Source organism: Prionailurus viverrinus, chromosome B4 (genome assembly GCF_022837055.1).
Source record: "Prionailurus viverrinus isolate Anna chromosome B4, UM_Priviv_1.0, whole genome shotgun sequence".
NCBI classification, from domain to species: Eukaryota; Metazoa; Chordata; class Mammalia; order Carnivora; family Felidae; genus Prionailurus; species Prionailurus viverrinus.
The window spans coordinates 40,156,432-40,268,919 of record NC_062567.1 but is presented as its reverse complement, the minus strand read 5'-3'; the positions used below and the strand labels follow the sequence as shown (position 1 = coordinate 40,268,919).

The 112,488-nt window shown below is 44.2% G+C and overlaps 3 protein-coding genes across 14 annotated transcripts; 1 reads left to right on the top strand and 2 right to left on the bottom strand.

The window, feature by feature from the left end:
• Positions 1–22,077: 22,077 nt before the first annotated feature.
• On the bottom strand, positions 22,078–59,320 carry KLRG1 (killer cell lectin like receptor G1). Of its 4 annotated transcripts, XM_047865491.1 has the most exons (7): positions 59,009–59,320; positions 49,895–49,925; positions 41,253–41,301; positions 37,325–37,429; positions 34,731–34,891; positions 23,736–23,836; positions 22,078–23,136 (listed from the first exon to the last, which is right to left on the bottom strand). In XM_047865491.1, the coding sequence occupies exons 4-7, from the start codon at positions 37,359–37,361 to the stop codon at positions 23,025–23,027; spliced, it is 411 nt and encodes a 136-aa protein (XP_047721447.1). In that variant the 5' UTR covers positions 37,362–37,429; positions 41,253–41,301; positions 49,895–49,925; positions 59,009–59,320; the 3' UTR covers positions 22,078–23,024. The 4 variants fall into 4 exon arrangements, with proteins under 4 accessions (XP_047721447.1, XP_047721450.1, XP_047721448.1 ...); XM_047865494.1 differs by lacking the exon at positions 49,895–49,925 and having other exon boundaries at positions 59,015–59,320; XM_047865492.1 differs by lacking the exons at positions 49,895–49,925; positions 59,009–59,320 and adding an exon at positions 46,688–46,695.
• A 259-nt stretch (positions 59,321–59,579) lies between these two features.
• On the top strand, positions 59,580–70,150 carry M6PR (mannose-6-phosphate receptor, cation dependent). 6 transcript variants are annotated; one of them, XM_047865486.1, is made up of 8 exons: positions 59,580–59,793; positions 63,630–63,755; positions 64,340–64,519; positions 65,298–65,464; positions 67,292–67,401; positions 67,683–67,813; positions 68,358–68,484; positions 68,966–70,150. In XM_047865486.1, the coding sequence occupies exons 3-8, from the start codon at positions 64,341–64,343 to the stop codon at positions 69,086–69,088; spliced, it is 837 nt and encodes a 278-aa protein (XP_047721442.1). In that variant the 5' UTR covers positions 59,580–59,793; positions 63,630–63,755; position 64,340; the 3' UTR covers positions 69,089–70,150. The 6 variants fall into 6 exon arrangements, with proteins under 6 accessions (XP_047721442.1, XP_047721443.1, XP_047721441.1 ...); XM_047865487.1 differs by having other exon boundaries at positions 63,580–63,755; XM_047865485.1 differs by having other exon boundaries at positions 63,340–63,755.
• Positions 69,427–94,756, bottom strand: PHC1 (polyhomeotic homolog 1). Of its 4 annotated transcripts, XM_047865481.1 has the most exons (16): positions 94,495–94,755; positions 91,380–91,537; positions 89,832–89,942; positions 88,959–89,036; positions 88,269–88,418; positions 87,511–87,666; positions 80,735–80,996; positions 80,501–80,653; positions 77,857–78,665; positions 76,684–76,831; positions 76,224–76,435; positions 75,531–75,645; positions 73,838–73,946; positions 73,455–73,605; positions 72,767–72,998; positions 69,427–71,641 (listed from the first exon to the last, which is right to left on the bottom strand). In XM_047865481.1, exons 2-16 carry the CDS (start codon positions 91,491–91,493, stop codon positions 71,487–71,489), a joined length of 2,955 nt encoding a protein of 984 aa, XP_047721437.1. In that variant the 5' UTR covers positions 91,494–91,537; positions 94,495–94,755; the 3' UTR covers positions 69,427–71,486. The 4 variants fall into 4 exon arrangements, with proteins under 4 accessions (XP_047721437.1, XP_047721436.1, XP_047721435.1 ...); XM_047865480.1 differs by having other exon boundaries at positions 80,501–80,996; positions 87,511–87,642; XM_047865479.1 differs by having other exon boundaries at positions 80,501–80,996; positions 94,495–94,754.
• Positions 94,757–112,488: the final 17,732 nt, after the last annotated feature.

Genomic DNA, 112,488 nt, shown 5'->3' with positions numbered 1-112,488 from the left:
TCCCTCTCTCTCTCTGCCCCTCCCCCGTTCATGCTCTGTCTCTCTCTGTCCCAAAAATAAATAAACGTTAAAAAAAAAGAAAAATTAAAAAAAATAAAATAAAATCTGAACACTACTAAAAAAATAAATAAAAATAAATAAAAAAAAAGGAATAAAATACCTAGGAATAAATTCAACCAAGGAGAAGAAAGAACAGCACACTGAAAACTATTAAGACATTGATGAAAGACACTGAAGAGGACACAAAGAAATGGGAAGGTATATTGTGCTCACAGATTGGAAGAATCAATATTGTTAAAATATCTATACTACCCAAAGTCATTTACAGATTCAGTGCCCTCCCCATCAAAATACCAATGGCATTTTTCACGGGACCCAAACAAAGAATTCTCAAATTTGTATTGAGCCATATGATGAGGATGAGGAGTGGGAACCACTGAAATAAGGTTGGACTCTAACAAGATTTTAAAGGACAAACACTTACACATAAGAGACACCGATAGCATGTACTAGATTCATGACTAAGATCCTGAGCATTATGGTAAAAGACCATGTTGGAGGGGCGCCTGGGTGGCGCAGTCGGTTAAGCGTCCGACTTCGCTCAGGTCACGATCCCACCGCCCGTGAGTTCCAGCCCCGCATCAGGCTCTGTGCTGACAGCTCAGAGCCTGGAGCCTGCTTCAGATTCTGTGTCTCCCTCTCTCTCTGGCCCTCCCCCCGTTCATGCTCTGTCTCTCTCTGTCTCAAAAATAAATAAATGTTAAAAAAAAAAAATTAAAAAAAAAAAAAAGACCATGTTGGATGTTCTGCAATTTTTTTTTTAACGTCCTTCCTGTACCTTTGTCCCTCTTCTGATGGCCTAGCAGAAGTGTGGGGATGCCCTCTCTTCATGTACAGTAATGAAAATTAGCCACAGGGTGGCAGCAAAGTTTATAAAGTAAGTACTGTTTCCTTATTAATTATAAAAAACATGTAAAACAAAAATTAAGTTAGGCAAAGGGAAGAGGAAAAAAGAGAAATAAAATGATTATGGAAACTTAAAACAAGAAGACAACAAAATAAGGTGCCTAGAACAAATTGTCCTTCTCCGTGGGCAGAATTACATTCACAAACTATAGAAATGATCCCTGAAAGTATAGTCTTCAGAATTACATTCACAATGCTGGATATGGCTGATTTGGGACGGGGACAGGGGGTGTTTCTTAGAATCAGTGTATTCTATGAGAAATATTACATTTCTTTGTTTTCTAATAAATGAAATGTGACTCTACACCTCATCCCCATTGGACTACAAGAAATTCATCTCAGATATTTTGGACTACAAGAAATGTATCTCAGACATCGTGGGGAACTAATGCAGGATGAAGGTATTGCACCCTACTGCAATCATCTGTCTGTAGTCTACGTTTTAGATCGACCACTCTGTGGCCTCCTTGTCATTCATAGGGATAGGAATATTTGACAAAGAACAAGTGGCTGGGCCTGGCATCAGCCTTCCAGGTGTTCCATGGAAACCTTCCCTCTAAAACCTGCAAAAATCCACATACCTCTTTCTGCCCAGCCTGGAGGAATTGTTTTTGTCTGGGATATGTTTTTGCTGTTAAAACGTTCAGTCATTTCAGTCATAAACTTTAGTTTCTTAATTGGTTTCCTTCCTTCTCAAATTTATTTGCCTAATTTTTTTTTAATCAAAACCCAGAAAACCCTGACCAAACTTCCCTTAAGGTTCTATTCTTCCAGATTTTCTATATAGACAATCACGTAATCTGTGAACAAAGATAGTCTTATTTCTTCCTTACCAATCTGTATACCTTTATTTCCTTTTCTTGTCTTATTGCATTAGCTAGGATTAACAGGACAAGGTTGAACAGGAATAATTAGAGGGGACATCTTTCTCTCATTCTGAATTTTAGGGGAAAGCATCTAGTCTGTCACCATCAGTATAATGATAGCTTGTAGGTTTTTTGTAGATATTCTTTACCAAGTTGAAGAAGTTCCCTGTATTTCTAGTTTGGTGGGAGCTTTTCTCATGAATGGGTGTTGGATTTTGTTAAATGTCTCTTCTGCATGTATTGTTATGATCGTATGATTTTTCTTCTTTAGCCTGTTAACATGAAGAACTACATTAATTGATTTTCAAATGTTGGACTAGACTCACATATCTGGAATAAATCCCATTTTTCATGGTGTAGAATTATTTTTACACATTGTTGGATTTGATTTGCTAATATTTTGTGGAGGACTTTTGCATTTTTGTTCATGACAGAGTATTTAGTTTTCCTTTCCTGTAATGTCTTTCTCAGGTTTTGGTATTAGGGTAATTCTGGCCTCATAGAATGGGTTAGGAAGTGTTCCCTCTATTTTCTGGAAGAGAGTACAGAGAATTTGTATCATTTCTTCTTTAAACGTTTGGTAGAATTCACCAGTGGAAACAGTTTGATCCTAGTGCTTTCTGTTTTGGAAGGTTATTAATTTCTAATGCAAATTCTTTAATAGATATGGACCTAGTCAGATTATCGATTTCTTCATATAAGAGATTTGGTAGATTGTATCTATCAAAGAATTGGTCCATTTCATATGTTATTAAATTTATGGGCATGAAGTTATTAATACTATTCCTTGATTATCGTTTTAGTTCCCATAGAATCTGTTATAATGTTGCCTCTTTCATTTCTGATAGTAATTTGTGTCTACTTTCTTTTTCTTGATTAGCCTGATTAGAAATTTATCAATTTTATTGATCTTTTCATTGTTTTTTTCTACTGACTTCTTGTTTTTAATTTCATTTGCTTCTGTTTGAATATTTATTATTTCTTTTCTTCTACTTACTCTGGAGTTAATTTGCTTTTCTTTTGCAAGTTTCCTATGGTGGAAGCATACATTATTGATTTTAGAGGTTTCCTTTTTTTTCTAATGAACATATTCAATGCTATATAGTTCCCGCTAAGCATTGCAACCACAGGAAAGGTCTGGGGAGTTAGCATTGTGTCTGTGACTCTGTGATGATTTTGTGTCACATAGTGAAATTATGCATATGGAATTATGAACCATTCTAAACGATAACAAGATTTAGCACTTTACCCCACTTCTCCTCTTTCTCCTGCTTTATCTAAAGTTTAATTTCCCATAACCAGGGGCACCTGGGTGGCTCAGTCGGCTAAGCTTCTGACTTCAGCTCAAGTCATGATCTCACGGCTCGTGGGTTCAAGCCTCACATCGGGCTCTGTGCTGATAGCCTGGAGCCTGGAGTCAGCTTCTGATTCTGTGTCTGCCCCTCTCCTGCTCATGTTCTGTCTGTCTCTCTCTCTTTCTCTCCCCCCCCCCCTCTTTCTCTCTCAAAAATAAATAAACATTAAAAAAAATAAAGTTTAACTTCCTATAATCAAATGTCACCTTTTATTAAGAACATGATGTGTCTGTGTTACCCTCTTTTGTTCCCTTTTTTATTAAGGAACCTCCTACTACTGATATTTCCAGTTTCCTCGCTACTGAATGTTATCATTCTTTTCTTCCTTACTCACTCTATCATTTTAAGGCTAGTTCACATGTCTGGCAGTAACCTGAATACAGGGTACAGGCAACCTTGCTAATCAAATGATCCTAGGTCTCTATCTTGAAAATGTACAATGACAAAGGGAATGACTGGTCACAAATAAACTATTTGCATCCAAGTCAGGTAAAAATAATGCATGAATATTCCTAGAATTGAGGTAATAAGAAGATGTTCTTTCCGTTAGTGATTGAAAATATTCTACCCTTGACTGGCCACTAAAAACATCTTTCATTCAGTAACCTCGAAATCGGCCTTGGGCTGACTTGTCACTGGTACCGATGTCATCATTCTGTGTAGAAGTTACCCATGATGGTCGTTTGATGTGTCAGCTTGCCTAGGCAACAGTCCTCAGTTATTCAATCAAAACACCAATCTAGATGTTGCTATGAGGGTATGTTAGGTAATTAAAGTCTATAACCATGGGCGCCTGGAGTGGCTCAGTCCATGAAGCGTCCGACTCTTGATTTCAGCTCAGGTCATGATCTCACAGTTGGTGAATTTCAGCCCCGCACTGGGGGCTGCCAGCATGGAGCCTGCTTGGCATTCTTTCTCTCTCCTTTTCTCTCTGCCCCTCCCCTGCTTGCACGCCCTCTCTCTCTCTCTCTCTCAAAATAAATAAACATTTAAAAAACTGTAAAGTCTATAACCAGTTGACTTTAAGTAAGAGAGATTATCAAGGATCATCCGAGCGGGCTTGATTCAGTCAGTTGAAAGGCCTTACGAGCAGGGTTGAAGCTTCCCTGCTGAAGAAATTGCACCTGTGGACAGCAGCTTCAGCCCTGCTGGGGTGTTCTAGCCCACCCCTCCTGACAGCCTGCCCTATGGATTTTGGACTTGCCAGTTAGCTCCACGATTGGGTAAACCAACTCCTTGCAATAAATCTCTTGATGCGTATCTCCTGCCGGCTCTGCTTCTCTTGTTGAACCCTGACACAGTGCCCAAAGACAAGTTATCCCTCATGGGACACTTCCGTGGGTTTCAGCAGATCCTGTGCACAGAGAGCTATGCCCCTGAGGAATTTCTGCACTGCATCATTCCCCGATCCAGGTGCCATGCTCTCTGGAAGGACTCTTATGCCTTTACCTTAACTCTCAAGTTACGGTGAACCATTCTACAGGGCTTCTTTCTCCTGGGGTCTGAGCCTGGCAGGAAGTCCTCCTGGATAAAGCCCTTTGTAGGTAACTCAGATCCCGTGACCTTCTGCTTCCTCTGGGCTCAAGGGAGCTCATACACCAACTCAACAAACACTGAGTTTGCAGTGAGCTTTCATCCACTGCAGCTGCACCTCCTTCCCTCATCTTCTGGGGCAATTTCTACAAGCTTCCCACCATCAGACCTCTCTAATCAATATTCAGGGAAGAGCTTCTACACCCTCCCTAATGGGGAACTTGGGTCAAGTTCTTCCAAGCACTCTCTTGCTCCCCAGGGAGCCACAAACCCACACATTTCCATTGGTGAGCAACATAGCACCAGGAAGTCAGCCTCTGCTCCCACCTCCGACAAGCAGCACCCAATTTCTCCTGGGTGCCTCTGGTTCCCCCTCTCACTTGGCTTGCAGTGGAGTGGGAGGTGAAATACCCCAGCGATCTGCTCATCTACACACTGCCTCAAAGAACTTGCCCGTAATCAGTCTTCAATTTTCCCTGATGAGCTGTTGGTAATTGCCCCTAAGCCAGTTTGGAAAGTCCTACGGGGTGTGTCTAAGGCCCCCCTTTAGAATACAGGACTTCTCGTCCCCCACCATTCTCAGCTTTAGCTTTTGGGTCAAGTTTCAAGACCACAGAAAGAAGTCTTTCTCTAAGATTCTACTACTCTCATTAGTGAGTAAGCTTCTGTACTCACAAAAATCAACTATTCCAAAAAAATCAATTATTCGTAGGTAAACTTCTATCCAGAATTTTGTATCTTTAAAGGGCATCCCCAGGGGCGCCCGGGTGGCTCAGACGGTTGAGCGTCCAACTTTGGCTCAGGTCATGATCTTATGGTTTGTGAGTCCGAGCCCTGCATCGGGCTCACTGCTTCATATCTTCTGTCTCCCCTCCCTCTCTCTCTGCCCCTCCCCCACTGACGCTCTCTATCTAAAAAATAAATAAACATTATAAAATATATATATATATTGAAAGGACATCCCCAGGCTGTCCTAGTCTCTCCACAATGTTTTCCACTCGTGGCTCTGTTTCTGAGTCTAGGGATATTTGATGCGTTCATGAGTCAGTGAACATCTGTCCCCCTGGACAGTGGTTCTTAAAGCCTCCTGGGTGAGCGTTCAAACATGTAATCACTGCATTCTCCAACGTTTCACGTACAGGTGCACCAATCTTTCCATCCTTCTTGCCATAACAAGGCTGATGCCAGTTTGTTCCTGATGCTTCCATAACTATGCGTTCCTCTAGAAGTCAGCTGTCTTGTACTCTTCTTTACCCAATTTAATCTTAAAATGTAGAATGAAAGATTTCAAATGCTAGAAATGCTAGAATTCATTTTAAAAAAAGGAGGATATGTGATATACAAAATCCCAAATTTCGGCGTGCCTGGGTGGCTCCGTCAGTTAAGCATCTGACTCTCAATTTCCGCTCGGGTCACCATCTCACGGTCTGTGAGTTCAAGCTGACAGCAGGGAGCCTGCTTGGGATCCTCTCTCTGTATACCTCCTCCACTCATACTCTCTCTCCCTTTAAATAAATAAATAAAATCCCAAATTTTTAACAAGGAAAAAAAAATCCCATCACATACAAGAGAAAAATGATGAACTAAGACAAAATAGTTTTAGCTTGTATCACACTCAAATAGCTAATTCTTTCAGCGTGTAAAGAACTTTTTTCTCACAATTATTGAGGAAAAGATCAATCATCCAATTTTTTTTTTAATTTTTTTTTTAACGTTTATTTATTTTTGAGACAGAGAGAGAGACAGAGCATGAACCGGGGAGGAGCAGAGAATCGGAAGCAGGCTCCAGGCTCTGAGCCATCAGCCCAGAGCCGGAGGCGGGGTTCGAACTCACAGACCGTGAGATCGCGAGATTGCGAGATCGCGAGATCGCGACCTGAGCTGAAGTCGGACGCTTAACCGACTGAGCCACCCAGGCGCCCCCCAAATTTTTTTTTAAAGGACAAAGGCTATGAATGGTCAGTTCACAAGAAAGGAAACGCAAATGCCCCTTCAGCAGGTGCAAAGACGCTCTCTGTAGCTCTTAACAAGAGAAATACAAATTAAAACCACAAGAGGGAAATATTTTTCCCTTCTCTAATTAGCAAAGATCAAAATATTTTATTGAAAAAACTACACTGGTGAAGAGTAATGAGAAAATGAGACTAGCATATATTGCTGGTGGGAATATTAATCCGCAGACTTACATAGAGCTATTTGACATGTCTACAAACACTCAAAGACACAAAACTATGCCTGTGGACCACCCAGTTCACTTATTTTTTAAAATTTTTTAGAGAGAGAGAGAGGAAGAGAGCACAAGCAGGGGTGAGGGGCAGAGGGAGAGAGAGATTGAATCTCAAGCAGGCTTCATGCTCCGTGCAGCCCCCAACACGGGGCTCGATCCCACGACCTGCGCCAAAATCAAGAGTCCGACACTTAACCAACGGAGCCACCCAGGCACCCGGATGCCTGTAGATAAACAGTCATTGCGGCATTGTTGGTAAAGTCAAAAAAGAGGGGTGCCTGGGTGGGGCAGTCGGTTAAGCGTCCGACTTCAGCCAGGTCACGATCTTGCGGTCCGGGAGTTCAAGCCCCGCGTCGGGCTCTGGGCGGATGGCTCAGAGCCTGGAGCCTGTTTCCGATTCTGTGTCTCCCTCTCTCTCTGCCCCTCCCCCGTTCATGCTCTGTCTCTCTCTGTCCCAAAAATAAAATAAAAAACGTTGAAAATAAAATAAAATAAAATAAAAAAAGAGGAAGCGATCTAAACTTCCACTAATAGAAGACTTGCTAAATTGTTAGAGCCGTAAAACAGAAGTCTATCCAATCATGGGAGGCAGTTCTTATGAGTATGAACATAAAAAGATTCGAGATATATTGTTAATCGGCGGGGAGAGTGAAGTTCAGAACAGTGTGTATACTATTCTACAACTTGAGAGGTGTGTGTGTGTGTGTGTGTGTGTGTGAGCACGTACATGTGTTCGTGTATGGAAAGATTACATCTGGAAAGGAACACGAGAAGGAATAGAACTGAGTGATGTGGCAATCAGAGGTGGGGCCAGCCTTGTTTTCACAGATACGATCCCTTCGTAACTTTTGCATTTTACACTGTGAGCGTGCACATCTGCAAAACATAGTAAATAATAATTTCAAAGAAGTAACGCGTAAAGGGAAGCGCAGACGGTGACAAGAGTTTGGAAGGAACTCAACAAGTGGATGTCAGCACAGTAGACAGCAAGGAGACTGGCTACTTTAGATGGAATGATCGTATGGGATGGGCAAACCCAGGCTCAGAGAAGTTAAGCGTTTTGCCTGAAGTCACACAGCCATTATCCTAAAAAGGATTTGAATAGAGGTCTGTCTTACTAACTCCAGCATTGGCGTTCCTCCCAGTATGTTCCCACAGTTCTCAGGTGGAGACAAGGCACAATCTAAAAATATACATAACCTCTGGCATAGAAAGAGCCAGCATAACTGACAGGTTTCAGGAAAGTGTTTGAGCACTGTATACCCATCACAGTGAGCGGCAGTGAGATGTTACAAGTCACACAAGGACTTGCACTAAGGAAAAATTAGCTAAGCAAAAAACCAGAAAGAACTAAGCGGGGGGGGGGGGGGGGGGGAGAGATAAAAAATAAAAATAAAAACAAACAAACAAACAAAAACCGTCTCCTAGTTCCTCCCGGGGATCTACAGAGAACATTCCAGCCAGTTTGTGGAGATAGATCACGTAAATAACAGCTGGTTTGGGGGCCAAACTGGTAAGGGCAGCCCGGTCCACAACAGCTGTGTTAGCCGAGATAGGCCAACACGTTAGTGCTGGCATCCGTTACAAAATTTGGAATGTGTGCAGTAAGGCTTCCTAACTCTATAGCCATGTGACCAAAGATGTAGCCTTTTCGAAAAGACAGAGAGGACCTGTGTTTAGGGGCAAAAGAAGAAAATGCAACTTTCGAGAATAGATTTTTAAAGGGGGGAGAAAGGAGAAGGCACAGTAAGCAATCCAAAGCACAAAGAAGCAATCCGGCTGCGGTCTAAATTTGCATTCCCACGACAGCCCAACCAGACTAATCCTCTGATGGGGATGGGCTCTGCCGAAGGCCCAAGTCCAAGGGAACAGCAGCACTGTGGAGCCCGAGTAATTCCTCCCTGAGGTTCTAGCTTGACGATTTTGTTGGCAGATCATGACTGGCTTCTCCTGGTCTATTAGTATGGCTGTTCTCTAGTTATCCAGGCAAAAAACAAAAAACATTCTCTTTTTTTTAATGTTTTATTATTTTTTTTTAATTATTTTTTTTTCCAACATTTATTTATTTTTGGGACAGAGAGAGACAGAGCATGAACGGGGGAGGGGCAGAGAGAGAGGGAGACACAGAATCGGAAACAAGCTCCAGGCTCTGAGCCATCAGCCCAGAGCCTGACGCGGGGCTCGAACTCACGGACCGCGAGATCGTGACCTGGCTGAAGTCGGACGCTTAACCGACTGCGCCACCCAGGCGCCCCAAATGTTTTATTATTTTTGAGAGAGACAGAGACAGCAAGCAGGGAAGGGGCAGAGAGAGAGGGAGACACAGAATTGGAAGCAGGCTCCAGGCTCTGGGCTGTCAGCCCAGAGCCTGACGTGGGGCTTGAACTCACAGACCGTGAGATCATGACCTGAGCTGTGGTCGGCCGCCCAACCAACTGAGCCACCCAGGCGCCCCCACAACATTCTCATTTTAAAAGATCTGGTCTACCGAAAGAAAGCAAGAGGTAACAGGATTTATTTAATCATTTCAATACTGATAGACATTTGAATCATTGCTGATTCTTCCTATTGTAGAAGTGTAATAAAGTTCTCTGTACCTAAATCTCTGTGCAGTTGTATAAACATTCCTTTAGAATCTTACTGCTGGCAGGAACAGCATACTGACCAGGCCAAAAACAGGAAGAGTGATCCGGTAGGAGACACCATCGGTGTCCGGTCTGACACCGGATCATCGGTACCTGTGCCCACTCGTGCCCCCGTCCTGACCTGGGTCTCCACAATCCGACCATCCTCTCGCTGACCCTGCTGGTAAATCCTATCTGGAGCGCTGGCTGAAATCCCGGTCACCCTGGAAACAGGTTACCTTCTATTACTCGCCCAGAGGCACCACGTTCCCACCCTTCTTTATCTTAGCTGCCCAACAACTGTTTTTAGAAAAACCGATGTCCTCTCAAAATGAGGCTGCTCCGCGTCCTGCAAAGTTGGGGGGGAGGCAGGAAGTGGTGAGGAGAGGAAAGCCTGCATTGTTGCTGCTGCTCCCCTGGCTGATTCCGGACCACGATTTCCTCATCCTATAAAAATGGAGCCTTGAAGAGATTCACAACATTGCGAATGCAATTAGGCTACTGAACTCTACACCTGAAAATAGCATGGGAAATTTTATGTTATGTGTATTTCACAACAATAAAAAAAACAACAACAATTGCTCCTTTTCGTCTGTTCCTCCTTGTCACTATCACCCTCAGACCTGTTTCTGAGACCCTCACAATGATCCAGGATTTTGGCCCAGAATTCAGTCTGCTCTGAGACCCAAAACAGCAAAAATGAATTAATCATTAAAAGGTAGGGGCGCCGTGGTGGCTCAATTGGTTAAGTGTGTGACGGGATTTCGGCTCACGTCATGATCCCACGATTCGAGGGGTTTGAGCCCCAGCGGGGCTCCAGGTTCAACGCTAACAGTGTGGAGCCTGCTTGGGATTCCTCCCTCTCCCTCTCTCTCTGCCCCTCCCCTGCTCGCAGTTTGTCTGTCTGTCTGTCTCTCTCTCTCTCTCCCCTTCTCTCACAGTAAAATAAACTTAAAATAAAATAAAAAATAAAATAAAATAAAATAAAATAAAATAAAATGTAAAAACATAATAAAACGTAAAAAATGTAAAATGTAAAACCAGAAGCACCCGGCTGGCTCAGGCAGAAGAGCTCAGAGTGGTGGGTTTGGGCCCCCCATTGGAGGTAGAGATTGCTTAAATGAATAAATACTTAAATAAAAACTTAAAAATAAAATGTAAAACAAAATAACAACAATAATATAAATTTATTAGGAAAAAATTATGTATAATCCCATGTAAGAGATTCTAAGTAGAAAACCAGAATCCACAACTGGAGGGAAAAAATGAAGATTTGACTTTACTAAAACTTAAAATGCATGAATAGAAAAAAAAAAATCCCCATGACATTTAAAAAAAAAAAAAAAAACCACAACAGGGGCGCCTGGGTGGCGCAGTCGGTTAAGCGTCCGACTTCAGCCAGGTCACGATCTCGCGGTCCGTGAGTTCGAGGCCCGCGTCAGGCTCTGAGCTGATGGCTCAGAGCCTGGAGCCTGTTTCTGACTCTGTGTCTCCCTCTCTCTGACCCTCCCCCGTTCATGCTCTGTCTCTCTCTGTCCCAAAAATAAATAAACGTTGAAAAAAAAAAATAATTAAAAAAAAAAAAAAAAACAGTAGAAAGAAAACATTTGCAACACATGTGACTAACAAAAAGGTCATTCTGAGTATACACAGTGCCTACGGATGGAAAAGACAAAATAATAATAATAATAACAATAATAATAATAAATATTGTAATAATAATAATGACAATTTGCCAAAATCTAAAATTTTGAGAACACGTGCAGCTGAGAAGAAGGGAGGACCAGTATTCTCATCCCTTGCTAGTGGGAGTAAAACTAGTTCGGTCTTATAAACTAACCTGGTATCATCTATTAAAATTTTAAACTTGGCCTACGTTTTGGCCCATGACTTTCACTTTTCGGAATCTCTTCTAGGGAAATAGGAGACGCGTACAACAATGTGCACTGCAGTAGTTATCTCATCTCCTGTACTATTACTCCCACATCTTTTCCCACCCAGCACGTCCCTCACTTCAGGGTTTCTTATGTAATTCTGGCTACTTCTATTTCCTGACACCATTTTTCTCCCCTGAAACCACCCTGTAAAATTGCCACGCTTCATCGTCCCTACCATTTGGCTTCTCTGTTATTGCAACTAGTCCGATATGGGCTGCTCTCAATAATCAGGCGACAATGCGGGCTGGAATCACTAAAAATGTGTGGCCTCCTGCCTCCCTCGGTGTTGACCGGCAATGTTGCGTCTGTAGGGAGATGTGTCTCTTCCCTGTGTAGAAATTCCAAAATTCTGCCTTTTGTAGATCCCAAACCTATCACTTTCTCCTTCATACTTAGCATATAACCTTGTCCTTTATTTCACCGAGAAAATGGAGTTCACCAGTACCTTTCCTTTACTGTCGCTCACACAAACATTGGAATTTTCCTCCATCGTTCCACCTTCCGTAGGAAAGGGGATACTCTTTCTACCCAAAATTATTTCTTCCGTTTGTGCATCGGCTCACAGAGTCATTCACTGCCTCAAGGATCCTGGTGTTGCATGCATTTTTAATCTCTTTTCTCTTTCAACTAAGTTGGAAGTCATAAACACGAGTTACTCTTTCTTATCTATATGTAAAAATATATCGGCACAACCTACAGGTCTTTATATAGATGCTATCTTTTTCCTTCCGTCCGTAACAAAACTTCTTAAAAGAAATACCTAAACTCATGGTTTCCACTTCCTTACCTCCTGTCTGTCAGCTCACTGCAATTTCGTATCTTTCACCAGCACACTAATAAAGAATGATGGACAGTGACCTCCACATTGCCAATTTCGTGGAACGCTCTTCTGTCGTTGTGCTACGTTACATCTCTTTAGCACAAAATGCCAACCAAACCACTGATGAATGCTCCCTCCACCTTGAAAATCACTCCTTCCTTAGTGTTTATCACATTCTGTTCACACTTTGCCCTGTGTGCCAGGAGTGTTCTCCCCTCGCCTTCATTTCCTTCCCCATCTCATTACGCATACGGGAACAAAGACTTTACGATCATCAAGGTTTTGCTATGAGAGATCATTACTATCAAAGGTCATTCCTAGCTTTGTCTTACAGATGCTCCAATCTGAAGAACCTGGAAGACCTTCTCCTAAGTAAAAACTCACAGGACGATAGAGCCAGGAGTGAAAAGTCATGATCATAAGGAGCCTGTGGTTCCCTTTACCCTTGCCTGATGATGATATAGAGAAATAGTCACTTTACTTCATACACCGCACGAGAGTTTAAATTAGCAGGCCCTCGTGAGGTGCCTGGGTGGCTCAGTCGGTTAAGCGTCTGACTTCGGCTCAGGTCATGATCTCGCAGTTCGTGGGTTTGAGCCCCGTGTCAGGCTCTGTGCTGACAGCTCAGAGCCGGGAGCCTGCTTTGGATTCTGTCCCTCCCCTGTTCACGCTCTGTCTCTCTCTCCTTCAAACATAAATAACATTAAATTTCTTTTTAAAAAAATTAGCAGGCCCGTGTGAACAAAGTATCCACTGGACCCACAATTCAACCTGATATATTCAAACGTGTACAAAATAACATAGGAAGAGAATATTTATCCAAGATCTACAAGAAAAAAAATCACAGGACCTAGAACAACTCAAACAATTTTGAAGAAGAAAAACAGAGCTGGAGGTTTACACTACTTGATTGCGAGACTTACTATCAAATTACAGTGAGGTAGAAACGAAAGGATAAGCATACAAATAAATGGCACAAAAGACAAAATGCAAAAGTAGGCCAATATAATCATTGCATTGATTTTCCACAAAGGTATCAAAGGAACTTAATGACAAAAGAATAGTTATCTCAATAAATGGGGCTGGAACAATTAGGCTTTTATAACAAGGAAAAAAAAAAAGACCTCAGCCCACACTTCATATCATCTATAAAAGTCGGGTCAAAATAGATGACAGACCTAAATGCAAAAGCTAAAACTATGAAATTTCTGGAAGGAAACCTAAGGCAATCTTTACGAACTTGTACTAGACAAAAGTTTCTTAAATAACATACAAACAATACGAACTGTAATACAACGATTGGTAAAATAGACTTCATAAAAATGAAAACCTTCTGTTCTTTGAAACACCTTCTTGAGAGACTGGAAAGACAAACCACAAACTGGGAGACGATATTTGCAAAGTGTTTGTGTAGTAAGAACTTGGATCCAGAATACAAAGAACGCTGAAAACTCAACAACAAGAACGCAAAGAAATAGGCAAAATATCTGAACAGATACTTCCCCAAAGAAAGATATATGGGTGGCAAATAAACACATGAAGAGAGGCTCAGCACCGTTGACCTTTAAGGAAATGGCAAGTAAAACCACAAGATACCACGGAGTACCTACTAGAATGGCTAAAATTAAAAGGACTTGACTGTACCAAATATCACGGAGGAGGTGAAGAAAATAGAACTGTCGTACACTGCTGACTGGAAAACGAAACGGTACAAACACTTTGGAAAAGAGGTTGGCCGTTACTTAAAAAGTTAAGCATATACCTACCATGTGATCTGGTCATTCCACCTCCTAAGTATTTCCTCAAGAGAAAAGAAAGCCTGTGTCCCTACTAAGATCGGTTCCCAAATCTTCATAACAACTTTATTTTTACTTTTTTTAAGTTTCTGTACTTACTTTGAGAGAGAGAGGGTGTATGTGTGCACGAGCATGGGAGGGGCAGAGAGACAGAGAGAGAGAGAATCCCAAGCAGGTTCCACACTGTCGGTGCAGAGCCCACGGCAGGGCTCAATCCCACAAACCGTGAGATCACAACCCGAGCAGAAATCAAGAGTCGGTCACTTAACCAACGGAGCCACCCAGGCACCCATAACAGCTTTTTTAAAACAGCCCCAAACTGAAACAACCAAAATGTCAATCAATAAGTGAATGAATAAACAAATGATGGCACACCCATATAGTGGAATATAAGCAATAAAGAAGGGTAAACCATTGATACATACGACACCACGAATGAATCTCAAAATAATTATTCTGAGTGAAAAAAGACAGGGGAAAAAAAAAAAGCACATACTTAATGACTCTATAAAACTCTATGTACTGTAGGGGCGCCTGGGTGGCGCAGTCGGTTGGGCGTCCGACTTCAGCCAGGTCACGATCTCGCGGTCCGTGAGTTCGAGCCCCGCGTCGGGCTCTGGGCTGATGGCTCAGAGCCTGGAGCCTGTTTCCAATTCTGTGTCTCCGTCTCTCTCTCTGCCCCTCCCCTGTTCATGCTCTGTCTCTCTCTGTCCCAAATAAATAAATAAACGTTGAAAAAAAAAATTTTTTTTTAATTAAAAAAAAAACTCTATGTACTGTAAAACGCTAGATGTAATCTCATCTATAGTGACATAAAGTATACCAGAGTTTCCTGAAGATGGGGGAGTGTTGGGTGACAGGGAGGAGAGAAAAGGAGGAATTACAGAAAGGCCTGAGGAACCTTTTCAGGATAATTGCTATTTCACTATCTTGATTATGGTGACATTATTTTCATGGGCATATTACATATGTCGAAACTGATCAAATTTTACTCTTTAACATGGGGCTCAAACTCCCAACCCCAAGATCAAGAGTTGCATGCTCCTCCAACCGAGACAGCCAGGTGCCCCTCAATAAAACTCTTTTTAAAGGGGCTAGGAACAAAAGAAGCTGTCACGGTCGTCTCATGAACAATGACAGAGGCTGGGACTGGAGTTAAAAGTGGAGATGGAAAGAAGAGATTAGATTTAGAATATACTTTGCTGGTGGAGGTGATAAATTTGTTGGAGGTCAAAAAATAAATAAATCAGAAAACTCTTCAGTTTGAGAAAGAAAGAAAGAAAAGAAAGAGGGAGGGAATGAAGGAGGGAGGGAGAAAGAAAGAAAGAAAAAGAAAGAAAGAAAGAAAGAAAGAAAGAGAGGGAGGGAAGGAAGTGAGAAAGAAAGAAAGAAAGAAAGAAAGAAAAGAAAGAGAGGGAGGGAGGGAAGGAAGGAGGGAGGAAGAAAAAAACAAAGAAAAAGAAAGAAAGAAAGACAGAAAGAAAGAAAGAAAAGAAAGAGAGGGAGGGAGGAAGTGAGAAAGAGAGAAAGAAAGAAAGAAAGAAAGAAAGAAAGAAAGAGAACAGGAGACAAGACAAGACAAGAAAGGAAGGAAGGGAGGGAGGTGGAAAGGAAGGGAGGAAGGAAGGGGGAAGGCAAGTTCTTCAGGTTGGAACCTGAACAACAGAATGGAGGCAGGGCCATTTCCTAAGATGGGGAAGACTTTGGAGGAGGGATATAGAAGAGAATATCTATCCCATCACTGTGATAGTGGGGAAACAAAGGCAAACCGGGTGTCCATCATTAAAAGAATGGATATATAAAATGGGGTTCATGTGCCACCTAAAAGGATGCACTACATGTGCATAGTGCAACATGAATAGATCTCAAAAATATAATGCTCATGGAAAAAGCAAAACAACGAAATATATAAAAATAATTATTTAAATATGAAACAAAGAACACTACATAGCTTGTACGGGTATGTATAAAACAAGCTGAAGGAATATACCAAACATCAACGTATGTTCCTGTGGAGGAAAGATAAATGAAAGTAGGGATGCAGGACAAAGGGCTGCAAGAGAGGCAAATATGGACTAATGAAGATGATGACCTGTGAACCGAGGAGTCTGAGGGACTCTAATCACTGTCCTCTAAACTACAAGACACTGATGAAAGAAATTGAAGACGACACAAACAAATGGAAAGATATTCCATGAATTGGAAGAATAACTATTGGGAGCACCTGGCTGGCTCAGTCAGTAGAGCATGTGACCATTGACCTCAGGGTTGTAAGTTCGAGCCCCACCTTGAGTGTAGAGATTACTTAAAAATAATAAATAATCCAAAAAAAAAAAAGAACAAATATTCTTAAAATGTCCATGCTACCCTACAAATCTACAAAGCAATCTACAAATTCAGTGCAATGCCTATCCAAATACCAACAGCATTTTCAAAGAACTAGAACAATCCGAAAATCTGTATAGAACCACAAAAGACCCTAAGTAGCCAGAGCAATCTTAAAAAAGGAAAACAAAACTGGAGATATCACAACCCCAGATTTCAAGATATACTACAAAGCTGTAGTAATCCAACAGTATGGTATTGGCACAAAAACAGACACATGGATCAATGAAACAGAAGAGAAACCCCGGAAATAAACCCACAATTATTTTGTCAATTAATGTTCAACAAAGGAGGCAAGAATATTCAACGGGGAAAAACATCTCTTCGATAAATGGTGTTGGAGCTAGCGCTAAGTGGTAATTTCTTTTGAGGATGTTTTTAGTTCTTAAATTTTATGCTTGTATTTGATTATAGATATTAGTGACATTTCATGGATTCAAAAGTCCTTGCTGCTCTGAGAAGTATAGATTCTAGTGAAAATTACACAGTCATAAGAGAAATGTGTTCTGTTTTTGTTTCCTTTTCTATTTTTAAAATCTTTTTTAAGTTTATTTATTTATTTTGAGAGAGAGAGAGAGAGAGAGAGAGAGGGATAGAGACAGAATCCCAACAGGCTTCACACTGTCAGCACAGAGCCTGACACAGGGCTTGAACTTACGGAACTGTGAAATCATGACCTGAGTCTAAACCAAGAGTCAGACGCTTAATTGACTGAGCCACGCAGGTGCCCCTTGTTTCCATTAAAAAAAAAAAAAAAATTAATGTTTATTTATTTTTGAAAGAGAGCACAGCAGGGGAGGGGCAGAGAGAGAGGGAGACACAGAATCCGAAGCAGGCTCCAGGTTCCAAGCTGTCAGCACAGAGCGTGACGCCCGGCTCGAACCCACCAACCCGTGAGATCATGCCCTAGGCCAAAGTTGGACACTTAACTGACTGAACCACCCAGGGGCCCCCCGCCTTGTTTTCTTTTTTAAAGGTTCTATTATTGGGGGGTTGGGGGGGGAGAATTTTTTTTCAAACTTTTATTTAAATTCTAGTTAATTAACATATGGTGTAATATTGGTTTCAAGAGTGTAATTTAAGTGATTTATCACTACAACACCCAGTGCTCATCACAAGTGCCCTCCTTAAAGCCCATCACGCATTTAGCCATGCTCCCCCCACCTCCCTCCATCAACCCTCAGTAGTCCTCTATCATTAAGAGTCTTACAGTTTGCTTCTCTCTCTTTTTTTTCTCCCTTTCCATATGTTCACACATTTTGTTTCCTAAATTCCACATATGAGCGAAATCATATGGTACCTGTCTTTCTGTGACTGACTTATGTTGCTCAGCATAATACATTCTAGCTCCACCATTGCAAATGGCAAGATTTCATTCTTTTTGGCTCTTTGTTCTATGTTCCCTGGAATATTACTCCTTTGTCAAAGTCCAGACTGAACACAGTACCCTCCTTGTACCTAGTACATTTATAGACCTGGATCTCTCACTACTTAGTATGTTTGAATTAGTTAAGACAGAAATTTGATAGCTTGGTTAGAGGGGAGGGGAAACCTGTGGCTTGATATGTCTGAACTAAGTGCCATATTCGTCCGGGTAAGAGCTGTGAAACAATCTCTGTGCATAAAAAAAAAAATAGCTGAACATCACACAGACAACAGTTAAATCATAAGAAACAATTGATATGTGGAGAAAGATCTTTTGTACAGATCGAAAAAAATTTTTCATGGCGATATCTATATGATCAAGAGAGTTAATTTTTTGTTTTTGTTTTACTACTGCCAGAAACTTGACACTGGTAACTTATTCATCCCATTTAAGGTAACTCTATAGTTTCCTTTCCTAGGTCTTATTGTTAAATACCAAAAGACATTTTTGAACCGTACATTTGATCAGATTGTTAGCTTTTCCTGCTTTATTTATCTTGAACACCTTTGAAGAAAAAAACATCTGAATGTTTTTAACAGTGCTGGGAAAACTGGACAGCTACATGCAAAAGAATGAAAGTGGACAATTTTCTTACACCATATCCAAAAGTAAACCCAAAATGGATCACAGACCTTAAAGTGAGACCTGAAACCATAAAAATCCTAAAAGAGAGCACAGACAATAATTTCTTTGACATTGACCACAGCAACACCTTTCTAGATAGGTCTCTTGAGGCAAAAGAAACAAAAGCAAAATGAACTATTGGGACTTCATCAAGATAAAAAGCTTCTGCACAGCGAAGGAAACCATCAACAAAACTAAAATACAACCTACTGAATAGGAGAAGATATCGTGACATATATGATAAAGGGGTTAGTATCCAAAATACGTAAAGAGCTGATACAACTCAACACCCAAAAAACAAATAATCCAATTTAAAAATGAACAGGAGACATGAACGGACATTTATTTCTCCAGTTAAGACATACTGATGGCCAACGCCAATCATCACCAGGGAAATACAAATCAAAACCACAATGAGATGGGTACTGAGGAGGGCACCTGCTGGGATGAGCACTGGGTGTTGTATGGAAACCAATTTGACAATAAATTTCATATTAAAAAAAAAACCACAATGAGATATCACCTCACACCTGTCAGAATAGCTAACATCAAAAACACAAGAAACAAGTGTTGGCAAGGCTGTGGAGAAAAAGGAACCCTGTTGGTGGAAATTCAAACTGATGAAGTCACTGTAGAAAACAGTATGGAGTTTCCCCAAAAAGTTTAAAATAGAACTACCCTGGGGCGCCTGGGTGGCGCAGTCGGTTAAGCGTCCGACTTCAGCCAGGTCACGATCTCGCGGTCCACGGGTTCGAGCCCCGCGTCGGGCTCTGGGCTGATGGCTCAGAGCCTGGAGCCTGTTTCCGATTCTGTGTCTCCCTCTCTCTCTGCCCCTCCCCTGTTCATGCTGTGTCTCTCTCTGTCCCAAAAATAAAATAAACGTTGAAAAAAAAAATTAAAAAAAAAATAAAAATAAAATAGAACTACCCTATGATCTAGCAATTGCACTACTGGGTTTTACGCCAAAAATACAAAAATATTATTCAAAGGGATACATGCACCCCAATGTTTATAGCAGAATTATTTACAATAGCCAAACTATGGAAGCCGCCCAAGAATCCGTCAACTGAGAGATGGTATGTATATACACGATGGAATATTATTCAGCCATAAAAAGAATGAAATCTTGCCATTTGTAACAACATGGATGGAGCTAGAGAGTATAATGTTAAGTGAAATAAGTCAGCCAGAGAAAGACAAATACCGTATGATTTCACCCATATGTGAAATTTTCACTCATATGTGGAATTTAACAAACAGATGAGCAAAAGAAACAGAAAAGAGGGGTGCCTGGGTGGGTCAGTTGGTTGAGTATCCGACTTCAGCTCAGGTCATGATTGCACAGTTCGTGGGTTCGAGCCCCATGTCAGGCTGATAGCTCAGAGCCTGGAGACTGCTTTGGATTCCTTGTCTCCCCCCTCTCTCTGCCCCTCCCCTACTCATACACGTGCTCTCTCTCTCAAAAATAAAAAATAAAATAAAAAAATGGGGGCGCCTGGGTGGCTCAGTCTGTTAAGCATCCAACTCTCCATTTTGGCTCAGGTCATGATTTCACGGGATTCACGGGTTCAAGCCCCATGTCGGGTTCCATGATGACACCACAGAGCCTGCTGGGGATTCTCTCTGTCTCCCTCTCTCTCTGCCTTTCCCCCACTTGTGCTATCTCTGTCTCTCTCAAAACAAGTAAATAAGCTTAAAAAAAATAAATTAAAAAAATAAAAAATAAAATAAATATGTATTTTTTTAATTTTAAAAAGAGGGGCTCTTGGGTGGCTCAGTTGGTTAAGTGTCCAACTTCAGCTCAGGTCATGATCTCACGTTCATGGGTTCAAGCCCTGCATCTGGCTCTGTGCTGACCGCTCAGAGCCTGGAGCCTGCTTCGGGTTCTGTGTCTCCCTCTCTCTCTGCCCCACCCCTGCTTGCACTCTGTCTCTCTCTGCCTCTCAAAAATGAATAAACGTGGGGCGCCTGGGTGGCGCAGTCGGTTAAGCGTCCGACTTCAGCCAGGTCACGATCTCGCGGTCCGGGAGTTCGAGCCCCGCATCAGGCTCTGGGCTGATGGCTCGGAGCCTGGAGCCTGTTTCCGATTCTGTGTCTCCCTCTCTCTCTGCCCCTCCCCCGTTCAAGCTCTGTCTCTCTCTGTCCCAAAAATAAATAAACGTTGAAAAAAAAATTAAAAAAAAAAAAAATGAATAAACGTTAAAAAAAAATGTTTTTTTGTTTTAAATTAAAAAAAGAAAAATGTTAGTTTCTAATAGTTTTACCAAACTTTATTTCACAAGGCAAGGTAGAGGGATTGCGTTAATAACTGCCCCATGGCCCCTCATGAGTAAGATTAGGGAATAAATAAGTAAGTTATTTCTAATGTAACATCCTAAAGGGAGAAAGAGCAGTGAACTAGATCCAATTCTGATGAGAGGTGGTGAGAAATCTTTGCAAGAACACTGAACCCTTGTCACGGAGAAGAGTTGCCCACATGCTTCCTGCTCAGGGGAGAATTCAGGAGTGCACCGGCCTCCTTGGTTTGTCCTTGAATAAGTAAATGAGATTGTGCGCCCCTTAGGAGCCAAGCCATGGGGGCCCAAGTGGAATCATTATCATTACATCCTTAGCCAAGTGGGATCACTACCATCACATTCATAATCAAGAGACACCCCCCTCCAACCCAGAGCCAAAGGTAAGAGATCATAAGGAGATGGGAGTTTGTTTCCACCACTTCCTTCTGTGAACAGTATATCTAGATGAACCTGACTCTTTGCCCTTTTCGAGTCAGTTACCGAATGCACACCTGGGGGGGCGTTAGGGAAGGATTAGAAACTACCCTGTTTCTTGCCCTTAATTCTTCTAATTAACTCATGGGCTAACACAAACTACCAGAATAAGAATATCTTAATTTTTATTTTTTATTTGTCCATTTATTTATTTAATATTCACTGATACAAGCACTATTTTAGGTGTGTGGGATACAATGGTGGATGAGATACAGTCCATTGCCCCCCCCCCCAAAAAAGACTATGAAAAAGAAAGACAAGAGATTACAACTCAGTGTCATTGACAGTACAGACTGATGGTCCCCTTTAGTATTCCCTCCTACATCTTTTTTTTATTATTAAATATAATTTATTGTCAAATTGGTTTCCATACAACACCCAGTGCTCATCCCAACGGGTGCCCTCCTCAATGCCCATCACCCACCTTCCCCTCTCCCCCCACACCCTCCGTCAACCCTCAGTTTGTTCTCAGTACTTAAGCGTCTCTTATGGTTTGCCTCCCTCCCTCTCTGTAACTTTCCCCCCTCCCCGCCCCCCGGCCCCTCTCCCATGGTTCTCTGTTAAGTTTCTCAGGATCCACATATGAGTGAAAACATATGGTATCTGTCTTTCTCTCTATGACTTATTTCACTTAGCATCACATTCTCCAGTTCCATCCACGTTGCTACAAATGGCAAGATTTCATTCTTTCTCACGGCCAAGTAGTATTCCACCGTGTATATAAACCACATCTTCTTTATCCATTCGTCAGCTGATGGACATTTAGGCTCTTTCCATAATTTGGCTATTGTTGAGAGTGCTGCTATAAACACTGGGGTACAAGTGCCCCTATGCATCAGCCCTCCTGTACCCCTTGGGTAAATTCCTGCATCTTTAAACAGCACCTTCTCTCCTCATCTATGTCCAAACCATACTTAAGAGAAATAATAAAGTTTTTCTTTATTTTTGAGGCATTCGTGCCTAATTTGGGAATCAAGCACATAAACTGCTTCTGTAAATTTTCCTCTATCCGACTGACCATGATTGTGAAATTAGCATGCAGATCATGCACTCACAATATGGAAAAATATGCTCATACATTGGTTTATTCATCCACGCTTACGCATACTCAGAACAATGAAATTCAGCCAAGGCCAAGTCTCTAAGTGGTAGAGAGCTGAGAAGCAGAAAGCATCATCCTGTTTTTATCCACTTTCTACGTGTCACTATTGGCAGTATTCTTTAGAATAAAGCTTTATTTGCAAAGGGCCATTGTTAGGAGAAAAACATATTATCAGGGATAAGTAACATGCCAGCCTATTAGCACACATCAAAACTCTGTAATACATTAGCAATAGTATATATTTGCATGGATATCGTCGGACCAGTTCAGACCACAACACAGAAAAGGTACATTTTTGACAGAGATGGTGGGAATGGGGGTGAAGAAGGCAGCATCAGTCACTACTGTGAGAAGTACTAAAACAATATTTTCTTTCACAAATTTTCCTAGATCTGATCTTTAAATTGTTACTATCTAACTGTTCTCAAAGAGAGTCCGGCAATAAACCATCAGTCCCAGGGAAATCGCATTAATCTTACATCTAATGCCATGTTCTAGAAGGTTCGGCTTTCACTAAATATACACTCATGACTATCCCAGCACCCAGAGGCTGGCTCCCCCTTTTTAGGGAGCCATATGACAGATCCACCCATCAAAGTCTGACCTTCTTACAGACCCACCGTAAAAGAGCCTCACAGCTAGAGCCTAGGAAACCACTTTTGCTGAAGGTACCACACTTCTGTATCAAGCTGTTTGAAATAATCCTGTAAGAAATCAGAAAAGCCAATCAATTAAGGTAACATGAGAGTAAAGGACTAGCAAGACATGAGGGATGAAAACTGAGCAAGTTCTTTCTCCCTATTCAGTTCCCACTTTTCTCGACTCCCAAAACAGCAGAATAAAAATTGTTCACTAGCCTCCCTTTAAACTATCATCTCTGATACGCGCCTGGGTGACTCAGTCGGTTAAGTGCCCAACTTCAGCTCAGGTCATGATCTCGCCATTGGTGGGTTCGAGCCCCGCGCCGGGCTCTGGGCTGACGGCTCAGAGCCTGGAGCCTGCTTCAGATTCTGGGTCTGCCCCTCTCTCTGCCCCTCCCCTGCTCGCGCCCTGTCTCTCTCTCTCTCTCTCAAAAATAATAAACATTAAACAAAAATGTTTTAATAAAAAAATTAAAAAATAAATAAAATGTCAACCTTTTTTTTTTTTTGCTCTTATCCACTGTTCATTTCCTTCCTTGTTCCCTATTTCCTTTCCTTACCCTTTCCTCTCCTCTTCCTCTCTTATCCTTGATCTATTTCCCTAGTCACATAATTTTTCTTCCCCTTTTCTCTTTTTCTTTCATTGTCTTGAACCCCCTTACCTTGAAAAGTTTAGGGCTGACCCATCTTCCCATCTCCAGCCAGAATTGTTCCTCAGACCAATCCAATAAAAGTCCTCTTTGAGGAGAGGTTGAAGCAGGCTCTGAGAGAGAGATTCAAGGTGATGGAAAAAGATAAGAAAACGCAGAACACCAAAGAGGAGATTCAGTGTCATGATCAATTATTCCTTACACACCCTCTCATTACCATTATTATGGACTGAATGCTTATTGCTCTCAAAACCCGTATGTCGAAGCTCTAACCTCCAACATGATGGCACCTGGGGGTGGGGTCTTTGGAAGGTAATTAGGTTCAGATGAGGTCACGGGGCCCTCACTACTGATGCAATTAGCGTCCTTGTAAGAAGAGGCCAGAGTTCAGTCTCTCTCCACGAGGAGAGGACACAATGAGAGGGCGGTTGTCTGCATGTCAGAAAGAAGGTTCTCACCAGAAACCAAACCCATCAACACCTTGATCTTGGACTTCCCAGCCTCCAGAACTGTGAGACATAAATGTCTGTGGTTTAAACCACCCAGTGATACTCTGGTTAGCAGTTCAAGCTGCTTAAGACCACCACCTACTCCAAACAACTAATCTCTCTTTTTTTTTTTTTTGAATTTTTTTTCTACATTTTTATTTATTTTTGGGACAGAGAGAGACAGAGCATGAATGGGGGAGGGGCAGAGAGAGAGGGAGACACAGAATCGGAAACAGGCTCCAGGCTCTGAGCCATCAGCCCAGAGCCTGACGCGGGGCTCGAACTCAGGGACCCTGAGATCGTGACCCGGCTGCAGTCGGACGCTTAACCGACTGCGCCACCCAGGCGCCCCAACTAATCTCTCTTTTAAATTCTAATTCTAGGGGCACCTGGGTGGCCGTCAGTTAAACGTCCAGCTCTTGATTTCAGCTCAGGTGTGATCTCACGGTTCATGGGATCGAGCCCCGCATCAGGCTCTGCACTCAGTGCACAGTCCTTCTCCCTGTTTCTGTGCCCCTCCCCTGCTTGTGCCCTCTCTCTTTCTCTCTCAAATAAATAAATATATAAATATTTTAAAAATTTGATAAGCCCTTAATTCTAGAGATGCGTCGCAGAGTGGAGCACTTCCTAGAATTAAACTTTATGTCTGTACTTGCATTCTTTTTTTTTTTTTTTTTTTAATTTTTTTTTTTTCAACGTTTATTTATTTTTGGGACAGAGAGAGACAGAGCATGAACGGGGGAGGGGCAGAGAGAGAGGGAGACACAGAATCGGAAACAGGCTCCAGGCTCTGAGCCGTCAGCCCAGAGCCCGACGCGGGGCTCGAACTCACGGACCGCGAGATCGTGACCTGGCTGAAGTCGGACGCTTAACCGACTGCGCCACCCAGGCGCCCCTGTACTTGCAATTCTTATAACATGAAAGATGAGGTAAATATTACACATCTCTGCCTTCCATTATAACTTGATTAGGTGGAGTACCTAATAGAAGAAAAGCTAAATGCCACTATGGAAGCAGTCATCTTTCTCATTCTCATTTAACACATAAATCATTACTAAGCCTGTAGCAACATACTTGTCTTTTTCCACACTACACTCGCATTTTCCAAGACCTCATCAATTTTCCATATGACAAGAAACATAAAAACGGCTCATAAGAAAACAAGCGTCAGGTAAAGTTTAAGTTGGCTCCACCCGTATGTCCCATGCAACCACTAGAACGGAGATAAAACATTCTTTGTTCTGTAGAGTCTGACATTCAAACGAAGGAGCTTACACTCTAAGGTAATAGGCCTCTTCAAGTGGAATAAAATGAAGGACAAACTCCAGAACATTAACTCTGGTGTAGGATTTGGTATTAGTGTAATGAATATACTTTACAATAACTAAACAACACCTCGGCTTTGCAAACTGCTCTTGTTACAGAGGTTTGTCTTGTGATGCTGAATTTTCAACGTGACGTTAATGTTGACAAGTATTATGTTTCTTCAGGAGCAGGAAGGACAAAAGTGCAAGTCTGACCAACGTAGCTGTAAGACCAACCTACTGACGGGAAAGTTACCTATAAAATAAGAAGCTCAAGAGTTGTGTATGTTTCAGAGTACGAATGAATATGCAAAGGTATTCATATGTGTCTTAACAGATACCAAAGCGTCTGGGTTACAAGCGGTGGGCAAGTATAAATGTGTGCAGTAGCATCTGGGGACATCGATAACTGATATCTCTGTGTGTCCAGAAAATATTGCATGTATAGTGAGATGATTACCTGGCATCCTCTCTATACTTCTTTTTTTTTTTTAAACATTGATTTATTTATCTAGGGGAGACTGGCGCAGAGAGAAAGGGGGAGACAAAGAATCTGAAGCAGGCTCTGAGCTGTCAGCACACAGCCAGATGCGGGGCCTGAACCCACAAACCATGAGATCATGACCTGAGCCAAAGTCAGACACCCAACTGACCGAGCCACCCAGGTGCCCCTCTATACTCTACTTCTTATTCTTAATCCTTGAGGTCACTACAAATCCTCGGTGAAAGAAAATGCAAAACTAATAAGAAGGCTTCAGATGAGACCTCCCTTCTATTTTGTTCCCAGGAATCTTGTGTTTTAGTGGTTTTGTTGGGTTACTTGGTTGGTTTGGTTTTTCTGAGTTAGAGTTTGACCTGATAGATGTTAAAGAAAAAGGCCATATAACTTGTTCCCGTGATCACGTATTTCCTGACTGATCATTTGTCTCAAGCCTCCTTCCTACAGCCTCCTTCCTCCTTCCTATTGTAGGAAGGTTTGAGATAACCTGCCATCGGCAGCCCATCAACAGATCACATCATATTCTCAAATTCAGTGGACGTGCTTTGATCCCTCACCTCACTCTGTAAACCTCTCCCCTTTGGAAGTACAGAAACTCAAAACATGAGCAGTGACAGATGTTATTCCACAGTAATTTAGTGCTAGGATTTGGACCAGAACCCAAGGTCTTGCCCTGGTACCCAAGGCCTTGGCATGACCTCTACTAAGATAATCCATCTCTCTGCAACTCATGTCTCTCTTTAAACTGTGCTTTCTCAGGGCACCTGGGTGGCTCAGTTGCTTAAACAGCCAACTCCTATTTCGGCTCAGCTCATGATCTCACGGTGCATGGGATCAAGCCCTGCATCAGGCTCCACGTTGATAGCACAGAACCTGCTTCACATTCTCTCTCTCTCTCTCTCTCTCTCTCTCTCTCTCCCTCTCTCTCTCACTGCCCCTCCCCTGCTCACACACATGCACTCTCTCTCTCCAAATAAATAAATAAACTTAACATAACATAAACTGTGCTTGGCTGGCTCAGTTGGTAGAGCATGCGACTCTTGACCTCAGGGTTGTAAATTTGAGCTCCGTGTTGGGTTTAGAAATTACTTTTAAAAAAATAAATAAATAAATAAAATGTGCTTTCTCTAGCCCTGAAAAAACCATGAGACTCCTAGGATGTGCCAAGAAACATGTACATTCAGCATGCTAGGCAACTGGACATTCTCTTTGATAAAATAGGCCAAGAAGACCGCTTAAGCTTATATTATAACATTAGATTCCAGTATGATTTACTTTCTTGGGATCCCAATGTTGTACAGAACGAGCTGATATATGAATAAGAATGTTTATTAAAGCTAATATATCATGTTTGTTTCTCATGATACATAAAGGCAGATATCCTAACACCTGGGCTTATTTATATTTTTTTTTTTCAACGTTTATTTACTTTTGGGACAGAGAGAGACAGAGCATGAATGGGGGAGGGGCAGAGAGAGAGGGAGACACAGAATCGGAAACAGGCTCCAGGCTCTGAGCCATCAGCCCAGAGCCTGACGCGGGGCTCGAACTCAGGGACCCCGAGATCGTGACCTGGCTGAAGTCGCACGCTTAACCAACTGCGCCACCCAGGCGCCCCCACCTGGGCTTATTTATAAGCCCATCTTGGGGAAGACCCAAGATGGCAGAGTACTCCTGGATTTCCTTCAGGCAATCTGAAAAACCTCCTCTAGATATCTTTGAAACGAAATCAAAGAAAATTACATTCTGCTTCAGGTTTCAGGAAAAAAAACAAAAACACATTTTTAAACGTCTTAATTTTCCTCCAAATTAGATATATAAATTTGTTTCATTTAAATGTATCAATAATTTCTAATCACAGCTGAATTCGATGAATGCTTTTTAAAGAAAATATGCGTTCTTTATCCAACAACTATGAAGACACCAGTTTCTACTAAGAAATTTCAACTCTGTGATTCTTTTTTTTCTTTCAACTTTTTTTTTTTTTTTTTTTGGGACAGAGAGAGACAGAGCATGAACGGGGGAGGGGCAGAGAGAGAGGAAGACACAGAATCGGAAACAGGCTCCAGGCTCTGAGCCATCAGCCCAGAGCCCGACGCGGGGCTCGAACCCATGGACCGCGAGATCGTGACCTGGCTGAAGTCGGACGCTTAACCGACTGCGCCACCCAGGCGCCCCTCAACTCTGTGATTCTTACTATACTGCTAGATGTCCCATTTTGATGTCCTTGTTTTTATTGGAAGATGGTTGCTAAGGAGTAAGAATTCAAGGACTCTGCTCTTAACTGGGTCTGGATTAGCCCCCTCTACTTACTTGGAGACTATCACTGGCACAAATAAAGAGTTTCTCTTCTAAAAGCAAAGAGAAGCATAAGGTTTCTTTGCATTCCCAGTAAAAACATTAAAAGAGATGGTCTATAACAAATCACTATAGACTGGGTGGCTTAACCAATGGGCATTTAATTCCCACAACTCTGGAGGCTGGGAAGTCCAAGATCAAGGTGTTGGCAAATCTGGCATCTGGTGAGGGCCTGCTTCCTGATTTGCAGATGGGCATCCTCTAGTTGTAGGCTCACATGGCAGAGAGCAGAGAGACAAGATCTCTCAATGTTCCTTCTACAAGGGCACTTATCCCATCATGAGGGCCCTACCGTCGTGATCTAATTGTCTCCCAAAGGCTACATCTTCAAATATCTCCACGTTGAAGATTAGTATTTCAATGTATGAATTTTTGAGAGACACAAACATGCCGTCCATAACAGACAGAACAAGGCCTTTGTGCTACTTCCCGCTTCCGAATAACTTCTATTTTCTCTTCACTGAATTTCAATCTTAGTTTCCACTGAAGAAACATGGTGGTGGGAGTCGCTTCTAGATGAAGCGCTTGAAAAATCTGTAAAAGTTGTTTCTCAACACTTCCTTCCCAAATAAGCCATCTCCTGTGATAACTTTTTTCTCTCGGGGCAGAGTATCCTGAAGACAATTATGTCCTATATTCATACGGTACTTTAAGGTTTACAAAATACCTCTGCATTCATTCCTAATTCGCTTGAAAGGTTCAACATGCAGTGCGGCATTTAGGAAAACAAAACAAAAACAATACACTACCGCTAGCTTTGTCCCTGCTCTCTGAAGATGAAAACTTTGCTTAATCTGGCTGAGTTGGAGTTTCCTTGAGAGGATTTAGTTCAGGTATTCGCAAGGATGTTTTCCAGTTATAAAATAAAGCCCCGAAAGATACACCAGAATTATCCTGTTCTTCTATCTAGAAGGGTAAAAAAGTTCACATGGGTGAACGGGCTGACCCAACGCTCCTTACCGAATACGCTTCCAAGTTTTCTCTCCTAGTGCTAAACTTTCGCGTTATAGGAGGCACTCCCCTTCTAGTAATAAATAAGATCACATTGTGTCCCTGATTCATGCTCTCTGATGATTTCCTCTTTCACATAGAATAAAATCTAAAATCTTTACTATGTATTACAAGGTTTTACACGATCTAGATCCTGCCAAGCATTTATTCAATTACTAGCTTCCAGTCGCCTGAAGCTTTTTTCTATTCTTTTAACGTGCCAAGGTCATTTTTACTTTAGGGTCTTTAGGTAGCTTTTCCCTCTGCCTGGAATACCCTTTCCTTAGATTTTTACATGGCTGTCATTCAGGCCTAGGTCTCAGCTCAAATGCTACCTCCTTGGGGAGGCCTTCCTTAGTTGGCCAATCTAAAGTAGTACCTACATTCACTATTACACGGTTTCATTTTCTTCAAGGCATATATCACCAAATTTATTTATTCACTTGTTTGTTGTCTGTCTTTCCTCCAAAAGTAAGCACTACAATAGCAAGAATTTTTATTGATTACTACTCTATCCCTGCTACAACATTCAAAAGATATTGGAACTGCCCATTGGCAGAGGAATGAATTAACAAAACGTGGTATATCCATTTCATTGAACACCATGACACCATTTGGCCAGAAAACGAATGAAATTCTGCCACATGCCACAGCCGGAAAGGACCTTGAAAGCATGCTAAGTGAAATAAGCCAGATATGAAAGGACATAATGGGCAAAGAACAAAAAGAACAGTGGTTCCCAGCGGTTGGGGGGTGGGGGATGGGGGGAGAGGGAACGGGGAGTTATTGTTTAATGGGCACAGAGTTTTAGTTTGGGACGATGAAAAAGTTCTGGAGATGCACAGTGGTGACGGTTGCACAACAATGTGAAGGTACTTAATGCCACTTAATCGTACATTTGAAAATGGTTAAAATGGTTAATTTTACGTTAAGCATATTTTACCACAATTTTGTAAAATGTTAAAAAAAAAAAAACAAAGATAGCGAGAGATATCTTAACTGTCTACCACACCTACACTTTTGGTGTGAAGGTCACAACTGCTGCTCAATCTGTTTATGAAGGAAGGGTGACAAAAAAACACAGACATTACGAGACTATCGGCATCTCCAGAGCAAAACAGTTCTCCTACCATCGACCCTGTGTTTCCAGCCATTTCTTTGAGTCTTCAAACATATTTCATATCTCCTGGTAAGGAACATATTGAATTCAACAAGTCACAACTTACTTTGTGATAGATATTTGTTGAAATTTCATGTCTTGGGAGGCAGAAGAGAAAAATAAAAGTTACTGTGATGCTGAGCTTTATTTTGAGTGACAAGGAGAATTCGTTAAAGAATTGGAAAAGAAAAAAAAAACCTAAAATTAAGTGATTCCTACTACGGTAAAGGAACTTCCACACAGATTTTCTCATTTAATATCGTAACAGTTCTGGAACGTTTTTCCTCTTTGTCCCTGAGGCAACTGAGAGTCAAAGAGGTTAAGGAAACTTCACACAGCTAGCAAGCAATGTAGTAAAAACGAACTCAAGACTGTCTGAAAAAAAAACTATTAAAAAAACTATAAAAAAAAAAAACTTTCCGGGGGCGCCTGGGTGGCTCAGTCGGTAAGCGTCCAACTTCAGCTCAGGTCATGATCTCACGGTTCGTGAGTTCTAGCCTCACATCGGGCTCTGTGCTGACAGCTCGGAGCCTGGAGCCTGCTTCGGATTCTGTGTCTCCCTCTCTCTCTGCTCCTCCCCCACTCACACTCTGTCTCTCTCTCAAAAATAAATAAACATTAAAAAAAAATTTTTTTTTAACTTTCTGTTACCTGATTCTACTTTAAAATAGGAGGGAGAGTGCCCATGATATCATAGTGTTTGTACCGCAGTATCCAAAGAAGGAAATCTTGAGAATATTTAGATGCAAACCCTAAACATAAGAAAAGCTAGTGTTAAAAGTTCGGGAGGAAGACAGACAATCTCAAAGTCACAAACCCTGAGAGGGCAGATGGTTAAAGCTGAATGAGAGGTTGTTAAAAGAATAGAGTCTGATGATATAATCCCAAATGATGGTAATGAGGGAGAAAGGTATTACAGGGTGAGGGGCGTCAGGATAGATTTAAAGAAACCAAAGTATTCCCACCGGGTACGCTCTAGTCAAAATATATTTTAAAATAACACACCAACAACCATAAGAAACAAATGCTGACATCCTAAAAACGGAGCCTAATGAAAAAAATCAAGAATTTGGATGTATCTAAAGATCTAAAGAGCAATTCAAAGAGCAAGAAAAAGAACAAAGAGGAAGTGTCATAATGTAAACGGAAAACCGAATTAACAGAGCAATTCCATCTCCATTTTGTTATTACTTTCTCAAAAATAAAATGTTTAAGTGCAAGATAGAAAAAAGAGATAATAAGTGAGCATCTCACTACTTTAAATATATTTAAGGGCCCCTGGGTGGCTCAGTTGGTTAAGTGGCCGACTTCAGCTCAGGTCATGCATGACTCATGGGTCATGAGTTCAAGCCCTGCATTGGGCTCTCTGCTATCAGCCCAGGGCCCGCTTCAGATCCTCTGTCCGCCCCCCCCCACCTCTGCCCCTCCCCTGCTTATGCTCACTCTCTCTCTCTCTCAAAAATAAACATTAAAAATGTTTTAAATAAAAAAATAATAAAAATTTAAAAAATATATCTCAATCCTAAGAGTCATGTAACATACGTTCCGGATTTCAAATTCAAATACTTTTCTGAACGTGAATAGAAAAGGCACAGAATGGGGCACCTGGGTGGCTCAGTCGGTTACACATCTGACTTCGACACAGATCACGATCGCACGGTTTGTGGGTTGGAGCCCCGCGTCCAGCTCTGTGCTGACAGCTCAGAGCCTGGAGCCTGTTTCAGATTCTGTGTCTCCCTCTCTCTCTCTGCCCCTCCCCTGCTCCTGCTCTCTCTCTCTCAAAACTAAATAAACATTTAAAAAGAAAAAGAAAAAGAAAAGGCACAGAAGACAATAGGAAGAGTCATCTCATTCTTCACACACAGGATGGATCCGGAAGCCGTCCAATACAATAATCCCGTAAGTGACTTCAAAAGGTTGGCTGACGTGGAGTTTAAAATCCGACTCTGAAAAAAACCGTGTAGTTCTGCCAGATTTGTAGCCTTCTACTTGTTCACTAACTGTTATTCATCAAGTACGCACTCGTCAGTAAATGGAGATGTTGAACTTGACTATGTAGGATGGGCTATGAAGATTGAGAATAATATACACAAAATATCTGGCACTTGGCAAAGCCTCAGTATATGTTAGTTTCTTCTTCTCCTTCTTCTTCTTCTTCTTCTTCTTCTTCTTATTATTATTATTATTCACTTTGCTGTAACTGATCTAAGACAGAAGGGCAAGCCAGATTCTGGTTCTATAGAATCTGACAACAGCTGGGGGCAAGAAAAAGAGACCCGAGAATCAAGCAAGGTTCCACAGGAATGTCAGAAGCGAAACTTCCCGGTGATTGCTACTAAATCTGCTAGGGGCCTTCTACCCTCTGTAGTGAGGACCTGAAACAAGGGGCCTTAAGAGAAAATAAGGCAGTTTTGGAAAGGTAGCCCATCTAACTCTGCTCAGCTCACTCAACAGCAGAGGCAGGATTCAAGGAAAGTAAAGACAGACAAAAATCCCTCTCATACCCCCTCTATGCCTTCGGGGGAGCACAGAGAAATAGAAATATCCCGAAGCCCCAGATATTCTGTGCCTTCTCCCTTTTCCTCCTCAGCTCTCATTACCACAATATCTCGTTTATAATAGCTGCCATATCACACTTCTCGGTGACAGGGTCTCGCATTATGACTCACTACTCTATTTACCAGTCTCTGCCCTGCAGTGTTGCAAGCTCTCTGCTCACTTCTGCTATTGACTTTAGTCAGCTCGAGTCCTCCGCTGCAGCTGTATCACGGTCAGAACAGCGGTTGCTGCAAAAGGCCCAGAGAGCAAGGCTATTATTATCAGATGCCATAAAATCTCCTGTATCTCACGAATAGACCCGGGTGCATTCTGCCACGTGGTTTGGCAAAGGCATACGAGAAAGGGAAGTCACAGAGCGGGACTGATTTGGAGTTAGAGTCCACGCAGAATTTCAGAGGAATGACAGCATTCCTCACTTGACGGGAAACAAGGAATCTAGATGCTTCCGTCTTTTCTCAAAATAGGAAAGTAGAAAAATGTAGGGACTATATGTTGTCTTCGACAGCGTCAGAATGATTACCTCCCTGAATTTCCCGAAAGCATGTTTTTGTTTTTGTTTTTTAACTTGAAGTATAGTTGACACCCGATGTGACATTAGCTTCAGATGTCCAACATGGTGACCGGACAGCTCTGCGTGGTACGCAATGCTACCAAAGTAGTTAGCGTGTGTCACCACACAACGTTATTTCCACAGGTATAGCTCAATTCTGAACAAACTGTTGTCTGGGACTTGATTCTACCCAAAAGAGAATACGTAAAACAATTATCACCACACAAAAATCAGGGGCGCCGGGGTGGCTCAGTCGGTTAAGCAGCCGACTTCGGCCCAGGTCACGACCTCGTGGTACGCGGCTTCGAGTCCTGCGTCAGGCTTTCAAGTTACCTCAGGATGTCAACTCCTTCTATTACCTGGAGCTGCTCTAGGATTGACAACGAGCTCTCCTCCCGGAGACTGCTGGGTGGACAGAAAGGATCTGAGAGTCCAGTAGGAAGTGGAGGTTAGCCCAGCTTAGCCCTGCAAGGAGGTTAAGATCTCCACGCCCCCGCCCCTTTCTTCTTTCCCAGCTTTCTGGAACTGCTTCCTCCCCATGCCCTCCCCATCATTCCCAACCGTCTCCTAGCCTGGAACTTACTGGATTCCAATGAATGAAGGGAAATTCATGAAAAAGGCATGTGAGCCCTTGCCACTGTCTCTTTGTCCCCCATCATCTCTCTCCCCCACTCCCTTCGAAATTCCACCAGCTCCTGCATAGGACTCTGATGCCTCCTGGGTGCTGGACCCATCTGTTTCTGGATCTAATGCGTTCTTTTCCTTCGACCTGTATTTCAGGCCTAATTCCTGTCTGTAATACTCACCATCCTTCCTCCTCCAACACACACACCTACACACACACCTGAGTCTGCAAACATCTAGGTGTCCACACCTGAGGGTTGCTGGGTCAGGGAGAGAAAGGGTAAGGAATACGAAGGAAAAGGAGGGAGGCAGGGGGAGAGGAGGAGGAAGGAAGGAATAGAAAGAGGAGAGGGCAGGAGAGAGAAAGAGAAGAATGTTCCTTCTGTTCCTCAAAGGAGGAGACATGATACACTGGAGCAGCACTCATCAACAACAACAACAAAAAAACCCTACGTTTGCTAAGTGTTTTCATTTACCATTTCCTGGTTGCCTGTAAGCATAAGGAGATGGGAGTCTTCAGCTAAGCAGAAGTCCAGACTAGAATCCCAGTTGTTTTTCTCCACTGAGAAGTAGTAACAGTGGTCGCCATACCTCACCCAGAAGTCTGGGCAACTAGGACAACTGGCACGAGTGGAACCTGGAAAGGAAGAGGACCTGGTTCACATCTGTATAGACCACTTGGCCCCGGGGGTGAAATGGGAGATAAATAGAATATGGCGGCCCCACTGTCTACCCTGCCCCACCGTCTTTCAGACTAAGGTTTAGAAAAACACACAACAGTGCATGGCCTCAAACTAAAAACCTCGCAATGCCCAACTCCATCACTACTCCTGTCCATTCCACGACAGAGGCATGGGACTATGGCTAAAGAAGCAGGTAGGGAAACACATACAACCTGGCTGAGGACCGTGGACGGAGTACCTTACTTGCGCTAGAGGTCTTTATGCCCTCATGCCATACACACACCGTATAAAATAACGATGCATCCACATTATCTGTACCAGTGCCTGTCTACGTAGGTTCAGTGCACACATGGTGTAGCTGCATAATATACATGGCTGAAATCAGGCAGACTCTTCCAGAATGCCCAACCTCAACCTGATACCCCAGGTCGAGTCAAAAGAAAAGGACAGAAGCTAGAAAAGGCAAGCTTACCTAGAGTGAAAGATAGAGGTTTTCTCTTTTAGCACCAACGCAAATATTTGGCACAAGTATCCAGTGATCTATCGTCACTGGATATCAGACAAAAGACTTCTACTTCAGCAAAATAATTTATCAAAAAAAATGTTTCCAATAGAGATGGATGTCAAGATGCGAAAGTGAAAAGTGAATGGAATTCTCTTCACAGGACTCTTAAAAATTGTTTTGATTTTTTTAATGTGTATTTATTCTTGAGAGAGAGCAGGGGGGGAGGAGAGAGAGAGCCCAGAGAGAGAGCGAGAGACAGAAGCTGAAGCAGGCTCCGGGCTCTGTGTTCGAACCGTGAGATCGTGACCTGAGCCGAAGTCAGATGCTTAACCAGACTGAGCGACCCAGGCGCCCCTCACAGGACTCTTTTAAATACAGAACACTCTCACCCCTTTAAAATGGTTCGACTACAGGTCTGTGAAAATGAAAGGGAACTGAGCAAGCTTTCAAGGTAATTTCAGCCAAGATTCCATAATTCTATGGATTTTCTACTTCCACGTAAGGCATTTGTATAAACTCTGCAGAGGCACAATTCCACAGTAGGCAAGTATGAGCCATTATGTCAAATGAGCACATGTGTGGATATATAATTACTTAATAGGTTACATATCGAGTGTAGATTTGGGGAGTTAAAAGTAGGGAAGACAGTACTTTTCAATGTCAACATTAGACAACTTTTCTGTGGCTTAGCATGGGACCCATGTGGGGTTCTGGGGATCAAGCTATAAAGTTGGCACCTTATAGACTTGTGCTTTTTCTGCACAACTGTGGCATTTCCCAGCCTGAATGAGAAAATTCCCAACTTCCCTTGGAGTCTCTTTCTGTCAAAAGACTTGGGTCTGAGGTAGAGCTCCTAGGGATGAACGCTTAGAGTCCTAATGAATAAAGTCTGTATATAACAATCATCTGTCACTAACGACCATCTCGATAACATAACCTAAGTCAAAACTCTGCACTGTGAAACAGTAAACCCAGGGCTTTCTGGATCAGCACAGTTAATGACCTAGAAGAATTAAATCTAGAAAATTTCATTTTAGAAAACGTGAAAGCACTCTAATTGGAAAAAAAAAATCAGAATATATTTAATTAAATTTTGATGGATATATTCTGTGAAAAGTCAAGCACAATTAATACAAAATTAATACCCAAATGATATAATTATAATTTGATTATCATAAATATGGCAGTAGGTAGGAAAGTGTTTATGATATAATATAAAATTAAGAAAGCAATACACGAAATTACAAGCATATAATGATCAGAACTACACCCAGACTTACTTTTTTTTTGTTTTTTCAACGTTTATTTATTTTTGGGACAGAGAGAGACAGAGCATGAACGGGGGAGGGGCAGAGAGAGAGGGAGACACAGAATCGGAAACAGGCTCCAGGCTCTGAGCCATCAGCCCAGAGCCCGACGCGGGGCTCGAACTCACGGACCGCGAGATCGTGACCTGGCTGAAGTCGGACGCTTAACCGACTGCGCCACCCAGGCGCCCCCAGACTTACTTTAAAAAAAGAAAAAAGGTGGGGAAGATTTTAGAGGACTTGACAGAAGTTCTGTTAAAAGAATAAACATTTACATAAATGCTTGTAGTCAAAGACTAGGGGACTGTACCCAGGAAATGTTGTTTATACAAGTGGCGATTTATTTTGTCGGCATTACTTTTCATTTTTCAAAATTTCCGTTATGTTATGTTGCTTTTATAACACAAAATAAGTCAAATAGGGGGACCTGGCTGGTTCAACTTGAAGAGCATGGAGACCCCTGACGTCAGGATCGTTGAGTTCAAGCCCCGTGTCGAGTGTAGCGATAACTTAAATCAATAAACTTTTTAAGCAGTAGGTAAAATAAAAGATGTTCACTTAAAGTTAGTACTCACCTTGGCACAGAATCCACGGGACAAGCAGCAAACACATAAGAAGGGCGTTCAGAAGTCCCAAAGCTATCGCCACATGGCGCGAGAGAGGGGACCTGGGAGAAGACACTGCAAGCACAGAACCCAAAACAAAATCCTGAGTTACAATAAAGGTTGAAGGAAAAGAAAAGGCCAAGGGAGGATATCTGAAGTCTTGAACAAATCTGGCCTAGTTTCTTTGCTGGATATCAGGGACTTGCTCTAAAGTCTAGAGTAACAACCCACATCTTTATCAAACAACATACTACATTTGTTAAGTTAAGAATACTTTCTTCTTGGGGCGCCTGGGTGGCTCAGTCGGTTAAGCATCCAACTTTGGCCAAGGTCATGATCTTACAGTCTGAGTTCAAGCCCCGCATCAGGCTCTGTGCTGACAGCTCAAAGCCTGGAGCCTGCTTAGGATTCTGTCTCCCTCTCTCTCCATCCCTCCCCTGTTCATGCTCTCTGTCTCTGTCTCTCTCTGTCTCTCTCTCTCAAAATGAATAAACATTAAAAAAAAAAAAAAAAAAGAATACTTTCTTCTTGGGCGCCTGGGTGGCTCAGTTGGTTGAGCGTCCAACTCTTGATTTCAGCTCAGGTCACGATCTCACCGTTCTTGGGTTCAAGCCCCCAGTTGGGCTCTGCGCTGACAGCAAAGAGCCTACATAGGATTCTCTCTCTCTCCCTCTCTCTCTCTCTCTGCCCCTCCCCTCTCTTCTCTCTCAGAATAAATAACTAAACTTAAAAAAACAGAATTTTTTTTCTTTTGAAATTGTGGCTTATACAGTCTCATGCTTTAGCAGTGAAAATATTAATTGGGGGGCACCTGGGTGGCGCAGTCGGTTAAGCGTCCGACTTCAGCCAGGTCACGATCTCGCGGTCCGGGAGTTCGAGCCTGAGCCCCGCGTCGGGCTCTGGGCTGATGGTTCGGAGCCCGGAGCCTGTTTCCGATTCTGTGTCTCCCTCTCTCTCTGCCCCTCCCCCATTCGTGCTCTGTCTCTCTCTGTCCCAAAAATAAATAAACGTTGAAAAAAAAAATTAAAAAAAAAAAAAGAAAATATTAATTGGTACAACCACTTTGAAGGGCAATTTGGCAATGTCTACAAAAATTGCAAAGGCATTTATCCGTTGGTCCAGCAAATTCTCTTGGAGGATATTTTCCCACAGATCCTCACCCATGTGCAAAATGTCGTATTTATAAGGCAGTTCATGGCAATAGTATTTGCAGAAGAAAACAACTAAATTCAATCCAAAGGGCTACCAATAAAAGACCGGTCAAATACATTTTCTTTTTTAAAATACATTTTGATATATCCATAAAACGAATATTCTAAAAAAGGAATAAAGACATGCTTTTTTTACAGGTACGGAGTGATTTTCAAGATATATAGGTAAGGGAAAGAAATATTTTACAGAACAACGTATGCTCGTATTTCTGAAAGTACACACAAGAATCGGATGACGTTGTTTGTCTCTAGGGAGGGGAATTAGGTCGCTGAGGATAGAAATAGGAGGGAGGCGTTTTTACCTTGTTCTCTTTTGCACCTTCTGAACTTGGAACCATGTGGGGTATTACCCAGTCAAAATTTAAGTAGCTACAATTTAAATGAAAATAAAATAAAGCACATCTCAGAAGTGCTTTGTAAACTGTCGTTTCTGAGAGAACAATGGGGTGTGCTCGCTTCAGCAGCACGTATACTGAAAGAACAATGAGTTTAGGTTGATATGTTTAAGAATAGGGCACCACTCCATATTAACTAGGTTACGTATAACCTATGTCTAAGAATGGTACTTTCCTCCCTTTGGAAAATGCACATTTTTCTTAACCCAGACTTTTATCTCAAAATCGCAGCGGTTTCCTAGTCTGACAGTGTATGGGTTAGTGTAAAGAACAAAAATGTCTCAAGTTAGGAATTTAAGTGCTACGTTTGATCCCTTTATTTGGTCGTCTTTAACTTGGAAATGTGGAAATTAACTCTATTTGGGGTCTCACTTTACCGCTTAAATTTTAGACAAATTATCCTGTAGACACGTGTGTATATCCATGAAGCATTCCGAACTTCTTAAAAGAAAGAAATTTCATGGTGAGAGATATCTTTAAAAGGAGAGGGTTCAGGGGTACCTGGGTGGCTCGGTCGGTTAAGCACCCGACTCTCGATTTTGGCTCAGGTCACGATCTCACAGTTTGTGAGTTTGAGCCCCTCATCAGTCTCTGCGCTGACAGTGTGGAGCCTGCTTGGGATTCTCTCTTTCTCCCTCTCTCTCTCCACCCCTTTTCTGCTCTCTCTCGCTCTCAAAATAAATAAATAAATACCAAAAAAAAAAAAAAAAAAGAAATTTAAATAAAGAAATAAAAATGAAATGAGAGAGTTCTGCACGATAAATATTTGGACGGACACACCCAAAAACACGAAAAAATACACTTGCACTATGGTAAAATACTTAATAAAATAAATGTTGATTTTAGATGTTATGCAAAATGAAAAATGGTACCAAAACACGGTTGTATTTGTGTAACCACAACCCAGTTCAAGAAATTAAGCGGAATTTAAAATGTGTTTTAATTTACTTTAAAAACAGACCTATTAAAAGCCTCTTAGTAGAGGACATAGAGTAGGCTCAGTATAGACAGGCAAAAATAGATCAAAATAGTCATCGTAACTGTCGCCATGATGTGAAATTATTAGTGATGATTTTTATTTTCTGGTATCTGCTTTCATTTTTCCCCTATTTTCTATAATAAACATGTAATAATTTTGTACAGAGATTTTTAACGTCATTTGAAAGCTCCTAATCTATTATCCTATGCCCAAGGAGAGCACCCTGGAAAGCTGGGGTGGTAAGGAATACAGTGACAGTAAATAAGAATGTGCAATATGTACTGTTTATGAATAAAAAACCACTTGCCTAGAAATCAAGATAATTATATTCAGGTTTCAGCTTACCACTGTGTGACCTTGTACTCACACATTAGTATATAGATTCCTTTGCCTTAACATTTCTATTCCTTAGAAATCGGTACACATATAACCCAGAAGACAGAATTATATATATAAATGCAAAGGTTCAATGCCATATAATTTATAGTATGAGAAATAAACCTAAATGTCCAAGTATCCTAGAATCGTTTAGCAAATTACAGCAATGCTTTCAAAGAACCACACTAAAAATTGTAATAATAAGAGAGAAAGTTTACTAAGCTCTACTAAAAAATCTACTTTGTGGGAATTTATTGCCTAAGATATAAAGTCAAATACTAATTTTGGTTCTTACACTATTATCTGCCTGTCTCAGTGCAGGGCTCCACGTACAAATGTCTTTTTCATCCTCAAATCCCCAAAGAGTCACTGAATATTTATCGGTAGTATTCTCGATACCTTTTTCCTACCCCTGTCACCACTCGGGTGCATTACTGGGGGGGATGGGGATCTAGACATGTGAGTCAGTTTCTTTCCTAACAAACTCTTACTACTATCCATTAGCAACATTATCGGTGTCTTTCGCCTGATTTCGTAGTCAGGAAACAAAACAGAGATGCTTAGAATTTAAACAGCTGGTCCAAGGTTACTCCAAACATTACTAAAGAGATAAACTTCTCCCAAAGAAGTCCTTGCTTTAGTTCAGGAGCAATAAAGAGTAACAGAATTGCCTTAGCTTGGGTTTCACAGATGTTTCACAAAAGTGAACAGTTGGGGAAAAAAAAAAAAATGTACCTGAGACCTAGCTAAGATCAGATCCTTGACCATAGAACAGATTTTCATATTTCAAGTCTGTACTTCCAACTGAACCAAAAGTACCCTTCAAATTGCCCTCGATTTTTCTGCATCCTCAACTCTAAACCTACTCTGCATCCCATTCATTCCTTAGTCTAAGGTCACTTCCATGGTTTTGCACACTAACTTGATTAACTCACCTTTTTCCTCTGGTCTGTAGTCATTCTGGGCTGGAGGTTCAGTAGACAACTGTAATACAGAATAAATATCATTGTCAATCATCTTTATCTAATGTCATTCACATTCAGCTGAGAGAGTAAAATTATACACTTGATCTTGGCCAAAAGGCTGAGAAGCGAACGAGAGAGTACAATTATAGAAGTACGAAGAGGTACATGTCAATAAGGAAACAGCCCAATGTCTTAACTGCTAGCAGGAAATTTGGAGGTTTTCAAGTTGTTGTTTTTTTTTTTCAAGAAAAAAAAATGGTCCAGCATGACATAAGCACAAGTAATTTTTCAGGAAATGATTCAAAATCTGGAGCTGCCTACAAAATTAATATTCTAAACTCGGTTGTTCTTTTTTTTTTTTTTTTTTTTTTTTTGCCTTACCATACGCTCTAGATACTCATTAAATACATATTAAATTGATTCCCATCTCACATAATTCTACAACAAGGAAAAGTTGCTCTGAAGTCCAGCAATTTCAGTGATGGAAACAAATGAAAACGAGAGTGGTTCTTAGGTGCAGATGTTGTATTTGCTTTATTTCCTTTTGAGAAAATGGATGCATGCCAAATGGGACCAATTTCATTGTTTCTTGGACTCTTTGGTTAGTGACATATGACAAGAGAAATGGACTGCTGGGTGTATGTGCCTAGCATCATGGGGAAAATGAACTACTTCCCAGATACATGTTTTGTGAAAATGCTGTACCCACCCCCCACGTGCCCCCAAACATCTTCCCACTTGTGCTTCAATCTTTATGCGTCACAGGGTCAGAAATTCCATTAAATTTTCTCTCCTTGTTCTCGTATTTTTATATTCAAAAACAACTACAAAGGGGGCATGAATTACATAAATACATAGGAAAGTGTGAATAACGTATTTCTAATGGGTGAAACGTCAATAAAAAGTCAAAGTAGGGAAAACAGAAATGGAATTGAAACTCTACGTAAGAGTATGCCAAAACATAACGTATACAGAGAGAAGAGAGGAAAGAGAAGAGAAGCAGGGAGAGGATATTAATAAAAACTAGTATAGCTGTGGGGCACTTGGCTAGCTCGGTTGGTAGGGCATGCGACTCATGATCTCGGGGTCATGAGTTTGAGCCCCACGTTGAGCACAGAGATTACTTAAAAAAAGAAAAACGGGGCGCCTGGGTGGCTCAGTCGGTTAAGCGACCGACTTCAGCTCAGGTCACGATCTCGCGGTCCGTGAGTTCGAGCCCCGCGTCGGGCTCTGTGCTGACCGCTCAGAGCCTGGAGCCTGTTTTGGATTCTGTGTCTCCCTCTCCCTCTGACCCTCCCCCATTCATGCTCTGTCTCTCTCTGTCTCAAAAATAAATAAACGTTAAAAAAAATTTAAAAAAAAAAGAAAAACGTTTAAAAATCTAAAAAAAAAAAAAAAAAACCTAACATAGCTCTGCTTCCCACAAGGGTAAGACTGGACTTGCTCTTCGGCCAAAAAACTATATATAACAAACTACACGAGGCAACTGTTTTCAGGCACAGGAGTACGGGCAGCACCGCGATCCCGGAGAGAACGGAATATACAAAGGCGAGCACTGGGGCCACCGGCATTCTACCCAGGGCCACCTTCTGGCACAAAGCAGGACAACGAATTCTAAACAGAGCAGCAGTTTAAGTGGAGGAGGCAGAGAGGCACAGTTTTGAGCTGTGTGTGTGGCTGGGGCGTGCAGGGCAGGGTAACTGGCAAGAGAGGGCTACAGAGAGAGGTGCCCCCAAAACCACATGGGAATTCACCATGGTCAAGGTGGACCGCACAAACAGAGGAGGAGACCCTGCAAGCCGCTGCTGAGGGGCGGTGTGGTGCTGACCCAGAATCAAAAAGATCTAGCAGTAATTTAGCTGCCTGTGAGAACAAATTCGGACGCCCTGACGTAGGGGGTCCATACATAAAATGGGATATAATTCAATCATAAAAAGGAAGCAGACCCTATCACACTCTACAGCATGGATGGACCTCGAAGACATTATGATGCGTGAAATATGCCCATCACACACACACACACACACACACACACACACACACAAAGACAAATACTCTATGATTTTACTTATATGAGGTCTCTACAGTAGTCAATTCATCGAAACAGAAAATAGAATGGTGATGGCTGGAGCGACTGGGGGAGGGAGAAGTGGGGGACTGTTTAATGGTTCTAGAGTTTCAGTGCTGCAAGATGAAAAACGTCTGGAGATCTGTCTTACAACAGTGTGAACAGGCTTGTGTTAGTCTGCCTAGGCTCTCATAACAAAAGACGCCAGACAGCGTAGCTTAAACGACAGAAATTTATTTGCTCACAGTTCCGGACACAGGAAGTCCAAGATTATGGTGCCTGCAGAGTTGGTGAGAACTCCCCCCGGGGGGGCAGCAGTGTCCTTCTTACCCTGGTCTCACATGGCCTTTCCTCAGTGCACGTGTGCAAGAGAGCTAGCAGGTAAGCTTTCTGGTGGCTCTTCTCATAAGGATGCCAATTTTCTCGGATCAGGGCCCCACCATGATGACCACATTTCACTTTAATTACTTCCTTAAAGACCCCATCGCGAAAGAAAGAATAAAGCCACGCTGGAGATTAAGGTTTCAGCATAGGACTCTGGGGAGTGGAAGGGGACACAAATACTAAGTCCGTAACATTGAACATTTTGACACTCCTGAACCGCACCCTTAAAAATGGTTAAGATGGTTGGGGCGCCTGGGTGGCTCAGTCGGTTAAGCGCCCGACTTCGGCTCAGGTCATGATCTCACAGTCCGTGGGTTCGAGCCCCGCGTCGGGCTCTGTGCTGACAGCTCAGAGCCTGGAGCCTGTTTCAGATTCTGTGTCTCCCTCTTTCTCTGACCCTCCCTGTTCATGCTCGCTCTCTCTCTCTCTCTCTGTCTCACAAATAAATAAATGTTAAAAAAAAAAATTTTTTTTTAAATGGTAAGATGGTTGAAGACGAAGAAGAAAGAGGAGGAGAAGGTGGCCGTGGCAGCAACATAAGAACAGGGCTTCTTGAGGAAATGACTCATTCTAGGGTCAGGGCACAGAAAATCCAAGATAAGCCTGGAGCATCTTTTAGTGCTGGAAAAGGAGGAGGTACTCAAAAACTAAAACCAAAAAAAAGAAAAAAAAAAAAAAAGGCAAGACGAGGTCATGTCAGAAGGACACGGGAACCAACCTGACAATGCTCCCGATGGCCAAAAATGAAACAATTAGGGCAAGAAAACGAATAAACCGTATGGGATTATAACTCAGAGAAAGAAAACACAGCTATGAATTCATACTCACGGATTTTTAATCTGCATGTATCTTTAATTAAAATTGTATATACTTAAAGCATATATATGTGGAACTTTTGATATAAACATTGTGAAATGATTGCCGCAAACGAATTTACACATCCAACACTTCCAATAGTTACCATTCGTGTGGGAGGGCGGGGGGTGGTGAGAACACTTGAAATCTACTCTCTCAGCAAATTTCAAGTACACATTTTTTTATTTCATTTCATTTTATTACTTTTTGTGAGTAGGCTCCACCCTGTACATGGGGCTTGAACTCACGGCCCCCAGATCAAGAGTCACATGCTCTGCTGACTGAGCCAGCCAGGCATCCCCCGAGTATATGTTTTTATTTTTATTCATTAATTTTTTTAATAATTCTTTTCATGCTTATTTTTTTATTTTGCGAGAGAGACACACAGCAAGAGCAGGGGAGGGGCAAACAGGGAGGCAGAGAGAATTCCAAGCAGGCTCCCTACTGCCAGCATAGAGCCCAATGCGGGGCTAGAACCCACGAACTGTGAGATCATGTCCTGAGCTGAAATTAGGAGTCAGACACTTACCTGACTGAGCCACCCAGGCACCCCTATGTTATTTTCTTAATAGCTTATATTTTTTTAATTTTTTAAATTTTTTAATGTTTATTTATTTTTGAGAGACAGAGAAACAGAGGGGGAGGGGCAGAGAGAGAGGGAGACACAGAATCTGATCCAGGCTCCAGGTTCCGAGCAGTCAGCAGAGAGCCTGACTCGGGGCTCGAACTCACAGACTGTAAGATCGTGACCTGAGCCGAAGTTGGACACTTAACCGACTGAGCCACCCAGGTGTCCCTGTTTTTTAAATTTTTTTAATGTTCATTTACTTATTTTGAGAAGGAGAGGGAGAGGAAGGGCAGAGAAAGAGGGAAAAAGAATCCAAAGCAGGCTCCACACCGTCAGCTCGAAGCCCGATGAAGGGCTCCATCTCACGGTTCGTGAGATCGTGGCCTGAGCGGAAATTAAGAGTCAGAGGCTTAACCAACTGAACCGCCCAGGTGCCCCTTTAATAGCTTTATTGATGTATAAATAACATACATGCATGCACCAGTGAAAACATCACCACCACCTAGGAAATAAACATATTCATCACCCCCAAAAGTTTACTTGTGCACTCTGTACTACTCCTCTGCCCCTCCCATTCACCTTCCTCTAGGCGTCCACTGATCTGCCTTTTTTATAAAAACAGAAGTTTATTTATTTATTTTGAGAAAGAGAGAGAGAGAGAAAGAGATTCCCAAGCAGGCTCTACACCATCAGCACAAAGCCCAATACAGGGCTCGAACTCACAAACCGTAAGATCATGACCTGAACTGAAATCCGGAGTCGGGTGTTTAACTGACTGCACCACCCAGGCACCTACTAATCTGCCTTTTACCACTGTAGATTAGTTTGCATCTTTCCCAAGTTGTGAATGAAAGGAGACTTATCCCTGTTGTAGTATATATCAATAATTCATTGCTTTTTATTGCTGAATATATTCCACTATACAGACCAGTTTATCCATTCTCTTAATACATTAGTGTTAACCATAGTCACCGAGCTATATGTGCAATAGGTCTCCAGAACTTAATCATCTTATAACTGAAAATTCATACCCTTTGATCAATAATGTCTCCCCTTTTCCCGCATTCACTAGCCTCTGCTAATGACCATTCTGCTCTGTTACGATGAACTCGACATTTTTTTTTTTTTAGATTCCACAATAGTGATATCATGAGAAATTTCTTTCTGGTCTGGCTTATTTCACATAGATAATGTCCTCTAGTTTCATCTGTGTTGTTGTAAATGGCAGGATTTCTTTTTTTAAGGCTGAATAATTTTGTATATCATACACACACACACACACACACACACACACACACGTTTGTAAAACTTTGGTTTGTGAGGATAATTCGTTCCAGAAATATGCTTGTAATCCAAAGCACTTGTATATCAAAGAGAATTTCCCCATAAGAAATCATGGAAACTCAGATGATTCCATTCCACAACCCAAAAAATATTCATATAAAAATGATTACAATCCTCTAATAGAATACAAAATAATAAAGAACATACAAAATATAAAGAAAAATAAACAAATTAACCTGAACTTACCTTTGAAAACCTTCGTGGCTGGTGAGGAGACAAGAGAGTGGAGGGTTATTGTGTAGGACAACTTTAACTACCACTAATGGAATCACTGCTATCTATTGGCTCAATGGAATCTTTCTTTTTGTGCCTCTTTAACAAGGAATCTATCCAATGACACTTGCTTTTGCCTCCTTTTGAGGATTTCGGGGAAATGTGATGCTGCATTGTCGTTAAACAGACACATCGCTCGCACTGCTCCAGCTTTATTTGGGTGGTGCTTTTCCACAAAATTTTGCACTGTTTCCCACATTTGACACATCTCCCTAATGTCATTTGAAGTGAGGGATTCCTTCCGCCTTTTCCTCCTCCTCCTCTGCTGACAAGATGCAGACATAGACTTCTTTACAAAATCTTCCAATTCTTGGGGCGCCTGGGTGGCGCAGTCGGTTAAGCGTCGGACTTCAGCCAGGTCACGATCTCGCGGTCCGTGAGTTCGAGCCCCGCGTCAGGCTCTGGGCCTGGAGCCTGTTTCCGATTCTGTGTCTCCCTCTCTCTCTGCCCCTCCCCCATTCATGCTCTGTCTCTCTCTGTCACAAAAATAAATAAACGTTGGAGAAAAAAAAAAAAATCTTCCAATTCTGGCCCTCACGTACCTCGTTCATACTTCCCGATAATTCCCTTAACTTCCACCGTAATCATCTCCTTTTTCTTACCGCCTTTATTTCCAACCTTTTTCTGCATGGGGGCCACTGTATATGCTTGCATGGGTGTTGACTACAGGGCAGTATTAATAAACTCTTGCCATATACTGTATTTCATGTAACTGACAATAAGGCAGCAGAGGAAAGGGTCTATATGTGCAGGCAGCCTGACCTAGAAAAAGCAAAGCATTCCTAAACTTACTCTTGGTATGGAAAAGTAAAGGACTGTCCATAGGTGCTTTGAAGGGACAAAAAATACACTAGTGTTCAGGTATGGGCACCTTCCACGTGCTGAAAAATCACTGAAAAACACCTCGGCCTGAAACTGAGCATCTGAGCACGGGACACCATCACCCATGATCCCACAGCAAGAGAGAGAGAGAAGAACCATTGGCTCAGTTGTAATCATATGACATTGCCCGTTCATCAAGTTAAAATTTATCAGAAATGTTTGCTCATCTTGCAGAACACTTGCAGAATAAGTGACTCACAATCCAAGGTTATACTGTATATCATATTTTCTCTATCCACAGATACTAAGGTTGTTCCGTATTATGATTACTATGAGAGTGCACTGTGACGGTGCAGATACCTCTTTAAAACAGTGATTTTACTTCCTTTGGATATATACTCGGAAGTGGGATTGCTGGATCATTTGGTAGTTCCATTTTTAATGTTTTGAGGGGTCTCCATACTGTTTTTGGTAGTGGCTGTACCAATTTATATCCTCATTCATTTTGTTGACTGTGTCCTCTGCTGGGCAAAAATGACCTAATCTGATCTAGCCTCCCTTGTCTATTTTTGCTTTTGTTGCCTGGGCTTTTAGTGCACATTCCAAAAAAACATTGTCGAGGCCAACATCAAGGACCTTTTCCCTGACGTTTTCTACCAGGAGTTTTACAGTTTCAGGTCTCCCTTTCAAATTTTGTTTTAATATTTATTTTTGAGAGAGAGACAGAACCAGAGAGCGAGGCGGGTAGGGGCAGAGAGAGAGGGAGACACAGAATCCGAAGCAGGCTCCAGGCTCCGAGCTGTCAGCACAGAGCCCGACGCGGGGCTCGAATTCACGAACCGTGCGATCATGACCTGAGCTGAAGTCTGAAGCTTCACTGACTGAGCCACTCAGGCACCCCTTTCAGGTCTTACTTTTTAAGTCTTCAATTTATTTCAGTTGCTTTTATATATGGTATTAAAAAAGGGTACAATGTCATTCTTTGGCATGTGGATATAGTTTTCCCAACATCACTTATTTAAGGGCCCATCCTTTCCCAATTGTTTATTCTTGATGCCTTTGTCAGAAATTAGTTGACTGTATATATGTGGGTGATGGAACTGTTCTTCCTACCTTCTTTGTGTGGTTATTCTCAAGTGTTTTTGCCCCACTGTGTTGCTGATGCTTTCCTAAGTGGCCTCCTAGAATCTTTCAGAGATATTTTCATTAGTGATAACTGTCTAATTGTTCTTCTTTGGAGGGGGGAGGGAGGGGATAGAGACTGGGGTCTGTCTCCTAGTCTGCCATCATGGTGATATCACTCCTCTGAATCCACACTAATTAAAATACATGATTGAATAAATAAATAAATAAATAAATAAATAAATAAGGAAGAAGTTATAAATCTTTCATACAGAGATTACACATAATATATGCAGGCATTCCCCATCATGATATTCAACTTAATTCTCTTCCTCTTAAGCGTTGGAAAGACTTAGTGACTCACTTCCAAAGAATAACATACGGGTAGTGGAATACAGTAACTTTCCATTGGAGAAACCTGGCAAACACAACCTTTATCATATAAACAGGGTTAATCATGTAAACCACCAGTAATAAGTCTTGTTGCTATCATGTACCCCCAATATGATGCAATGAAAAAGCTACTTTAATTACTGTGGTACATTGTACCAAAACCCATAGTTACAGTCTAAAGATTAAAAAAAAAAAAAATCAGGTACCTTCAAATTGAGAAGTACTAAGTATTTGAGTAGTACCCTTTAAATATATCAACATTACGGAAAAGAAATACTGAGAAACTGCCACAGACCAGAGAAAACTAAGGAAATATAAAACCTAAATGCATGGGCACCTGGGTGGCTCAGTCAGCTAAATGACCGACTCTTGATTTCAGCTCAGGTCATGATCTCACGGGTCGCGAGATCAAGCCTCACATTAGGCTCCCCATCGGGCACGGAGGCTACTTACAATTCTCTCTTTCCCTTTCCCTCTGACCCTACCCCACTGCACGTACATGCACATGAGCTCTCTCTCTCTTAAAAAAAAAAAAAAAAACAGAAACACCTAGGGGCGCCTAGGTGGCTCAGTCGGTTGAGCTTCCAACTTCAGCTCAGGTCACAATCTCGTGGTTGATGAGTTTGAGCCCCGTGTGGGGCTCTGTGCTGACAGCTCGGAGCCTGGAGCCTGCTTGGGATTCTGTGTGTGTGTGTGTCTCTCTCTCTCTGCCCCTCCCCCGCTCATGCTCTGTCTCTCTCTGTCTCAAAAATAAAATAAACATTAAAGAAAAAAAAAACCCACCTAAATGCCACAGGGTATCCTGGATTAGATCCTGAAACAGAAAAAGGGCATTAATAAAAAAACTGGTGACATTCAAAGAAAATCTGCAGTTAGTCAATAATAGTAGACCAGTTATTATTACTTAGTTTTGACAAAAGTACCACAATACCTTAAAACATTAACAATAGAAGAAATGGAGTGAAGGGTATGAAAAAAATGCTATGTACCATCTTTGAAACTTTTCTATAAATATGACTTTATTTCCAAATAAAAATTTCACTTAAAGGAGACAACATAACTCAGACTCCCTATAACACAATATATTTAATTTCCAGCATACAGTAAAAGAGTATTACAGTGCAAAGAAACAAGGAAATGTGGGTCACAGCCCAGAGAAAAGTAAAAAACTAGAAAAGAAATTTAAGATGACATGGGTATTGGAATTAGCAAAGACTTTAATAGCCATATAAATATGCTCAAAGGCAAGAGGAAAATATAGTCCCAGTGAATAAAAAGATGAAGAACCTTAGTGGGGAAATAGAAACTGTAAAAAAGAGCCAAGTAAAATTCTACGTCAGAAAAGAATAATATCCGTAATTTTAAAAAACTAAAATTAAAAAACCCAACTGAATGGGATTAACAGCACACTGAAGAGGACAGAAGAAAAGGTCAGTGGAATGTGAAGACAGATGGCTAGAAATTACCCCAATATAAAGAAAACAATATATAAATAAACAGAGCCTCCGTGGCCTGTGGGACAACACCAATGCCTGTACGTGAAGCCCCAGAAATACGGGAGAAAATAGTGGAGCAGAAAAAGAACTTGAAGAATTAATGATCGAATATTTCCCAAACTTAGTGCGAAATGGACAGATAGGAGAAATGCAACGAACCCCAATCAGGATAAATATAAGGAAAATCACGCCTAAGAACATCATAACAAAACTGCTGAAAGCCAGATAAAAAGCAAATACTGCAATCAGAGAGAGAAAAACAACGTATTAACAAAGAGGAACAATGACATGAATGGTAGCTGAATTCTCATCAGAAACCAAGAAGGAGAAAGACAACAGAATGCATTTTTAAATTATTCTATTCTATTCTATTCTATTCTATTCTATTCTATTCTTCTATTCCATTCCATTCCATTCCATTCCATTCCATTCCATTCCATTCTATTCTATTCTATTCTATTCTATTCCATTCCATTCCATTCCATTCCATTCTATTCTATTTAGAGAGAGCACACACAAGAAGATCAGGGGCAGAGAGAGAGAGAGGGTAGAAGGTCGAAAGAGGGCTCTGCGCTGACAGCAGCGAGCCCGATATGAGACCATGACCTGAGCCAAAGTCAGACACTCAACCTACTAAGCCACCCAGGACCCCTGCCATTTTTTCAAAGGTAAGATAATAATACCGTGGGTACAGCCACAATGGAAAACAATACAGACGTTGCTCAGAAAATTAAAACTAGAACTACCATTTGATCCAGCAATGCCACTTCTGGGTGTGTAGCTTAAGGAAATTCAATCACAATGTCAAAGAGGTATCTACACCCCCTTGTTCACTGCAGCATTATTCCCAATAGTCCAGACATGGAAACAGCCTAGGTCCCTTCAATGGATGAATGCACATTCCAATTCTGTGTCTCCCTCTCTCTCTGCCCCTCCCCTGTTCATGCTCTGTCTCTCTCTGTCCCAAAAATAAACGTTGAAAAAAAAAAATTAAAAAAAAAAAAAAAAAAGAAAAAGGGGCGCCTGGGTGGCGCAGTCGGTTAAGCGTCCGACTTCAGCCAGGTCACGATCTCGCGGTCCGTGAGTTCGAGCCCCGCGTCAGGCTCTGGGCTGATGGCTCGGAGCCTGGAGCCTGTTTCCAATTCTGTGTCTCCCTCTCTCTCTGCCCCTCCCCTGTTCATGCTCTGTCTCTCTCTGTCCCAAAAATAAATAAACGTTGAAAAAAAAAAATTTAAAAAAAAAAAAAAAAAAAATGGATGAATGCACAAAGAAAATGTGGTATATAGATACAGTGGAATATTATTAAGCCATATAAATGAAGGAAACCCTGCCATTTATGACAATACGGACAGACCTTGAGGGCATTATGCCAAGGGAAATGTCAGAGAAAAACAAATGCTGTATGATCTCATTTATATGTATTTTTTTTAATGTTTACTTCTTTTTGAGAGACAGAGGGGCGAGCAGGGGAGGGGCAGAAAGAGAAGGAGACACAGAATCCGAAGCAGGCTCCAGGCTCTGAGCTGTCAGCACAGGACCCGATGTGGGGCTCGAACCCATGAACTGTGAGATCACGACCTGAGCCGAAGTCAGATGCTTACCCGACTGAGCCACCCAGGCGCCCCTGATCTCATTTATATGTAGAATCAAAAAAAAAAACAAACAAACAAACCCCAAGTTCAGAGAAACAGAGTAGAGTGGTGGCTTCCAGGGGCTGAGGGGTGGGAGAAATAAGGAGACGTTGGTCACAAGGTATAAACGTCCAGTTATGAGATGAGTAAGTTCTGGAGATGTAATGTACCACACAGTGATTACAGTTAAGAATGCTGGACTGTATACTTGAAATATGCTAAGAGTAAATGTTCAATGTTCTTACCACCAAAAAAAAAGAAGAAAATAAAAGTAATTAAGTGAGGTGTTGGATATAGTAACTGAACTTATTGTGGTAATCATTTCACAGTATACATACATGTCAAATCATTACATTCTATACCTTAAATTTGCACAGTTATATGTCAATTACATCTCAATCAATCTGGGGTGTGAGGTGAATACTGCTACCAGTCCAGAATTCTATATCCAGCAAATACATCCATCAAGAATAAAGAAGAAAAAAACACTTTTTTAGAAATTTAATTTCTTTCTTTATTTTTTTAAAGATTTTTTTTTAATGTTAATTTATTTTTGACAGAGAGAGAGAAAGACAGAGCATGAGCGAGGGAGGGACAGAGAGAGAGGAGACACAGAATCCGACGCAGGCTCCAGGCTCTGAGCTGTCAGCACAGAGCCCGACGCGGGGCTCGAACTCACAGACTGCGAGATCATGACCTGAGCCAAAGTCAGTCGCTCAACCGAATGAGCCACCCAGGCACCTCATTAATTTCTTTATTTTTAAGTTTATTTATTTTGAGAGAGAGTGCACACACTAGCAGGGGAGGGGCAGAGAGAAAGGGAGAGAGAGAATCTCAAGCAGGTCGATTTGGGGCTCAATCCCAGGAACTGCAAGATCATGACGTGAGTAGAAATTAAGAGCTGGACACTTAACCAACTGAGCCACTCAGGCAACCCCAAAAAAAACACTTTTATATAAAGAAAATGGAACTGTTTAGCAGTCCAGCGCGACAAGAAATGCTCGAAGAACCTCTTCATACTTAAAAGCAAATCACGAGATGAAAACTACCTAGACCTACAAGACTGAAGAACAGAAATGGTAAATATATAGGTGCATATAAAAGATGGTGTTCTTTTTTCCCCTGAATTTCTTTAAAGGAAAGAAGAAACAAAGGGAAATAAAACATGTAAGACAGACTGTAAACAAATAGCAAAATGATAGACCTAAAGCCAACCACATCAATAAGTGAATTCATCATAAATGGACTAAACACATCAAATCGATGGCAGAGGTTGTAACACAAGGAGAAAAAAAAAGCAAAAAACAAACAAAAGAACCACAACTATATGCTGTGTATAACACACGCACTTAAAAATTTTTTTTTCAACGTTTATTTATTTTTGGGACAGAGAGAGACAGAGCATGAACGGGGGAGGGGCAGAGAGAGAGGGAGACACAGAATCGGAAACAGGCTCCAGGCTCCGAGCCATCAGCCCAGAGCCTGACGCGGGGCTCGAACTCACCGACCGCGAGATCGTGACCTGGCTGAAGTCGGACGCTTAACCGACTGCGCCACCCAGGCGCCCCACACATGCACTTTAGATATGATGACACAAACAGGTCGAAGGAAAGTACAGAAAAAGATACATGCAAACAGTAAACAAAAGAAACCTGAAGTGGTAACCACCGTGTAATCAAGATTTAGATTTTCGTCACCCAGGAACATTTCCTTGTGTCCCTTTCCAGTCCTGTCTAGGATTTTCAGTACAGTGTTGAATAGAAATGGTAAAATTAGACATCATCACCTTGCTCCTGGGTGGTTTATAAACCACTTCTGAATTTTATTTGCTGACAGTTTTTTTAGTGAATTATATAGTTAAGAGTTGTGTATTTTATTATTTATAAAACTTACCTCAACAACAAAAAAATGAAACTTTAAACAAACATTGAACTCTAATTAATAGGCTTGCTTTATACAACAGTATGGTTTATCGGTTATGAAACTACTTTCTGCAGGGTGCCTGGGTGGCTCGGTCTGTTAGGCATCTGACCTTGGCTCAGGTCATGATCTCACAGTTCGTGGGTTCAAACCTCATGTTGGGTTCTGCTGGAGCCTGGTCTCCCTCTCTCTCTGCCCCTCCCCCGCTCATGCGCGCGCCCATGTGTGTGTGTGTGTGTGTGTGTGTGTGTGCGCGCGCGCGCGCGCACGTTCTCTCTCAAAAATAAACAAACATTAAAAAAAATTTTAAACTACTTTCTGTGTTTCCTTATGCGTGAACAAAGGTGAAATATATTGAGTACGATGGGAGACTGGTTGCTCACTCTTGGAAAGATACATTGATTTCCTAACTGTGTCTGCTAAGGGGCATTAAAGCAGTCACCCACAAGTAGCAAGAAACACATCTTGCTTTCTCAATACCATTCTCCACTAAATGGAACAAGTCTGCCTTGAAGAAACGATTGATTCTAAGGTAATTAAAACACAAGATAAACATGGAATATCTGTGTACCCAAAAGCAAAGAATTGGCTCAATGATGGGACCTGTCAAAATGACAAAGGAGCCACCATAAAGAGGCTCCCGCTACCAGTTCAAAATCAACCCACACCCTCCAGCAATTTATCTGTTACCTTATCAGTGGGCTGCACATTCTGCGGCAGGAACCACACCCTCTCTTCAGAGGTCTGAATCTCTACCATGTGGTTGGGGAAGGGAGCACTTCCTTTAAGTTTCTAAGGTACTTCCTTAACTCTTCTTCAGCCCAGAAGTAGTAGCTGCATCCTGCAGTTGCTACTTCTGTGTAATTTCTGTAACTTCGAGTCCTTGTTTGCCTCCTCTTAGTAATGGTTTACTAGAAAACCAGTCTACATTAATTGTTTCCTTAAAATCACTGGTGTGGTATCTGTCTTCCAATTGGATCCCAACTGATACAAGAACACATCACTTGTCTCTTAGCCCTACTGAAAAAATTCATTCCTAAATATAATCACCAGGAAACATCAGACATACCCAAAATGAGAGACACTCTACAATTTAAGTAACCTGTACGTTTCAAAATCTCACGGGCAAATAAGGTAAAAATGACAACGAACCTCACTGTGTGACCCCTGCTTGGCTTCTGTGGTTGGGGAATGGGAACTAATTACAAAGCATATTTCCTGGGACAATGGATGAAATGTGAATATGGACCATGGATTAGGTAATAATATTGTATCAAGGGTACAGTTTCTAATTTTGACAATTACACAGTGATAAGGTAAAAGAATGTCTTTATTCTTAGGAAATACACACTGATGTGCGTAATGGTAATAGGGAACTTTCAAATTGCTCAAAATAAACTAGTGTGGGGTGGGAACAGACTAATAAAGCAAATGGGGCAACTTGTAAAGGACTGGCAAATCCGGGTAAAGTGAATACAAGAGTTCTAAAACAAGGGGCACCTGGCTGGCTTAGTTGGTTAAGCTTCCGACTCTTGACTTTGGCTCAGGTCATAATCCCCTGGTTCAAGTTTATGGGTTTGAGCCCCGAATAGGGCTCTGTACTGACAGTGCAGCAGAGCCTGCTTGCGATTCTCTCCCTCTCTGCCCCTCTCTCTCCCAAAAATAAATAAACACTTTAAAAAGAATGCAAATTACCAAAACCAAAAAAATACACTGAGTCCTTGAAATATGTTAAATATTTTAAAAAGAAGTCATCAATAAAAATTCAAAACTGAAATCTAGTTCAAGATGGCAAGTCGAATACATGCATATCAGGACTGAGAAACTGCCAAACAAATTTCAAAGATCCCTGAGCAAGTGCACCTGGGTAGCTCAGTCAGTTAAGCGTTCAACTCTTGGTTTCAACTCAGGTCATGATCTCACAGTTCATGGGTTTGAGCCCCGTGTTAGGCTCTGCGCTGACAGCGTGGAACCTGCTTGGGAGCCCTCTCTCTGTGCCCTTTCCCAGCTCTCTCTCAAAATAAATAAATAAACTTAAAAAAAAATCCCTGAGTAGATCAGAAATTGTGAGCAGGTAGGATTTATTTGATAGTGAAACCAGAGCAACACGTGTAACGCAAAACTCATAACTGAAGGAAGCTGTTGAGAGATTTTAAAAAGCCATTCCCAACCAAGCTTCCAGCTCAGAGTTAACAAAAAAGCACACCTGGGAGAATTCTCAAAGCAACAAATTGAAGGAAGAATTCAGAATACAGTGGTCTCCCCTAACCCATGGTTTCGCTTTCTATGGCTTCAGTTACTCAAGGTCAACCACATCCTGGAAGCAAATGATCCTCTTTTGACTTATAAGCAAAAGGTCAATAGTAATCTATCATCAAATCACAATATATATGTCATTGACCTCACTTCATCTCATCATGTAGGCACGTTATCTCACACCATCACAAGAGGAAGGGTGAGTACAGTCGGGTAAGATATTTTGACAGGGACCACATTCACATGTTGTTATAACTGCTCTAATTTATTATTAGTTATTGTTGTTAGTCTCGTACTGTTGTTATGCCCAGAATTTGTGATCCCCAAAGACCACCAGGGAGCCGAGTCCGACGCAAAAGCAAAGTGCCTTTATTCCAGCTAGCTCAAGCTCAATCTCCTACCTGCACCGACACAGCGGTGAGATACCGGAGAGAGAGAGAGCGAGTTTCAAAAGCACAAAGGTTTTATAGGGGTCTAGGGGCAGTTGGTGAGGTAAAGGCTGTGGCCTCCGCCGATTGGCTGGGGAAGGGTCGGAGTCCTGTTACCGCAGGTCACTGGGCCTGTTTTGATCGGGAAGTTTGAACGGTTGAGCGGGAGGTTACTCAAGGGGAGGAGGTGTGGTTCTGCGATTTTCCCGGAAAGGGGCATGTCGGGGACATAGTCACTCAAGGTGGAGGACACAGAACAAGATGGAGTCGGCCGGCGTAGGTCCGCTCTTTCACTGTGCCTCGCTTATAAATTAAACTTTTTCATAGGTATGTATGTATAAGAAAAAACACAGGCTTCAGTACTATTTGCAGTTTCTAGGGGTCTTGGAATATATGTCCCGTGGATGAGGGGTACTAGATCTTTCAAGTACCTTTCCTTCTTCTGCTTATACTGAACAGGAGGTATTTTTGCGCATTTGATTTTAGCACAAAACTGCTAAAGAACTGCTTTCTAAACAAAGTGAGCAATTGACCTCGTATGTGGGAGGGGGGTGTGGGTGTGGGTATTACGTGCAGGGGGGTGTCCTTGTTAATGATGCGGCTACAGACAGGCAGAGCAGAAAGGCAAAAAAGAACTGCTAATTTCAGTTTTTGTCCCTGGCACAGATAGTTTCCACAATGGGCACTGAAGCATGAGAAGCAGGGAAGTAACCCAGGTGAGTTGTGAGTGGACGGAAAGTGAAGTCTCTCCCTCCTTCTCACTCCTACAGAAGACAAGTTACTCACCCTACTCAACTGCATTGCTGGACCTTTTGTGACTTCCAACATGCACCCTTCCCTGCCTCCAGTCCAATGTGGCCCTAGGCAATGACCAAGAGGCAAGATTTCTGAATTCACCAACAAATGAACATCAGTTCCAGAATGAAAGCTTATTGTAAAAGGGATTTTTGTCTCCCCCCGCCGTGCACCCTCCAAATCTGCAACAGTATATTGCTCAGTAAATATTTGTTGAATGAACTGATAAAAGCAGTTCAATAGAAATAAATACCTAATTCTAATGGACCTGCTCAAGCGGCAATCCATACACCTAAGTATTACGCAACCATTAAAAAGTTTATTTATAGTTAGTGATATGGAGAAACATTTGAGGATATTAAATCTTTTTTAAAAAGGAAATGGAGAACATGTTCTCTGTATTTTCTGATTACAAATTACTTTTATTGTTAAAAAATTTTTTAATTTTATCTGTTTTGAGAACACACCTGAACCCAACCCACCTTGCCTGAACTGAATGCACCAATTAATAAACAAACAGTATCCTACACAGTCAATGTACTGCTTGAGAGCGTGGACTCTGAAGACTATATGCATATCTAATTAACGCCTAAATTATGGGAACTGAATACTGACACCGTAACTTAAATAGCTGCGGGACCCAGAGCAGGTTACTTAGCCTCTAGAAGCTTTAAAATTCAAGGTTACTTGTGAAGACTAAGCGAATCAGTATCCACTTCAAGCACGGACAACAGTGCCGGCACTGCAGAACTATACACGTATTAGCTTCTATTACTATTGGATTCAAAACACTGTGCTAACTCTGGCGAGGAGAATGACGAATCAAAATCCAGTCTCTATCCGCAAAGATGGGAGGGGGAGGGACACACACAAAAGCCACGTAGGAGTCACAGCGGCATGAAAACGCGCTAAAACCGGGGATGGGCAACAAGTGTGCATTTAGAAGGAGTTATTTATTCCGAAGAGAGTCGAGCCGGGACACCACCGGAGCAAACAGCATTTGAACCACGTTCTAGGAACGCGCAAGACCTCCCCGAGCGACGAATAAGACAGACACGAGGGAAACCACAGAGGATCTTGGCAAAGGCACAAAGACTAACATTGACCTGCTCTTTCCCCAGGACACCAGAAACGCGGGACAGGCTGGAGAACAGAACTGGTTACAGAATGCTCATCACGCAAAGGGCCACGAGACCGCAAAATGCCAAGAGATCTCTGGCGAACTGAACTGGTTGCAGTGTTCCACGCAAAACGCCACGACACCGGGATGACACGGTTAACAAAAACAGTATCGGTAACAACAGACCCCAAGGTACTAAGCTGTAGAAAGGAAATAAAGAACAAAGGTGTCGTGAAGAATGCCAGGACTACCACGACCCAGTCGCTGTCCACTGTCTTCTAGGCGCCGGGCTTGGAGACAACGCGACTCGGGGCCGGCAGACGGCGAAACAGCGCCTCCCGCAGGCGGCAAGCCAGCTGGGGAAGCGCGGAGAGGAAGAAACCTGCGGTGAGAACTACAGCTCCCACTGAGGCCTGGCCGACAGCCCCCTCCCCATATTTCCGGTTCCGCCGCCCGCTCTTACGTACGGTCCGCTTGGGGACCTACCGGGGAGCGGGCCTGGCGCGTGACCGCGCGTGACCCCGCGTGACCGCGCGTGACCCCGCGTGACCGCGCGTGACCCCGCGTGACCGCGCGTGACCCCGCGTGACCGCGCGTGACTCCGCGAGCCGAGAGGCCGGGAGGCGGGCTTCTGGGGTCCCATTGGTAGAAAGGCGACCCGAAAAGGTGGAACCCAACTTGAAAATCTCTATGGGGATTGGAGTTGATAAGACAAGGGCGGAGCTAAATGCCCGGATCCTGGCCAATCAGAGTCTGGGATCCGCCGGGAGACCGGGAAGGGGAAAGGGGCGAAATGGTTCTGTGGTCACATGCCGCGGGGTCTAGTGGGAGGAGCAGTTGCCCAGAGGACGCCTGGTGCTTCCTGTTTCCGGTTCCCGGAGTGGTGCACAGCGAGGCGTCTTGGGGAACGCTGGCCTTTGACACGAGTTGTGGGTCGGGGGCCTGCGGCTGGCCCCTAGCTGGCCCTGTCTCCCAGCCCCAGGCAGGTATTCAGCCGGGGATTCTGCGCCTTGGCTACTCCCTTTGCCCGTGACACGTGAGTATGAGGGGCGTGGAGGAGGAGAGGAGCTGGAGAGCGCTCACACCTCGGCGTCCGTGACAGGGGCTGGGATCCCGAAGTCAGCTTTGGCCAAGGTTCTAGCCCAAAATGCAGCTAAGGAGCCCTAGGGCAGCGTGGAGGCGCAGGCGCAGGCGTGAGGGCAGGGAGTTACGAGTCCCGAAGGGAGCGAGGGAGAAAAAGACCTACTCAGACCCGAGAGGGAATTGACGGGTATTGGAAAGCAGAGAAAGGAAGGACCCTAGGTATGGAGTCGTTTGAGGGATTACTGGCTACCTGTAGAAGGAATTTTTGGCCTGCATCGAGAAGGAAGCCTGGCATCATTTGGAGAGGATACGGCCCTAAGCGGTTGGAAAGTCCGGAGACGAAGACGGAACGAGAATTTTTAGAACCCTGGAAGAAGTTTGAAGGGGATGCGTGTGTGCTACGGAGAAGCTCATGGAGGGCTTATCTAGGGTTTCGCTTGTAGGGAGCTTCCGCTCTTGGGACACAGAGCTACTTCTCTAAGGCTTTGCAGCGTTGGGCCTTTTAGCTAATTAGGTTCGCTCTTCCAACGGTGTAGGCTGCTGGAGACAGGCGATAAGGGCTGCTACCTCGGGAGTGAGCCAGAGAGCAGAAAGTAGAAATTCCACTGAAAAATGGAAAATGCTCGTGGCTAGTCTTGAGGGGTGGGAAAGAGTGGGACAGAGCCCCAGCGATGTGAACTGCTTCCCGATTCATCCCATTAAAGAGAATTTTTTTTTTTTTTTTTTTTTTTTTGCATTACCGAAATAGATCTGTCCCAGAACAGGACAATTGAAGGGGATTTTTCAAAATCTTAAAAGTCCTACTCTTTATTTCCAACGTTTATTTATTTTTGGGACAGAGAGAGACAGAGCATGAACGGGGGAGGGGCAGAGAGAGAGGGAGACACAGAATCGGAAACAGGCTCCAGGCTCTGAGCCATCAGCCCAGAGCCCGACGCGGGGCTCGAACTCCCGGACCGCGAGATCGTGACCTGGCTGAAGTCGGACGCTTAACCGACTGCGCCACCCAGGCGCCCCCTACTCTTTATTTCCAAAGTATCTAGACAAACTATGGCGCCTCAAGAATCTAATTGTAGCACATTCAAAGGGAACTACGCAGCCCTTGGATTTTATACTCTTCCTAACAAATTTTTGCCCCTCTGTACTTTCCAGAAAATTGCCAGCAAGTAGCTTTGTGCCATGAATCCTCCAGGTTGTCCCACTAATTTCATACATGTTTAATACTTGTACAGCCTAGGGCAAATCATTTAACCTCTGTAAGCATCAGTTTCCTCATCTGTAAAAATGAGAGAAATCATACCTGCTCTTCTGGGTTGTGAAGATTGCCAAAACATAATCTAGATTAAAAACACTTAGAGCATTTGCCACTGAATCAAAAGAAGCAGTTCAAACACACAGATAAACCTTACACAGAAAAGAAATAATGTCAGTTTGGCATCCTAACTTCTTAAACCAATAAGCAAATGAAAGAGAGTTCAACTCAACTATTGCAGACCTCAGGGTGTTTAACCCTTCATCCTATTCTTTGTTCGAATTTGGGAAAAGAAATCATTAACTGTTAACAAATAAGGAACTGATTCTGAGGCCAAAGGACACCGCCTTCTGTGTGAGCATCCCTCCAGAAAACTGATCCTGGGGGGAAGAAAAAAAAATCTCGAAAGTCCAGAATGTTGAAATTTTAAGTTAGATCCTGAGACCATATAAGGAAAATGGCATGTTCAATCAGTCCCATGAAAAGAGTCTCTTATTAATAGTTTTTTTTTTTTTTTTTTTTTTTTTTAAGAACTCAGCTGGTCATGTAGTGTGCTGAGCAATGAATTTAGGGAAGGCAGGAGTCTGAGGTTTGAGTTCTTTATTCCAACCTCTGAACTGTGTGAGGAGTCACTTCCCCCTGCTTTGTCAGAAAGAAAGCAGAGCTTTGGCTGCCGACTCAGATCCCCAGAAAACTGATGTGAAAGGAGGTAACATGAACATGTGGTCCAGTGTAGACCGTGAGCTCTGGAGTCAGACTTTTCTGGTCCATCCACTAGCTGTGCCTCAGCTTTTTCATCTGTAAAATAAAGACAACAATTGTATTCACTGCGTAGAGTTTTTGTAAGGATTAATTAGTTAATGCATGATAAGTGCCTTTAACAGTAAAAGGCAAGCACTCTATTAAGTTTCCTATTGGTGCTTTAAATGTGTATGGGGCCTCAGACTTTATGGCTGGTGATAATTATTCTATGGAAACATTTTATTAATATTACTACAGTGAATTGATGTTGGAAATAGTACAGAGTCAGAGAGACAAGACGCCTTCCCCAGCATTTGTTGCCCTAGTGGAACGTGGAGAACAGAAGGCCAGATGTAAGTTGGTTTAGGGGAGTGGAGAACATTCAGGGCTCAGAGCTTCCATTTTCCTGTTTTTAAACTTCTTAGTACCCATTAAATCCTGCCTAGCGTATTAACCAAAGTTCAGACTTGTGGCATGGAAGCATGCTGTTGTGAGGAAAGTTTGGAAGAATTCAATCTTTGTACCATAACAGTGAGAGTTATGAAATCAACAAGTAGCAGTGGCCTGAACGATCATCAGCTAAGAATGGATACCAGAGTGAAGTCTTCTGCAAGGGTAAATCAGAATGTCCTTGGGTGTGGGGATGGATTAGAGAAAAGGCGTCTGGGAAACGGAGCCATGTGTTTCCATTCCTAGAACAGTACAAGGAACAGGTGAATTGGAAAGTGACTTAGTGATTCCCAAGAATTGCCAGCAATTTGGAGGATACAAAGACAACTGTCCTGGACATTTAGAAACTCTTGGGATTTGTGGCATGTAGAGCCTGAGGTGGGTTTTGGAAGACTTCTTCAAACCACTCTCTCTCTGACCTCGTGAATTTTCTTCTTCCTATAGTTTGCCCAAATATTTTTTCAGACCTGAGACATCAGAGTAGATAAATGTCAAGGTTTAGGTGCTGTGGCTGTGTTTATCTCCATCATTCTTAGGGCGAATATGAACAAAGACTGGTGGATGCTCCTGACTACTGATAGGAGAAGTTAGGGCCCAAAGTGTTCGAGTCTCTTTCTTTGTTTTACATCTTTCTCAATAACTTTCAACTGGACTTTATCAAGTGTTAAGTGAAAATTTGAGTGTTCTCTTAGGGTGGGTCACGGGTTGAAGCAGGTTTGTTTTTTGGTTTTGTTTTTGTTTTTTAATTTTTGTTTATTTTGAGAGAGTAAAAATCCCAAGCGGGCTCCATATTCAATGCAGAGCCCGATGCGGGGGTTCCATCTCATGACCGCAAGATCATGACCTGAGCCGATAGCAAGAGTTGAGCTCAGCTGAGCCACCCAGATGCCCCTGAAGCAGCTTTTATGAACTGTATTAAAGTATTAAACTTTAAATATGAGATACCGCAATCTAACTTTTCACAAAAGCGTAAAGAAGCAAGGATGTCTCCACCCAAGTTGTCATAATTAAGTAATTCCTTTTTGTTCTTTCCTTTCCAACTCTTCGCACCCCCAGAGTTTGTTGTGAAGGACTCAGCTGTGAATGACACAGAAAGCTACATGTCTGTATGAGTTTCCTATTACAGGGGCTCTTGGCACAAAGATATTAAGATGTACTATTTGTTGCATGTGCCAGAGAATCTCGGACAGTCTGAAGAATCCCACTACCATTCCTTGGTGTCAGCTAGGTATTTCCTAGGCCATTGGTTGGTCCTTCTGACAGTTTCTAGGATGGAAAATACGCCTTTCTCCGTAGAGCTGAGGAGTTGGTAAATCGCCTCGGAAATTGAGACATTCCTGTTGTAGGGCACACCTATGCCGAAATCATCAGCAACAATCCGTAGACACTGACTCTTCACCAAGGCCAGTGCCGTCCTCTTTGCTGAACACACAGTGTGCCCCTTTCCTGAAGGCACCCAGGCAGGACAGGAGGTGAGCAACAGTGTCAGGCAAGAGAGTCCGCTAGGAAAAGACTTGCAAAATAAGTTTTATTTATTTATTTTTTTTAATTTTTTTAACGTTTTTATTTATTTTTGAGACAGAGAGAGACAAAGCATGAACGGGGGAGGGTCAGAGAGAGGGAGACACAGAATCTGAAACAGGCTCCAGGCTCTGAGCTGTCAGCACAGAGCCCGACGCGGGGCTCGAACTCACGGACCGCGAGATCGTGACTTGAGCCGAAGTCGGCCGCTTAACCGACTGAGCCACCCAGGCGCCCCGCAAAATAAGTTTTAAAAAGAAAAAAAACCTAGAGATTAAGAATCCAATTCTGAACATTAAAGGATGGGAAAAAATAATGGGTGAAAGCCAAAAGCTTGAAACAGACACAAGAAAATGAACCCCAACTTCCTGATAAGGAGGAAGACTGACTAGCATAAAATAAGTGACGGACGGGAGATAAAACGGTAAAAACAAAAACACGTTCACTTATTGCACGTTGCTGTGTTTTATCTCTCTCTCCCTTCTTTCCTGATCCTACCCCGCTTCCTCAACACACACACACCGTCTCCCAAAAGGATGTTCCCCTTCTGCAGCTGCTGGAGGACTGGACTGCTCCTGCCACTGCTCCTGGCTGTGGCAGTAAGAGAATCCTGGCAGACAGAAGAAAAAACCTGCGACCTGGTGGGAGACAAGGGTAGAGAGTCAGAGACAGAGTTGGCTCTACTGAAGAGGCTGCAACCACTGTATAACAAAAGGTAAAGACTCTTTTCCTCCACTTACTGACGTTATTCTCATATTACTACTCTGTACGGAGGGAATACGTGTATAAGAACCTCCTCTGGGAGACGGTTCTAACTTGAACTTCGGTAGTATTGGTCTTATTTGGCCTTGGTAGCTTGCCTTTTTTTTGTTTGTTTGTTTGTTTTTAATGATATAGAGCAAATTCTCAGCCCAGTTTTTACTAGCAATGTGCAGTTCTCTTATGCAGAAGGGTAGCTATTTCCGAGACTGGATCCAAGAGACCAACTTGTAGGAATTAAAAAGCATTATTTGATACCTCCATTTAGTGGGACTTTAGAAGAATCAGATGAACATTGAGGCCTACACACATCATCTTAACTGTCAGGAATCTTGAGGTATATAAATCTGGAAATGATCTTCAAGGGACAAGGGATACTTCCTGTGAACACAGATCCTTATTCGCGGGGAAATAGCAACTAACACTTTAGCATAATCTAGAACAGGTGTTCTAGAATATCTAGGCGTCTTGAGTGGTGTGTCTTAATCAGTCATCATCAACAATTAGGATTGTCTCATGGTTCAGTAAATATGATTCTTACGTGGATATCTCATGATTCATGGATGTCGCGTGATGCGACGAATGTTATTCACTATTACGTTCAGTTGTGACATCAAATAAATAAATGGATCACACTTTCGGGGGACGGGTGTTAAAGGAAGAGAGGCCGCTTGTCCTAAGGCTGATAGCCAGTAACTCTCCTCTTCCTTCTTTCTCCACGCTTCTCCTTGCAGCTTTGAGAGCACTGTGGGCCAGGGCCCAGATACATATATCTACATGTTCAGGGTGTGCCGAGAAGCTGGCAACCGTACCTCTGGGGCAGGCCTGGTGCAGATCAACAAAAGTAACGGCAAGGAGACAGTGGTAGGGAGACTCAACGAGACCCACATCTTCAATGGAAGTAAGAGTCTCCCTGTTGATTGATTGATTGATCCCAAGTCAATCCCTCTGACAGTCCTGTATACGTCAGCCTTTCTCAGTGTCTTTGGAGCATCCTACGGCCTGTGGGCTTCAGCTCACCTGAGACTGTAAACCACAGGATACCTAGTTCCCCAGCTCCTCTGGAGCCATGGCTCAGGACCTCTGTGTGCTTGTTTTAAAGTTAATGAAAAGCTTCGGCAAAAAGAAGAATCTAGCTGGGATTCTGTAGCTTAATGCGTTTTTCGTGCTAGTCACGAAAATACCAACCGTGACCATTTCGCATTGAAATAGTCCAACTCTGCCAGTTAAATTTTAAGAGATTAAGTTAAGCTTTTTTGCAAACCAGTCTACAGAAACTTCCCCACCAACTTGTGGTGTGGTGGTTGTGTTTCTCAAAAGTCCTAAAATCATTATTGCCGAAAGGACTCTTTGAGCACCTGTGGTCTGATTCCCTCCTTTAAGTGGATGACTGTATTTTCCAGTGCAGGCATTTGCTCCTATCAGTAATATAATAAAACAACATCGAGAGTTTAGGGCTCGGGGTTGGAAGACTGGGTTTTCGACCCAGCTTATGTTTACTTGTCCTGTGACTTGGAAGAATCATTTCATCTTACTGTGTTTTTTGTATCGGAAGCGGAATCTTTTACCTTGTTCACCCGGTAAACCAAAGGATATTTTGCAAAAGAAATTTGAATGTGGTAAACATTAAAGAAGAAATGGCAGCATGTCCAGGTGGCTCCGTCAGTTCAGTGTCCGACTCTTGATTTCGGCTCAGGTCATGACCTCACAGTTCATGAATTCGAGCCCGGCACAGGGGTCTGCTCTGACGGTGCCGACCCTGCTTGGGATTCTCTCTGTCTGCCCCTCCGTGCCTTGCGCTCTCTTTCTCTCTCAAAATAAGTAAATAAGCTTTAAAAAATAAAAACGGGGGGACCTGGGTGGCTCAGCAGGTTAATCATCCGACTTCAGCTCAGGTCATGATCTCACGGTCTGTGGGTGTGACCCCCGCGTCGGGCTCTGCATTGGTAACTCAGAGCCTGGAGCCTGCTTTAGTGTCTGTGTCTCCCTTTCTCTCTGTCCCTCCCCTGCTTGTGGGCGTGCACGCTCTCTCAAAAATGAGTAAACATTGAAAAAAATAAAATAAAAAATAAAGAATAAATGGCTCCCGATCTTAAAAATCATCCACTTTGAGGGGTGCCTGGGTGACTCAGTCGGTTAAGTGTCCAACTTCTGCTCAGGTCATGGTCTCGCCATTTAGGAATTGCGACCCCCACATCGGGCTCTGTGCTGACAGCTCAGAGCCTGGAGCCTGCTTCAGAGTCTGTGTCTCCCTCTCTCTGTGCCCTTCCCCTGCTCACGCTCTCTCTCAAAAATAAATAAACATTAAAATTTTTTTCAATCATCCACTTTGAATTTATCTGTGGCTAATTTTAAATCGTAGGCATTCCCCTGCCAGCTACTAATTTTATGGAACCTCTTCTTTCGATGTTAGCAGGTGTTCCGAAAATGTGAATCATTGTCACAGTGTGGGTCATAATTGTTTTTTCACTATCAATTGCCTGCCTTTTATTGTGGAAAATTAAGACTATCATATGAATATCTGGATCTCAGTTGTCTTAAGGGAACACAAAGCTGTTACACAGAAGCCAGTTTTAGCTTGGTATTTGGTATACAGAGCCCATACTGATTAGGATTATTTGAATTAAAACCAGTTTCATTGAACTTCTCAGTTCCTTTCTACCATAGTACCTAGGCCTGCCTCTGCTTTCCCCCTACCCCAAAGCTCCATTTTCCTTGTCTCTTTCAGGTAATTGGATCATGCTGACCTATAAAGGGGGTGATGAATATGACAGGCACTGCGGCATGGAGCAGCGTCGTGCAGTGGTGATGATCTCCTGCAATCGACACACCCTAGCGGTGAGGCGTCCTGGGGCACACGGGCCTAGAGAGCACATGCAAGGACTGACCCGAGGTGGGAGAGTCTCCAGAGGGGACGAGATAACACTGGGATGGATCAGAAGTCTGGTGTCGCCCTGCATCACAGACACCTTGTCTTCCATCATATGTGGAAAATAAGTTATTGAACCGAGAGAAAGCAACTGTTTTTTTTGGCTTGTGGGTTTTTTTTCTTTTTTTAATAAGAGCCCAAAGGAAACCGTTCACCACATAACTGTTGCGTTCTGGCCTTTCGTCATCAGGACAATTTTAACCCTGTGTCTGAGGAGCGAGGCAAAGTCCAAGATTGTTTCTACCTCTTTGAGATGGACAGCAGCCTGGCCTGTGCCCCGGAGATCTCCCGCCTCAGTGTGGGTTCTATCTTACTAGTCACGTGAGTGCTTTTTCCTCTATCAGTCCAAGCAGTCCTTTTTTTTCTCCTCTCAACTCAATTCCTTGGTGCTATTTAGATACAAATTTGTGTTTGTGGGGGGGGTGGGGGTGGGCGGGGAGCTTCTCATGAAAATCCTCTTTAAACTCTGACTAGGCAAGTTTTTTTCAAAACGAGATGTAATGTTTCACACCTAATAAGTATTTGCATTTGGAGGTGCTTTTTATCCCCCTACAGGAGGACCGGACTCTTCTTAAATCTATCCCATTAGACTGTTAGAACTTTGGGAGAAATGGAACTGTAGATCTGTAACTATTCTTGGCTTTAGGTGAGAGTCATACACTAGGGTCTTGTTTTTTCTGAGCCTTTTGCTTTTAGACAATGTTAATTGGCTTTTTAAAGAAGCTAACCCTCCCCCCCCCCCCTTTTTTCCCCATTTTTACAGAATACAGCCTAGGAAACAGCTAGCGAATACAAAGATCATCTTTATTATTGAAGTTTTACTCTTCCTTGGTCTTTAAGCAGAGAGGTCTTTATTCCTCAACAGGTTTGCATCACTGGTCGCAGTCTACGTCATCGGGGGGTTCCTATACCAGCGACTGGTGGTGGGAGCCAAGGGAATGGAGCAGTTTCCTCACCTCGCCTTCTGGCAAGATCTTGGCAACCTGGTAGCAGTAAGTAACAGGACTGCTGGCTGAGTCTGTAGCCTGCATACAAGATTGAGTCACCAACCATCTCGGTTTACCCAGGCTGAGGGATCTCTCGAGACCCAGGACTTTGGGTGCTAAAACTACAAAAGCCCCAGCAAACCCAGTACAAGGTACCTGCTGGCCCTAGCACAAAGCAGTAAGTAGCGTAGCATCTTAGTGCCTGGCCTTTGCCAAAGACGTGGCTGGGAGAACAACACCGTTGCTTAGATTTAGGAATCTGAGAAAGCTTTGCAGGGGCCTAGATGGCGAGAGGAGACGTGATTAGAATTTTTCTCCGGTTAGCCCCAAATTCAATTCAGGCTGATGCTTAGAGCATCTAGGTTTTCTCATCATCCCTGAAGAAACCTAGTTCTTGCCACATTCTTAGCCCATGGGTACATTTTGCCTCACCCTAAAGTTGGTTATTCCAAATTATCATTTCCTTCCTTTGCTTCTCTCTCTACAGGATGGTTGTGACTTTGTGTGCCGTTCTAAACCCCGAAATGTGCCTGCTGCGTATCGTGGTGTGGGGGATGATCAGCTGGGGGAAGAGTCAGAAGAAAGGGATGATCATTTATTACCAATGTGATTGCACTTTAAATGCCCAGCTGCTTCTTCAGTCCCCCAAACCAAAGCATACTCAGCCAGATTTCTTAAGCAGCGTCCACTCCGGTCTCTCATCCCCCCCTTAATATTGCTCTTGCTTTCCAGTTTGCTTTTGATTTGCATTCTCTTCTCACTAGCAGAAATGCCTTTCCTTTTTCCCCGATTCTGTTTTTCCTCTGGAGAGGTACAGTTACAGGACAGAGATAAAATGATAGGGCCTGTGCAAAAGAGGCCGTTACACTATCTCTTGGTGTCAGAAGGTACAAATAGGATAGTTCTAGTGAGCAAACTCCCTGACCTTTTTAAACACATTTTCACAAGTTTTTGAGACACTGGATTTGTTTAATTAAAAAAAAAAAAAAAAAAGGCAAGAAACATTATTTATACAAGGTTTGATTGCTTTCATGCCGTTACTCTGCACCCTACAGTGGTCTCCATGAGAACCCGGATGTGATCTCTTGCCGCTTGGAACTACTCTACAGTGATCCTTTGGTTGCAATCCAAGTATGGCCATTTGGTCTGAGCCCGGAGATGTTGCAGACTTCTCCCACCTCTGGGATTAGGATGGGGAAGGTGATTCATTTCCCACTTAGAGGATTGTAAAATACCATCCCATCAGTTGTTGGCATTGGAGTGACCTTCTAGCTGGAACTGGGCCCTGGATTGTGGGTTCATGGTCATTAGTCCCCACGTGGCTGGAAGTCTAGTCTGTTGAAAAGGGAAAGTGAATCAGACCCCGTGTGCTACAGGGGTTCCAGAAAAGGAAGTCTGTTTACCTGTAGTGGGACGTCCTCAGTGGCTTTCTTCTCCCACTTGGAGTAAAAGCTAGTAGAGCTTTTCTTCTAAGATGTTTCCCTCTACTGGTATTTCTAAGTACGTTGCACTTTCTTCGCAGGCATGTCGACCTTCCCCCACCCGACCCTACCCCCCAAAATCTTCTGGAAAGGGAATGAAAGCAGAGGTGGGACACCTAGGGCTCTGCCATCCTGTGCTCTGGGTGTGGAATGCTGCCGCGCTTGTCCCTTCTGGCTCAGGGAAGGACCTTCTTGCCCACAGCAGTTCCGTGGGGGGAGGTTTGGAATCCTCTGATGCTTCCTTTCTTGTTTAGGCCATGGGCCCACAAGCCTGGCCCGATCTTTCTGTGATAGTGAACTTGGGCCAGTGAAGAGTAACATGGCTCCGCTGGACACAAGAGGACGGAGTCAACAGGCAGGGGCCTTTTATAGCCTTTAGGGAAGAAAATGAAATTATTTCATCTTTGGACTTTTGAATACTTTTGGAATGATTTTTTTTCTTCTTTCTAAAACAGGGGAAATAATGTTATAAAAACATCTTTTTTGTCATTTGTTCGCATCCCTCCCCCACACCTGGTGTTTTAAAAATGCAAAAAAAAAAAAAAAAAGGAAACTACATTCTTTTGTACAAAAACACTTAAAAGATTAAAAAAACAAACAAACGACTTTCCCTAGTCTTTTGTATGAAAGAGGGTAGAGACACTGGAATGGAGTAAGAGACAACTGAGACCAATTTTTATCCTTTTACTGAGGAGGAAAAAAATATTTAATATTTTTGTTGTATAAGGAATAGCGCCTAAGGCAGGTACTTACACTCCTGACCTCAGCCCCACACACTCCTGTTTGAATAAAGCTATAGGACAGAGCAGAGTTGGAACTGAAAAGAAAGGGAGGGTAGAAGACACACAGATAGACTGAAGGGAGCACGGGGATGCGGAACGAATGACGGCCACACGCGTGCCCAACACTTTTTAGCCCCTGCAGCGGATCAGAATGACGCCGACCGAGTCTCTGCGCGGGCTGGTGACCCTGCCAGGAACGCAGGAGAAAACGTTCAGTACCGAGGAAGCGACGACAAAGACCCCGGGCCACGGCCAGGCGGTCCAGAGGGAAGAGAGGGGCCGCCAGATCTTGCCGCTCGTGTCACGCCAGCTAGAAAAACCCCACCTCGCTCTCCCGCTGCGGAGGCGCACCCGCGTTCCACCCACTTCCTTACGGTTCCACACGGTCTGTTCCTCCTCCCGGAGAGCTGAGGCCCTGGCTATGTACTCCACTCCAGGATAAGGCGGAGCAGTCCTACTTCTCTAGACTGCCTCTTTTTATAAAGATTGGATCAGGGGAAGTGAGAAAAGCGAGAACCGTAACTTTTAAAAATGAAGGTAGAACCCGGAGAAAATGTCACAGCTGCCGCCATGTAGCACCAGCAACCAATTCTTGCACTTTTCTTCCCTGTCTCGGTAATCCCCTCTCCAGAAGATTCACGTAATTGGAACAGCTCTTTCTTCCCTGTAAAGTCTGCTGCTACCAGGTTATAACCTGGACAGTGGAGAGTGTCCGCCTTCGGCTCGTGTGTGCGAGAGGGCCACCTTAGGTCTCCTTGAGGACGTTTATCTTGGCGCAGATCTTGAGGGCAGGGCCCAACTTGATGTTCATGGCACTCATGAGATGTTCCTCTTTAAGTAATAAAAGGGCCTGTCCATCAATCTCCTGGGAACGGAACTCCTCTGCAATCTCTTGGCAGCCTAGAAGGAAATGGGGGGAATACACATGAGAAACCCCATGGGGGCACCCGAGGATACGAGGGAGAAACTAAAGATGAAAACGGGCGCCTGGGTGGCTCCGTCGGTTAAGCATCCAACTTGGGCTCAGGTCATGATCTCACGGTCCGTGGGTTCAAGCCCTGCTTCAGGTCCTGTGTCTCCCTCTCCCTCTGCCCCTCCCCTGCCCATGCTCTCTCTCTCTCCAAAATAAACATTAAAAATTTTTTAAGTAAAAATTAAAAAAATAAATATGAAAACAAAAAGCCTCGGGGCCCCTGGCTGGCTGTCGGTTGAGCATCAGACTCGCGATTTCAGCTCAGGTCATGATCTCGCAGTTCGTGAGTTCAAGCCCCCCGTCTGACTCTGCATACACAGCACGGAAACCGCTTAGGATCCTCTCCCTCCTCGCTGCCTGTCCACCATCTGCACGCTCTCTTTCTCTTTCTCTCCCAAAAATGAACATTTAAAAAAGCCGAGATAAAAGAAGAACGACAAAGTTGTCCAATCATAGAAATAACTTCATTCAAATAGCCTGAGCAAGGAGGAAAAGGAAGGAGCAAGATCGACCTGTTTTCTTTCATAATAGCAAAAAACAAAGTTCGGAGCCTTTGTGGCAGTTTTGCTTAAGGACCCATAATTCACACAAATGGCAAAACGGGTACAGTGATTTTGTTTTCTGGAGAAACCCATCCTTTTTCCAGAGTAGCTTATAAACAATCCTGCCTTGAAGAGCGTGGAGCTAACAACGGCCCCTTATTTCCTAGTCCCTTTAGTGGGAAAAAGTCTTACATCCGTGACAGGTATCACAGTCACACACAAAAAAATATACTTTATCCAAAAATTATCGGTAAGAAACATGAAGGTGCAAATCAAACACTGCAAGACTGCTGACACAGTTGAGGACAATCAACCCAGAAGGAAATTGAGAAACCAGGCTGTGGACAAGTAACTTGGGCAACGATCAAGAGTAGAGCCTTCATCATACTGTACTTCAGTCCCTACTGCTTAAGAGTCAGTCACGTTCCCTGTCACGAAGGCCCACACTGGGCGACCTAAGGAAACTCAACCTGTATGGGATCCGGGTTCTGCCGGATAGATCCTCAGTACCTTGTAGAGAAGCGATGAACTCATACACCTCTTCTACGCTCCAGCGGCTCGGATTGCTGGACAGGAACACAGGGTTGATGCCATGTAATTCTGGCGTCGGTGGTACCGTATTGGGGGTCCCCAGGTCACGTTCTCCATGCCCAGTTCTCACAGATAAAGGCCCAGGAGATGTCGGAGAGAGTGCTTCATCGTAACTGGAATTATCCGAACCCCTGCTAGAGTCCTCTTGACCCTAAGGAGAGAGTCCCAAAGCAGTGAGATCATGAATACGGGGCGTGAGGTGTCCCCCTGCCCTCCCCAGCCATTGGGGTTTGAGCCAATAATTGGGCAGAGAGGAAAACCTAGCATCACCGCGAGTGAAAAAACCGCGCTTGGTTTGCAAATGCCCAGTCACTAGCCCACTCTCAAGTCGCTTTCAAGTATATGCTATCATTCCTCGATTCTCCCTTCTTCCAACAATTTGGGTTTTCCCAAATGTAATTGTCAAGATTAACGGATACGTGAACCAGTCATCAGGTGAAAGGAGACCAGAGGTCAGGATCTCTTGGAATTTCAAGTGATGCAATCAATACAAAAATGAGTTCTGGTCTCCTGCTGTCTTTCACCTGGGCAAAGGAATCGCCCGGTAGGGGAGGACCAAGGAAAAAGGACCACTTGAAAGGGAGCCGGCTCTGCACCGGCAGCTCACCCGGTGGCGCTTGCCCTGGATCTTGGCGCGGGCGATGTCGGAGGAGCTACGGCGGGGTCCACGCCGACGAACACGAGCATAGTTGGCTTCTTGGAACTCTTTCATTTTTTTCCTCTTCAGCCGGAACTGGTGACTACAGCTCACGTTATACCTACAGGTCAGGGCACGCGCCGGACGTCAAAGGTGCTACAAACACTACCCTGCTACCTTTCGCTAAACGTGAATCGGTGTCTTAAGAACCGACTCGGGGACGAACGGGCCAGCAGACAGGCAAGGAGACTCATTGAACGATCAGCTGTGAGATGATCCCAGGGAAGGAAGGGGGGGCGCCCTGTTAGACGGAGGAACGGGTGCAGAAGGTGAGGAAGGGGTGCCCGTGGTACCTCTTAGCGCAAGTCATGGAGCAGAACCTCTTGGAGCCGCGAAACTGCTCTGCGGGAGCATACTTCCCGCAGTACTCACACTTCAGGAGATTCGCCTTCTTATCCAGCTCTGGAAAACAAGGCCTCGCTGGAGAGCGGTCACCGGTTCCGCTGCCGCTCAGGCTGTCGTGCGGCCCACAGTGGACTAATCACTCTCAGGGTTTGCCCCCCCACGGAGCTACGTGACCTAAGTCAGAATCCCTACAACCTGAAGTTCAGAATCCAAAACCATAAAGGTGTGTCCCTCAGGAACGTCCCTGGGCTTCAGACTTCAGGCCGACTGTTTCCGTTTTCGATGACTAGCTTTGGCCTTTTTTCCCTTGTAATGTTTTTTTTAACGTTTCTTTATTTATTTTGAGAAAGAGAGTGCGCTTAAGAGCGGGGGAGAAGCAGAGAGAGAGGAGAGGGAGAATCCCACGCGAGCTCCACGCCACCGGCGCACAGCCCGATTCGGGGCTCGAACTCAGGAACCGTGTGATCAAGACCTGAGCCTAAACCAAGAGTCAGACGCTTAACCAACTGAGCCACCCAGGTGCCCCGAAGACGAACTTTATCCTAATTCATACTCTCAGATCTCAGATAAGACTGCATTAGCGAGCAGGACAGAGGAACTAATTACTAACTACAAAGATACAAGATCCCTCTCCCAACAACAGTTTACAAAAGCCGTGGGGGAAATGTAAACAGAGTCCTTAATGTACATTATAAAATCTAGACTAAGGAGAACTAGGGGTGCCTGGGTGACTCAGTCGGTTAAGCGTCCAACTTCAGGTCAGGTCACGACCTCACGGTTCCGGAGTTCGAGCCCCACATCGGGCTCCCTGCTATCAGTGCAGAGCCTGCTTCAGATCCTCTCTCTCCCTCTCTCTCTCTGCCCTTCCCCCACTCCACGCTCACGCTCTCTATGTCTCTCAAAAGTAAACGTAAAATTTTTTTTTACAAAAATAAGTATCCTATTTTATTTTTTTTTAATGTTTTTATTATTTATTTCTGAGAGACAGAGAGCAAGAGACAAAGAGAGAGAGAGAGTACAAGCCGCGATGGGGCAGAGAGAGAGGGAGACACAGAATCTGAAGCAGCTCCAGGCTCTGAGCCGTCGGCACAGAGCCCCACACGGGGCTTGAGCTCACAAACCATGAGCTCATGACCTGAGCCAAAGTCGGAGAAGTCTCCTCTTTGAGATCTTTTGAAAAATATATCCTTGGGGCGCCTGGGTGGCTCAGTCGGTTGAGCATCCAACTTCAGCTCAGGTCACGATCTCACGGACCGTGAGTTCGAGCCCCGCGTCGGGCTCTGGGCTGATGGCTCAGAGCCTGGAGCCTGCTTCCGATTCTGTGTCTCCCCCTCTCTCTGCCCCTCCCCCATTCATGCTCTGTCTCTCTCTGTCTCAAAAATAAATAAATGTTAAAAAAAAAAAAAAAAGAAAAGAAAAATATATCCTTACAGTAAATAATTCAAGAGGTTAGCTGGAAAAAACTACCCTAATCCTCTGGAACTCCTTTCGTGTGATTCTACACATTCTGGTATTTAATATAGTTGCTGTGTGTGAATGGACTTCACATAATTCCCACCTTAAATAATTACTATTTTACACCGAGTCAAACACATCTCCGTGAGCCTCCTTCCCCAGATGGGGGTCTAAATTAATACTCACCAGCCGATGGGCTGTCCCCTCCCAAGGGGCCACCTGACTGATTCTCATTCAGCCCCGTCGGGAGGCCGGTCTGCAGCGGCTTCTCAGACTCTTTCAGTAACTGAGAACAACCCACCTGTGCCAGACAAAGTTTAAAGGGAAGTCAGCCCGACTCCCTTCTGCTTCTCGATAGCTTTCCCCAGCGTTCCTCAGCCGTCTCTGCCTGGTTCTCTGAGTTAACCCAACCCTGGTGCAGAGAAACCTGTTCAAGAGGACAATCAGGAGTGTCTAACTGGCTCTTCTCCCATAAGCCCCTGGGAGACAGGTTTCTACCTCGGCCGTCCTCTGCCTTCCAAAGTCGCAGAACACCGGCATTCTGGTCCTGGTTCTGCAAGGGCTGGCAACCTAGAAAAAGTCCCTTAACTTCTCCACCACACGTCTCTTCGTTCTCATACAACCCCGTTTGTGGAGCTAAACATGAACAGCTTTTTCCTTCTCTTCTCCTCTCCCAACATTGCCATTTTTTCTGGTCTACACATAATCTTCCCACTTCCCTTCCTCCTTTTCCTTCACAACTCACTATGCGCACAACAGAACTGGACCATTCTCTAACAATGAAACAGTTCTGAGACCGTTGATTTTAGCGGACTTTGGAAAGACAGTAATCAGACCACGTCTCCACTTGAAAGTCCCACCTTATGGCCCTGCCCTCACCGGGAAAGGCTCTGCTCCTTCCTGGATAACGAAGCCTTCAATGATGTGGGTGAGAATCTGGGGCTTCACGATGGCCTGTGGGGGTTTTGAGTCACCCATCTGTCTGGACACCATGGCTAGCGTAGGAGGGGGTGCTGACGGGGCAGGAGCCAAGGCTACTAGTTCACTGCTTGGAGTATTAGCATTCACACCGGCCACTGGTTCAGCTTTCTCTGGAAAACAAACACAGACTAAGGAGCAGACCAGGGATGACATAACTGGTCCATCTGTTCGCCAAGCCAGTGTGATCTTCCACAATGATACACGTTCACCTCTGAGCATTCATCCTGGTGTCCGTTTTTGGATCCACTCATTCATCCAAGTTCAGGCCCGTATTCCCGTATTCTCCTGAACCAGATTTATCTTTCGGCCCGCTCCGAACATTTCTCTCATCTCTGCACTGCACAAGTCAGTTACTCACCTCCAAGACTGCTCTTCTCCTCCAGGGCCTTTGGGCTCTCTGCTGCTGGAGATGCCTTGGCAGGAAGCATTGAACCCAATGTGGAGACATCGTCTCTCTCCTCCTCAGATTCTGCCTTCCGTTTGACAGCCAACGTCTGGGGTTTGCTCTATCAAGTGAAGAACAGGAAAGAAATCAAGATATACGAGTGAAGGAGCATTACTCCCATAATACCAGCGAAAATGTTCTCATTTCCAGATTCCCCAATTGGTATACTCCCCACGGTACACTAAGATTCCCGGTCATTCCCAAGAAGTGTATCTTCTACATCAGGACAAAAGAAAACGTCACATGTAGCCCTGACCTAGACCTCAGAACCCTGGCTCCATTCTGGCCCAACCGAGAACTACTGTTTTTCCAAAGATCCATTTAAGTGATCAAGGCTATCTTGATCTAACTTAGCAGAGATCCAAAAACCCAGAATGAATTCAAGAGCAAACTCAGGAGTATGAAGTACAATTACATACATTAATGTCTCTCTCTTACAAAAGGAACGAATAAGTACCAGTACCTTAACCTTCTATTAATGTCTCCCTTACAAAAGAAGCAAACACTATTATCTTTTTCAGTTCTAGGGTTTGTAACAAACAATGGTCACCGATGAAACAAGACGATGATTAACAGAGCAACTGATGCAGTAACTTATTCACGCACGCGCGCTCACTCACTCACATGTATGAATTATGGATTTGTTATGGACTGAATGTTTGTGGTCTCCTCCTTCCCAATTCATAAGTCCTAACCCCAGTGTGGCTGTATTGGGAGATGGGGCTTCCAATGAAGAAGTTAAGGTTAAATGATAAATGTCAGTATCTTAACTTTTCCAACTTTTTTTTTTTAAGAGAGAGAGAGAGAGAGAGAGAGAGAGCGAGTGCGAGTGGGGTCGGGGGGCAGAGCGAGGGAGGGAGAGGGTCCCAAGCAGGCTCCATGCTCAGTGCAGAGCCCGTCACGGGGCTCGATCCCACAACCCGAGGATTGTGACCCGAGCCGAAACAAGAGTCGGGTGCTCAACCCACTGAGCCACCCAGGCTCCCTTCTTCTCTTCATTCCCCTCCTAAGTTAAGCTCTGTTTCCACTGAGCCCCAGGCCCACTGGAAGGTGACCGTGCCCTCAAAACCATCAGGTGGCACTCACCGGCAGGTGCACGGACTGCATGTAGAAGGCGGCAGGTACCTGGGCTACGACAGGTGAGGAGGTGGTAGCCCCACCCTTTACCACATGCGCCGTCCCCTGCACAGGAGCAAGGGTCATCCCGGAGGCCAAGGCGGGAGGGCACTCCTGCGGCGCACCAGGAGCCTGGGACGAAGGTGGCGAGGAGGCCAAGTGGGCCTGACCAGGCTGCGCTGTGCTGGGCATCCCCCGGGAAGTAGGTACGGCGGCCGCCAGCTGTGCCAACCCCAGGGCCTGCGCCTGGGCTGTCCCCGGCTGCCGGGTGCCCACGACTTGCACGGGGATATGGGGTGGTGGTTGCTGGGTGGCCGCCATCTTCGCAGCCCCTAACTGAGGAGGCTTGATAGGTGCTCCCGGCGGCTTGGACTGGATGGGGATGGGCGGCTTGGGGGTCGGGTCGGGCGGGAGGGACAAGGGTGAAGACTGAAGCATGGGCTGAACCACCAGGGTCTGGGCTTGCTGCTGGGACTGGGAAGGCGGGACCTGCTGAGTAGGCGGGACCTGCGGCGGCTGAGGGGCAGTGAGAGTCGTGGCCGGCGGCGGGGGCGGCGGGGGCGGCGGCGGGGGCGGCGGCGGCGGCGGCTGCTGCTGTTGCTGCTGCTGCTGGGCCAACTGGAGGTGCGTGGCAGTGTGAAGGAGCTGGGACTGGCGGTGCTGGAACTGCTGCTGGTGGTGGATGGCGATCTGCTGCTGGATCACCACCTGTTTCTGCTGGAGGTGGATCTGCTGCTGCTGCTGGATCAGGGAGTGGGGCTGGATCTGCGTGTAGGTGGCTGCAGGAACCGCCCGAACGGGACGGAGGGGAGGAGCAGAAAATCACCCTCGTTACCGACGAAGAGTAAAACCACCCTTCCAAAGCGCGCTCGCCCTTGGTATCGCGCGGCGACTGCAAATCTAACCTGCGGCGGACCCGAGAGACGCTCTTTCGTCTGAGGCAGGCATTACCACCTCTGTCTAGAAATGAAGGACCTCAAGGAAAGAACTCGAGAGCCCTCGGTAAGTTCTTGTATCCATCTAACTTTTATTCCCTTTGCTATGCTAAATCCTGCTAGTGGGACCCAGCAAAGGAGAACGGCTGGCCCACCTTCTGTGCGACTGGACTGGACTCCTCAAGGGTTGAGTCCCCGCTTTCTTCACTTTTTTACATCCCTAGAGCCCAGCCCAGTGCCCGGCACATGAGAAAGACGTAATAGTGGCTGAAAGAACGAAGGTCCTCAGAGGTAAAGATACTAACATTTTCCGGTGAATGCCTCGGTTTTCCAGACTCATCAGTTTAGGTCACCACCTGTGGGGGTCTTTAAGAGTCGCAGCTATAATCTCCGACTTTACCCAGGTTCCTCCCGTGCAAGTGGAGCTGACAATCCCCCCCCACCCCCCCATATTCTCCCAGATTGTCCAGAGAGCGTATGTGAGACAAAAGCCCTTTAGAAATAGAAGCGCTATGGTACGTAAATACCTAGGTATTAGTAATACAGCCGATAATTAACTCCTAACTTTTTGTAAGTAAATCATCCCAACACAGCAACGACCAAAGTGCTAGAAACAAGGCAGGCAAACATAAACCTTACCAAGTAAGGTGCACACATCTAACTCTATCTAGCCACAGTCTAAAAGCAAGTACAGGGGCACCCGGGTGGCTCAGTTAAGCGTCCGACCCTTGATACCGGCTCAGATCGTGCTCTCACTGTCATGAGATCGAACCCCACGCAGGGCAGAGCCTGCTTGGGATTCTCTCTCCGCCCCTCCCCCACTCGCATGCCCCTGCTGTCGCGCTATCTCAAATATCTTTTAAAAAATGAAAAAAAAAAAAAAAACTTAAAAAATAAAAGAAGTATAAACCATTTGGGGTTAATATTATTTATTCTTTTTTTACCCTTATCATTGATACAGATGATCACAAGGTGACTATATTAAACTGTGCTCTGCTTGCTAGTCCGAAGTGCTCCGCTCTACCCTGGCTGGTCCAACTAATCATCATTGAGCAGTGAGAGGAGAAGTCATCCCTTAAGCTAAATCCTGAGCTCCACGAGGACAAGGCCTCTGTTTTTCAAAGATGCATCCCTGAAGCACCTGGGTGGCTCAGTCGGTTAAGCGTCCAACTCTTGATTTCGGTTTCAGGTTTCAGGTCGTGATCTCACGGTTCACAAACGAGCCCTAAGTCGGGCTCTGCGCTGCCAGCGCGGAGCCTGCTTGGGATCCTCTTTCTCCCCCTCTCTCTGCCCCTCCTCTGCTAGCACTCTCACTCTCTCTCTCTCAAAATAAATAAACTTAAAAAAAAAGACACAGCCCTAACACCTCCTACAACACAGGAGGCAATTCAGTAAGAACGGGGCAAATGAATGGGCAGGGTGGGTAAACTCAGGGCCTAAGAAGGGAACGAAGCAATTGTCTGTAAACTGATTGCTGACTGGTGGAAAACAGGGCGCGATCTAGCTCTATTACCAGTCCCCCTCTCTCCCTGGACGAATATGATCGAGGCTGATGCGATTTTCTTCCCTTCCACTACTCCAGGACCAAGAGAAGCAGGAAAAAAGGCAAAGAAACGTACTCTGAAGATTTCAAACAAGTTCTGAGAGAATGATGCCGTTACGAGAGGTGACAAGCTTACCTGAGCTAATAAGGGTCTGGCTGGGAGCAGGTGTAGCTGTCCGTGTCAGGTTCATGCCCACGTTCTGCTGACCAGCCCCATCTGCTTCTGCCTTCTTGGCCGCTGCACTTTCTGCTTCCGTCTGGCTTCCCTGACTCACAGTCACTGTCTGGGCTGCAGGCAAGGGCTGCACCACTCCTGTGCCCTTCCTGGGACAGCTCCCACCACCACCCATTGCTGAGGAAGGCAACTGACCCAAGCCCCCAGGTGCCTGGCCACCTCCACCTGGACCCATGGACCCTGGGATGCTACTTCCGCTGCCTCCACCAGCTTGACTGAGGTTCAGGGACTGGCCTGAAGCCCCAGAGGATGCCTGAGCCACAGCTAGGGCCTGGCTAGAGGCCTGGGAGAGGCTAGACACAGGGGAGGCTCCAGGAGGAACGGCCTTCTGAGTAGAGCCTTGCATTTGGGGTCCTTGGGCTGAGGCCTGTTGGTTCCTCACTGCCAAATTCTGCACCTGAAAGATAAGAAGAAAGAGATATACTGAAAAGGGGGGAACAGGAGGGACTAAGGTCAAGATTTCTATGACGATTCAGTAGCAGTGAGGATAGCCACCGATATTCCCCAGCCCCCCTCAAAACTCATACCCCCCACCTTGTCAATTACATACACGAAAGTCCTTCCAGTCACTCAGGGAGGGACTCGAATCACATTTGATTTTCGGTTTCCTTCATCCACTATCAAACCCATCAGCAAGTTCACTCATTTATTCCTTCAAAATGTCTCAGATTTTCCCTTTGCTCTCCATTCATTCCTTCAACATCTACCAAATGCCTACTCTGCTTCAGGTACTACGTTGGATACTGGAAACGCAGGGACGAAAGACACACGATCCCTCCTCTTAATGAGTACTTTCCACCAGAAAAGACCAGAAAATCACCAGTAGCCATAGGATACTATGCAGAGATATGCACAAACTGCCATGGGAACACAGAGGAGGAAGACTGAGTCAGACCAGGGAGATCAGAGAAGACTTCCTAAAACAGTCTTTTGTTTGACCTGAGACTCGACAGGTAAGAGTGAAGGCAGAGGTTTGAAGATATAGGTAACAACATCTGGAAAACCATCAAGCCAAGAAAGAGCACAGCATTTCTGGAAATTATAAATATTTCGTTATGTGCGGGGGGAGTTAGAGGGAGGGACAAGAAACGAAGCTAGGACGGTAGGCTCAGGCTGGCGAGGTAGAAAGGTATCAGATCATGAAGGGCTTGGTATATTAAAATTAGGGGAGTCTGAACTTCGGTTCGCAAACAAAGTTGCTCTGTCTCCTCCACTGTTCCATTTCTAGCACCTAGCACAGTGCCTGACATAGTAAGTACTCCAAAATACGAAGAGAGGAGCGATGAGCACCTAACAGATTACAGGAAGCCATTGAAGAGTATTAAGCAGAACACACAGACACAGATCTACTGTTGAAACCATTCTTTTAAATGGTGCCGACATGGGGCGCCTGGCTGGCTCATTCGGTTGAGCGTCCGACTTCGGCTCAGGTCACGATCTCGCGGTTCGTGGGGTCGAGCCCCGCGTCGGGCTCTGGGCGGACAGCTCAGAGCCTGGAGCCTGCTTCGGATTCTGCGTCTCCCTCTCTCTCTGCCCCTCCCCCGCTTGTGTTCTGTCTCTCTGTCTCTCAAAAATGAATAAACGTAAAAACAAAATTTAAAACTAAAAAAATAAAATAAATGGTGCTGATAGAAGCGTAAGTCAATACAAACACTTTGGAAAACAGTTTGGCATCATATCCTGTAGTTGAACATTCTTCAACTCCTGAACCCAGTATTACACTATATGTTAAAACTAACCAGAATTTAAGTAAAAATTGGGAAGGAAATAAATAAATAATCAAGTTGCCCATTCACACAGCCCCTAATCCAGGAATTCCGCAGGAGAAACTCTTGCTGATGTCTAAGAATGTTCACAGCAGCACTCTTCACAGGTAACAAAAGCCTGGACACAACCCAAATGACCGTTATCAGAAGAGAAGATGAATGAACTGTCGTACATTCACACAATGGAATGCTACATAGAAATCAATATTAATAAAACACAACAGCATGCAACAGTATGGACGGATCTGGACAAGTATTCCCCCAAAATTATATACAACCCAAAGACTTTCTAAATTTAATTACAAAGTAAATATATATATATATATGATATATATATATATCTCAAATATGTATGTATATTATATATCTGATATATATATATAAATATATATTATATATATATAAATATATATTATATATTATCAAATATGGTATCTGGAATTTGCTTCTAAATAATCCACAGGTGGAGGGAAGGGGCCTGGTTAGGATGGCCATGTGTTGACAAATGTTGCAGCTGGTTGGTAGGTACATAGGGCTCCATGTTTTTTACTATTTTTTCCAGAAGTGTGAAATTTTCCATAATAACAAGTACTTCTGAGAAATGTAAGCACAATAAAACTATTAAGAAAGGGGACACAGGGAAGGATGGACCTAGGAATCAGAATGATTGTGACCATGGGTAGGGGCAGGCAGTGGGTGGAACTGGGGATTGCTTATTACATCATGAAAACATACTGAATAAATACATAAAAGTGGACCATGAATGGACCGTTGCTGACAGGATATCATGAACCAAGGATTGTGATTTATCAAATCTGATACACCAGGAGTACAATTCAAAATAATGTTAGTAACAACACATATTTTCTTATTTAAAAAACTTATTCTGGGGCACCTGGGTGGCTCAGTAGGTTAAACGACTGACTCTTGATCTCAGCTCAGGTCATGATCTCACAGTTCATGAGTTCAAGCCCCGCACTGGGCTCTGTGCTGATGGCACGGAGCCTGCTTGGGATTCTGTCTCTCCTTCTATCTGCCCCTCACCTGTTTGTGCAAAATAAATCAATCTCAAAGTAAATAAACTTGAAAAAAAAAAAAACAAAAACTCATTCTGGGGGCACCTGAGTGGTTCAGTCGGTTAAGCATCCTATTCGTTGATTTCAGCTCAGGTCATGATCTCAGCGTCAAGCTCCATGCTGTGCAAGGAGCCTGCTTAAGATTCTCTCTCCCTCTCTCCCTCTGCCCCTCCCCCACGCACATGCATGCGCTCTCTCTCTCAAAAAAAACCTTATTCTGATAGTAATACGGAAGATGCTTAGAGGTAGATAAGGCTGAAGTCAAGAGACCAATTAGAAAATTAGTATAGTAATTCAGGTAAAAAATAATAAGAACCTGAGTGCAGGCAAGCAGTAAAGAAGTGATAGATTTTAAGAGATTTAGAAGAATCATCAGGATTGGGTGCTGGGGCACTTAATACGATTTGGCAAGTCTACAGTTTTTTGCTAATCAGCTTTCCATAACGGTTGTTTAAAACTGTCCTGGTCTGGGGTGCCTGGGTGGCGCAGTTGGTTAAGTGGCTGACTTCAGCTCAGGTCATGATCTCGCGGTCCGGGGGTTCGAGCCCCACGTCGGGCTCTGTGCTGACAGCTCGGAGCCTGGAGCCTGCTTCGGATTCTGTGTCCCCCTCTCTCTCTCTCTGCTCCTCCCCTGCTTGTGCTCTGTCTCTCTGTCTCTCAAAAATAAATAAATGTTAGAAAAAAATTTCAAAAATAAATAAATAAATAATAAATAAATACAACTGTCCTAGTCTCCCTATACACCTCAGAACCACTTGCTCGTCCCCCTCTTCCTCATCACCCCTGCAGAGACAATAAAACCATTACGAGCACCCTCCATGAGCTCCATCACCACACCTATACATCCCCCTCATAAACACCCACCACTTCCTTTTTCCCTGCTCTCCCTTCCTCCCTCCTATCAAATCCCACAGTCAGGGCCCCACCCCTCATCCTTCTCAAGATTAGTCTATCAATTCCTTCCAGTCTCTTCAACCTTTCCACTAACGGTTGCCTCCCGTCACAACCGAACCCCACTGTCCCAACCCCGGCTTCATCTTCCTTTCCTGTTACTGCAACCCGGCAGTAACTGTTCACATGCGCTGTGCCTGTTCTCACTATCCAGCCATCCCTCAAGTCATACTACTTTGACCTCCACCCCCCACCAACTCCACTGAAATGGTTCTCGATCCCTATTAGTGATTCTTTCTTGCCCTCTCTACTGCATTTGACAGAGGACTTCTCACCACTTCCTCCAACATTGTGCTCCCGTCTTAATGACACCACACAATCCAAATTTTCTTATTTCTCTGCCACTCTCTCCTAGTCCCCTTTGCCAGTCCATCACCCTCTACTCGACCGTGACCGGCTCCATTTTCTAAGGCACTGTCCTAACCCTCAGGGCTCCATCTTTGAACGCTTTCCTCTTGTCAACCCATACCTTTCCCCAAGCAATCCCAAATGTTCTATGTGCCTACTACTCCTGAACGTTTATCTCCAACTCACAGACCTCCCCTCCAAGCTCCGGCACCAGATATGTAAAACTGCTGACCTCGTGACCCAGTGACTCACAAACACATCCGAAGTCGGCATATCCAAAAGGGTGAACTTCACCCTCAATCCCCTTCTCCAACATTCTTCATCCCCCAAGTAGCAGGAGCAGCCACCTCACTGCAGTGTCAGACCCCATCTCTGGGATTCCCTCGACTCCCCCATCCACGGGACCAGTTTTCGGTTTTCAGAGATCTTCCAAGTTTTTCTCCAATCTATTCGTTTCTGTCCCTCTCCCTTGTTACTGCCCGATCCAGGCACCACCTTTCCCCCCCGACTGTTCTAACGCTGTCGTTCTCCTTATATTCGCACCGACACCACTTCCGTCTATTCTCCAGCGAGGAGCCAACGTAATCTCGAAACACACAAATGAACAAACCTCGAATCGCTCCACGTCACTTCCAAATTTCAAATCCGTCCACAGCGTCCTCTCGCCCTTCGCAGAAAGCCAAAACCCCCAAACACTGTCCCCACCATCTTTTTTAATTCCTCCCGTGTATAAAGCTCCTTCCCTCCTCTTTGGATTTAAAGGGTCTTGGGACATGAGGTGTCCCATGTCTTCACCACTCTCCTTCCAGGTAGACACCTCCCTCAAGGGTGGTTTTCCACCCCAATCCCAAGGCTAAATTAGGTCTCTTCCTGTGTTTGCGGAGCACTCGGTACTTTTCTCATGAAGCAATTATTTATTAAACCATCCAGGTGATTCTTTGTTGATAATGTCTGGTGCTTCAGTGATTTGCAATCCCTAACAGTCCAGTGTTCATGATCTTCTTGGGCATACAAGGCAGGAGATATCTGATACACAGTAATGACAGCCAACAGTCTCAACACTCACCGCGTCCAGGCACTGCTCGAGCACCTACACCGACAACTCATTTAAACCCTCAACACAACCTGAGGTAGGTATTTAACAACGGCTATTTTATGGAAGAAGAAACTGGCAAAAATGTATTAGGTCATTTGCCTGGGTCACACAGTAAGTCATGGACTTGCATTCTGACCCAAATATCAGATTCACGTCTTCAACCACTACTCTGTCCCCCCACATACTGACACTCAAATATCTGATGAATAAATAGACGGATAAATGAAAGAACTGGATACGAAGTCACAACCTCAGCCTCAGACCCCCCTGCTGTTACCATAGTCTAAAACAAAGGTCTTACCCTAGTGACTAAATGACTCCCAAGAATCTCTTCCTAGGTTCCTTTTTTTTCTTAATTTTTTTTTTTAATGTTTACTTATTTTTGAGACAGAGAGGGACAGACCATGAACGGGGGAGGGTCAGAGAGAGAGGGAGACACAGAATCCAAAGCAGGCTCCACGCTGTCAGCACAGAGCCCGACGTGGGGCTCGAACTCACGGACCGTAAGATCCTCACCTGAGCCGAAGTCGGACGCCTAACCGACTGAGCCACCCAGGCGCCCCTCTTCCTAGGTTCCTTAATTTCTCTTTCTTCTCCAGGTACATGTTCCTAGAAAATTCTTTCCAAAATACTGTCCTTACCCTATTAATCTGCTGTTCAAAGGCCAGCCATGACCCCTGCTACCTATGAAGGTACTTTTCAGACTTCTCCCTGCCATTGACCTTTTCTGCCATCAGGTCTGTTGTCTCCACTTTATCCACTCATCCCCAACTCAGGCACATACAGGAGTTATGCCTTTACACATCCTGTTCTCTCTCAGTTTTCTTCTTGCTCTGAATCAAATCCTATCCATCCTTTAAGAATCTACTCAGGTATCCCCAGAGTCCCCGAGAAGGAATGCGGCCAACTCTTCTCTAAACTCATGCGTCCCTCCAAGTTAGTACCATCTACTTCGCACTTCTTTGTTCTCTAAGATCTTTGAAGACTTGACTTGTATTGCTTTCCAATCTTCCAAAGTCTCTAGTATATTTCTGAGCACATCAGTAGAAAGAGCTCAAGCTCACTATTTACTTGCTGACAAACTAAGAGAAAGAAAAAAGTGATTGTGAGATCCCAGTGGGCATTCCATCCATAAGAAGCAAAAGCTTCGTGCTCGAAAAAAATATACGTATTTTGGGGATAAGGCACGGGGAGCAAGGGTGAGGAAGACTGTACTGGGCACACAGCGAGTGGAAACACACTGCCGAAAGTGGGCAGCTACCGTAACTCATGAAGAGAAGGAATCAAACGTTCTTTCAGCAACTCAGCCAGGCTGGCTTCACATCTAGCTAACTGCAGGATTCCCTTATCCTGAAGAGAATACTGCAAAGAAAGAGAATTAAGACTTCCTGAATAAAACTGAGCCACAGAGGGCTAAAAGAATGTAAGGAAATCTACCCTGGGATGAGAACAGGCTTCCCAGATCCACAGGGCTGTCTTCGGTCAACTCTACTTCCCTTCCTAACTCGAGTAACTCATCGGCTATAAGGGATTCAAGTTCTATAGAAACTAAGAAAAGGGGAGGAAAAAAGAATCCTGAGAAGTAGTAATGGGGTAGCAGGGCAGGCCCTGGTCTGCGGTCGTTCCCTTCATCCTCCCCAGTGCCCATCCCCAGGTCAAGTGGTTGCCACTGACCTGATCTGCATCTGCATGGACTCCCGGAGACTGAGCCGATGGCACCTCCTGCTGGACTGCAGCCACCGCCCCGTTAGGCATCAGGATGAGCTGGGAGGCTAGAGGCACATTCCGGCCCAGGGTCCGGTTTACCTGCAATAGGTTTCCCAGCTGTGGCTGGCAAGGAGAGGAGGAAGAGGAAGAGCAAAGGAAAGAGAACAAGAGGGAAAGAAGAAAGACAGAAGAAACGGAAGGGAAGGACCACAAGACAAAATAAACAGAAGATACGAAACTGCTAAGCCCTGCCCCTTTCCACACCAACCCAGGAGACCCTTATTCTCCATATGCGATGAGTCATCCAGAAGGAAACCTAGAATGTACATAAAACTACAGATTGATATCAAAGAGTCAAACATCAAAGACGTTGAGACAATGAGGACTTCAGAACAAGTATTTATGTATATAGTAGGTAGACAGGCTAAGAGATAACACTTGGTTTGTGTACTTGAGCCACAGGTTTAACGACTGGACTATACGTGACGCTCCTTGAGTCAAAGGTTAAGGCGAACATCTAACTTAGGATCTCGATGTAATCTGCAGGCTACCCGTGGATACTGAGCATCAATTCTACACATAAGTAAGGCCTCGGAGGCAGATCAGTGTGTCTTAACATATCGGGGTAACCGTAGTTAAGTAAAATAGCTTTCACTCAAGTCTTTGTTTGCCAGGGCCACTCACAGTTATGCCCCGGAACGATGGTGGTCGTGTTGGTGGCTTACCCGTAGATACATCTGGGCCTGAGACTGGTTGAGAGGTGGGGAGGTGGTGTTCCCCAGTAGCACAGATTGGGTCAAAGTGGTAGCACTGGGAGAGCTCACACTCTGCGATCGGCTGATGAGCTGGGCGGCCGACGTGGTGGCCAGATTGATCTGCGTGGTACAGAGAGGAACCAGGCTAAGGCTTTGGGCGGGGGTCAAAGGAAACATACACCACGGACAAATTCAGGGTGACACAGTCAAGAGCAGAATATCTCATTTTCAGAACCGGGGTGGGGGGGGCGGGATGAATAACACCTTCCCATCCATAACCGTCATCCCAGCTACTGTAGGGGTATTACCGAAGTAAAGAAACCAGTCCCTACCCACTGGCATTAACGGCTGGGAGGGGAGAGGAACAAGAATGAAGCAGACTTCACGTATCAGGAAAGGGTCCAGAGATCGGTCCCTTCCCTTTGTTATCTCCTCTTCTCCCCCCCCGGGGATTTTCTTCCTCCTGTCTCAGACCTCCTCCTTAAGGGTCCTATATAGATTCAAGTCAGTTATTTCCCTTTTACTGACATTCTCTACGTCAGAGCGGTGAATACTATTGATGGCTCAATAAGCACTCTCCGACTGGCTGCCCAAAGCTGTTCACCCCAGAGACAAAGACCCAGGACAGGGTGCCACTTGGTGGGAGGAGGCAGTACTCACTGAGGCCTGGGTGGTGGTAGTCTGCTGCTGTGTGGTGCTGTTTGGGGAGCTGGCCTGCCGACTGGCAGCGATCGTGGCCTGTTAGTGGGGAAAGGAAACAAGAAAGAGCAGAGACAACGAAGGAGAAGACTCGGAATCTTCTAAGCGCCAGCACAAAATGGAATCGAGACTTCGGGTAAGAACCCAGAGACTACCACGGAGCAAGGAAGAGTATATTCACTATCCCAATAACGCTGGCATTACCACATCCGCTAGCCTAGTAACTCCCCCGTAACTCCCCCTGGGGCGGGGGGGGGGGGGGGGGGGGATCCGGTAATCTGTCCTCCTCCTCCTCCTCCCACTTTCTCTTAGGCGGAAGAACCTGTGATCAGATCGTATCAAGTCACTCGCAGGTCTGGTCCGCGGCCGTCCCACACAAATATAAGGCGAGCCACATATATAACTTTCTAGGACGCACGCTTTTCGAAAAGCGAAAAGAAACAAAATAAGCTTTGATTTTACTTAAGCCGGTATCTCTCATTTCAACGTATAACCAAGAGAAACAAACCACTGAGACAGTTTACTTTTTTTTTCCACGCGAAGACCTTGCGATCCATAATGTTACCATTTGGACTAGTCCTGTTGTCAAGGGCTCACTAGCTACACACGGCTGGTGGCCGCCATATGGGACAGCGCAGTTCGAGAACACAGCCATTCTATCTCCCAGCTCCTACTGCAACCCCAGAGACTGAGATCCCTTCGTCCTCCTCCAGGAGGGCAGGAGGCAGAAAAGACACTGTTGCCAGCCGGACTTAGTGGAGGAGGCGGTATGCCCCTACCCACCTGGAGCGCCTACCCCCTCCCTCTTGGGCCAGCCGGCTGCTGACCTCTCACCTGCTGGACGGCGGCCAGGCTATGCAGCTGGGCATTGCTGAGCTGCTGCTGGAGCATGAACTGGTGGAAATACTGAGCCGCGTTGGGCTGACGCTGCAGTGCCTGCAGAGCCTAAGAGGAAAAAGAGAGGATCAACCCAACCCACTCAGAAAAGAATCGCTGGGAACTCCTATTCTATGCAAATGACTGCGATCCTCGGAAAGGGAGGTTTAAGGAAGAGAGAAACAAAAGAAGAGGGGGGAGTGTGGCGAAATCAACAATCAACAACCATCGGAGTTGCCCCTTTTTACAGGAGAACTAGGAAGTCACACAGTCTTCAAAAAACAGAGAAACAATTAATTCTGTCGTGCTCTAGTCTTGTAGGTAAAGACAAGCAAAGCAGTGTAACTCACACGAACTCTTAATTCCCAGAATGGAATGTGGAGAAGCATGCGATGTAGTAAGGAAAAGAGCGAGGGCTGGACAAGTTGAAAACAATGAAGAGAAAAGAAGAGGCATCAGGCTGGCTCAGTAGGTATAGAGCATGCAACTCTTGGTCTCAGGGTTGCGAGTTCAAGCCCCAGATTGGGCGTGGAGCTTATTGAAAAAAATAAATAAACAAAGGGGCACCTGGGTGGCTCAGTGGGCTGAACATCTGACTCTTGGTTTCCGCTCAGGTCACGATCTCACGGTTCGTGAGACGCAGCCCCTCGTCGGGCTCTGCACGGGCAGCGCAGAGCCTGCTTGGGATTCCCTCCCTCCCTCCCTCCCTCCCTCTCTCTCTGCCCCTCCCCAGTTCTCTCCCACCCTCTCTCTCTCAAAATAAATAAACTTAAATAAATAAATAAATAAATAAATAAATAAATAAATAAATAAATAAAACAAAAATAAGAAAAACTAAAGAGAACAAAAAAATAAAAGACCATATGCTAGGGATACAATAACGGTGAGAGAGCCCCAAGCAGTTGAAAATGATGAAAAAGAGAGCAAACAGGGGCTTGTGAAAGATTCTATTAGTACAATTTTCCAACAGCTGGCATTATAAGGATGATACTGGTAATGCAGTTTTAGTATTGACTTTAGGATATTACCGTATTCTTATTCTTTAATAATTAGAACTATTCTTATGATGTGCATAGTTATTCTAGCAACCAAGCTATTTTAAGTAAAATGCCCCGTTCCCAAGCAGATTTTTTTAAAATATGGAATTCTACTATTTATCAAAAAATAAAACTCTGAGTCTCAAACTTCCATTACTCAGGGTGATTGACAAGAAAGGCCAAATATTAAAAACCTGACAATCCACAAAGAGAAGTGGGTAGTCAGAATCTAGCTACATGAACTGAATGATATACAAATCCATGGTTTAAAGACTGAATTTCATTCTCTGGTTGCTTGGTCACACTGTTATAAGCCCCTAAGATTCTCAGGGCTGGAAGGGGCATTAGTCGTCACCTAATCCAACTGCCCCGGTTTGCTGAAAAGGAGCTAAGAGCAATTCTCCCCCAGCACCCGTGCCTACCCCAAGCCCAGACTCACAGATCACAGCCCCTCCGAGTTGAGCCTCACCTGCACTGCTTGCCGTTCATACAGCGACATCTGAGCTATCTGGGGCCGAGAGCTGCCCCCAGAGCTGGAGCTCCCATTGGTGGAGTTAGAGTTCTGCTCACTCTCCGTCTCCATGATACTGGTCCAGGGTCCCCAAAGGCGGCGCTCTAACTCAAGACCTAGAGGAAAGTAGCGAAGGATTAAAATTTACACCAGATCTCACACTATTATTTCTTGTTATTATTCAAGCTATCTAAGACTCTTCCTCTTCTTTCCATTAGCCATGATTCCTTGGGTTTTTGAGAATTACCAAATCTACAACACACACAACCATATGTTCCCCCTACCATCGTTTGAAGCTACGCAGTGTCTCAAAAGAAACCTTCACATAGTCCCTTGGGACTGTCACTAACTAGCAAATGGCTAGAATTCAAGACTCCTAAGGCTAAGGCTACCTTACATTCCCGCAAGCCACTTAACAGTTATCTCCTTTTTGTCTGGATCCTCAACGTCATTATCAGCATCATCTTAACAATGGTCACCAGGCACTGAGAAGCCGCCAGGTGCCTCCTCTCACTGACTAGCTCTTCATCTCCATTATTTTTCACAGAGCTTTAAGGTAAACAGGATTATCCCCATATTATCACTGCAGAAAGGAGGTTTTCTGAGGTTAAAGTTGTGCTAGGAAGTATCAGGTCTTTTACATGAACACATGCTACCTCCTCAAACAAACAAAAAAATCTGTGCTTATGGCAGTGTCATTGGGTTTGAGTATTCATTGTCCTCATTTTATGGAGGAGGGGCTTGAGATACAGATATGTTAAATGCATCGTGGAAGGTCAGAAAACTTGGAAGGCAGAGGGGCCCCTGGCTGGCTCACTCAGAAGACCATGCAGACAGACTCTTGAGTCATGAGTCAAGCCATGAGTTCGGAGCTTAAGGATGGGTGCAGAGATGACTTAAATAAATAAAACTCGAAACAAACAAACAAACCAGCAGGTAGAACTGGGCTACAGCCCAAATAGCTTCCTGGTTCCGACTCAGGCTACTATTAATCACACACTGGGCATGTCACTTTCCCTGCTTATACCTCAGTTTCCCCATTTGTAGAAAAATCTTCACAGTTGAATGTACTGTATCATTTTCACAAATGGACTCCCACGTATTAAAGAGATTAAATACACAGCAATGAAAATCTTCAAGAAAGTAAGATTCAACTTTTTGGTGCACTTAAGCAGTCAGAATTTACGCCGCGGGGCGGTGGGGGGAGGTCTACGATAAAATTTGCAAACAGACATGAAAACAGTGCTAAGAACCAAGCAACGAGACAGGAGATGAGAAATAAGAAATAGGCCTCCAAACAGCACTAAATGACCATATGGCTTTTTTTGGTTCATTCTTTTTTTTTTCTCTCTCTCTCTTTTGTTAAGCCTGGACACTATATTCTCTACCTCTGAGGCACGGGGCCACTAGAAATGTTAGGTCAGCAAAGCACTATTTGGTTTAGGAATGTAAACATCAAACCAGAATTTCTGCTAAGGCCTGTCAACAGTTTTATTAAAATGGACTGATCATAATGATTACATCCAAAACACAACAAGGTAGACAAAATCTAACCGTTTGGCCCCGGAAACAGAGTTAGGGAGATTTCTCAGTATTCCATTCGGGGCATCATCTGATCGCATCATCATCCCCCAAGTACTCTACCCATCTCTGTAGGTGTGGCAAATGTCACTGCAAACATGGATATAACCCAAGAAGCACCCAGGGGAAACCCTATCAGCCTCAACTCCGGTTACCTTCTCCCACATCTTTCGCCAAAATATCAAAGCACTCAACAGATACAGACCCATGAATCCTCATTATCAGCATGTGAAGAAAAAAAAAGTGGGTAAGGATTAGAGGCAGCATGGCAGAGTTGTATATAGAGATCAATGGACTTAGTTCACTGGACTCAGAGACAGGAGTCCCCTTTACGAGCTGGAGGATAGATTAATTCCTACATTCATTGGGAGAAGTGCTAATAAACCTCAGGATCCTAAAATGGAAGTCGGAGTAATATTTTTTTTCAGAGTGTGAGAGGAACACAGAGATGGAAAGGGACCAGCTTAGGGAATAAAACCAGGAGAAACTGACATCAAGAGTGGGATTCCTGGATCTCAGCCACGTAAATCTGTTCATCTGTGATCAATGTTGGGACTGCAAAATTAAGTAGAGAAAATGAAAACAACAAAAAGTTTGGGAGGCACCGTGAATTTACATTTTCGGAATCATGCCAGAAGAGAAAAGAGCAAGAAGCTGAGCCACGGAGGTCCCCACAATAGCTCAACTGTGGTCACCCTGAACCGTAGCAGTTGGGTGTGTATGGACTGGATTGGGTTGGGTCGGTTTAGGACGGACCTCTGGCGGGGAGCTAGAAAAGGATAGTGAAGTGGCCCGGATCCTGGGCCCATTGAGCCAAGAGTTGGAGGGAATAAATTTCCCTAAACATAAAACTCCGTCTTGTAGAAAGTACCGGGCATAGGAAGGGCGGCAGGAGAAGGGGGTGGTTGGGAGAAGACTGTGCCAAAGAAATGGAAGTGGTCTGAAGAACAGGGATAAGTAAGCGCCCACGGGTCCTCGCTGTACACAGAACCCTGATGAAAATGAGGTTCCAAAGAGGAATCAAAGACACCGAGGGAAGGGGGCGGATAGAGCGGTGCCAGGCGTGAACTGACCCAAGTGAGCGGGGAGACGTGCCTACTGATAGCAGGGAGCCAAGCAGGAGAGGGACAGACAGAAGTCAAGGAACTGGGAGACCGAGGCACCAAGCGGACCATCCAAAGCAGGGAGATTACTAGACAGCAGGCTTGGATGGGAGAACCAAAGTCAGAGAAGGAAAAATGAATGAGAAAATGAGCAGTCAGAAGCAACTAGGGTGACGGACAGACGGCGTGAAGCGCAGCGCGATGAATAGCAAGAAGACTTGGACAGACAGAGCCGGAGGACCGCAGAGCTCAGCGCTAGAGGTAGGCAGGGAAAGAAACTGGGGGAGGTACCTGGGGCGTTACACAGACGGAGGTGGCTGAAGAAACATCCCCGCGCAGCCAAGCCCCCAGAGGTCCTGCCCCTCCCCAGCCCGCGGCCGCCCGGTTACCTTCGCGCCCGGCTCCGCACCGAAGTGCTCCCGGGGGGCGTCCACCTCATGTGCCGGGGTCCCCAGTCGCCGGGCCGGGCGGGGGGCTCGCTCGGCCTCCGCGGCGGGCTCCCCTCGCCTCCTCCCCTTCCTGGAGGGGCGGGGGCGCCGAGGGCGGGGTGGGAGGTGCCCGGCGCGGCCGCGGCTCCCCGCCCCTCCCGCCGCTCCGGGTGCGGGCCCGGCCGCGGCTCTGCCAGGCCTCCGGGGCTCGCTCCGGGCCTGTCACTTCCTGCCGGGCCGAGAGGGTGGGGGCTGCAGGCCGGGGGCTGCGGGCCGGGCTGGAGGAGGGGGCTGGCGGGGAGGTGCTTCCGGGGCAGCCGGACCCCTCCCCCGTCCCTCCCCTCCCCTCGGCGCCCTCCTCCCACCCCTCCTCCCTCCCGCGCGTCCCTCGTTTCCTGCCGGCGCCCGTTGCCATGACGACGCCGCTCCCGGGCCTCTGCGCTCTAGGCCCCGGGGTTGTTGTTTCCCCCCCCCCCCACCCACCCCCCCTCGCTCTCTCTTTCTCCTCTTTTTTTCCCTTCTTTCTCTCCGAGTTCTGCGCGCCGGTTGGAGGGACGAAACTGAGAAAGTGCTGGCCTCTAGTGGGGAACTCACTCTCACCGACAAGGAGAAGGAGATGGGAGAAGGGAGGGAAGTGACGTGCAAAGGGGGGAAAAAAGGAGGTATTTTCTGGAGCTTCTGGGAATAAGGGATAGAAAGAAAGGATCAAAGGGGCGAACAGGCAAAGAGGGAGAAAGCGAGGCAGCCACCCGAGAGAAACGACAGACTGGGGAAGGAAATAGAGCCGAGGAGAGGAGAGAACAGGAAAGAAAAAGATTGAGGCACTGGAGAGAGAATGCTGATTGTTAAATCCTCACCTCAACTCCGAGAAGGCGGGAAAGAATGCTGCCCAGAAACTGAACCCATTAGGACTTGACATTCATTTAAAAGCGGCAACCCAATAAGCCTTGCTTTGAACAACACATTTAAGTCTGTCATTTCAGGGATTTTGCGCGCGCGTGTGTTCTTGGGTGCAAGTGTGTATGCAAAAGAACGACAAAAATCAGGGATGAGGCATAAAGAGAGGGTATGAAGAGAATAGAACAATGGGGCTGTATTTGGGGATGCTACACATTTGATGAGGCAGTGGCCTTTGCCATTTTATTTATGAGAGCAGTTGGTCGGCTTTTAATCCTCTTAGCCTTGGGAACATTCGGCAAATATTAATCGAGCACCTACTATGTGCCACCTCCCGTTTTGGAAACTTGGATTACTTCAGGGCACAGAACAAAGATAACTGCCCTCGTTTACCTTTACAGCAGGCTGAGGGACCCCTGGTGGATAGATAACGAAGGCTCCTGCCTTCTCTCGGGTTCTCTTCATCCAGGAACAATTTTTACCTCCTAGTTTTTCCCCAGCCTCTGGTCTAGTCTGTCCTTCTCTCTGTCCACCCGCTCTTAATTCTCGCCTTTGAAAGCCAGTGCATGATTTGTTTTTCGAGAAAAAAAAAAAAATAGAGGTGTTCTCTTTGTTTATAAATGAGATCCATTTCGATCTGCGCTCAGGGAGGGTTTGGACTCCGGCTCTTGATCCGTGGTAGCCAGATTTATGTCAGAGACGAATCTCTGCCAGGCTTCTAGGAACCAGCCAGACAAGTTATGTGAGGGAAGGAACCGGAGGGCAGCCAAAGGACTGGAAAAGCAAAGACGTGAGGTGTGGGGAGGTGAAAGGGTGTGTTGCCAGGATGGTTGACAGGCTTTGGCTGAGGATGAATTGAAAAGATGCTGGCTGAGCACTAGTGGTAGAAACTAGGTGAAGCATTAGTCATTTAATTCAAACTTAGATTGTTGGCGTGTCAAAGAAGTTTAAAGCTTTCTTGCGGAGGCTTAACAGTGGATATATTGAGCCTGAACGGAGTCTCCTGGCACCAATGAAAAAGAGGTATCCGTAGACAATTTTCAGCTGATACGATGTTCGGGTCAAGAAACGTTACTCACGTGCTCCCGTGGGTTCCGTGGGAGAACCGGTGCCGTTAAGTGTCTAAAGAAGGCCTGTGATATATCCCAAGTATGTTCACCGGTGGAGGTGAAACACAATCACCCCTACTGCTTATCGATGCATTCCGCCTCTAAAGAGGTTTTGTATTTCTGGTCACCAGCCCCTACGTCTCGTAAAAGTTACGCATTTCGAAGATCTTAGGGAACAAGGTAGTGATGATGTGTAATTTGGGGGAATGCTATAAATCTAGCCTAGGAATACTCTAGCGCAGCCCATGTGTTATTGATTATGAGCCAGAAGTTTCATCTTCTGATGTGAAGGCTTGTACCCCATATTTCACAACAATTGTTTTCAACTTCATTTCCCTCTGAGACGGACCAGTCTTCCCGAGGCGCGGGTCTAAGCAATGTTCCAAAGGAAATTTCAGGGTTAAAAAAAAAAAGAAGAAGAAATGTATTAATGATAAAGTGAAGTATTAAGGAAAACCTCCATCCATATGAAAACCATCCGCACGGACTAAGTCCACTTGGGAACCGGTACTGAAGAATTTGTCTCCACCTAAAGGGAGCAAAACAATCTGTTAATCCCTAGAAAATCCTTAACGGGCTCTTCTTTTTTTTTTTTTTTTTTTATTATTTTGCTAAGCTTTCTCATTTTCATTTAATGATTCTGCTGGAATTAGTGTTTTCTTCTTCGACCCAAACAGTTCTCCTGAATAGAGGCTGAATAATTTCTTTACTCTGCATAACACTGCAAGTCATTAGCCTAAACAGGTGAAAAGGAAATGCGTTCTATCTGTCGTGTCGAAGCAGACGCCCTCCCCCCCCCAAGAAAACTCACCTAAATAAGGAAGATCAGGTTGTGAAAGGCACTCACTCACCTCTTTGGCAACAACTTAAAGCCAACAGAATAGTAGGCAGGCCGATTTAATTTTGCATATCAACTGAACATAGACTAAGCATCCTCCAACCCTTCTAAACCCAGCTTTGCGCCATGAATTGTGGGGGAAGAGAAGGCCCTTAACCCTGGAGGTGTTAGCCTCATTGGAATGTATCTATTTGCAAGCCACCAGGCAAGGAAGCCCGTGCGCTCAGCTTCTATGCAAACGTGGACTGGAGGAAGTAGGGGGAAAAGGGAATCGTAACTTTTACTCTAAACACCACCTCTTGCAGATGTGAACCACCACATACACATCACACCCCCCCTCCCAGCCCGCCACCATTCTGTATGCCACTTTAAGGTCTACTTGGGAGGTGAGGGTTGATGGGAGGGAAAGGGGGGGATGGGCTAGACGGGTGCTGCCTATGGAGGAGGGCACTGGTGTTGAGCACTGGGTGTTCTACGTAAGTGATGAATCACTAAATTCTACTCCTGAAACCAGTGTTACATTACAGGTTAACTGAGTAGAATTTAAGTGAAAATTTGAAAAGGGGGGAAAAAAAAGATCATAAGGCAGAGAGGAAGGCTGTTACCATGTCACATGTGACTTTTTAACCTGCAGGAAGTGTTACTAAGTGAAAAAAGAAATGGTCCTTGGTGACCTACAGCCAAAAAAATAACAATAAGTACAGTCGAATGGGGAGAAGATGAAATGAAGGTTAAAAGAATTTATGGGCTCTGAGATTTATAAAACAAAAAAGAACTTTAAAATTATCCAAGCGGGGCGCCTGGGTGGCTCAGTCGGTTACGCGTCCGACTTCGGCTCAGGTCACGATCTCACTGTTCGTGAGTTCGAGCCCCGCGTCGGGCTCTGTGCTGACAGCTCGGAGCCTGGAGCCTGTTTCGGATTCTGTGTCTCCCTCTCTCTCTGACCCTCCCCCGTTCATGCTCTGTCTCTCCCTGTCTCAAAAATAAATAAAACGTTAAAAAAAAAATTAAATAAATAAAATAAAATTATCCAAGCTCCTCAGCTTTAATTGGAGAAAACTGGAGGCTGAAAGTTGAATGTAGAAGAGGGACATTTCATAATCCCTACCCAAAAGAAGATGTCCGATAGATATTGGTTAACTGAATTAATTTCCTAGATGGTTGCCCTTCTCCCAACTGAAAAAAAATATACGAAATTAAAAGATAAAAATATCTCTTATTCCTCACCACCAGTACCCACACTGCCCCAAAATATAGCACCTTGATACACTGAGTTTTCAAACGGAAGGAGTTTGAGAAAAATGGAGGAAGCGGGAAAGTCATTCTAAACTCCTCCTTCCCTTTTCCTTCTCTAAAACAGGTGGTAAAACCCTCATGTGAGAGGTGCCCTGGGCCAAAAGGAGCATCCTTATCTGAGGACAAAGGACACCAAGAACAAGCCTTGTTAAATTTCTCCCAAGTTGGGGACGCCTGGGTGGCTCAGTCGGTTGACCATCCGACTTCGGCTCAGGTCATGATCTCACGTTCGTGAGTTCGAGCCCCGCCTCGGGCTATGTGCTGACAGCTCAGAACCTGGAGCCTGCTTCTGATTCTGTGTCTCCCTCTCTCTCTGCCCCTCCCCTGCTCATGCTCTGTCTCTCTCTCTGTCTCAAAAATAAATAAAACATTAAAAAAATTTTTCTTTAAAAATTTCTCCCAAGTTATAACAATTACCTCACACTCCTTATGCTATTCCTCTACAACTGTTCACTCTTGATCAAATCTAGCATAAAGACACTGTTCTATTTCCTTGGATCTTCATTTTCTGATGAAGGCTCCCGTGTCACATGGAAATTATATTAAGGAAATAAATTTTGTTGAAAGAAATCTCTAGGCAAGATGGAGTCTCTTCTGCCCGGGATGTTGGGTCAGCAGATTGAAATTTAGGTAAATTTCATGTCCCTGTAAATGCTTCACTAGGCCAAAAACTCAGGACGTCCAATCAGCCAATCCCCAAACACCAAACCGACTCTGGGCTCTATACTTACTTCCTTGTTCTTTCATCCTTTTTAATTTTTTAAATGTTTATTTTGGGGAGACAGAAAGACAGAGTGCCAGTTGGGGAGGGGCAGAGAGAGAAGAAGACACAGAACCCGAAGCAGCCTCCTCCAGGCTGTCAGCCCAAAGCCCGACACGGAGCTCGAACCCATGAACTGTGAGATCATGACCTGAGCCGAAGTCAGACATTCAACCGACTGAGCCACCACCCACGAGCCCCCTCTGATCATTTTTAAACAACCTGTATGCTCTTCTCCTGTTAATCTGTCTTTGTCGATTTAATTTCTAGGCTCAGCCAAGGGCCCCTAAAAGGGTTAAAGAAAACTTTTTCCTCTAGTACCCCCACCCTACTTCCTTTCTTTAGAGTACAAATTTAAAATTACCATATTGATTGGTTCTGCTCAGTCTTCCGTCCGGCATTTCCATCAGAAGAAATGGATACACCCCCACCCACATCCTTGAGTAGCATAGAGTGGGCAATCACATAAAAGTCACCAGTTTAGATGATTAGCGTGCAGTTGAGCTCAAATATTGTACCTTCTCTCAGCCTTGACTTTCTTTTTATAAAATGGAGATAGCAGTCAGTAGTTGTTGGAAATGAATGCAACGTTTATAAATTATTTCATATGATGTCAGACACAGAGTATGATCTATTATTATTAGTTTCCAGCATATTTTTGCCATCATCAGATGCATCTAAATCACTGCTTTTTTTTTTTTTTTTTTAATTTTTTTTTTTTTCAACGTTTATTTATTATCGGAAACAGGCTCCAGGCTCTGAGCCATCAGCCCAGAGCCCGATGCGGGGCTCGAACTCACGGACCACAAGATCGTGACCTGGCTGAAGTCGGACGCTTAACCGACTGCGCCACCCAGGCGCCCCATTCACTGCTTTTTTTATTCAGCATACATCACATCTTTATTAACTCACAATTGAGTTATTGAGTTTGTAAGCTAATGACTTTAATGAATTTACTGTTGAGGAGGAAAAATGTTTACTCTCTTAATGGGGGTCCATGAATTAAACCAACAAAAGATAAACAGGAGGAAAGGCACAAAGTTTTATTAATATTTATTTGTATGAGAGTTCACAGAAAAGAAGTAAAACTCAAAGGAGCTGTTAGACTCAGGAGCTTCTATACCCTTCTTAATGAAAGAGGGGTGCCTGGGTGGCTCAGTCGGTTAAGAACTTACCTGACTTCAGCTCAGGTCATGATCTCCCGGTTGGTTCATGGGTTTGAGCCCCGCATTGGGCTCTCTGCTGTTAGCACAGAGCACGCTTTGCATCCTCTGTCTCCCTCTCTCTCTGCCCCTCCCCAGCTCACGCTCTGTCTCTCCCTCTCTCAAAAATAAATAAACATTTAAAAAATTTGTAATAAGGGGCGCCTGGGTGGCTCAGTCGGTTGGGCGTCCGACTTCGGCTCAGGTCATCATCTCGCGGTATGTGAGTTCGAGCCCCACGTCGGGCTCTGTGCCGACAGCTCAGAGCCTGGAGCCTGTTTCAGATTCTGTGTCTCCCTCTCTCTCTGACCCTCCCCCGTTCATGCTCTGTCTCTCTCTGTCTCAAAAATAAATAAATGTTAAAAAAAAAATTTTTTTTTAATTTGTAATAAATAAATGAAAGAGGGTTTGGGCTTTCAGGAATGATAAATTTGGGTGCAGAAGGGATCTTAGGCGGAAAACTTGTAGGGCATCTGTTAATTCTCAATTGCCTTCAGCTCCAAATAATCTTTATGCCAATGTGGTATATTTTGTGTTGGCATATTCTGATCCCCTTTATTACTAACATTTTATATGAAAACAGTATTCCCTTCCCTATGTACAAGATTTACCTCCTTGGGGGGCTGCCTGGCTGCTCAGTCAGAAGAGCTTGTGACTCTTGATCTCAGGGTTGTGAGTTAGAGCCCCAAGTTGGGTGTAGAGATTACTTAAAAAAAAACTACTGCCTTTGGGGCTTCCAGTGTGCCTTTTGGTCTACTTTTCTAGGATTTGGGTACAAATCCATGTTGACAATAAGCACTAGATTTATTTCCTTTTGGGGTTATGTACCCTAGGCCAAGAGAGCTAATCCCCCTGGGAAGAAGTCTAAAAGGAAAAAGTGATTTAAAATATACTTAGAAGGGGCAGGGGATTAAAAAAAAGTAATAAATAAAATAAAATAAAATAAAATAAAATATACTCTAGAGCCTCTGTTCATGGCTTCATATACATTGTGTCCAACCCTCTCAAAAACCTTTTTTTGCTACCTCCTATTAATCTTTAACTGACAGGTGAGGAAATTAATGCTCAGGAAGGTGACGAAAATTGCTCAATGTTCATGAAGATAGTAGGTAATAGAGTTAGAATTTAAATTCAGGGGCGCCTGGGTGGCTCAGTTGGTTAAGCGACCAACTTCGGCTCAGGTCACGATCTCACAGTTCGTGGGTTCAAGCCCCGCGTCGGCGGGCTCTGGGCTGACAGCTCAGAGCCTGGAGCCTGCTTCCGATTCTGTGTCTCCCTCTCTCTGCACCTCCTCTGCTCAGGCTCTGTCTCTGTCTCTCAAAAAATAAATAAATGTTTAAAAAAAAAGTATATATATATATATATATATATATATGTATACGTATATGGAATTTAAATTCAGGTCTGTCTGACTTCATCACATCTTTTACACAAAAATAAAGTAGTGCAAAAGATCTATTTAAAACACTTAGCGTGGGACGCCTGGGTGGATCAGTCAGTTGAGCGTCTGACTTCACCTCAGGTCAGGATCTCGCAGTTTGTGAGTTCAAGCCCCGCGTCGGGATCTGTGCTGACAGCTCAGAGCCTGGAGCCTGTTTCAGATTCTGTCTTCCTCTCTCTGCCCCTTCCCCGCTCATGCTCTGTCTCTCTCTGTCTCTCAAAAATAAACATTAAATAAATAAATAAAATGCTTAGCGTGTCGTATGTAAGTGATGAATCACTGAATTCTACTCCTGAAACCATTATTGCACTGTATGTTAGCTAAGATTTAAATTAAAATACATGCATGTTATAAATAAATAAAATGCTTAACACACATAAATGTTTGCATGAAGATACTTGGCATTTGCTACTGTAAATACATACAGTGGAAGACCCGCTTTGCCTTTGTTAACCAGGGATACAGCTCTGATCCACAAAGATACTGGGGAGATGTCTCAGCACAAAAATAAAGAAGAGAGATGTATGTATTATTTCCCTAAATTGTTTTCTCCCTTCTGCCAATGGTAAGCAGACAATGATCCCAGAGATGTCCTCGTCCGTGACACCTGTGAATGTGTTATGCTATGGCAAAAGGACATTAAAGTTGCAGATGGAATTGAACTTGCTAATCAGTTGACCTAACAATAAGGAGATCATTCTCTATTATTTGAATGTTCTCTATTATCTGAATGACCCAAATAACAAGGGTCCTTAAACGCGTAAGCGGGAGGTAGAAGAGACAGGCAGAACAGACAGAGGACTCATCCTGCCATTGCTGGCTCTGAAGATGGAAGGGGGACCGTGAACTGAGCAATGCAGGAAGCCTCTAGAAGTTGGGGAAAAAACAAGGCAATGGATCTTCTTCCACAGCCTCCAGAAAAGACAGCCCTATGACACCTCCGTTTTCACCCAGTGAGACGCATATCACACTTTGCTCTATAGAACTGGGAGGTAATGAATTTGTGTTGCTTTAAACCACTAAGCTGTGGTAAATTGTTACAGCAGCAGTAGAGAACTAACACCCACTAACCAGTATGTCAAATGCGGTGGCTGACGGTAGACCTTTTCTGCTGCCTGAAGTCCAGCCAACTGCCAACTTCATTTACCTCTTTGTCTGCTAACAACAAGAGAATCTATTGTATCACGTGCTTGGGCTAATCAGTGAATAAAGTGCCCAGGGATCATTTTGAGTGGTGGCTTTGCAGGTCTGTGAAAATGATAGTAAAGGATAATTTTCAAAAAGGTAGAATCATGGGGCTCCTGGGTGGCGCAGTCGGTTAAACGTCCGACTTCAGCCAGGTCACGATCTCGCGGTCCGGGAGTTCGAGCCCCGCATCAGGCTCTGGGCTGATGGCTCGGAGCCTGGAGCCTGTTTCCGATTCTGTGTCTCCCTCTCTCTCTGCCCCTCTCCCGTTCATGCTCTGTCTCTCTCTGTCCCAAAATAAATAAACGTTGAAAAAAAAATTTTTTAAAAAGGTAGAATCATAACTCTTATGCAAATATAAAATGAACACGTGTCAAACGTTTTATATAACTTGTTAAGTAACGAGAGAACCACTGAGACATTAAAATCAGCTCAAGGTGCATTTGAGATGCTCGATGTTTACAGTCAATTTAATACAGGAATGCTAGAAAAGATTGCTGGGTTGGATACAAAACTGGTTGATGTCCTTCTGAACCACCAACCGTAACCTTAAGGATTGATTATCTTTTCTAGGAGCACCTGGCTGGCTCAGTCAGTGGAGCGAGTGACTCTTGATCTCGGGGGTCATGAGTTCGAGCCCCATATTGGGTATAGAGAGTACTTCAATAAATAAAACCTTAAAAAAAAAAAAAAGGATTATCTTTTCCACCACCCAGACAGGGAGCATTTGCATCTTTGAGTCTATCTGTGCCTCTTGAGTTGTAAAGTAACCCAGTCAAGAGGAAATCAATCAAAGGCGCAAACCTAGTCCTACACTGAAAGGACACATTTCTAACTTTTGGGTAATTTTTTTTGACATCTATAAATCTGAGTAAAGAAATTGTTAGAGTTACCAGAATCAGGGGACATAGATCTCCCTGTCAGAGCACTCTGCCTGAGTTTCCTTCTTTTTTTTTTTTTCTTTTTAAGTTTTATTTATTTTTGAGAGAAAGAGCACCAGCGAGGGAGAGGCAAAGAGAGAGGAGGACAGAGGATCTGAAGCGGGCTCTACGCTGACAGCAGAGAACCCAACGCGGGGTTGGAATTCGTGAACTGTGAGATCATGACCTGAGCCGAAGTCAAATGCTTAGCCAACTGAGGCGCCCCTGAGTCTCCTTCCTGACTGCATTCTAGAGGCGTGTGTGACAGACGACCAGTAAGGACAGCCAATCTGCTCTGCTTAGCCTTCCCCAGCTGAGAAAATGGCAATCCCACTTATCTAGACAACACGCCTTAGAATTATCCTTGACGGCTCTCTTTAGTTCATACTGACATCTAATTCATCCACATATTCAGTATGCACCAAAAATAGTTTGAGGGCCTACTCTGAGACAGCCACTTATAGCCATTTTCTTCTGTCACGGACATCCATCGGTAGACAAAATGGACAAAAATTCTTACCCTCGTGGAACTTGCATTCTCGTGGGGGGAGAAGAGCGATCAACAAATGAGTACAATCCACAATCTGTAGAATGTCATATGATGACTAGGGCAACGGAGAAAACATTTTTCATGGAAAGGGGTTGGGAGAATTAGGGGGCGGGGCTTAGAATGTAAGGAGAGTTGTGAGGGAATACCTCATAGACAAGGTGGCCGTTAAGAAGGGATCCGGAGGGAGTGACAGAGGCAGTCATGCGTATACCGGCTCCAGGCACAAGGATTATGCGCCACTGTGTTAGAAGAACGATGGGGTTCAGGGCGCACTACCCCAAAATGGCGCCTTGCCATATTGATTATTTTCAGCTGAAGGAGTTAGATCTACAGAAACAAGAATGTCATTCAGACCTTCTCCTGAGCCTTCTTCCTAGAAATAGGTGTTAGAAGCCTCATGCCAGAGGCACCGTCCCTATACCTGAAGGAAAGGAACACCCCTATCTCCAAAGACAAAGGGATGCTGTGAGGAATCTGAACAGGACTTACTGAGTTCCCTCCGGTTTACTACAATTACATCATACTCTCAGACATATCATATTTCTCCGAGACCATCAGCTTGTCATCCCACCTGGCATAAAAATCCTCAGGTGTAACCATTCCTTTGGGTCTTCGTTTCCTTATGAAGGCTCCCTTGTCAAAATTATATCAGGACATTTATAATATATATGAACATTTATAATATATATATAATATATAATCAAAATTGGGGTGCCTGGGTGGTGCAGTCGGTTAAGCGTCCGACTTCAGCCAGGTCACGATCTCGCGGTCCGTGAGTTCGAGCCCCGCGTCGGGCTCTGGGCTGATGGCTCAGAGCCCGGAGCCTGTTTCCGATTCTGTGTCTCCCTCTCTCTCTGCCCCTCCCCCGTTCATGCTCTGTCTGTGTCTCAAAAGTAAATAAAAACGTTAAAAAAAATTAAAAAAAAAATTCCAAATAAATTCTGTACATACTCCACCTTTAAGGAAGTGGAGAATAACTTCTCACTCCTTACGTGTGCACTTCACATAGTACTTCCTTCCCAAGATTACAGTATGGAAAGGGAAAAACGTTTAACTTTAACGGAGAAAGCTGCCATGTGACCAAAGTAGGCATCAGCAATCAAAAATAGTATTTTTTAAAATTTTTAAATTTTGGGGGCACCTGGGTGGCTCAGTCGGTTGAGCGTCCGACTTCAGCCAGGTCACGATCTCGCGGTCCGCGAGTTCGAGCCCCGCGTCGGGCTCTGGGCTGATGGCTCGGAGCCCGGAGCCTGTTTCCGATTCTGTGTCTCCCTCTCTCTCTGCCCCTCCCCCATTCATGCTCTGTCTCTCTCTGTCCCAAAAATAAATAAACGTTGAAAAAAAAAATTAAAAAAAAAAAGAATAGGCATGAGAGGGGCGCCTGGGTGGCTCAGTTGGTTAAGCATCCGACTTCGGCTCAAGTCATGATCCCACGATTTGTGAGTTCAACCCCCGCATGGGGCTCTGTGCTGACAGCCTGGAGCCTGCTTCGGATTCTGTGTCTCCCTCTCTCTCTGCCCTCCCCTGCTCACACTCTGTCTCTCTCTTTCAAAAATAAATAAATATTTTTAAAAAATGTTTTAAGAGAATAGGCATGGGAGACAAAGATAGAAGCTGGTAGATCCATTAGGAGGCATTTGCAATAGACCAGAGTGATAACAGTAGAAATGATGAGAAGTGGTCAGATACTGAAGATATAGATATTAAAAAGTATGTGTGTGTGTGTGTGTGTGTGTGTGTGTGTGTACTTTTTTAAAAGTAAGCTCTACACCCAAATGTGGGGCTTCAACTTATGACTTCAAGGTCAACAGTCATTTTCTCTACTGACTGAGCCAGCCAGGTGCCCCTGAATATCTTTTGAAGCTAAAGCCAACCAGATTTATTGACATAACGGATGTAGGATATAAGAAAAAGAAAGAAAACGTAAGTGCCTCCAAGCTTTTTTTTTTTTTTTAATGTTTATTTTTTTGAGAGACAGAGACAGAGACAGAGCACGAGTGGGGGAGGGACAGAGAGAGAAGGAGACACAAAATCCAAAGCAGACTCCAGGCTCCTAGCTGTCATCACAGAGCCTGACGCGGGGCTCGAACCCACAAACCGTGAGATCATGACCCGAGCCGAGATCAGACGCTTAACTGACTGAGCCACCCAGGTGCCCCACCTCCAAGCTTTTTGACATAAGAGTAGACTTTAGCGATTATCCTGTAAGAGAATATGTAGAGCTGCGATATTCTTTTTTAACAATTGCACAGTATTCCCTTGTGTAGAGATATTGAATGGACACTTTTGTTATTATACAATATAGACATACTGATGAACATTTTTGTTATTTGTACCATTGTATAATCACAATATCCTTAAACGTGTATCAGTGCACACAGATGCAGTCATAACTGTAAAAGAAGTTCCTTAAAGTGTCACTGGTAGGGGCGCTTGGGTGGCTTGGTCGGTTAAGCGTCCGACTTCGGCTCAGATCATGATCTCACGGTCCTTGAGTTCAAGCCCCGCATCGGGCTCTGTGCTGACAGCTCGGAGCCTGGAGCCTGTTTCAGATTCTGTGTCTCCCTCTCTCTGCCCACTCCCCCCCCACCCCCCATTCATGCTCTGTCTCTCTCTGTCTCAAAAATAAATAAACTTTAAAAAAAAATTTTTTTAAAGTGTCACTGGTAGGTCAAAATACACATATGTTTGGTATTTCAGTAACTATAGCAAAATTGCTATCCATAGAAGTTGTCTCTATTTTCTTTCCCTTCTTCTTTACGATTTTATTTTATTTTTTAAAGTAATCCCTACATCCAACATGGGGCTCTAATTCAAAACCCCAAGTTCAAGAGTCACACACTCTACAGCTGAGCCAGCTAGGCACTCTTGTATTTTCTTTTTTCTTTCTCTTTCTTTCTTTCTTTTTTTTTTTTTTTTTGCTTTTTTGCCCCTGTGTTTTCTTTTTCTCTTTCTTTTTTTTTTTTAAGTTTATTTATTTAGTTTGGGAGAGACAGAGACAGTGCAGGTGGGGGAGGGACAGAGAGAGAGCAGGAGAGAGAGAGAATCCCAAGCAGGCTCTGCGCTGCCCATGCAGAGCCCAATGCAGGGCTCAAACTCACAAAACCGTGAGATCATGACCTGAGCCAAAACCAGAGTCAGATGCTTAACTGACTGAGCCACCCAGGTGCCCTGCCCCTGTATTTTCTTAAGTGGGTACATTAATGTCTAATGCCAGAATTGGGCATATTCCTGGGTCCCTTTATAGAGATAAGTCAGGGTAGGGATGGCGTGTGAAAATGTCACCTCATTCATAATGTGGCGATAAAATGGTTAAAAACCTGTGCTTTTGATGACTTCTTATCTAAGCCTTGTAATTTTATAGTTGTCTTTTTCTATCTTTCAAATTTATTCTTTCTGCCTTTCCAACCATCCGTATGCACATCCATTAATACACACACACACACACACACACAGAAAACATACATTTCTCCTATGGACACTTGTTAACTAAAGATAAGCTATAATTCCCAATTCCCATAGAAAGATGATCTATGATCAATTGAATATACACGTTTGATGTTTTTTGTTTGTCGCAATACATTTACGCTGAACTGACAGCAACATCATATATTTACAAGACGATGGTTAGGGTTGGAAATCGATTATTCGACCATAAATGAGCTTTCTGCACATAAACCAAAATTATGGAACGAAAAAGCAAGACTGGTGGATTCTAGCATCAAGACTATTCGTGGGACACTTGAAAGTGTTGCCCCTAAGAAGTATCTAGGTGTGTTTAGCTTTAGTAATGCTCCACTTTATGCTAGATTCAACCATTTTCCCAAAAGGTTTAAACTGTAAGTAAAGAGAAGTTTTGGGGCGCCTGGGTGGCTCAGCGGGTTAAGCATCCGACTTCGGCTCAGGTCACAATCTCACAGTCTGTGAGTTCGAGCCCCGCGTCGGGCTCTGGGCTGACGGCTCAGAGCTTGGAGCCTGCTTCTGATTCTGTGGCTCCCTCTCTCTCTGCCCCTCCCCTGCTCATGCTCTGTCTCAAAAATAAATAAAAAACATTTAAAAAAGTGCTTAAAAAAAAGAGAAGTTTAAGTTTTTTGAAGCCACCGACTATGATGTCACGTGATTACTCATGGTTCTTTCATTTTTGTAACGAGAACGATTTGCAATGATAACTCAAGTAGAGAAAGCAACAACAGTGGCCCTAAGCGCCTATGGCTTCTGTAGCCTAACAGCTTGAGAGTCTTGGCAAAGGTGATTATTTTACTATCTATCACCAAGGTAGTCTCATTTTTGAACTTTTAAACATGTACTCTATGAAGTTCTGTCACTGGGGCCTGTGGATAGACTAACTGAAGACAGACTAACAGCAGAAAATGTTTTTTTCAGGTGCACACGGGGGACGGGGTTTGCAGAAAAGAATTGAAAATTCCTCAAAGCAGTTAGACCTGTGAGTTTGTATATCATTTTAACAAAGGGCAGTTAATTGGGGGGGGGGGGTGTTTTTTGTGGGTTTTTTTAAATGTTTTATTTATTTTTGAGAGAGAGAGAGAGAGAGTGGGGGGGGGCGGGGCAGAGAGAGAGGGAGACACAGAATCGGAAGCAGGCTCCAGGCTCCAAGCTGTCAGCACAGAGCCCGACGCGGGGCTCGAACTCAGGAACAGTGAGATCAAGACCTGAGAGGAAGTCGGATGCTTCACCGAAGGAGCCACCCAGATGCCCCAAAGGGCGATTAATTTGCGAAGAAAGGATAAAAGAAAGGAAAAAAAGGGCTTGAGTTTCTAGGAGTGGTAAATTGTGAGAAGGTATGGGGGAAACTAATGGCGAATAAGGGTTACTTTAGTCAGGTTTGTTTGTGCAGACCCATCTCGGTGCTGTACCCCTCTTACGGTGTCCAGTGATTAAAAGTCTATTGTCCGGGGCGCCTGGGTGGCTCAGTCGGTTAAGCGTCCGACTTCGGCTCAGGTCACGATCTCGCGGTCCGCGAGTTCGAGCCCCGCGTCGGGCTCTGGGCTGACGGCTCAGAGCCTGGAGCCTGATTCCGATTCTGTGTCTCCCTCTCTCTCTGCCCCTCCCCTGTTCATGCTCTGTCTCTCTCTGTCTCAAAAATAAATAAACGTTAAAAAAAAAAAAATTAAAAAAAAAAAAAAAGTCTATTGTCCTTTTCCTGGTATGGGAGAGGGGAGGAGGACACCTTCACAAAGGGAAATTGATGCCCTAATTTTAGGCAGATAGGGAGAGGGGAGAGATTTTCTGGCATCTGCTGTTTCTTTCCTTTTTATTTTAAGTTTGTTTACTGAGAGAGAGAGAGGGAGAGAGAGAGATTGAGATTGAGAGATTCCCAAGCAGGCTTCATGCTGCCAATGCAGAGCCCGACTCAGGGCTCAACCTGACAAACATGAGATCATGACCTGAGCCAAAATCAAGACTGGGACACTTAACCAACTGAGCCACCCAGGCGCTCTGCATCAGCTGTTTCTGAACGGCCATCAGCTCAAAATAATTCTTAGGCCAAAGTGGCATATTTTGTAGTGGTCTATTCTGATGACGTTCAAACGCATCCCTCATGAAACCTGAATTCATATACCTGGATCTGTACTTCTTTGCAGAAATATAACAACCTCTAAAGGATTAATAGATACTGCCCATGATTTATTATTTGCTTTGTTCAAGGTATTGTGCTAAACGTTATGGACATACTGAGGCGAACAAAAATATTGATTCCTTTGCTTTTTAATTTTCTTTAATGTTTATTTTTAAATTTTTTTAAATGTTTATTTATTTTTGAGACAGAGAGAGACAGAGCATGAACAGGGGAGGGGCAGAGAGAGAGGGGGACACAGAATCGGAAGCAGGCCCCAGGCTCTGAGCCATCAGCCCAGAGCCCGACGCGGGGCTCGAACTCACGGACCGCGAGATCGTGACCTGAGCTGAAGTCGGACGCTTAACTGACTGAGCCACCCAGGCGCCCCTTAATGTTTATTTTTAAGAGAGAGACAGAGTGCAAGCAGGGAAGGGGCAGAGAGAGAGGGAGACACGGAATCCGAAGCAGGTGCCAGGCTCTGAAGCTGTCAGCACAGAGCCCGACGTGGGGCTTGAACTCACGAACCCCGAGATCATGACCTGGGCCAAAGTCAAATGCTTAACCGACTGAGCCACCCAGGTGCCCCAAAATTGATTCCTTTCAAGGAACTTAATACAGTTGGGAAACAATGTCAGGTATATGTATTATTTAAATCTGGTGTTTCAGTTAAGAACGTGAACTTTGAGATCTGGGTTCAGATTCTGACTGCTACTAGCCATCTCTGCCACTCACATGGTCGTGTAACAGAACCTCTGTAAGTCTCATTTTCCTTATCTGTGAAAGGAGAGATTCACCTCCCTTTCACGGTTGTTGTGAAAACTGAGCGACGAGCAGAATTCAGATAACGCGCTGATTGTCCTTGTAAGCATCAAAAAAATATTGTAATTGTTAATATTAACGACTAGAGTGTAAAGCAGGCTGTGATAAGGACTCTAAGATTTTGCATACTCAAGGGTACCGATGTTCCCCCCCCCGCCCCAGTCTGGTGTCCAAAGAGTTGTCCTTCCTATGAGAAAGGGACAAATGATGTCTGGAGTGGGGTTTGATCAGAATATGAAGGAATCGGAGGGAAACTCTTGAACGATCCTATCTCTTGGGGCGCCTGGGTGACTCAGTCGGTTGCCCATCCGACTTCAACTCAGGTCATGATCTCACAGTTCGTGAATTTGAGGCCCGCATCAGGCTTAATGCTGTCAGTACAGAGCCCGTTTCAGATTTTCTGTCCCCCTCTCTCTGCCCCTCCCCCACTCACACTCTCTCAAAAATGAATAAACATTTATTTTTTTAAAAAAATCCTATGTCGGGGCGGCTGGGTGGCTCAGTCGGTTAAGCGTCCAACTTCAGCTCAGGTCACGATCTCGCGGTCCGTGAGTTCGAGCCCCGCGTCGGGCTCTGGGCTGATGGCTCAGAGCCTGGAGCCTGCTTCTGATTCTGTGTCTCCCTCTCTCTCTGCCCCTCCCCCGTTCATGCTCTGTCTCTCTCTGTCTCAAAAATAAATAAACTTAAAAAAAAAAATCCTATCTCTTGATCTCTTGATGGGGTGCCTGCGTGGCTCAGTGCGTTAAGCATCTGACTCTTGGTTTCGGCTCAGGTCATGATCTTGCAGCCCCACATAGGGCCCTGTGCTGACAGTGAGAAGCCTGCTTGGGATTGTCTTTCTCTCCCTGTCTCTCTGTCCCTCCCCCACATTCGTTGTCTCTGTCTCTCTCAAAATAAATAAATAAACTTAAAAAAAAAAAAAGAATCCTGTCTCTTGATCCAACTGACCAAATGACAACCTCAACAGTCATTTACATGAACTATGTTAGATGTTTTTTACTTATTATCCATTTAATCTTTTTTTTTTAATTAAAAAAACTTTAACACTTATTTTTGATAGAGAGAGACAGAGACAGAGCATGAGCGGGGGAGGAGCAGAACAAGAGGGAGACATAGAATTTGAAGCAGGTTCCAGGCTCTAAGCTGTCAGCACAGGGCCCGACGCGGGGCTCGAACTCATGAACTGTGAGATCATGACCTGAGCCAAAGTCGGACGCTTAACCGACTGAACCACCCAGTCACTCCCTTATGCCTTATGTAAAATCATCTCCATCTTCCACACACCACACGAGGCTAATTGTTGGGGAAATATACCAGCATGTAAATCTCACAGCATTTTCTGTGAGATTATAACCTGTCC

Bases quoted from the DNA above. Each gene is read 5' to 3' on its own strand.
- KLRG1 (XM_047865490.1), bottom strand. From the start codon at position 41,334: ATGATTGACAATGATATTTATTCTGTATTACAGTTGTCTACTGAACCT. The intron at 37,430-41,252 runs GTGAGTTAATCA...CTGTGCTTGCAG, and splicing joins CTACAGACCAGAGGAAAAAG to TGTCTTCTCCCAGGTCCCCT. The intron at 34,892-37,324 runs GTGAGTACTAAC...CTTCCTTTCCAG, and splicing joins CCCGTGGATTCTGTGCCAAG to GTTCCACTCGTGCCAGTTGT.
- M6PR (XM_047865489.1), top strand. From the start codon at position 64,341: ATGTTCCCCTTCTGCAGCTGCTGGAGGACTGGACTGCTCCTGCCACTG. The intron at 65,465-67,291 runs GTAAGAGTCTCC...TGTCTCTTTCAG, and splicing joins GACCCACATCTTCAATGGAA to GTAATTGGATCATGCTGACC. The intron at 67,814-68,357 runs GTGAGTGCTTTT...ATTCCTCAACAG, and splicing joins GGTTCTATCTTACTAGTCAC to GTTTGCATCACTGGTCGCAG.
- PHC1 (XM_047865479.1), bottom strand. From the start codon at position 91,493: ATGGAGACGGAGAGTGAGCAGAACTCTAACTCCACCAATGGGAGCTCC. The intron at 76,436-76,683 runs GTGAGTAACTGA...TTTGTTTTCCAG, and splicing joins GGAGAAGAGCAGTCTTGGAG to AGAAAGCTGAACCAGTGGCC. The intron at 73,947-75,530 runs GTGAGTATTAAT...CTTGTTTTCCAG, and splicing joins AGGGGACAGCCCATCGGCTG to AGCTGGATAAGAAGGCGAAT.